At 39.6% G+C, this 144,179-nt stretch overlaps 2 protein-coding genes across 2 annotated transcripts; one reads left to right on the top strand and one right to left on the bottom strand.

Moving 5' to 3' along the window:
* Positions 1-25,665: 25,665 nt before the first annotated feature.
* Positions 25,666-33,078, top strand: LOC122976253 (protein ELFN1-like). The gene is made up of 4 exons (XM_044344645.1): positions 25,666-26,401; positions 26,487-26,640; positions 29,398-29,564; positions 30,544-33,078. Exons 1-4 carry the CDS (start codon positions 26,112-26,114, stop codon positions 32,636-32,638), a joined length of 2,706 nt encoding a protein of 901 aa, XP_044200580.1. The 5' UTR covers positions 25,666-26,111; the 3' UTR covers positions 32,639-33,078.
* Positions 33,079-47,623: 14,545 nt separating this feature from the next.
* Positions 47,624-112,382, bottom strand: mad1l1 (mitotic arrest deficient 1 like 1). The gene is made up of 18 exons (XM_044347542.1): positions 112,251-112,382; positions 111,565-111,719; positions 111,333-111,473; positions 110,997-111,176; positions 110,777-110,901; positions 110,589-110,670; positions 110,194-110,324; positions 108,460-108,574; positions 107,911-107,972; positions 103,542-103,628; positions 102,584-102,728; positions 96,974-97,114; positions 96,463-96,519; positions 94,832-94,923; positions 94,501-94,591; positions 82,681-82,912; positions 77,722-77,915; positions 47,624-49,848 (listed from the first exon to the last, which is right to left on the bottom strand). The coding sequence occupies exons 2-18, from the start codon at positions 111,706-111,708 to the stop codon at positions 49,699-49,701; spliced, it is 2,169 nt and encodes a 722-aa protein (XP_044203477.1). The 5' UTR covers positions 111,709-111,719; positions 112,251-112,382; the 3' UTR covers positions 47,624-49,698.
* Positions 112,383-144,179: the final 31,797 nt, after the last annotated feature.

Here is a 144,179-nt window from a genome sequence, read left to right as displayed (position 1 = left end):
TAATTTTGTGGTTTCAGTGCTACACAACCTCTAATTTCATGGATGTACTTTATCTTCAGTGGAAGTATGCAAGTGTAGCCGTCATCTCAATGTTATGCATATCTGACAGGTGTTGAATGGCCCTTTTAATATGAGCATGTTTGCCAAGTATTCAACTGCAGAGACATAATGCACTGAATAAGAGGAGGTTGGAATAACAAAAAGAGACACGGTGGTGAAATATGATGGTGGTCAAACAGATTATTAGCGGCCCATTGTGTCTGAGTGGAACGGTAACCGTGGAAATGAAGCTCTGATGGGGTACCTCGAGCTCACTCACAAATGTCAATCAAAATGTGTTGTGCTGGTTGAGTAAGCAATTCTTCACAGAGCGTTTGCACAAAGAGGAGAGGACAGCAATTATTTCTCAGCTGTTTTGAATGTAGAATTGTCTTATTGTCTTTTGGGTGGTTCTTTGAATTGATTTTTCATGAGCTGCATTAATGAACGACCCAAGAAGACCAAAACCAGTAGTCTTATTGTCACTGACCACTTTGAATACAGTACATGACCAAAAGTATGTGGACACCTGAACATTACACCCACATGTGATTAAACAGCAGTAATGAGTAGTGTACAGGATTACAGTAATTACAGGGAATTCAGTATTTTACATCACAGCTACTAATTCCAGTAATGATCCATTACTTTGACAATTTGAGTGTCGATTTGTTTTACCTCATAGCTTGGCACAGGGGCTGGAGGTGGTTGGAGGTGGTTAGTGTGTGCCAAAAGTTCATCACAACTCCAGTAGTTGTCTCGCATGCTCTGTGTTTAGCTGGTTTGCTAACATCTACATATGCAGTTGTAAATGGATGTATAGAAGTCAGGTTAGGACTTAAAGTATTTATGGAATAGGGTCACAGATTTGTAATGAAATCTTCAATGACATTTTTACTCAAGCCATCAAATTGTGCTTCAGTATTTTGATTCGGTTATTATTTTCTATTTAACCTGTGGTGCTGTGCTTTTGAATTTCAGGATTGTATTGTTATATGTTGAATGTCTTCTTTCTTTAAGTTTCTTTGTCTTTTAACATCTTGGGACTATTTTGGAAAGTGTTTTCACTTTAATATGTTATCCCATGGATTTTGTTTTGTTTCTGTAATCCAGAAATAAATATATGTCATATATCATAACCACTGATAAGCTTACATTTTGGAATCACCAGGTTTGCGCTGCCTTGTGCAGTCACCGGGACTAAAATAGCTGATGATGGTCAGTAAATACCTTCAAAACAAAGGCTGGCTGCTTTTTAAAACCACAATGTCCCATTTTGTATTTCTACATTAAATACAGAAGAATTGATGTGTGAGGGTGGAGGATTTAAAATGTTTTAAATGAATCTCAGAAGGACCTGTTCTGAGTAACATAAGTGATCAAATGGATTACTTTTGCTAAGGGCGTTATTTATGGTTTATTTTCTTACTACAATATCTCTGAATATTGTCCTCTGACTGTCCATCTGCTAAAATCCAGATGAGAGACACAAGGCGCTGACAATATTGTTGATATAGTGAGGGGTCAGATTGGGCCGAGGCTGTCCAGGGCTCAGCTTTAAGGCAAGATAGTTTGTGGCAGGTTGCCTCCGATCTTTGATAGCTCACTGTTACATTAACCTCGCTGCCAAGCTCTAGTTCAAGTTAAACTGTCAAGCAAGCATGTATTGAAATCTCTCAGCAGTGTCAGGACAATCGTGGTTAGAGCAGAATATCAGAGCAAAGTACCTCGTTAAGCAAAAAAGTCTTGTCTTATTGTGTACCTCAGACCGTCAGTTGATAGCTCAGAGCTGTTGGCCTTCTTCTTAAATCTTCTTGAACTAAAGAATACAACCACAGATTGAATCACTGGTGAACTACTGAACTGCCTGCTGAAACATGGCCTTGATGATGCTTTTCTTAAAGAATGTCTGGTGCGATTCTGCTCGGATGGAGCCTCTGTAACGGTCGGCAAATAAAAAAAGGAGTGTACTCAAAACTGAAAAGTAAGTTCCCAGGCCTTATAGGCTGGCATTATCTGAACCACAGGCTGGATTTGTCTGTATCAGATGTAGTTAAGCACAGCACAGAGACCAACCACTTCACAGCTTTTCTTGACAAGTTATACTGTCTGTATAATCAGTCACCAAAGAGCCTGATGCTGTAGTCTTTGAAGTAGGTGTATGTTTGAGAAGGGTTGGCTGAGTCTTACAGATAAGGTGGGTGGCTTCATCTTTCAGAACAGTAAACGCTGTTTGGACGATACATGCTGCACTCTACAATCACCTTACAGCTGCAAGTAAAGATGTGAACTGAAATTCAAGTGAAAATTATATGTATGAGGGGAAAGCAGCAAAGATGAGTACAATTGCTCATGTTAAAAACCTTGTGCTGATGATGGACACACTTGAGGAGCTTAAAGACCTGTCTGAGGTTAAGCAGTCCAGAGACATTAGACTGTCTCAATCAGTCACTCTGATAAATAAAAAAAGGCACCCAGGAACCCAGACAGTGGTCCATTCTACAAAACTGCATGTGAGGCTGTGCAGCAAGGTGCTTTTAAAGGCATAAAACTACAGAGTGACAGCAGCCAGAAGGTAATAGATGCCAGAATGTTCTATGAAGCACTATGCAAAAGCATAAAGTCAATGAGTTGGATAAAAATGCATGGTCAAGCCCTCTACTGTTCATGTATGGGGAAAATGAGGTAAGAGGGCTATGCAATCAATCTGAAAATAGGATTCTTGGTTGTTAAGCAAAGTTATAGAGATTTTCAGGAGAATGCCAGTGTACCAATGCACAAGTCCCATCTGAAACATGCAGTGGAAACCATTGCTGTGAGCAGTGCAGAGTGTAAGACAGGTTTCTTGGAAATGAATGCTTTTGACTCTGTCACAACTCACAACTGAAAATGTCTCTGCTTTAATGTTCATTAAAATGGTTGGACTCTTACCTCTTGGGATGCCAAAAAATATGTCAGGAGGTGTGTAGCTACCAGAAGATCTGCAGACCATTTAGGGACCAGACAAGGATGCGCTACCACACAGGCTTCCCCATATCAGCCCATCTGGAATCTGATGAACAAATTGGTCTTACGGATACTTTTACAGTAAGATGCTGCGCACAACATTTTTAGGAAGTCATGGAATTTGATTGTGTTTTTACTTTTTTATCGATAGATTATTGTTTGCAAGATTGTGAGGAAATGGTGATTGAAATTTTATGGGCCTTGGAAAGTCATGAAAGGTGTGGAAATTGAAAAGGTGTTGGCAGCTTGTGTATATAATATTGTAAGATTTAAATTAGTTCCAGTTTAATGTAACTATTAAAACGACTGATCTCTTTATATTACTTTGTTTTATTATCCTCTCTTTTAGAGGTAACAACACTATTCCTATATTTGATACAGATACACAGGAGAGTTCACCAACAGAAAGATTGTATTGTCATCAGTCTGACTTTGATGAGCGTTTTATTGTTCAGAGCAGCTTGTTATATTTTATTTACAGTTTGTCGTTTTGTAGATTTTGTAGTCGATGCACAAATACGTGCACTCATGACAACCTTGAAACCACAGAGCCCCCCATACATAACAAATTCCAATTTAATCCCTGGATATAGTCACCTGAGTTGCCTTGAATTATTCTCCTGCACTCATAGCAACACGCTTAACAAGCAGCAGTGAGTTATTTGCTGACTTTTCTTGCCCTTGGTTTTGCCTCTCAGGCTACATACAGGCTGCCCTGCTTTATTAATGGTGGGTGTTGTGGTGGGACTGTATGCAGCCTGAGAGGAAGTCTGCAGGCATTACTCAGGGCTATTTAAGTACTAAAAAAAGAAATCAATAATTTATTTATAATTATATTTATATTAAATACAGTATATTATTTATAACATTCTCTTAAAAAGATGCTAGAATTCCACATCAAAATGAATGTAGTTAAGCTCCAAAGATGCAAATGCAACCTTAACTTTAAAAGAGTATCAGATCTTTTTTAAGGAAACTAAACCTGATTTTAAGAAGAGTTAGTGCATAAACAATACAGAATACATAACATGCTATTGCTAACATGGAAAGCATAATAACTAATTTCATTATAATCATATTTTTTTATTCTGTCGGGTGTAAAACTGTTAACCTTGTAACTACGACACAAGAGAAAAGGATTGCGGCTGTGTGAAAACTCTGCAGAGCTGTAAAATCCTGCCTCATGGTATTATAAACTTCTTTGCAGTGTTTTGGCTCTGACAAGCTTTCGGTCTCATGAGTGTGTTACACAAACCGGACTCCCTGGATCGTATTTCATCTTCTAACCAGTGCCAGTAGCAACACATCCACACCTGCGCACAGTTATTTTGTACAGTGAGAGATTTTGCTGTGATATGAAAATGTTACACTACGCCTGCCTTTACTACAGTCATTAACAGTTTTCTTGTGTGACAGTGCCATTCCTCAACGGTTTCTGACACTTGCAAAATAAAAATTCCAAAATCCACAAAAATGGTCTTTTTACAAATACCTAGAAATGTCTACAGTAACAGAGATGACAAGAATATTTTGTTTCCCTCATCTCGCTCACAATCTCTTCTTCCCTTCCATGACAAACCTGCCTCTCCTCTCTCTTGTGTTCTCTTTCAGCCTCCTTCCTCCTCTGTAGCTGTGTTTGTGTGTGTGAGTTTTTGTGTGTCTATACGGGATGTAAGAACACATTTATCACACTGTGCTAGCCATGGCTTGCTGCCTCCTACTTCTTTTCCAAGTTGTGTGAATGTGTTTATGTGTGTACTCAAGTGCGTGAGCTTGCTGGTGCGAAGGCATTTTGTTTACCCAAAGTCATGTTTTATGTATGTAATGCATGGAAGTGTTGTGGCTGTAATGCATGTCTTAGTAAATCAACAAGCTATGCATTAAATTGTGTGTATGTGTGTATAGGCTGTGTGTGTTTTTGTTACCTCATTGGAACCTTTTCCAGTATAAACACCGACCTTGTTGGAACCGGTAGTCCTCATGGGGGCTAAAGCCTGGTCCTAATGAGGCAAAAAGTCATTTCTGAGGTCCTGAGGTCCTGTTTCTGAGGTTAAAGTTAGGAGTAAGGTGTGAATTGAGGTCAGGTTAAGCTAAGGATTAGGCATGAACTGGTTATGGTTAAGGTTAGGGCTTCGTTAGGCTGTCCACAATGAATAGAGGTGAATGCAAGGTCCTAACAAGGATGGTAAACTTGTGTGTGTATGTGTGTGTGTGTGTGTGTGTGTGTGCTGGCGTGAATGTCAGTGTTTTATTGGCCAATTCAGTGAAGCAGTGTCCTTAGGTCAACAGATTTTATGAGGTTTAGACAAAAGGTTTACTGAGTCTCATCGGATTTGTTACACACACATACCTGCAAACACACACACACACACACACACACACACACACACACACACACACACACACGCACGCTCACCCTCTCCATGAAGGGCCATTCCAATCACACCTCTTGAGTCACAGTTGCTATGAAATGACCTTGGCGAGGTTTCTGTAGGTTTGTATGGAGTCGGATGAAGCTCCAGCGTGATGAGGTGTTGACCTCGCCTCCTCCTGGTCGGTAGCTGCTTTGTGTCTCATGTCACACAGCAGCTTTCCCACACACACTCACAATACAAGCTAGGAGGCGGATACACTGTTTTTGGTTTTTTTTTTTCCTGTTTCTGTACACTGAAAATAATGAGGCTGCTGGTTCTCATGATGCCTGACTGGCCAGGTCCCCCTCCCCTCATGGCCAATCAAGTGGCGGACACCCACTCATTACAGCTTAAGCAGGCATCCACACATTGATGTACACACACACACACACACACACACACACACACTCACTCAGAGACTCTGACTCCACCTAATGCTGATTTAGCAGCACATACCATCTGTCTAGAATGATTAACCTTTCCATCAATCACTGGTTTCTCCATTATCCAGACACACATTTACAAAGCAGGCACACGCCGACTCTTAAATCTACTGAAAGGGAGCACCAACACATTCATATCAACATGAAATAAGATTTTTTGTTTCAGTCCTTACTCTTTTTTTTTAATCTATTAGCGTCTGCCACTGATACAGCTTTATGGAATTTTTTAAAGGCCTTGAAAATCTATTTTCTCTATCTGGTTTTTAATATCAGTGATGGGCTCCGACATGAACAGACCATTATCTGATGAATTTATGACATTACTGGTTGTTTCTCAGGGGAGTTTTCTATATTTGTGTCTCGTCTGCGCTCTCGTCGGTTTAAGTGGGCAGGGCTCTGTTGTAAATGCACCAATTACAATTTAAGAACATAAGACTCAAGCTGCTCTCATATAGCGAGCTACCGCTGCATCTGTCACCCAGCGACATTTGTGGTCTATATTTTAAATGGGTGACAGCAGGTTGCAATCTCTAATCCTACTGACGACCTTTACCATAAACTACTGTTTACCTTCTGCTGTTTACCTAGTTTTATACTCATAACGTAGCTTAACAGAGAAGGAGATAAAAAAGAGAGCTAGCAATATGACATGACCACTACAGCAAGTTTAGGTAACTAATATGTTAAACATCATTAATTGGCTCAGACTGGATGATCAAACATTGAAGTTAATTTAAAGTCCCCCTCCACTAAACAATGTGTTTTCACTAGAAGGCTGTTTTCACATTCATCCGCTGAAGGGGGAAAGTTTCTCCGTTCATCTCGCATCCAGCAGTTTAAACTTTTGTAATGAACGATATTTGCATATTCATAGATTGTGGAATTTTAATGAGGGAGGAGTAGATGTAGTTTTAATTAGGTAATTGAACTTTTCTGTTGGAAAACCACATCAGACAAATTATTATTCAGAGTATTTTAAAATGTCTTAAAACATATCTGGAGGCAGCCTTTAAATTGATATGTTTCTTAAGCATGAAGGTTCATTCTTGACCTTGAACAGAAGAATACGTCACACATCTATTTCATGAGACGTGCGCGTAGGAGAAGGGCGAATGGATCAAAAGTTGCAAACAACCTCTCGCACACTGTCTAACCTGCAATGATACATTTATTTGTGATGTTTCGGTGCTAGACTGATGCCTGATGAAGGTCTAGCAATATAATGCTCTATATTTTATAGATGCGAAAGAAATAATTTGTGTGACTATACAACTGTCACTGATGATGCAAAATGACAATGATGTATAAGTGCCCATTGTACTGCTTACTACTGAGTGGATATTATAGGGAAGAGTGAGTGAGTGAACAAGACAATGATATTGGACAGCTGATCAGCTGATGGAGTTTGCTCAGTTGTCATGGTGATGGATCTGTTGAGATGCGAGCTCGTCAGCTGTTATAATTTCGTCAGTGGCACTTATATAACTTCTGGTCCATGTTGGCTTAAAGTTAAATTAATTATTGACCTTGAGCTAGTAGTGCTACAAAACAATCCAAAACTCAAGATCCACTTACAAGCTTTTTCTGGCACTTTCAACCATATCACATGATCTTCACAAGCATTAACAGATGCATCTCCATGACAACTGAGTAAACTCCATCTGCTGATATGAAGATGTTTAAAGATCAACAAAAAGCTAGAAAGTGGATCTTGAGTTGAAATTGATTTGTCAAACATATGTTTGTTCACTGCTGGTAAAGAGGTGTGTAATTTAGGGTACTATGGTTTCTGTCATAAAGTGAACCATGGCGGCAATCTTAAAAAGTTCATCCAACATCAACACGGGAGGCAGATAAACATGTTCATTGATGAGAGCAGCTGCCTTCTCTTTACAGCTGCTGTGAGCAGCAGCAGGTCTGCCGTTGTGTCACCCCACCGATAGCTCTGATGATGCAGATTAGCTGAGTTAAACTCTTATGAGATCACAATGGAAGAAGGAAGCACTTGATATTTGTCCTGAAGTGGTGCAGACAACCATGGATATAAAAAAAAAACTTAGGGACTCCGTCTTCAGGTGAAATGATACTTTAATTTATTCTTCGAGCATATAGACAACCAAGTAGACCAACGTGTATCAACTCAACACTTAAAACTCTTAGGGATTTATAATTAGAGCTGTTTTTTTCTAACTTAATTGTTACCCATTCACTCTCAAATGTTTAATATTGCAGAGAAATAATTAAGATGCTTTAATTTATTTAATAAATCCATTTGTTCATTCTTCCAGTCAGCACTTACGCACTCTCTTTTACTCTCAGATGAGTTCAGATTCAATTATGCACCTGAAGGTCCTTTGGGTGTTTCCTAAAAGCATGTGTGTTTGTTTGTGTGCGTACTGTATGTGCATTTTCTGCTGACACACAACTGTATCCGTACACATGAGCAACCACAAAGGCATACTAATGTCTCAAGCCTTGCCTGATTATTCAGTGTGGGTGTGTCTGTGTGTGTGTATGTAGTCTATTGTCCTGTTGTGTCATTGAGATTGTAGGTACATTGCAGCTCACTGTTTGTGAAAATCAGCAGAGGTTTAGTGCAGACCAGGGAGCAAAATACTAGATTTTTTATAAGACAGATGAGACACTTCATGAAGAAAATGCTGAATTTAAACCAGCCAGTCCAGATGATGGAGGACGTCGCTGGAATTTTCTTGATAGAAATGTTTGATTACACTGTTAAAGTAGGCCTGAGCAGGATTTTTGTGTATAACTACTGACATTTTACCAGCCTTAATCACAAACTAGAGTTGCATTAGAGATGAAGTTCAAAATAAATGAGACGCAGAGGATTTGGTCTATATTGCTGTTATGGTACCTGACAGGAAACTACTATATATATACTTGGTCTCTTCAGGTGTTCTGATCAATGAGCATTGGAGCTGAGATTCAAAAGAAAAAAGCAAAGTGTTTGTGCCATTAATATTTCTGAGATTTTTATATAATATCTTAATGATTTATGTTCTCCCAGCATGGCCATTTCTATTTCTTTTTAAATTGAATATCTTATCAAAGCTGCTTAATGAAGCTCCAAGCAAAGCATAAAAATTTCTCTGAGATGAGTCAGAGCTCCATCAAGTGAAAGCTTGACTTTACTAATAACTGTTGGCAAGTATTTTCCAGCAGTTTACTGGCCTTATGTTGCATGAGTACTTTGTCCAAATTGCCAGTGAGCAAAATTGCCAAGTACAACTTTAGACCAAGCACTAAAAACTACAGATGAGTTTTAATGCCAGTGCAGCAGAGACAGCTGCTCTAATTTCATTCAGTGGCCAAGACCCGGCTCCAGAGTGAAACTATTGGAAGTGCATTATGAAAAAAATCAGTAGGGCAAAATGTTAAAATAGAACATTAAAGCCAAATTACCAGTTTGACGAATGAACAACAGATGTGGTATCTAATGAAGGCAGACCAGTCCTAGGCTGCAATGTTACTGATACAAAACAAAGGAAGCCTTATTCTAAGCTTTCGGCTCGCTGTGCAACCACTCTCTTCTGTCACACACTCATAGAAAAACACACACTTTCATATTGTGGAGCTGTGACCACCGCTGTGTATGGCAGGGTATTCACAAATCCTCTTCTCTTTAAGAATAAAATAAACACAGAAAGTTGGAGGCAGCTTTAATGCAACATGCTGCAAAGAGAGTTATTACATGTCACCATTAGTTCTCTAAAAGTCAGTTTATCAGTGCACGTTGAGCACCCTCCAGGTACTGCCACTAAGCTAACTAATATCAACACATTAATACTTCAGCACATAAGATATCAAATAGTGCTTTTATTAAAATGGACTAGATTTACCACAGTTGAAAAAAGAGCAACAGTCCTGATTTAATCTAGACACACAGGATTTAAGCATTTTGTATTTTTTTGTACAGGGGGGGGGGCAAATCAGTTTACAAAACAACTTAAAATCCACCTACCTCCATGCAATCGTTGTAGCCAGGATTTTAGAAACACTGAGTTCACAAGTCACCGCAGTACAGCCCTCACGTCTAAGTGAATTTTGACCAGAAAACATAAAGATCTCTAAATGTTTTTTTTGTTGTGGAAATTTAAAGATGAATTCACAGAGAGCAACTTGTCTTTCAGGGTTTTATTGCCGATAACCGGAGTTCACATTTGCGAATGCAGATCTCCCAGTTTGCTAGGCTGAAGAGATGCCTGAATGAATATTCAGTGATTATTTGTACATGAAGTTACATGCGTCATAACACAATGCGTCACCCTGACAGTTGTCCTTTGTCCATTCATAGCTGTAGCTACAGGGGTTTCTGCACCTGCGTCTTTATCTGCTGAGTTTTAAGGTTGAAGGCCGAATCTTTGCTTTGCCTTTGTTAACATTCTGGGAACCGGCAGAGGAAGAAAACACAGAAGCCTCACACACTGATTCTTAATATTTTACTTATTCAGTTAACTTTTCCATCGTACTTCATGTACATTTTATTTCCCAACATGAAGGCCGACTGTAAATGCAAAGTCTTCTCTGCCATATTTGCCTTTATTTATTTATGTGTCTATTATTTGTGAGCATAAAGTAATGAACTTTAAACATGTTGGAAATATGACATTCCCATCATGTGGAAGTTTCAATAGTGGAATATAAACTCTCTCCAGGTTGCTAATCTTTCAAATTCAAAATTACAGATGACATGACATCAATGTTAATCTAATAAATCATTAAAAATGTCAAAAGTCAACACATTTTTTTATCATAGAGTGTCTCAGTACTTTGCCTTCTCTTGCTGACAGCTTTTTGTGCTACAGTATGATATTATGATATAATATTGCCTCAGATATGTTTGACCTGTCCTACTTTGGCTCTACCAAAGGAGTTTTTACAGCTACAGAAATGAATCATGAAACAGTCTCCTCACTTATAATCATCCATTTAGAAAACAACAGGTGAAATCACACCAATTTCATATCTACTGTTATTTACAGCAGAATTTTAAAGAGCTGTAGTGTTTTTGTAAAGTCAGTTTTCAAGATGTGGCACTGCAGAGGTGTTAGTCTGTGTTTTTTTTAAGGTATGTGTGACAGAGATCGTACAACTGTGAGAGATTTAAAAAAAAAAAAAAGTTTATAACACGGTGGTTCCATTATTTCCATCATTTATCTCAGTTGTTGTTCCTACCATCACAGCAGAGGTTGTCTCTCTCTCTCCGTCAACACAACAGCAAACTAGATTGCAGGTGAGCAACATTTCCATTACGTTCCATCTCCTAAATTCAGTCAACAACTCACTGTCTGTCACACACAAACACACACACACATGCAGACACACACAAACAAAACGACACATGCTGGCAGACATGCAGAGACACAAAAACACGACAGTGTTAAAGGTCATATAAAATATTTTTAACCGTAATGTGTTCATCAGGAAGTGGCAGTGAAAAAGTGACTCGTCTTGTGTGTTTGTAATTCCGCACATGCTCAGCCGACACACTGATGTTGCTTTTATAACATTTTACAGTTGGCTGCATGTATCGAGAAGGAAATGAATAGCTTGAGGTGTCTGAGTGATGCTTCTTTGGCTGCTGCTAGCAGAGTGTGTGTTTGTGTATGAGAGAGGGAGAGAGAGAGAGAGGGAGAGACAGATAGAAATAGAGAGAGAGAGAGAGAGAGAGGGAGAAAGAGAGAAGCTTCCCTCTATGAGTTATGGTATGTAGCCCCGGTCATTTGTCTGGTGAAGTTCTAAAGCCAAACTTTGCAAAAGTTTTCAGACAGGCCATAACACGGTCCACCTACCAGAGCACATAAGCTCTGCCTTCTATTACTAAGAAATATCTCTCTCTCTCTCTCGCTCTCACTCACTCTCAGTGTAGAGGCCCCATATATTACTGTATGCTCTGAAGACAACAGATAACTGTAGTAGAGCTGCTTATTTGGAAAAAAAAAAATCAGCCCACTGTTCAGAAAACGCTGGAGACTATTTTTCTGGAGGTACATTAGATTGATCCATATCCTGCCTGACTATTATCTGCCTAAACAGATGAGCTCTTAAAGGAATAATTCACAGAAAGTCCATCTTTTGAGTATCAAATACTCGCCTCCTGTTTGCCTGAGTGGTGGCTCAGAAGAGTTTGTAGTTTTCTCCTTCAAGCTGTGAATCGTCAGCTTGGATTCACAGCATCCTCACAAAATAAGTGGTCCTAGAAACTTTTTGGTGTAATGAGTACAGAACCAAGAAAACACAGTTCACTCAACTCAAACTTCAGCTTTATTATTATACAGAGGGAAATCTGGTTTGCAGGCGGGCATAATACCCATTTATTTTCAAGTTCATTAAAGGCAACGTATTTGTTTCACAACCAACTGAGAACCTTGTCACATTTTCTTTTGTGGAACAGTTTATACTCAGGCAGAGAGGGGTTATATGAAATTGGATGGTACAACACAGTTAACCGCAATCAACCCCCAGACATTGCAATTACACGGTATGCGTCAAAACCGCTGGGACATCAGGATGCTCTGCGACACTGCTAATATGGTAGCTTCTTTCATTTTGGGCTGTCAAAGATCAGCACTTTAAAGAAAGTTTGCGAGAGCTCAACAGTGTAACTTCACACATCACCAAAGTTCACCAAAGTTGGATTCTGCCTGGAGTGCGAACACCGATAGTACCTTGCCCTCTATGAACAAATCCACTGATCCTCACAATTCCATTGAAATGTATTGATCTCAGTCTGAAATGTTAGCCTTTAAAAATGCTGGTTTGACTGGGCCTTTACAGCTGATTCTAACAGGAAACGAGGGAGGCAGAGAACATCCACAGAAACGCCTGGAACGACTCCTGCAGCATAATCCATTTCTCTGGCATTGATCTTTATTGTTCAGAGTGCTCTCAACACTCGTTTCTCCACAACTGCAGCTAAACACTACTTTTATGTAGCACTATCGCCTCCTTGTACTGTAACTCTGAAGCTCTGCCAAAAGTATTGTATTTAGTCATGTACTGGCAAAGTAATGATTGTTTGGAGCGTACTGAACACACAAATCAACAATGGAGAAATGGATTATGCTGCAGGAGTGGTTTGGGAAGTTTCTATTAGCGTTTTTGACACTTTATGTATTTGCAGTGACTCTGGGTCTCCATTGTAACCTATTGTAACAGCTTTCCAAACTGACTAAAGCTGCCATTTCCTGTATTAAAAAAGCAAGCGACAATTTTTCAGAGGCTTAAGGCAGCAATTATTCTCTACTCAAAAGAAAGATTTTCACTAGAGTGCTCCTTTAACACCACCTGAAGAGTAACAGGTCACAGTGTCCAGTTCAGTACTAATGCAACATTGATGCTGGACAGACACATAATGGCAGATTTGTATGGAGGACACAGTGTCTGTGTGTTTGTGTTCCCATTCTGGCAGGTGCGTAAGGCTGCGTCTTTTGGAAATGAAGGAGTAACAGTAATGTTACTGTGTGGATATTGGAGTCCATTAGTTTTGCATGTGTACAATGTGGGAGCCTGACAAATCCTTTTATATCAGAGAGTGTGCATGTGTGGGTGTGTGTGTTTATTTGTCTGGGATCACACATAGCTTTCAGACATGTTTATCTTCAACATTAGTGTGTGTCCGAGAGTGTGTACGCGTGTGTACTTGGGAGTGTGAAATCCCATTAAGCGTGTTAAAACCCTCTTTGGCCTACTGCCTGCTCAGAGAGGAAGAGACAGACTGCACACACACACACACAGTTATCACACCTGTGTACGTGTTTGTTTTTCTGTGCAGGCCTGTGTGTGTGTGTGTGTGTGTGTGTGTGTGTGTGTGTGTGTATCAGCTTTTGGAAAAAGTGCTATGTCAGGTGATGGTGTAATTTTGCAATGTACATTTCACACCATCAATACAGTTGTCCGTCTCGCACCTGACACAAGTTTTACCTCACTCTGACATCTCTTCTATGGAGTCTTTAGGGTGCCACAGATATATAACTTGGTGTTATGTTACAATCAAGTGATACATTACATTTTGTCTTATTTTGTCTTCATATGATGATTTAATACATACATAAAAATCACAAAATAAATTTTAAAAGGCTTATAATGCATTTTCTTGGAAATGCAAAATGCCAGGCAGTCAGTAAATTAAATAACAAAAAGAAAAATGTAAAAGCTTTTTAAAAATAAAAATAACACTTTGCATTTTGATTTTTAAGTTCCCTTTTATATTACTAATGCAAGTAACTGAATTGACGTTTCAGTTCAATTTGCCAAAAGTATATGGATACTCAAATATTACAATGTGACTATTATGGACATTAATACAGAGCTGCCTTCCCCTTTGCTGCTGTAACAGTCTCCACTCTTCTGGTTTCAGGCTTTTCACAGAATTTTTGGAAGCAGGATGCAGGGATTTGCTCCCATTCAGCCACAAAATCATTAGCGCGGTCCAGCTCTGATGCTTGGTAATAAGACCTGGCTCACAATCAGTATTCCAGTTCATCCAAAAGGTGTTGGACGGGGTTGAGGTCAGAGCTCTGTGAAGGGTTTTCAAGTTCTTCAACACCAAATTGGGAAAATCATTTATTTACAGACTTGGCATTGTGCAAGAAGGATTTGTCATGTTGAGAAAAGAGGAAAAGGGATAAACACAAACTGTTGACACAAAGTTGGAAGCAAACTCTAAAATATCATTTAAGCTGTAACATTAAGATGAATCATTAATTTGAACTATAAGGGAACGAGCACACAAAAGACACACAAAAGTATGTGGAGTATGCTTTGTGTGCTTTGGGGTGGCTGTGGATAAAAGGTAGAGTGAGTTGTCTGCTAATCATAGGGTTGGCAGTTCGGCAGAACACAAATTGCTCCCGATGGTCAGGCCAGCACCATGCACACTAGCTTCTTTCCATTGATTTGTGAATGGGTGAACGAGCGGCAATTTGTTGTAGATAAAAGCTATATAAATACAGCCACTTGACTAGCCATTTATTATTTTGGCCATACGGTGTAGAATTATTCAATGTACATTAACTCTACATTTACATTAATTTACATTTCAAATTTTACATTATATTTTGAATTAAATGAACTTGTCTTACTTTGTTTTTAAAGAATTTAAATGCAAGTTTTATTAATCAATTTATTATTTATAGCCTTTTCTGAATTCATCATTTATTTAATCATTGATTAGACTGAAATACTGACAAATTAAAGTAGTTGAGGTTCATATTTCATTCTTGACCTTGGAAACAGAAGTTGACATAAACAATTCTCCTCAAAGTCCATTTAGTTGATGTTCTGGAGCTTTCGATGACAACTGAACAAACTCCATTCGCTGATGAGGATCATGTGATGATGACCAAAAGCTCCAGAACAGCCACTAAATGGAACTCGAGATGAGACCTTTTTTGTCGACTGTACAATATTTACTATAGTACAGGGATACTCGAGTCTTAGAGGTCCACTTAACAAGTTTTCACCGCATCAAAGGTCAAGTAAGGCTGCATTACATGATGATATTTCAGTACAAAAACTCCAGAGCTCTGTACACGAACAGCATTTCTGTATCAATGGAAGACGTGAGACCTTCACTGTGTAACCAAGTCTTTAAACTTGAACATAAAAAGGTGCGTCGGCCAGGCAGAGACACTGGTGTTAAGTGTTCATTAATGAATCTGCTGCACTACGAGCTCTTCACTGCATTCATTGTTGAAAATGATTCTGCTGGAATCTTGATATCAGGACATCAACTGGTTCATTTTTGTGGTTCTTCCCTTCATGTTTTTGGGATCGTTCTGTTCATAACAAGCATGTCTGGTGTCATAGTGGCACTTTGTGTTCCCACTCTTCATTATGGCCACTGTTTCATTGTAAATCAAGTACAACGGTCTTGTACTACCCCTGGGCAAAATGAATGTGTATTTATCAGTCCAGTCATCCTTAAATGCATGTTGTTAACTATCAATCTTTCTTTTTTTTTGCATCAGCTAGTTTTGACATTTTACTTTATCAACCGGAGCTCCAACACTCCACAGCAATCTTACTAACTGATGCAACTAGCGGGTAGCTGAATGATGACAGCCTAAGGTGACGTGATAGTAATAAGCAGTCTGGATTAAATTGTCATTCGTCTGGATCCAGACGAGAGTCTGCCTATTGAGTATGGTATAGTATATAGTATATATACTTATCCTGGTGAAACACTCGACTCAATGCTTACATTTTACTGTTAATTCAGATGACTTGATAAGTAAGAAGAAAGATTTACACCATAATGTGTTTGTCAAGGCCAACAAATGAAACTACATGACATATCCTTCCATTGTGGTCTTTGCTCTCGTTTGTTTGACTCTCTTTAATGTAGCACTGATTCATTCCACCTCTGCTTCCCATCTTTTCTCTGTCCCCGTTCTCTTCTCCTTTCTCCTCTCTGAATACTAAACGCATTATGTAACCATACATCGCTTCGCCACAGAGGATCATCCATGGCATCTCACATGTTCACTTCTCTCTGCAGGGGAGTGACAAGTGGAGCACCACAGGGCCGATGGAGGAGATTTATATCAACAGTGCCTATTATTCTGGCATACCCCCCCCCCACTGCAAAGACAGAGACAGACAGACAGACAGTCAGACAGACAGACAGACAGACAGACAGACAGACAGGGAGAGAGACTCTGCCACAGAAAAAAGACAGAGACAGATGAGAATCACATGTTGTACTGTGAAAAATAAAAGCTTGTATCAAGCAGCGTTGTTATTTTCCCAGTTTTGTCCCAGTTGCCATTCCATACAACACAGCAGTGAGTGTCTCTCTCTCTGTCAACAGCACAGGCTGGATAGCAGGCAGTGGAATATTTCTATAATAGAAATGTCCGTCACGCTCCGTGTTTCCATATCTCTTATAGAAACGTCCATCACACCAAGTCTGGACGTCAGCTCTACCCCCAAACTCCCCCCACCCCTCGCTCCATCACCACCACCCCGCAACCCCCCCCCCCCAGTTAAAGCTCCCGAGGCGGGAGGAGGAGGGAAAGGGGGACAGTGGAGGGGGGGGGGGGCGACGTAGGCTTTCGTTCCCCATCTGGGACGTGTGATGTTTTGTGATGTTGAAGCCTTATTTCCGTAAAAGTCAATCACTCTGATAGAGGGGAGGGAGGGAGTGTGTGGGGGTTGTGAAAACGGACGAGTGAAGAGAGGTGGGTGAGACTGAGAGTCAAAACAAATTACATTCTCATAGATGTCTCTGAACCGTGCGGACGTCAGACAGACGCACTCCCGCTCTGTGTCTCACGGTCGTGAAAGATGTAGTTGTACTAGCTGCTTTTTGATCTGACTCTTTCACTCCTGTGCTCTCCTCTCCTTTCTTTTTCTCTCTTTTCCCCCTTCCTCCTTACTTCTTCATGTTCTGTAATCTAATCAAATCCAGATGACTCACTTTCATCGATTGCACAAATCTCATGTGTCATTTCTGCCTTGTAAAGTGTGTGTTTGTGCGTGTGTGTGAGTGTATATACATCAGTAGTAGACTAGTTTTGTATTGCCCAGAACACACTGTGTAATAGTGTTTGATGTGAAGTCCCAAGACATTGAGAAAGATTAATTCTTCACAAGCTCGTCCACAGACTGACATCTCTGCGTCCTGGGGAATCAATAAGCTTCATAGTAAAAACACAGGCAAAGGGAATTCACTCTTCCTTTTTTTTTTATTTTTTTAAATCTATATTTAACCACATTATACCTTCTGAGATCCAAAATCTGCAAGGGAGATCTCACCAACAAGGCGGCCACATACTGTAGATGAAGTTTTAGATAAATAATACAGAAAGAAAGAAGGATCTAGGGACAGATAGACATATATGCAGAAGCCTAGCATCCAAAAAAAACAACTTATTCAGAGCAATGACAACTCCCATGGATTCATCTCGCCCAGCTCCAACGAAGGCTTTGAACTCCACCAGAGAAATGAGTTTCTGAATTTTCAAGCCTTTAAGCAGACAAATTTACACGATGAACTCAAAGCATCATAAAGACTGTCTAGTGCATCTCTGTCAGGGCTTGAGGCAACAAAGGCAAAAACTGTACTACTACAGTAGCTGTACTACTAATGTCCATATTTCTGTGTTACATAAATATCTAAATTATTTGGGAGTAATCCTAAAATAGCTTTATAAATCAACATACAGCGTTGAGAGAGGCTGTGTATGACAGCATCTGCTGAGCCACCAGAGAGTGTTTGTGAAGTAAAATCAGGAGCTTTGCAGTTAGCAGAAAGGCAAACATTCAGTCAAGCTAAATCTGAATTTTCCACATTTTTTGTGTGAGGAAATAAAAGGATACTGCAGCTATTGTGCATCATTTCTCAGTTTTCAAGAGAGGATAAAACAGTTTTTTGGCATATTTGTGGACACAGTGTCTAAGCTTCAGGGTCTGGGGTGCTGTTTCCCTTGACAGTGTTTGACTGACATTTGAGGGCCTGACATTTCAAAGAGATGCACTATCAATCTCTGTGGTGCTACCGACTGGAGCACATCATAGTCATGTATAGGAATGTTGACAACAAGACAGGTTTTCCCCTTTCTCACCAAGCTCACAGAGCACTGGCTTATGAACTGTTAGTGATTTAAGACATCTGTCCCTTTACAACATTAAACATTTGGCACGACCTATTTGTTTTTCACTCATAAAGTGGAAGCAAGTTAGCCTAGCTTGCTATTATTAGCACTGATTCCCACTACTGTAGGTATTACTTTTGGTTAATGCTATTTCAACACCTGCTTTTGTTAAGGTGATGGCAAATAACTAGCCTGTATCCTAAACACTTCGTACGTTACTCCGTGATTCATATCATGGAGTAGGCTAATTAATAGAGAGCTCAAATACAGACATACAGATAAAACCAACAGCAAAAAGCAATGGCCAACGACTGACCCCAGCTGCTGAAAATCATGTTTCGCCGTTGGAACTGTAGTATAGACTGTAACAACAGTCACCCACTGGTTTGTGGACTCCTGTGTTGAAGCCTTGAGTTCGGCATTTTGACTGTTGCTATCTTTGTTTTTTGGAGCCAGAAAAAAGAAGCCATGCCCCAAAGCATACTCTGCTTTATCGTCTATTTTACTCTAAATGGGACCATAATTTACAAAATGAACATATGCTGTATTGAAGCAGACTTGAAACTAGTAATTGAGACCATTAATTCATTAGGAAAATGTTTACTGAGGTAATAAATCAAGTGAGAAATAGGGTCATTTTCCCATAGACTTCGATACAATCAGACTTCTTTTTGCAACCATTGAAGTCGCCCCCTGCTGGCCATTAGAAAGAATGCAGGTTTAAGACACTTCTGCATTGTCTTTACTTTTAAGACACTGAGCTTGCTGCTTGTGCTGTAGTGATATTATGAACTATTTTTAATGCCCACCCACACAGATATTAAACAAATCGAACTACAGTAACAACATTGTCAGCTATTTCTGAGAAATTGTGTTTTGTTCATCATTTTGGCATGGCATACAAAAAAATACTACAGTACCCATGAGCCACTGCTGGAGAAGAAGGCAGTCAAAAGCGCAAATCAGAGTGGTAATGAATTCAAAATTCATTGTTGTTGCAGTTGTAAATAAAATGCAGCACCATGGTTGCTGAATTCACTCAAAAGTGACTCCGAAAATAAAAGTGGACCGAGTAACACTGTTGACCGCAAAATCAGTCTTCTTGGCACTGAATTTTAGGCTCAGTGATTGGATGTTTCTTGCGGAGATGCACCTTAGGAGTCATAGTTTATGTCTGCCTCTAATTTTTTATGTACATAGCCTTATACCTTTGACTGTTTTTATAAAGAACCAGATATTGTCTAACGCAGTTGTTCATATTTTGTACTGATGATGTAGCTGGAAGAGTTTCATGCTGATCCCATTAATACCAGTGATCCAAATGTCAGTCATGTAACATCATCTATGAGGAAAATGAATGGGATTTTTACTTTCGAACCAGGGGTTTCCTGAAATAACAACTCTATATACAGTAGGTGCTATGACGGCAGAAAAATAAAACTTTTTGGTAATGACAATATTGACCAAATAAGTACACAAGACAAAACAAACATACATACTGGAGGAACATACACATTGATTTAAATCTGTTTGACTTTAAACTGCAGTTAATAACACTGTATTCTGATGCCACATCACAACACATACAATCACATCTTCACAGTCACCAGATGGAGAAGCTGCCATCATTACTTTATTCTAAGGGGACTTTCGCTTATATGCATATATACAGTATGGATTTACAGTAAGTGCAAACACACATATGTACAGCATATGGGCATCATGGGTCATTTGTCTTCCTGCTTTCCCTTCACCCTCATCATTATTTTTCTGTTGGTGGCTGCTCAGGGCTTTGTGGGGTGCTGCTATTTTCCACACAGATTTGGAATAGTAATGGGCAGAGTGTGAAACACCCCACTACTCCCTGAGATAGGAAACTATGCCGTGTGTGTCTGTGTGTGGCATTAATGTATGTGCGTACATTAATGTGTGTCTGTTATTAATGTGCTCATATTTCAGCCTCGCTCACAACCTGCCCGGAAGTATAACCCATCTCCTAAGTGCTGTTCATCGGTCACATGGGAAAAAAAGGGTTGGTTGGGTATTGGTGCAGGGTTTGTGAAGTGTCTGTTCTTGTATATGTACAACTTTTGTTGCTGGGTTTTATATTTTAGTGTTGGCCATCATTTCTATCGGCAAATATATTACACTCACCAACCAAATTGCTGAGATTGGGGAATTTTGTGACATTGCGAGAAGAAGCACAAGAGGTCAGATGGTCACTCAGGTTTTAAACAAACCTTTAGCTGAGCCAAACGTATTTGGCTTATAGAATACTTCCTGATTCAACTTTGACCTTCTATAATTAATGAAGTGGTTTGAATAATTATCATTTACGACCTGCTTGATTGTCTGAATCCTTGTGCTTCTCACACTGTTGGACATAGTTGCAGCAATGTCACCATGTTCCCAGAAACTAGTCTGGTGAGTACAAGGTTGTCTTAATTGATTAAAAAAAAAGAAGGTCAACACTATGAAAATAAGACCTAAGATATAATAACAATTTAAATAAGACTTAGTTTTAGGCTCAAAGTTAAAGCTATAATTAGGTATGATTTATGCTGGTTGTGACATAGTGATTATAGTTAAAGGAATAGTTGCTGGATGAAAAGATTGATACCTCATGTCCATATAAAAAAAAAATAAAGCTACAGGAGACAGTTAGCTTAGCTTAGCGTAAATATTGGAAGCTGGGCAAAACAGCTACTGTATATTCTCACTAACACATCATATCTTAATCATTAATCTTTACAAAAAACAAAAAATAAGTTGTGATTTAACTATTTCTTGGCCTGAAGCACCTGTTAAACCTCGACTTTGGTTTACTATTCACTTAAAAGGATTTCTTGATGTAAGGTGCATCATTTATTCACTTTTAGTGATATTGATGCATGACCATTTATGTATTCTACAGAGCCCTTTGACTTTGGGAGATAAAAATCAGCTGCTTGTCAAAAAGATATGAACAGCAGCTATGGGTCAAGTAAGTTAATAAGAAAACATCTTAAAACAAACCACAGCCAATTAGAAAGTGCCAAGAGAGTGTATGGTGCAAATTTGACCAGTGGACCATTAGTGCAGTCCATGTTAATTCGCCCAAAAATGCAAAAACATCAACTGTTAAGACGTGAGCTGTAAACTACAATAGCTCACTGGGATCACCAGCTCTTCCTGTTATTGCCTTTCAGTCTCTCTTCCTTTCCGCCAATCCCTGTACGTTTATAATTAATAAAAAGATTCATTCACCCATTTCAATCAGCAAAGACACCACAAGTGATCAAGAATGCAGAAACTTTATTTGATAAGATGTTGATGTCGACCCTTTCAGTTAGAGTAGATTATAGGGATGGAGTCCTATACATAGCATCCAAACACAGATCCCCCAGGAGAGCCATAGACAGGGCCTTGACACTGGTGGCGGTGGGGCGGTGAAGGGCTGATGCAGATAAGCAGCATCAACTTCAATCACAGCAGAAAGACAGAACTGGTATCCTTCAGCTAAGATGATCATTGGATAACAGGTCTTTGGATAATAACTGAAAGGTGGAGCCCCCAAAGTGATGATGAAATAAAATATTAATTGTCCTGCTTGAACTTACACTAAAAGATTTATAAGTGCAAATTTTTTTTTGCTCAAATTGACACATTTGAAACCAGTGCGGTCACGTCTTCGCATCATTTATGCAAATTCATATCTAATCTCTTCTTTCCATTAAATGCATCTTTCCATTCACCTCGTATTCTGTCTCTTCTAAAAATGAATTTAGTCAAAGGACACCGGAGTCTGTTTTTGCTTTTTTAGCAGCCGCAACTTTAGCTGCTTTTTGCTACGTGTTTGTGCCTGTGTGTGTATGTGTGTGCATGTGTTGAGAACAGAATAGGGAAGTGCTACAGAAACACACACTCCCGTAGAGGGGCTCAGTACCCTGCTGTATGGCAGACTGTGTGAGAAAGGTGACACACTGCTGTCTGTGCGTATCAGGGGACTGTCACCAAGCCCAGTTCTTAACACCCTCTAGGATTTTTGCCATACATACACTGATTTTTTCCTACAGAACCTGTACGTCAAAAAAGTATATTCTGAAATCATTTCATTCTTTAAAGCAAGGTTCAGTCCACTTCAGTCTACCTCCATATGACAGTTTGTACCCTATAAATCTTTGAGTGTGACATGACTAGAAAGCGAGCCGGTCATGATGCTGAGTGCTGGAATATTTCACGCGGCTGTTCTCAGAGGCAGAGGTAGCGGCATGTGTGTGTACGCACAGAGGACGCGGGCGATGAATGATGCAAAATGAAAACGAGGCCGACAGACTCTTAACAGTTCCTTCTGTGCATATCACATTAGCTGCAACAAGTGTATTTACTACAAAAGGAGGTCAAGTGCAAGCCAGTAACTGCAACAGCATCTCTCTCTGCTGCTGTCCTACACTCCTGCTCTGTCTTCTGGCCCTTCAGCTGATATCACTTACCTTGGTACAAAAAGAGGTCAGGTGGAAATCAGCCGTCTTTGCATGTTAACTAACCTGTTTGTTCTCCCCGCCTACTCTGTATCCTCGCCAAAGTCCTGTGTTCTCCGTTCTAAACAGTTTGTTTACTCAAGCTTAACCCTTGGTCAGCAAAATGGACATTTCCTGTGCATATGTGTGTTTGTTTGTGTGTGTGAAGCTGGCAGCAGTTCCTACCCTTTTCCTGGTGACCTAACTGGGTAGTTTGTCTCATGCTATGTGGGAGGAAGTCTCACCATCAATTATAGATTGTGCTGACAGGTTGGAAAAATCTTTGCCAGTGCATACACACATACACACACACACTCACACAAACACTCGTGTACGCCAGTGTACATTTGTGATATTTATATAGAAAGAGCCAAGGTGAAAATAACATCCAAGTTCTGTTCCAGAAGTTAGAGAAACACATATTACTAAAATTCCACCCCTGAAATATAATCTTCCTAAACAATATGTTGTGTAGTTTGCACCATCTGTATAGACAGGTGGTAAATAAAAAATAAAAATAAAAAAAGGGAGTGTCGAATAGTAGGGGTGGGACATAACACAAAATGAAGTTTCAATCCAATGCAAGTAAAACCAAGGCCAGAATCACCAATATTAATATTGATACTTTTTATTACTATAAGTGATTAATGTAGAGAGAATAATATGTCATGATTTGAGGTGAATGCAATATAAATAAGCTACTTCTGAATATATTTTCATTACTACCACAAATAGTTGCCAAACATTAAGCATTTCCTTTGACCATCCTCTGAAGAAGATATATAATCCAATCCCATCACTAGACAAGAACGTCAATACTGGACGAGTCTGCAAAACTCCAGATTACATTCTTTTACATTACGTCCAATGCCGTATTAAAAATGATCTCTTTCTACAGGATGTGTGCATGGGTATGGCTAGGGAAACATTGCGGTTATGAAAAATAAAATATGGTTAAGTTAAGGTTAGGCAACTGAAACATTAAGTTTAGGGGGAAAGTCTGACGTGCTACACCTTTACATTTTGCCTTGCTACTTATAGGGCGCACGATTCCCTGTGTTGGCATTGGAGGGAAGTTGAGTGATTGTCCAAAATGGATATAATTCCAAGGGATATTTAAGTGAGTGCGTGTTGCTTTAATCGAGTGCATGTTGAAACACAGGAGCGTTTTTAATGGTAAATAACAGAAATGTTTATTGTGGGTCTTCGTCGTATTTAAGGTATCAATCCAGCCGCTTCTACTGAATAATGTTTTTTAGACAGCTGTGGTTACGGTCAAGAAGTTAGAAGGTTGACATAAGAGCAGTGTTGGTGGATGTATTACATCTGTTGCCGTGCTGGCAAAACTTCATTGGAGCTGTTTTTTGTTTTTTTTTAAATGCTAACAGAAATCATTGTTTAATTTAGGTAGAATCACAGATGATTCAAATTCTAATAGCAAGAAATTTAGTAGATATTCATTAATCTTAGAATATGGATAGTAAACCCCAAGAACACATTTCATTTCTTTAGAAAGACCAATGAAAGAAATCCCCCAATGATAGATTGGATTGACTTACTAGCACAGATGTGATGTCAGGACTCTTTACAAGGACGCAAAATATTCAGGGAAGCTTCGTCCCTTTCTTTGAGATCTTTGTCTTTCTTTCAAGATCTTTGCCTTCTCCCTCTTTGTCAGATTAGAGGTGACACATCAGCACATCTTTGCCTCTCTGTTCATCTGTAATCAATAAAGAGGGAGCAGCAGCCAAAAGATGCTTGTGAGGAAGGCCGGCTCTTTCGCTCCTTCCCACTCATTCTCCTTCACCTCTATGATGTCACATCCTGTTTGTTGCTCTTATGGCCCAGAAAGAGGCTCTCAAAGAGAAGAGGGAGCCACTATTCTAGCAAATTCCCCCGACATACAGACAGAGAGCCACTCTACATCCCTTTCTCTTCCCAGCCTCCTTTTTCTCACAGAACCACAGCCTCTTTCTCTCCTCACCGCCCTCTCCCTCCTTCTTTGCTCCATCTCGCCCTCTCTATCCCCTCCCCCAAACATCTCTCCTCAACGCTCTCTTGCGCCCACTTTTTCCTCCTCACCATTCCACAGCTCTTTGCGAGTCCTTTTCTTTTCCCCGCCTCCTTCTGTCTCTCCTGTTCCATCAGACATCAGCTGTTTTTCCCAGGAAGTGTTTTATTTAGAGCAGATTAATTAATTAGATACAGTATCAGAGCCATGGCCATTCTTAGCCCAGGCCTATCAAGGCCCCGAGGCTAATGGTGCGGCAGAAAAAGTGTGTGTGTTTGCAAATGTGTGCACATACAGTACAGCAGCAACAAGCTCTGAGTATTTTTAAGATTTGCAGGTACTCGTTGTGTAGCTGCACCAATGTGCCTTAATTGGACGTGTCAAGAAATGTCTTTGGCGTATAGGAAACATGTGTGTGCATGCATACATTTGTGTGTGTAACTCTGTGTGTAAGTGGGTGTATGTGTGCCAGACTGTTATATAAGAAGAAATAGCTACCTCTATCTCAACATGCTGGTAACAGGGTTGTGTTTGTTGGTATCTCACAAAATAAGCCACCGTGTTTCATTAGCGATTCTTTTCTAACACCCTCCTCCCATCTCTCTCTCTCTCTCTCTGCCTCCAGGGACAAGTTCTCACACCAACTACAGAGCAGCAAGCAATGAGGAAGAAAGAAAAGAGGTGCTCGTCCAATCAGAGATGCAGATGGCCACAGAAGACATGAGTACCAGCCAATCTGGCACCAGGACGACGTCCACTTGCCAATTTATACATAACAAATCAAATGTGAACCCCTAATTTAACAATTGATACAGTTTATCTATATACTGCCAATGAAGGGATATATCTCTCTCCTGTGCTCATTTCTAAATTAAGGAATCCTTAATTCCTAACACGAATTTAACATAATTTCAATTTGGGGAACAATTACATGTGCTGTGTAATTGCTGTGACTCATGCTGTGACTCAACCTCAAGCAGTACAGACACAAATCTGAAGAAAAAGTCAACACCAAGTCATCGTACAAACCAGACCTCACTCCCTTTCAAATGGCGCTAGCCTGCATGAATAAATGCTAGATGGCACGCATCTCTGGACGGCTTTCTCCAATGGATATTGTGGCGACATCCCAAATGGCCCAGAGGACAGGACTGGGACGGCAGAGACAAAACGTGGCTGGAGGTTCTTCATCAGTGGTCCTGTCCACAGTTAGCTCCTTCCTCTGTTGGCTTGCCCTGCTGTCAATATTCCGGTTGCCAATGGTAACAGCTGACTGCTGGCTTATCGAAGGGGAGAAAGGCTTTGTGTGGCTGGCAATCTGCAGTATGAACCAGCCGCCTTATGAGGCCATCCCCTCCCACATAAACAGGTGAGAAACCTTACCAAAGTTAGTTATGTTTGCATTATTTTGCCTCTTTGCCAAATATCTACAGCTTTCACACTTCTGTCAACAGCACTATTGTGGATCTGAGGCTGAATGAGAACAAGATACGGTCAGTTCATTATTCTTCGCTTAGTCGCTTTGGCAACCTCACCTATCTGAACCTCACCAAGAACGATATCAGCTATGTGGAGGACGGAGCATTCTCAGCACAATTCAACCTGCAGGTGAGTGATGTCATAAACATTTATATACACCCACCGACCACTTCATTAGGAACACCTGTGCAATTTAATGCAATCCAATATAACAGCTCTGACATAAATTCTACTTTTACGAAGCTTATACACTTTCAGTTTTTGTTGACATTAGGGATGTGCAGAGGGCCCAGTGTTTGTATTTGTATCTGTATTTGTTGAGGCAGCAAAATTATTTGTATTTGTATTCGAATAAAAGTGGAAAGAGGCTTCAAAATCCTGTTTTTGTTTTTATTACATTTTTAATTTTACAAAATTAAAAGTGTTACAATAAGTGTTCATGAATAAACTACCTTACGAAGGAGGTCCCCACACCAGGTCTCGAACTGGAGTCTCCCAGATCATAGACAACTGCGCTGACTGCTGAGCTAAAACTTTACTTGACACCTCATTGCAGACAGACTTCTACCTATTTATACACCCATAACACAGAGACAGCACAGTGTGTAACGTGTAGGGAAGAACTTCAAAGGCGATTATTGCTTTGCACTTTTCATTTATTGCCTATTTTTTACAACCTAACTTTGTGGAAAGGAGAAGAGGAACAACAGGTTATGGAGAGTCCCTTGGGAGCGTTTCACACTTGGGAGCACTTTGCTTGTGTCAGTAGCTCAGCTTTATCTCTGGGGAGCACCCACAACTCCAGGAGTGATGTCCAAATTAGGAAATGCGCGTCATGTAGCAGGTGGATGTGAATCCCGTCATTGAGACCTGCTGATAGACGTAACAGTGGAGCAGAGGAGAGACACTGAGCTAGTGATGTAACCAAACTGCACGCTCATATTTGACATTTTTTCTTCCTGAAAACAAATAATTTTAAAAATATTCTTATGAAAGAAATATCCATAAAAAAAAACACTATTTGTGCTTTGCCGAATAATGTATTTGTATTTGGGCACACCCTTAGTTGACATTGTCAAAAAGGTGATAATTCTACTTGTGTTTATTATTGAGGTCATAGTGAATGGTGATGGTGTGCTGGAGTGCATTACATTGAAAAGTGTTCCTAATATTTTGCCTCCCTCGTGTATGTTAATAACCTCAATAATAAACATAACATAGAATTATCACCTTTCTGACAATGTCAGTAAAAACAATGTATAAGCTTCGTAAATGTTGAATGTATGACAGAGCTGTTGTATTGGATTGCATCAGATTGCACAGGTGTTCTTAATAAAGTGGCCAGTGAGTGTACATGTACATGCATGGATACACTTGTGAATGCACATGCACACAATGGTGCAAAGTAACTAAGTACATTTACCATTGACTGTATTTAGATACAATTTTAAGGGTACTTGAGTATATTAAGCTACTTCACAACAACATTTTTTACTCCACTACATTTATTTTAAAATTGTAGTGTCGGTTAATGTATAGTATACACACAGTATAGTTAATGTCACAGTATAGTTAATGTTTCACATATAAAAAAATTTATCAACACAAAATATGATGCATTTGTACACAGTAAACTGCCCTTCAGTACTGTATATATATTGTAAAATTAGCTCTACCTTTACCAGCTGCATCATAAAAATGCTACTCACATATTAATGCATCAGAAGGCTAACAATCCTGGGTATCAAACCACAAAATACATCTTGGTACCAACCAAAATGTGTCTGTAGTACAGAGAATCAGTACTGTCAGTAGTCAGTAGTAAGATTCTTTACTTAATCTTTAATGAGATATTTAATGATTTAAATCATAATTCTGTCGATTTTAGACTGTATTTTATTTGGGAAAAGTTCTTGTCTGGCTGCTTGTGCTTGTTTAGACAGAAATACAGAAATATGGCTTCTTCTGTTAAATGAAAACAACACTTTTAGTCTACAGCCGCACTCTGTGGCTCTGTGAGGATGTGCCTTAGGCACAGCAGTGCTTTGAACTAAACGTTAATGTCAGCATGATAATATGCTCATGATGACAATGCTAACATGCTGATGTTAAGCAGGTATAATGTTTACCATATTCACCATCTTAGTTTAGCCTGTTAACATGCTTTTTTTTGCTAATTAGCACTAAACAAAAAGTCCAGTTGAGGATAATGAGAATGTCATTAATTTTGCAAGTATTGAAATTAAAATTTTGACATAATTATGGTGCTAGCTGTAAAGTAGGGATCATCGAAGTGATTATAATTCATCCTGTGAGGAACATGAATATCTGTACCAAATTTCATGGCAATCCATCCAATAGCTGTTGAGATATTCCAGTCTGGTACTTTTTTGTACTTTTATGCAAGTAAAGATTTTTAATGAAGGACTTCTTATTGTAATCAGAGGCAGTATTTTCATTACAGTGTGGTACTGCTACATTTACTTGAGTAAAGTATCTACATTATTCTACCATTACACACACACACACACACACACACACACACACACTACAGACACAGACACACAAGAAAGACAAGACCCACTCATTACGGCTTCCAGAAACATTTGGACAAAAACGTTTTCAACAAACTGAACGCGGCCATAATGAGCTGGCGTGCTTACATGTCTACCCCAGCCGCTGGAGCTGTGCCAGGAGGTAAAATGTGAACAAGAAAGATCTGAGTAAATTCAGCACAGCATAGCGGCTTAGATCACCATGTGAAACATGAATTGTACTGAACCGTCGTCTGTTTGTTCTGTATGTTTCCAACTTGTAGTGAGTGATGCCTGGCGCTGGCCGGCTCTTCAGAGATTAGAATAATCCCACTTGTCTTTGTCTCCCCAGGTTCTCCAGATGGGCTTTAACAAGTTGAGGAACCTGACAGAGGGGATGCTGCGCGGCCTTGGCAAGCTGCAGTATCTCTACCTGCAAGCCAACCTCATCGAGACTGTTACACCCAACACTTTCTGGGAATGTCCCAACATAGAGAATATAGACCTCTCCATGAACAGGTATTGACCTATGTCTGTGTATGTATGAGACAGACAGAAAACATACTGTCTTAGTGCTGAAACGATTAGTTGATTAATCAATTATATGTCTGAAAAAAAACATACTCTATAGATATGAAAAGTTGAGGATTTGCTACTTTTCTTTGGATGAAAATGGAATATTAAAGTGTTAGCTGGACAAAACAAGTGATTTGAAAACACAACTTTGAGCTCTACTTTCCTTTTGTTGGAATCCAAAAAAATTGAAAATGCAGTTTACTCACAGTCTGACTTATCTTCTTAGGTTCATATTTTGTGGTTAATTGGTGACCTGTATGACGCTAACTGGGCAAATGAAAAAAAAACAAGTTTAAATATTTCTGGCACCGCTGCACCAGAGTTAGATCGGAGATTATACGTTTTCTTAAACACACCCAAAAGATCAATGTTAAATGTTAGACTTGGTGTCATCATCTGAAAATCAAACATCAAGGTCTGCTTTTTAAATTCCCCATTTTGCACTGATGTTGGGCAAACCTAAAGGGAAAAAGCACTGCAGAAGATGCAGAGATACTAATTTTCTCACTGAGAGTACAGACTATAGACTGTGATGAAATGCTGCAACAAGCCAGCTTTTCAATAAAAGTTGAGATTCCTTCTTTTTCCTCAGCGGGAATAACTGTCTTGTTCTTACTATTGGTACCATAATTCAGCAATATTACACGAGAGGGGTGTGCTTTACCGTCATTGACAGTGATGTGGTCAGGAACGAGGCTCTTTACCGAAATGTAAAAGCTGAATGGAACAAGTTTAAGTCTTCTTTGAGACTTGTTGAAAGGTATTTTGGGAGATATTTAAGACCATGAACTGAAATCTAAGAAGACTGAGGAACAAGTACATTTGATATGACAGCTTGATGATACTGTATTCATCTATGTGAGTCTATCTGAGGGTGATATTTCCATTTAAATCCATGATTTTCCTCCTGTCTCTTCCTCAGGATCCAGGTGTTGGATGGCAGTTTGTTCTCTGGACTCTCTAAACTGACCACCTGTGAACTTTACACCAACCCATTCAACTGCTCTTGTGAGCTGCTGGGTTTTCTACGCTGGCTCTCAGCCTTCCCCAACAGGACCAGTGAGCGGATGGTGTGTGACTCCCCTCAAGGATTCTCCGGATACAACCTCCTGAGCCAGAACCCCCGCATGCCCACCCAACGCAACGCTCTGCACATGCTCAGTGTTGTATGTACAGATGACGGCATTAGCGTGACATCCTTCTATGTCATCGGCCTGGCTGACTCCACCACCCCACCACCAGATTTTGCCTCTCCCTGCGGATTGGACGATTGTGCTTCCGGGACCCCTCCTGATGAGGTAATCACCTTGAGCCCCATTATCTCTGACGGCTATCCGATCATGACGCTAAAGCAGGTGCTGCACTCAAGCGCTGTGATAACAGTTCAGATCCCTCATCCGTACAGGAAAATGTACATCCTGGTGCTTTACAACAACAGCTTCTTCACAGATATCCAGAATCTGAGGAGTCAAAGAGAAGATATTGAGCTCAAGAACTTAAAACCTAACACCGACTACACGTACTGTGTGGCCTCTATACGAAACTCCCTACGCTTCAACCACACCTGCCTGACCATCTCTACTGGTCGCCGGGCTGGGGCTGAAAGGATAGCCAATCAGTCATCTGCCACCCACTACATTATGACTATTTTGGGTTGCTTGTTCGGCATGCTGCTCTTCCTTGGCCTTGTTGTCCACTGCTTGAGGAAGAAGAGGATCATGGAGGAGAAGGAGAGGAAGATGAGCAGGATCCAGAGGACTCTGATAGAGCTCAAGTATGGTGGAGAAGCGGATATAGAGGGAGGGAGTGGAGCATCCGTTTCCCAGAAGCTTGGCGGTGGGGACAGTTTGACCAGAATGCCCTACCTACCTCAGGGTGGTGAGATTGATCCATACAAGCTGCAGGAGGTGATAGAAACACCAGCGCACAAGCCTACTAAACTGAACTACATGGAGGTCAGAGGGTCTGGCGTGGAAAGGGAGAGAGAACGAGAGCGAGAAAGAGAGATGTCGCCACAAGCAAACCCCCAGGGTTCAGTAGCAGAAATCTCAACCATCGCTAAAGAAGTTGATAAAGTTAACCAGATCATCAATAACTGCATAGATGCCCTCAAATCTGAGTCTACCTCCTTCCAACAGGGGATCAAATCTCCCTCTTCTGCAGGCGGAGGGGCTGTTTCAACAGCAGAGCCACAGCTGGTGCTTCTGTCTGAGCAAGGAGAGCGAGAAGAAAGGGGAGGCGAGTTCCTCTCCCCAGTGTATAAAGGAGGAAGAGGAGGAAGAGAAGAGAGGGGGAGAAGCTACCACCATTCGTTGCAGCGACACCACAGCATGGAGGCTCCTCCGACCTCTAAAAGGCCCAGCACCTCTTCTTCTCCTGGCTCTGCCCGCAGCCCACGCTCGTTCCGCTCTGAGGGAGGTTACCATTTGTCAGAAACCCGCTATATTGAGAGGAGCTCACCGGGAGAGAGAGGAGAAAGGGGAGGTGGAGGAGGAGAAGCCATCCGTACAGTCAATCCGGCAGCGGCAATCTTACGAGCTGAAGCGCAGAGAATCCGCCAGTACAATGAACACCGCCACTCTTACCCCGGCTCACAGCAGCACCTCCAGGAGCTGCAGCACCACCCTCAGATCCTGCAGGAGCTCCACCACCACCCAGGGGGCCGTAAGCCCTCTGTGTTAGACCCTCTCACCCTCAGCAGGCAGGCTAAGCAGCGGGAGCTGGCCTACTCCCAGCTCTCACCACACTACCCACTCTCGCCCCAGTACCACAACCTCAGCTACTGCTCCAGCCCTGAGGAAGACGAGGAGGATGAAGGGCTCCTCTGCACCCCGACCCTGGGGCTATGGGAGAGGTTCAAACTGCACCGGAAGAGGCACCGGCAGGCATCCATGGAGGACGAAGGATACGTGGCAGCCGGACACGCACTGAGGCGAAAGGTTCAGTTTGCCAAGGATGAGGATCTCCACGACATACTGGACTACTGGAAAGGCGTGTCCGCCCAGCAGAAGGCCTGATCCCACACCTGGAGACCCCAAACACTTTGAAGAAACATAACAATTCTGCATCCATAACATGTTTATACACAGACCTATACAAAAAAGACCTGTAAATACACACAAACACACATGATATACAGGATCTAGAGAATCAAAGTGCACACATACATCTACACACACACACACACACACATATACATACATCTACACACACACACACACACAAACACACAGGCTCTAAAACTAAGCCTTTGCTTCTGAGAACATGGAGGACCAAACTAATATTATATTGAACAACAAAAATCATAACTTATAGAGAGATTTTTTTGTAATGTAATGAAAATCATAGCTCTGACTTATGTAGCTATTTGTACTAAGTTTTGAATGAAGAAAAAAAAAAAAAGAATCAACATTAAGAACAGAAACCTTAAATGTTGCCGGGCAACCCATCCTGAAATGTCACACTTCTAATCTGCCTTGAGACCGACCTTAAATGAACCTGACCACGGCAGATTGACCTCACCAAACACAGTATTCTCCACCGATGAAGATCTCACTTCGCCGGGGGAGATTGTTTTCGCATCGCGCCCTGCGATACTGCCGCGAAAGCAGACATTTGGAAAGATTTGCCGTGATTTTGGAGATTTAAAACAAGAAAAAAACGACAAATTCAGGTTGGGTCGCCAAGCAACAGTATTATTCAACTGTGCTGAGAATGAGTAGGTAGCTCTCACCAGAGAGTGAGTATAATGTGCCAAATCAACCAAGGGGATAGTAGAGCCCTACTGTGTACCAACTTCTCCTCACCACTGTTTTTATATACAGAATTTAAAAAAACCTAGAATGATATGTTGTTATTACTATTAATTATTCTTATTATCATTACTCGTCTTCTTATTATTCCTATGATCCTCATCATTAATATTCTATTATTTGAATATGGCATGGCTCTGTCGTGTGACTGTGTTTTGACTGTTTTGAACCTCTCAGCTGAGAAGTGAACACCAACAGAGACAAACAGTATGATGGACGAGACATTTGAGCTCTTCTTTTCTACCAAGAGGATTGTGCTCTCTGCTGAGCCAAAAAAAAAAAAAACAAGCCCTTCTTTTCTCTTGGTGAACCCCTGCTCCTCATCCTCCTAAAGAGGGAACGTTGTACAGATGAGAGAGAGAGAAGTTCTATATTTGCAACAGAGGTGACTGTTTTGTTTGTACAACATGGTTTTGAAATCTTTCAGACTTTTCAGAAACCAGAATCCCAAGTTACTTACCTACCTGCTCACTTACAATGGTACGTTTTTGATTTTGAAATCGAACTAAAAATTCCAATCTTCAAATGAATGTCTTCAATTCCCACAGGGGAAACATATCTGCACTGTTCAAAATCAAAAAACGACTCTTAGGAAAAGACCTAAAACTCTCAGCTTCCTTCCCGAAACACTGTAGCTCCACTGTGTTTTATCAAGAATTCTTTTGTTTTCTTCCTCCTCCCATCTCCCATTCCCCAGGTTTTTACTTTTTAGTTTTTTTGGATTCCTCTGGTTCCACTGTGGTGCCATTGTGCCAACTTGATAAATCACAAAGAAGTATTTGAAATTATTTTAAATACTACTATTTACAGACCTCTTCTCCTTCGCATCGACACACATCAGTTTGCCAAACAGAACAACAATTTGCACAAAACGATCCACCACCATTGGCTCACTGCTCCCCTTCTATCCTCCAATCATTTCTAAGACCAAAGTACTGTGGTAGTAAATTGATCCTTAAAGCCCCTGACCCGGCCCCAATATTTTACCCACCATCACCCTTACAGTTACTACTCTAGCACATGCATACACACACACATCCAAGTGTACACACGCACACACAACCACAACCACACACAGATGAATGTACTCTTCGTGAATTAATACTGTTTAGCAGCTGGATTTTCTGTTTCTAATGTACAAGCTGTATTCAAACAGTGTCTTCATCTGTCTGACAGAAAACTTTCTTCAGATGGCCACTTGTGTTTCAGAATTGGATACAAATGAGGAATTATTGGCTGTCTAAAAGACAAAAATCTGACCAAATTCTGGCCCTCTCGAGGCAGATTCTCACGGATGACTTTCCTCTCACCAGTTGTGTGTCACAAATTGAACCAAACGTTGTCTACAAGAAGCCCAAAATTGCCACTGCAGGCATCTATCGAAGTAATAGCAAGGGTTATAGATTTTGGGGTTTCGCCTTATCAAAGGTTTTCAACTGAAAAAAATTCCTAATACAAGAAACGAATGAGAAGAAAGATGTGATTACTATCACTGAGGTGGTGAAAAGAGACTATATGTATATCTGCAATATGTGCAGGATCTGAATACTGGAGGCTGAAAAGAGGAGAAAAATGTGAAAATATTGCTGTTTATTCTATATAGAACTGTGCTACAACAATTTATTTAAGAAGACCATAAACCAGGGATGGAGTCAAGAAGATTTCAATCCAGCGAATTTTGAAAAAGCTTGTAGTATTCACAGTATCGACAAATGATTTGTAACAGCAAACGTTTATACTGACTGAATCGTCTCTGAATTGAAACGCGGTTGACTCCAACCTTGGGACGACACTGAAAACTACACAATAGAAACAACAGAGCTGGCGAACAATGAAAAGTTTATTTGGTGAATGGAAACACTGTATAAAATCTTTTTTCTCTGCTATAATGAGTTCAGAATGCTCAAGTCATGAAGCCCTGTTAAAGCCATAATCGTGGGTTAAGTGAAATCACCACAGCTATTTGTAGCACTGCAAAAGCACATTTGTTTGTGTGGTTTAAATAAAAATAAAAAAAAAGGGCAGGTTTTTTTCTCTCCTCGTACTGCAGCAGCTGTGACACGGTTCCTCCGCCGCTGCAGCAAACAATCAAACTCTGATCCAAAAGGAAACTGATGGCTGTGGTTATTTCTGCATTACACGTCCCAGATTGTGGCTTTAACTAAACAACAGCCTTAAAACTTTCGATTTTCTTTAATCTTTTTAACTTTTAGCATTGCTTTGAGAAATTGAAAAATGTCCTGGTTTCTTAACCTATACTTTCCTGACTGCAATTTTATAATTGCTTGATTCTTAAGCCTCACTTGAGCATTCTTTGAGTAACAGTAATATCAATGTAGCGATGTATTAAACTACTGTTTTTGTTTTGTTTTTTTCATTCTGTTTATGAAAAATAATGGCCTGAATTTATCGTGCGTCAGAGAGTAGCAGAGCTCATCTAGAATCAGACAACAGCGAGATGACGGCCGAGGCCACCAGTCGACAGTAACCCTAATCAGCGCTGCTATTCTTTGAAGCATGATGAAGAGAAACTGTGTTTTTGAGACAACAATGCCTAGAAAGTGGAAATAAATAGAGGTCCTACTTGACAACAGACAGAAATGACAATGGAGCACGCCGCAAGGAAAATCCTCAGTGGAAGCTTGTGTTATATTCTTCTAGTGAATGACTCAGGAGCGAGAGAGCAAGAGAGTGAGTGAGAGAGAGAGAGAGAGAGAGAGAGAGAGAGAGAATGCTCTGCCACAGGATCTCTCAGAGGCTTTCTTTCTTTATTTTCTTGTCAAAAAATTAAAATGAGCACAATAAAATAGCCTTTCTTTCACTGTCTCCTTTCCTGGAGAAACCATACGTATGCCAGAAGTTTTAAACACACTCAGGATCACATTTCACATTTTAATGTGAGTTGATTACTTTTGCTTGAGTAAATGCTCAAAGGGGTCGGTTATTATTGTCTCACTTCCCTCCAGTGGTGTGTAGTCGTGCAGATAGTTTTGAGATATCTGTCTCTTAGATTTCTACCTCCACAACGATAACATGGGAGTGAATGGAATTTTATTTGCGGTGCTCAGAGCACAACCAAATTATATTTTAAAACTGTTTTTTATAGGAAATATTTCTTCAGTAGAAAGTTATTGTGTTAATAGCTGATTGTGAAACTTGTGACTTTTCATTGAACGCAGTTGCCGTGGCGACGCGGCGAATCCTGATGTTCTGCCATTGCGAAATAGGGACAGTGTCAGTGTATCCGAATTACAAAAATAACATAGTTTTTCACTTCATCTCAGGAGGATTCACGCCATGCAGGTGGTTTTGGTCTCACTGTCCCAGGTTTTGAGGTATCAGTCTCTCAGATCTGCTTCCAACCAATGCAATGACAGTAAAAGACATTTAGTTCGTGGTGCTCACAGCATTGAAAAATAACATTTACAAAATTGAACAGCAACAATGTTACTCTTGAAAAATTGACTTTTTCTATGGTAGATTTGCAATGAAAGTAAAAACAAGATTCCATTCGCCTCCATCGTATTGGAGTGTAGGCGTAAATCTCAGAAACCTGGGCAAACTAAACCAGAACTATCTGTATGTCAAGCCACCACAAGAGGTAAATGAGAAACTTTGTTTTTTTATCATGTGGGTGAAGCGACACTTTAGAATAACAACACTGACAGACACATAAAAGTTACTTCAACTTAAATAATGTCCTGTCTGACATGTGGTTCAGTCTGTGGTTGCACAGTGATACAGAGTTAAATATTTATTGCTATATATATATATATATATATAACCAATTTCTAGTTTTATAATATCACACAGTAACATGAAGACAACATCACAACAGTAATTCAAATTGGTTAATCCATGACTGACTGATATTTGTGAACCGTTTTTTGGCTTGTAGTTAAATATCCTGTTAAATAAATTGCATAACCATGTGAAAAATCATTTTTGGCAAACCTACACACTTTTTATGCCTCAGTCCAAATAGAATCTGGTTAAATGTAAATATGGGCCAAATTTGCTTTAGGAAAACTTGGATGAACACGGATCCTCTGTCAAGATACTGCTTCGAGAAAGACTTCAAATAAGTGGGGGAAAAAAAAAAAAGAAGTGATGCCATGTTGGATCGGCACTGTGGATGAAAGGCCCTATTCGGAGTGTGTCCTTGGTGAAATGAATTAGGATGCTTACTTTGCTGAATATTAATTTGACAGCAGAAAGTGAATGGACCAAGTGAACCATCTAATGAGGAGTGTCTTGAGACCGTGTATCTCTGCACCGAGCAAGTCAAAACACATTTTGAAATTTGGTACTTAACGTGGCAAGAAAAATGCTGCATGTAAAATAAGTTTGACAGATTTAGGAAAATTAGAGAGGATCTTTGTTGCTGATGTAACCTACTTCTCCAGCAATTTCAGGATGTTTTGCACCAAACAAAAAGGTCTGACGTGGTTGGAGGTTGAACTGTCAGCAGGTTACACATCAGCACAATCTGGAAATCTAGGCTACCTTTACTCACAAAAAGGCTTCTTAACTTGTACCCCCCCCCCCCCCCCCCCCAACCCCAACACAGCCATTTTCTACATAGTTAGACCATCTACTTTCATTCAAAGGCTTTTAATGAGAAGCTTTACTGTGCATGAAGCAGGTGAGTGCATTACTCTGAGGAACATTAGCAATGCAACACAAGGCAGCAGCTTTCACTTTTCATGCACATATTATAACACTGTCTGATGCTGTGGTTACAAAAGAAGGATGAAAATCTTAAATCGGTCTCAAAAAATACACTGAACACTACTTAAAATATGGCTGGTTATGTCACACCTAATGGAGGGTAAGTACATGTACACCAGTGCTATACTTAAAGTGGAACTCTGTTGATTTTACACATCAAGATGAAGTAATAGGTCATGAGTAGAACGACTCAGCCTGTGAAAACAGTCTGTGAAAGTCTTCTGCAGCTCAGGAGGAGTTTTGTCACGTCTGAGAAAAGAACTCAAGTGACATCACCTGGGTATCTCTCTTGGGTTGTCATGTGAACTCAAAGCCTGGGTCACAAACTGGGGCTCTGGAAGAAAAACATGAGTGTTTCACGCAGGTGAAGTCTAATGAGAAGACACAATGCAGTTGCATTTTGGGAAAAGTAGGATCCAAAGTCATATATATCTGAGCCTCTGCTGATTCAGTTTAATTTATATTAAAGGGAGGCGTATAGCATGGCTATAATTACTAGTTACTTTGAGGACTTGATTTTACATTCAAGATTATGAGATGAGGTCATAAACCATTGCTATTGTCTGGTAATATCTCAATAATAATGGGATATGGTAATAAAATATTGCTATTGTCTGGTAATATCTCAATAATAATGGGATATAGTAATAAAGTATTGCAGTTGCAGGTAAACTTTTATGGAACTTTTTTTTTTTTTTTTTTTTTACATTTTAGACAGTAAAGTGGTTAAGGGAATAGTTTGACTTTTGGGAAAATAGTCATGACCTTTTCTGATGACTGTAAGATGTGTGTGGGTTCATTAGGGGGCTAGCTGCTGCACTTTGTACCTCTTATTTATTCAGGTCACAGAGGTGAGCATCACTTTCTCTAAAGTATGAAGGTACTTTCAGAATCCTCAAAGACTCCTCGAACCATCTGGATGAAAAAATATTCCGTCCACTGAATGAAGATTTTAACTTGTTTCCCAAGTTGCGCATTTCTAAATCAAAATTGCAAAATTGTAAACTGCTAGCTACCTGAACAGGAAACACAAATTGGGAAATGGGTTGAAATAAATTTTTATTATGCAGCAGATGGAATATTTTTCATCCAGATGGTTAGAGAAGTCTGTGAGGATACTGTCAGAACTGGGGTAAATGTTTTTTAAACAATCTTCTGGGTTTTTCCAAACATCGCCCGTTAATTACCTTTTAGAGAAACTGATGGTGTCCCGAATATATGCTAACACCTGAGAGGCACAAACCGGGGCTAAGTAAGGTGCTAGTCAGGAGGCGACTAACTTAGCTTAGCATAAAGACAAGCTGCAAAGGGTCATGGTTGTCAAGGTAAGGTTGCCAGGCAACCAACGAACCCCCTGCTCCCACCCTCGAGCTAATGTGTTCTTTGGCTCCGCTCTTTTAATATTTCAACTTGTGGTGTGTTCTCGTACATTCGTGCACATGTGCTTCCTTGTGCGCATTCACAATGAAAACTTAAAACACTGCTCCAAAGCATTACTAGTCATCACAACTGCCACAGGGTAGCTGTAAAACACAGACATGTCATTCAAGAGCATTTTCTCAAACAGTGGTGGAGCGTGTCCTGTAATTCTTCAGCTGATCTAAAAGCATGATTTTCATTACTTCATGATCTCCAATTTTGATTTTATAATACAGTTTTGGGGGTAGAGATCATCCACTACCACTCTTATTCACATCCCACAGCACAGTCAAGTGTGCATGCAGGGAATGACACAGACATACAAGGAGCCTGGACCAGGGGCTTATCTTTCCAGGTGAAGTATTGGGCTCTTGCACATGAATTACACTGCCAGCATGAATTTAAAGGGTGATTTAGATTCATGCTGTCTGTGTGATTCATGGGCAAGAGCCCAATACTATCCCTCCCTGAGCTGACGGACTGAAAATTGCAACTTCGGTACAACACAGAAGGTTCATTACACCTTATCTTTAAACTGCTGCAATACAAATGGCTTAGAGGCCTGATGGTGGGCAGCTTCTATCAATACGGAGCAAAGAGAACATGTCCTAACAGGGTCTTTTCATTATCCCTCCATCTCCTATCTGTCCTGTGTGATTTTAACCCAGGGCAGGTGAGTTTGGTATGTCTGCATGGTTACATCATCTGTCTTCCCAAACTCATTTTTCTCCTTTTGTGACGCCTCAGATCTCTCGCTCACTCTAAAACTCACATAGACTGACAGAAGTCCTTGTGTAGTAGAATAGTGAGAGACACTGCTTTTTTTTTTTTAATACCGAGGCATTACAATAGTTTAATTCAAAACTTTTTCGAGATCCGATTCCGTTGCTGAACTTTTAAAACTACACGTGATATTTACTCAAATGCACATAACGCAGTCATGACGCAGGGCAACTTATTAAAGAGCATTCCCGGCCAGCAGAATGAAAGATTTCAGTCGTGTACCCGGTGGGGCAGTTGAAAAGGGCAGCCAAACAACTTCTGGTATTACTGCTGCTCACAGTGGAAGAGAACCTACATTAAGTCTAGTTATGAAGCGCTGTGGTTGAGAGCTGCCCTTTCTAAACGTGGTCTTATCAAAGTAGTCTGATGCACAGCCGAGAAGGAGCCTCCAGCTTGCCCCGGCGTCAGAGTTTGGAACAAGTAGTTGTCAGGCACACGTCACAAACGGAGCCGCAGTGACCACAATATCTGTCTTTTTTTAATGCATGTGTGCTGCTCGTCCTCGTCCCCCCCCCCCCCCCCCCCCCCCCCCCCCACACCCCCCCCACACCCTCCCATCACTCTATCACTGTCCACGCTGACGCCTGCTCGAGTACAAAAAGAGGCCTCCCCAGGCACAAACAATAACCCCCATCCTCTATTCTCCACATGGCATTTACAGTGACGCCTACGGCAGGGATGGAGGGTAGGAGATATGAGGACAGAAAGAAGAAAAAAAAAAAAAAAACAGAAAAGAGCAGGAAACGGAATTAGGAATAAGTGGCTAAGGAAGATAAAAAGAGGACAGAAAGACAGGATTCTTTGCTCATTTTCAGAGTTTTGATTTCTCTCCGAGCCCCAGGGGTCGTCTTTGTGAAATAACCCTCTTTTAAAAATGGGAATTAGACTCGCTGTCTCTCTCAAAGATCACGGCCTAATGTGGGCCAGTCTGTGGAAGGAGGCGGCTTGATAGGGCATAATGATAAGAGTAATAATGGGAAACATTCTCACCACTGTATTAACACATATTAAAATCATCCCTCTAAAGGGAGGGCCCTATACTTCACACTGCAACACACAGACGCACACCAACGATAGGCCAAGCAGCATTAATAATGCACGGTCTAAGTGAGAGAACACTGTGGAAAGGTCGAGGCTGGCTGAGAGGCGAACAACATGACTTATGAGTTATTAGGTCAACGGTTACACCCGTTATCTACTCTTTGACTGGGTGAACGTATCTAACCTGCTCCTCTTTAAATATCTTATGAGGCAAACCCTCCAGGAGATAAAAATCTGAAATCCTAGCAGGAACGTATACAGTTTAAATCCTCTTTGAAAACATCATTAATTGCATTTAGTTTCAAAACAAGGATACCGAGTGAGCAATTAGCGCTAGAGTACTGGAGATTGTTGACCCTGAAACTCTGCTCCCTTCATTAGGACAGTGCAAAGAGTGTGTATGTGTGGTGAAAACTTTGGCGCATAATGCACAAAAACAAGAGATGGGATGTGTGCCACATAGGAAATGCTGAAATGCTGAAAAAAACAAAAGAATAAGCAGAGAAAGAGGCATAGAGGACGGACAAAGTTTGAAGAAGGCTAAATGACAGGTATTTTGCCGTTTAGCCTTCCTCAAACTATCTCACCTTTCTTAATTACCACACAAGGTGACACTGAACTAGCTCAAAATGCACAAACACATGCCAACATGCATTCCTGTGCACGCACACTCGCTCCTAGATTGAAGGAGGCTAAGACGAGAGATCAAGGCAGTGCAAATTAAAAGTGCTCTAATTAGCCAAACTGTCACTCTCCTGCCCTGGCAGCCATATTGGAGTTTGCCTGGAGACCTGCCTGCCTGCACATTTCCACTGGCCTTCTGAACAGCCATATATATACTGTATGGGGGTGAGGATTAGAGGTGGTGGCTATTGAGAATTACACTTGCCAGACGTTAAGCACTGCAATAGCTCCAAAATGTTATAATGAATGGAGAGAGATCTGTTAATGAAGCTGCTCTGTGGAGGTCCATCATCAAAGGTACAAACTTTGCCCTGTTACAACTCCTTCCAAATTAGTTCTCTTAGTCTGGCACCAATTCTGAGTGCATTATTGCACCATTAGCCTTGGATAATTGTTTTGCCAGAAGATGACCATGAGGTAGCCCCTGATAATGTCTGAAAATAACCAAAATTTAAAATGAAGCCACATTTTACTAAAAGTGAATCTTTTAAGGACATACCAGGGCTTTTGCAGGTTTTCATATTATTCTGATAAGTATATTTTATTAATAGGAAAATAAGATAATTCCAATAAAAACTTCAGTCTGTGTTGCTTTCATTTTCTACACATTGCCGCTTTTATATTTTATCTTGCAGGTTCATCAGACGCTGATGCACTGAGTGAATTTCAAACCGACTACATTATACTGCTGCTGAGCATTTTCCAATGTATACTTCAAGTTTTTAGATTGATTTCCCACCTTCCAGCGAGTCTCTGATAAGACTTCACACCAGGAAAGTATGAAACTCAACTTGCGGAAACATGAAATGTTGAGTCAGGTAATCCATCACAATGAGGAGTGCCTTAGCTTTAGTTTTTATCAAAGTTATGTTTGTCATGAGGTAATACAGCAGGGAGCTGAAAGTGTTTTGAAATGTATCCCTGCTGGTGCTTTCAAACACACCAACATCTGACATTTCAGAGTCGACCACTGAACAGCAACTTACGGTAGTTCATGCATTTGATTTCGATTTGTTTTTTTTGCCAACATACAGCTTGTCAGAGTAATGCTTTTTCACCGCCACAGAATGTGGCAGTCCCTGCTTACAGATGCAGATGGCAAATAAAGGCAAAAAGTGTTCAGTGTAATGGACAAATCTCATGTTTTATGTCTTTGTAAGTAGACCGTATTGCAAACTGAGGAACGTTGGGACACAAAGGAAAACTGGAAGGTATAGAAAATCAGTGCTGACAGCTATTTAAAAAGGTTTGGTTTGGAAAATGGGTCAACAAAAGTAAACATGAAGCATAGTTGATAGGGAAAATAAAAAAAGTAAAAATTTGGGTCCTTTAACACTTGAATTAAGTGGATCATTTTGGTTTATCACAACCTGGATTGTAACTATGGGAACTGGGATTGCGGTTGATGGGAAAAAACACGAGCAGTCAGACAATCAGACAGGTTGTAAACAACCCAAAAGTTCAATTTGGTCTAATTATTTAAACTACTTCATTAGGAGGAAAAACCAAAAGTGAACACAACTGAAATGTCACTACAAATCTTTCACTGAACAAGAAAACACACATCTATGGCAAGTACAGTGTGTCAGAGCTTAACCAGAAAGTTGGTTGGTGATGAACGCTTACAAAAGACAGTTTAACTAATAATTTTACCATCCTTTGACTTACCGGGGGCTTGTTTAAAACCTCTGAGTGCTTGCTGCCTTGTGCATTTGGAGATGTATGCAAATAACTTGGTGGACATAATGTCATAATTACCATTAGAAATTATGGCTAAAAATACATGGAAATACAAGGGGGAACCCAAAAATTCCTGGAAGCCATCCACAGCATGGGAGTAGGGTGTAGTAATTGGATTTGCAGCTCGGTAGCGTTTGCCTACAGCTTGGTGAAACTAAAACTGGGACTGAAAGATTCACCAACCGTGGAAGAAATCCAGGAAGAATCACTGGAGTCTCTGGACACGGTGACAAAAGATGACTACAGGAAATGTTTCCAGGAACGGGAGAAAAATGTATCACATCTCAGGGAGAGTTCTTTGAAGGGGATTAGAAAGGTGCAATTGAAAAATTTATAATGAGTTTGTTTTTTTTTTACAACTCTGGGAATTTTTGGGTCCCCCTTCACAAGATCCAGGGGTTTATAAATCCGAACAATCTTTCAGATTTGATTCTCAGAGCAAGGTCAGCTCAGTGTTGGACTTAATGCAAAAAAAGGAAAATGCAAATAAAGCTCATACTACAGCTAGGAGTTGCTTCATCAAGATAAACAGCAGGTGATGCTATCGGAGGCCATAGAACCACTGCAGGTGAAAAAGTCACAACAAGATGAATAGTCAAAAGTAATTAAAAGAGCGTAAACCTCAAATGGTGTTTGTTTCATGTATTAATTTGAGCAGCGTCTCATCATCGCTCCGCATAGATCTGTTGTTGTTTTTGTCTGCTGCTATTTTACACAAATTTTTCCACCTCAGCCAAGCATAAAAAGCTTTTTTTTTGCAATTTTCAGGATTTTTTCTCTGTTTCCACTCAGGTTTTTTTAATGTGCAAATTGAAAATGTGAATAAAAACAGTTGGATGGAAACACGCCTACAGAGAAGAGTTTCACTGCTCTCTCACCACACATCACCGTATGTACTCTCACAGTTTTTCACACTCTCTCTCTCTCTCTCTCACACACACCTTCCTCTGTGAGTACAGTATCATGCTACTTGTACTATAAGGGGAACCCGAGGAGAAAAAAAAAGAAAAAGAAAACCTCATATCTGAACTAAAGCGTGACAGCTGCTCTGTCTCTCTCTGTTGGGACTTTAGAGGAGGAGAGAGCGGGAGACTGGAGGAAGAGATGGGAGAAAGACTCACTTCAGAGAAAACGATACAGAGCTTCCTGTGTGAGTGAAAACTGGCAGATGGAGAGTTTAGTGAGGAAGGTAGGGCTGAGGATGACGAGAGGGATGAGAGATGAAAGAAAGATGTGACAGGTCCTTTCTCTCTCTCCATCCCATAAGCGTCTCTGGTCTCCAGCTGAGACTCTCTGCAGAGGGGATGTCTCTTCCCAGCAGGTCTCACATAATATTTTCTGGGGTTAAAAAAAAAAAAAAAAAAGCTGGAAGATGAAGTTGAAATGTCACTCCTCTATTTTAATAAATTAGACGTGTGCATGAGAATTGCTTTTAAAGATTTAGTGCTGCCATGAAATGATTTTCGCTGAATTTTTAAAAAAAAAATAGACCTTTCAAAGTTGATTGTTTACTGCTTAATGAGGGCTGGTGTGTGTTTTTGATTTGTGTGTGTGAAATCTGATGTATGCTGCCGAGTTATAGAGCTCAGCCTCGGCGTTTTCAACTTCAGTCTACCACCTCATTTATAGTTAATGAGATATCAGGGGGTGTACTAACTGTTTTCGACTGAGGGATGATGGGCTGATGAAATAAAGATAAAGGAATGAATAAAAGAGTGGAAAGAAGCGGGAAGAGCAGAAAGGATGAGAGGTAGGAAGAAAAGAAAGGTTTAACAGGTAGTGAGAGACAGAAATGGAAATACGGCCGATGAAAGCTGAACGGAGATGGTCTTTCTTTTTTTTTCTCTTAAGGTAGAACTCAAACAGCACAACATTACAGCCACAGAAGTACATCAAGAGGAGCGCCGCGATGTTGCTTTATTTGCTGTTGTCTTTCATATCATCTGTATACATATTTATGGATTCCAAGCAAACATTGGCCGAATGTCAAAAACCGCAACATGCACATGAAACTGAAATTATGAAAATGAAAACCAACTGCTTTTTAGCAGACATGTGCACATATTTTGAATACAGCTATGCATGTGTAAGTGTCTCCTTCGAATGAATATTAGGTTTGGTCCTATTTTGGTTTTGAGCAGAAGTCACAGGGTTTTATCCTTTCCATGTTCAATAAAGGTCCACCTGTACCTGACTTCAAAAACACTTAAAGGATTTGGTTGGCAATTTTTCTATATTTTTGTCGTCAACAAATCTCATGTGCAGAGCCAAACCAACAATGAATTGATCAACTAACAAGTATTGTGTGTGTTGTTGTCCAAAAACTATTAAAAACACATCACACAATTGCACTGGGTAACATGTTCCTTCCATAGACTCTAAAAAAATATGGATGCAGCCACTGTGACGTCACCCATTGGTTTCTGAATAGCGGTTTTGAAGCTCAAAGCGGTCGGCTCCAGCCATCACCGTCTTGGCAGTGCCTGACTCTGTCTATCTCCTGGCTAATCCCAAATGGGCAAAGAGGTGGAGCTGAGGCAAGCCGAATGAAGCCTGGTTGCTGAAACAAACCACTTAGCGGCTAGCCGCTAGTAGCTACATCCTTAATTGTGCATAACTTTACGGCTTAATAAAATTTAAACAGGTAAGTCATAAAAAAATTCACCAACCATACAGTTGTCATGAAAGGGGAAATTAACTATAGAGACCAAAACTGTTTTCTTGTACCAGGCTGTAAATATGTTTATCTCTGCTGTAAAGTTGGGCATTTTAACATGGGGGTCTATTGGGATTGACTCGCTTTTGGAGCCAACCTCAAGCCATTCGAGGAACTGCAGTTTTTGGCACTTCCTCATTGGCTTCATTTTTCAACCCTGGAGGTTGCCGCTTGGTTGCCGTAACCCTGAAGTTAATGGTTACCATAGTGTGTTTAGAAATGGCTCCAAAGATCCATAATAGCGATAAGATTTTAAGTCTCAGGAGAGAAGTTCCTTTTACAGCAGACATGTGATTCTGTTTACAGAGCTTTGCTAGCTTGTTGTGCTACATATCACATATCACCTATTGACTTGAAGTTCTTTGATATGTAGCATATGTGTATGGTAGATTATTTTGTAATCTACCAAGAATGTGAATTTGCGCTTATATGATTGTCCACTGTAACGCCTTGCCAGGTGGCATTGGGATGAAAGTTGAGCCAAGCACCCCCCCGGTGTGAACAGAGGACTTTATTTAAATGAAAGAGAGCGGTGGTTGCATTATTTAATGCAGTGCTAATGTCAGTCTCAGTATGGCCTGAGGCTGATGAGGCCCATGGGTACAGCCCCCCCTGTATCTGTCGGCCAAGTGATGCTGCACTTTCACAAAGACGCTGTTCCACAGAGGTTTTTAAATTACACTTAGCTTGGCTGCTCACTCAGGACTAATAGCCTTTGGAGAACCTACCAATGCTGTTAGAACTGATAACACTGCACCCAGAGTCACCCAACACCAATGTATTTAACCTCAGAGCAGGCACCCCCATTTTTGTGCACAAGGCCAAAAATAATGTGGCCAAAATAAAAAAAAAGGTTACTGTTCATAACCCTGGTCTCATTTTAAAGATAACTCATTAAAATTTACAACCAAAAAGTCAGAATGAGTATAAACGATCCTGAGCCAAAGTTAAAAAGGCTAAAGTGTCCAAATCTTCTAGTTTCTCACCAGCCTCTGGATATCATCTTGCCGAGGTCAGAGATACAGTAGGTGAGTTACTACAGTCAAATGTTGCTGCAAAATGAATATTCTTTGAAGTCAATTTTTCAACAGTCACACATATAGTTTATTGATTGCTGTTTCATCTGTAAATTTAAAACAGTAAGGAGGTACAGTCATTTTATGGGATGGCGGCAGTGGCGATAAAGCTTCAAGCACATCACATGCTGCCAATGCACTTCACAGCTTAAATGAAACCTTCTAAAATATGACCTCTAGGTGAGAGCTGTGGCGTGTCCAGAAGATGTGCTGTGTTGTAAAAATGAATGAGTGTGTGCGAAAAACGAAAAAAAAAAAAAAAAAAACAACAAGGACACTATGTGGCATGTACTGAGCAGGAGAATGTGTTTTCTCATGAGACATATGGCTGCACCAGCTGGAGTTCTTATATTGTTGCTGTGATAAGTGGCTTCATTCTCAGTTCACTTCCTTTTGTTTTATTGCATTGCTCCCATGTGCTTCCTCTTCACCCCCCATGTTTATTTCTGTCATTTCTCTTTATTGCTGCCTAGACATTTCCCTTCGCTTGTCTCAAGCAAACACACACACACACACACACACACACCCAATCATTAACTAGTTATGAAAGAATTTACAGTTCATCAAAATCAAATTAACATCCAGATACTTATTTCTGTGTTATAAAGGTCACAACAGTAAGCATAATGGATTTTCAGTTTCCGAAAATGTTCAAAGCATCCCTGGTGTTTTCCATATGTGTGCTTTGTCAGTTCAATCGCTGCTTTGAGCCACGATAAAAGTTCAAACAGCTGAAAACAAACATGTATTTTGTTCAAATTTATTAGAACACAGGCCACGTAGCCTAATCCTAAACTTATGTATTGTTGTAAACTTGACAGTAATAAATGTATACTCTTACCTTTACCCATAATTTTTCCATCTATAACATCCAAAATTTTTATTACTTCTCAGATGGTTTGGGTTCCATGATTCATATTCAGCACAGCTCTCTAGTTTTCTCCATTTCGCGTTAAAGAAAAGAAGAACAATAGAGTGTTTTACCGAGGGCAACAAACAGGGCAAGCAATAGATTGAGGTGACAGTGCATTTTACCAGCGCTCCCCGTTTGAGTGCACAGCACGGCCTTTTGTGCTTATACACTGTGAATTTTGAATCTTCGCAGATCAAATATTTAATTTTTTTTTTCCCTCCACGTTCAAACACGAGTTTGAATTTCGAATGTGGTTAGAGGGAAGCAAAGTGACCTCTTATCGCTTTATTTTCCCCTCTAAAATGTTTCACCTCCTCCCTTCTCGCTGCTTCCGACGAAAAGCACCAGAGAGAGAGACGAGAGCAGGAAACTTGAGTTTTCGTCTTTATCTTCAATTCAGGCACATTTATAAAAAAAAATAAATCAAAACTACAAAAAAAAACAAAACACCCCAAAACAATAAAAATCATACCAATTGCATAACTAAATAAAATCTATTGAAAACTAACTTCATTCTTTTAAGACAAATAAGAAAAGCGACTGGTTTTGTATTCAGAGGGATTTCCTTAACTCCATTTTTGGATTGAATGAGACTAGTTGTGAACAAGGACCCTGAAAGGGAGGATAAAAGAGTCAACAAAGACTCTGCCTTGGTAAAGACCACATAAAAAAAAACAAAAAACACGTCTGTTGCACATTCAGAAACCAAACAAATCGCCTCTTCTTTTTCCAGGCACATTGTGTAGTAACAATGTGGTGGGAAGGGTGTTTCAACCTTTTGCTGTGAAAAAAACAACAACTCCAAATTCAAATACCAGTGGCTTTTGGGTACCATTTTCACGACAGCCTCATTTGTATTTTTCCACACTATCATTGTTGAAATATTTCACATACAAGCAGGGAGACCGTGTTGCTTTCTTAGCTTTGTGAATGTAAAAGTAAGATGGAAACGTTTCATAAGAACAAGGTGTTCATCCTCCGCAACACAGCGCTGACTGTACTGTTCAGTTGTTGTTGAGAAATACTGACACATTTTATGAATATCTTAAAAGAGAGACAACAAGTGGCAGATAAAAAGCAAGAAAAAGAGGAAAAAAAAAAAAAAAACCCCAATCCCGTCTTGAATTGTACAGCTCCGCGTATGAGATGGAGTCAAATAACTTTAGATGGTAGTTTGTCGACTGAAGAGGTCGAGGGTCACGGCGGAGAGGAATGCAGGGATGCTCTTCTGGTGATGCAAATGAAGTGTCACCATCTGTCCTAGAGTTTTGGAGAACTCGGTTTCCATGAGCTGCATGTTTCCATTGGAGCCCTGCACGCACACACACACACACACACACAAACACACAAACATCAATAGACTATACACAATATCAAACAATAAGACCTGGGTTTTCCACTACATCTCTAGAGAAAAACTTTCAAAGTGAAGCAAGATCACTTAAAGTTGTTATTGTCTATGGGGAATTGTCAAGTGTGCGAATGTGTGTGTGTTGTGTGTGTTGTGTGTGTGTGTATGCATTCACAGCAGGGTGAAGGTGTCTAAATCTGTGTGGATTAATTAAAAGGAATGAGGAGCAGCTCTGGGCGATGGAGTGAAGGAGAAAGGGATGAGGGAAACGAGGGACAAAGTAATTAAAGCATTGCGGGGAGGGAGGAAGGTAGAGAGAAGCGCAGTCCCATGACATGCTGGGAAGATATTGAGACATCTGAGAAACGTCCTGTGTCAATGTGTGTAAGAGACACAGGACTGTGTTTGACAAGTATCTTCAGAAGGCTTGTAAAACCGAGGGTGAAAGGAAAATACTGAGAAAAGAAATTAAATATGAAACAAAAGAGCAAAAGACAAAAAAAGAATGAATGAGGATATTAACAAGAAATGTATGTTGCACTCCATTATTTCCCACGTGGACCCTTTTTTTTTTTTACTTAAGGCCAGAAAATGTTCCCCCAAAGGAAGCTAAATAATTCTCCAGAAAAATATGATGAGAATGTTTTGTTTTTTTAAATGATACTAATTAAACCCGGCGTTATTGTTATCATTAGGAAATCTGGACAGACTTAAGCAATAGAAAAGAATCAGTTGGAAAGTAGAATAGTTTTATATTATTTTATATTTGTTTTATATTGTATTATATTATTCAGATGCAAATTAAAAAGAAAATCCCACTCGACAAACCAATTAGTGTGCTTCTTCACACACAACAGGCTGAGCTGAACTCAGTTGTTCACTTGTGTGAACAGCCAACAAATCTCTGATGGGTGAGAGGAGAGGATAACTGAACTAATGACATTTGCTACCTGGCTGCACAATGCTAAACCAAGGTTGGACACAGTATGGAGGCTGCTTGAGAGACAGAATAACTTTCTGCTTTAATGTTGTTTTTACAGTATAAAAATGCACTGGCGTGAGCTTAAGTTCAAAGCTGATTACGAGCAAGTAAACTGCTGAGAGAAGTTATAGGACTGATAGATTTGTCTTTATTTTCACTTAAAGACGTCATCTGGTTCATCTGGTAGAATGAGAGGAGTGGTCACGTTTCCGTTGTTGATTCATTCTGCTTTTTATGAAATTTAACGTCGTCACTTTATTGTACTATTACTTGATTCTGCTTCCAGTTCAAAGTCTTTATTGTGACAGTAGCTGCTTTTCGTTCTTCTAGATTAGTTTTTCTAGATTTAACCAAGTATTTTTGCACTTGAGACCCCCCAAAATCTTTGCCTTATACCCCCACCCCAAAAGTATCTGGACAATGTGGCCTCCATCAAAGCATATAAAAACAAGAAATCAACTCTGAGATGTGGAGAGTAAGTCTGAGATTTAATGCATGTTTTTAATATGTAAAGTGTACGTAAAGCTAAACTCTTCATACTTGCTAACAAGTTAGATGACCTTAATGTTACTGTATGTTCTTTTCTTTTACATATTTCTTTGGCATTTCTGCCTTTATTTGATAATTTACAGTCAAGAGGCTGAAGACAGGAAATTAGGGGAGATAGAGAGAATGTGGGATGACATGCAACAAAGCTCCCCGGCCGGATTTGTTGTGGTTACGTGGTCACAAGGCCACCGTGACTCCCAACTCTGATGGTTTTTAGAAATTAAATGTGGACTCCTGTCTTTCATTAGACCATCATATACTGTATATTGTATTACTGTTACTGCTCATTTCTTAAATCTTTTTACTCTCCAGTCCTATCCTTATTGTCGTTTTTCTTTCTTTGCCGTAGCTTTTACACCTTCATACATACAGTACATGCTTGCCTCATACACTCGACAAACACCACCATAACTGACAGTATATTTTATACTTTAAGAATTTAACTTGTAACCTCCCACAGGTTGTAACAATACTGCAGCAATATCAAACTGTTTTGCCGTTGCCAGCTTTGCTTTTTTTACACTGAACCAAACAGAGACGGCATAATTGTGCCCCAGTGTGTGATTTTAGATAGCGTGCCGACGTTCAGGAATCAGAGGCGTGACGTGTAACACAATAGTGTTGGCGTCTAGTGTGATGTATAACACACGCATTAGGCAGAAACATTGCTTTCAAACAATAATTGAGTTGAGTGTTGAGGTGCTTTCGCTAGCTGTGCACATTATCACTCTTCAAATGCGAGCAAAGTTGCTGTGCATCGTATACAACATGTTGACACATACAATGGTGGATTCATGTGAGGAGATGTGAGAATTGGTTCAGGGCAGAAAGGGCGCGGACCTTAGATGGGGTAGAAAGAGACGTTTGGTTCTTCTTATGCAGCGCGCAAGCCACCTCTGGTGAGGACGACTCTGCATGCACCAGACCAGTAAATACTCCAGCTGGTGGCCAGTGCTGTTTTCTCCATGACTGCTTTTCTCTAAAAAGTAATGCTGTAGTTTACCACGGAAACACTGCAGTCAATTCGATAGACGTGCTGCGAGTTGGGCGTTGATTGGTTTTGGCTTGTCTGTTTTCAAGCAGGAAAAAATGGAGGCCTGGTCAAAAACTCTCTCATATTACAGCTAAACAACGCACAAAAATGTGTTTCTGAAAACATTTGAGGTGAGAATTAGGCAATGCAGTGACAGAATTTTGATTCATATTTGATCAGTACTGCCTGTTTGACAGTTTGATCTGAGTTTTGTGAGCCAGGTGTGTTGTGCTGGATGGACTCATTTGCATAAAGTTGAGGTTGAGTCATGTTTATGCAAATACAGATACGACGAATGGTCTGTCAAACTTGCCGCGCTGTATCCATCATGCACTGCATGGCTGAATCTCCAGCTCTCCATAGAAAATGAATAGAATCCGTCGACTTGACGTATGTCATTACATCCACTCTGCGCGTTGGAACAACAATGCCTCGCATTCCGTGTTTGTACATTTTATACAGAACAGTGAGGCGGAATAACGGCGCAACATTCCCACCATGAAAAAAGGGGCTTATGTCTTATGTCATGTAATTTTGTATCAATTAAAAGAAAAGAAGAAAAAAAAGTTGCTATCAAAAAGAAGTTGCTTACATACAAATTACATACAAATAAGTAGTATGGTTCTTCCACATGCTACTGAGGCGCCTGTTTGTTAAATGTATAAATTCTTAAATTGCCAATATGTCTTGTTTCTTCAAACTTCAATCATCCAATCGACCAAACACCAAACAAGAGTCAATGGCAGAATAAGCTGTTTGGTATTGGCAGATAAGATTTGGCATATTTTTCATGGGCACAACCCACATATTCAACTCTGTTGCACATCCCACAAATGCATGTTCCTTACAAATGTGGCACCATTTAAAAGGGAAATAAACAGGCTTTCCAATGGTATGAGATTTATTGCCAAGAAGCACTGTTACAACAAAGAAATAATCTACCAAACACAAATTTCCTTACTTTTTGTGCTCTCATGTGAAGTTGCCATTTTTTGAAGATAAAATCATTTTGAAATATGTTAACATGACTTAAATGAACCTATTACAACAGTGACAAACATTTAACACCGAGAACCATCTCATGCAGAGTACTCCACTGATTCATACTCCTATAACATTGTCGGGCTCACAATTGATGCAGCAGAACCACACATCCTTCTTTTTTGTCAAAACCTGGTGCCTTTATTACCCAAAACACATTTCTGCTTACAATGTAGGACTTGATTTCATTCTAAAGTCATCTTTATTACACAGACGTGGAAACTGCAGTGAGACGATTCAATGTTTTCTCTAATCACTCCAGCTTTCCTGTGACTACTTTCCATCGCTCCATCTAACTGCCTCACTCTGTGGCTTTATTTCCCTGACGGTTCCTGGTGTTTTCTTTCCCTGTGCGGCTGTCTGAAAGCTTTGCCATATCCTCAGGCACACACACAAAAACACGTGTGTGCACACGGCTCTAGAAACTGCTGGGGCTCTGGGAACATGGAACACTTACATCAAAGAAAAAGTTACCATGGAGATCTCGGTGTCTGAAACACCACTGAAGTTTGTCCTCAGAACAGACTGTGTTGTACGAGTGGATGTGTGTGTGTGAGATGCAGTGGACAAGTTGATGGATGGGAGCTATGGGAGCTGAGGACTGTCAGGACTCCCACAGCCAGTCAGAAAGGAAAACTAAGATAACAGCTTCATTGTCTGATGAAGCACTAGTGCCCCAATGTAACATTTTGGATTTCAAGTGGCCAAATGTGCGTGCAGATGCACACAAACACACGCACACAGGTGGTTGAGCAAGGGTTATACAGCTTTACACAGATTATCAAAGGTTACAGACATTAAACTGAAGTGGCAGGGCTCTGGATCTAAAACAGATAAGAAGTGTTAAGACTAACGTGGAGAGGAAATGAGAGAGAGAGAGAGAAATGAAGGAAAGACAGGGAGGCAGAAGTGAGAAAATTCACTGATGCCAGCAGATTCACCATTTTGACTGAATACTGTTCTTACAGCTGCATCAGCAACACCAGAATAAAATGTAACATTATAAGTCAGTGAAGCCTTTTCAGTAAATTAACCTTCAAATAAGGAGTTACGCATCAACATCATTTATATGAACTTAATTAGGTGCTTGTGTGTCAAAACAAGCAGCTTAGCTTGTGACTGATGGAGATCTTGCATGTATTAATCTACGGCTGCAGGGTTGCAGGCATTGTAAAATGTAGAGGCGAGCTTTAGTTTAAATGTGTTTGTTAAAGAGGACCTATTATGCTCATTTCCAGCTCTAATTTTTTATTTTTGGACTATACTAGAGTAGCTTTGCATGATTCACAATTAAAAAACTCCTTATTTATCTTATACTGGCCCTTTATGCAGCCCCTCAGTTCATTTCTGATAGGCAGTCTTAGCTCTTGTCTCTTTAAGGCCCCCTCCCGATGAGCCCACTCTGTTCTGATTGGCCAGCTATCCAAAAGTTGCTGAGGGGTAGCATGTATAAGAGTTGTGTTAAGTTACAGCTGATGAAAACCCAACATTTCCTGTTTTCCTGCTTCAAAAGCCTTTAAATTACTAAATAATGGGAGACTTTTATCATGAAGAATTTATAGGAAGTGAAACGTGTTCCTCCCCGAATTAGCAGAGTTTCGTTAGCGGTCAACATAACAACATATGGACATATGCCCTTTGTTCAGTGGATCAGTTAGAAATAATGCAGGGAGGAATAATACAAGCAGAAACAGCCACAGTGATGATGATGTTTGATGAAGAGCTGCAGATGACCAGTACACCTTTAACAGGATAACAATGGAAAAAGGCCATAATGTTAGCAGAGCGGAGAGGTGAAGTTGCATGCTGTGCGTGGAACAGATGACCATATATAGAAATCTGTCTGATAGAAAAATTCATGTATTAGTTAAGTAGATATGGTCATATGTATGTATGTATTTGACGGCAGGGCCTTGAGGGGAACACTATAATAGACATAATAGACATCATGGTCATGTGAAAGTGAGAGCTCTGTAAAGTTTTGTCTGGGGCTGTTAGAAGGAATCTGTAAACAACTAGAGGTGCCTCCCAGGGCATCAAGGCCGTCAATATATACTAATGTCTTTCCTTTGTCTTGTCAGAATTCTCCACGGAGACTCTGCGTACTCTCCGTGTCTACAACATATGTTTGGTTTGAATTAAAGAGACGCTTGACTTCAACCAACCTCAGTCTATTTGGTAATTTTTACCTATCACTGTCACAAGCCAATGTCGGCTTGGGCTGAAAGTAGAAAAAAAACACTGGAAACTGAGTGTTCAGAGCAGACTGAAGCTGGTGCTTTTTGCTCCCAGGGATTACTTCATACGTTTACCTCATTATTTGACACGTCAGCCACTTTTAACATTATATATATGACTGAAAATAAGTAGAAGCATAATAGGTCCCCTTTAATGTAAAAGCCATTAGTGTTAGGAAGCCACACAGAAAGTGTTTTCATCTGACTCATATCTGTCTGATGGAACTGATACACCCCTATTATTTAACACAGCTATCCATAAAGCACACATATTAGCCCACAACACTGATGTGCTGCTTTTACCATGCAGGCTGTGTAGACGCTGTCAGAGAAAACAGCCATGCTAGCAGTGCTGTGAGGCTGTATTTATAGGCACTGACAATGCTAACGTGATGATGTTTATCAGGTATAATGTTTATCATGTTCACCATCAGCGTGTAAAAAGCATGCTAAAAAGTGCTAATTAGAATTAAACACAAAGCACAGTTGAGGATGATAGGTATGGCATTAGTTTTGTAGGTATTTGATATTTGGTTATAAACAAAGCGCAACTGCAACTAACCTTTATTTTCATCATCGATTAATCTGTGGATTATTTTAGTTAGTTGGTTAACCCTTTTGTCTGTATAATGTCAGAAAATGGTGAAAAACCCAAAGATTATCAGTATATTATAATACTACTACTACTACTACTACTAATATCTTTAGTTATATTATTTAAAAGTTACTAAGTGCTTCACATAAAAACAAAAACACAGCAATAACATGAGAGTTATTGCTAAAATTGAATAAAAGTAAATTAAATAAATTACAAAGTGCTTCATAAAAATGAAAACACAGAAATAACAGAATAAAAGTACTAAAAGAGCAACATAACAATTAAGATAATAACACCCATAAAACTGAATAAAAAAACTAGAGTCAGGTGAAATCAGGGAAGGCGGTGTGATAAAAATACTTTTTGAAGAAGCAACTGACTCAGCCTGCCTTATTTCCTCGGGCAGGGTGTTCCAGAGCCTCGGGGCTCTTATTTCAAAAAACTCTGTCCCCCTTACTCTTCAGCCGAGAGTCAGGAACAGATAGAAGGCCCCATGCCCGAGGATCCCAGGGTATAATGAATGACAAGAAAAACATTACATCATCACATTTGAGAAGCTGATACCAGCATATTTTGGCATATTTGCTTAAATCATGACTGAAATGATTATTTTACGATCAAATAAAGTGTTAATTCGTTAACAAAAACTAAGACTAAATATGTTCGTCAAGAACCTTTTTTTCCATGACTAAGACGAGAGGATGACGACATGGCACTGACATCATTAAATACTAACTGTGAGTATATCAACATGTAATATTGTTGACGAAAAACGATGAGACTAAAATGTAGTTTAAAAAATGAGAATTTTTACCAAAATTTCTCTTTATTTTTGCTGACAAAAAAGAGCAGGCAAACCAGCAGGCATTTACCCCTTGGTTCAATTTTCACACAGAGAAAAATCCAAGTGAGCCAAAATGCTGCATCCCAAGCCACATGAGAATATTCACTTCACTCACTGGTCAGATGAGTCTCGGGTGGGAGCAAGAACATAAACACAGGAAGAAGGTCCTGAAGGAGGTCCACTGGCCAAATACAATTTACAATGTTGCACTAGTCCAGGTCCGACCTTGATTCATTCTCCTAATGAATGCTAGTTGTTAGCAACTGTTAAATTTGCTCATCGGCATCCCACTGTGCAGAGCTCACCTGGCCACAGGAGCCGTTTCCCTGAAAGTACACCTAGTAGTTGGGTCGGATTGAGGTAAGAAATGGAAAGCAATCCAATATTGAGATATTTCACTCAAAACCAACTGTGAACATCATGGTGGCGCTAGAGGAAAAGTCGGTGGGACACAACAACTGGGAACCATGAATACCTGTGCTGCACCATTCCACTGTGCAGCGGTGTTTACACAAACAAGACCTTCATGGAAGAGTCAGTAGCAGAAAACCTCATCTGCATCTTCATCCTAACATCCAACATCAAGAGTATGCAACAGAACATCTACAGAAGCCTGATGTGTTTTGGAAAGAAGTGCTGTAGACTGATGAAGTTAAAATAGGGCTCTTGATATAAGATTATTGCTGATTGGAGTAGTACCTGAACCTGATCAAATGAGGACATGACAAGATTCCAACTTTTCAGTACTGTGTCAGAGTTGTATCTATATTTTTGGAGGACATAATCAGACATTTACACAACCTGATTAATTTCACTGTATGAAATCTCTTGTAGACAAGATATTACATAATTAAACCAAAGTCTGTTTAATGTCAAGTCGGAAGCAAGAGTTCAAAGATTCAGTCCAATGAAAATATTGTCTCATCATCAATCTCATTGCACTTTTTTAAAAGAGAGTATGTTTAAATAAAATTGCCCCAAATTTTGGAACTGGTGTTGTTATGAAAATGATGAAAGCCCTATGATCTCTATCCCACTGGATATCAATAGAATCAAACCATTTCAGATATCCAATCTGCGTCCAGAAGTTTTTTTTCCCCCACTTGCCTCTCAGGGCCTCCGTATCCCAGAGTTAAACATAATTGAAAATCTGTGGGTAGATCTTAAAAGAGCTGTGCATGCAAGAAGGCCGCAGAATATTAGAGAACTAGAAGCCTTTTGCAAGGAAGAATGAGAGAAAATCCCAAATACAGGGATTGAAAGACTTAGCTGGCTACAAAAAGCGTTTGCAAGCTGTGATATCTGCAAAAGGGGGGTGTTACTAAGTACTGACTATGTAGGGTGCTCAAACTTTTGCACATGCCACAATGATGTTTTTATTATTTAGCATTTTTATTATTTTTGTTCAATTTATGACATTAAAAGTAACTATTCATTAATGTTTGCTGGAAATACTGTTTTTTTTCCATATCCTAGAGAGACTGTGTTTACATTTTTTCAATTAAAAAAAAAAAATCAAAATATGTTATTTGACAGTTTGATAAAACTGTATTTCATTCAAACCCAGAGATGTCAGCCTCATGGTGGTGCTAGAAGAAAAGTCAAGGGATCACCTAAATCAGTATGATTCATCCTGTGGGGCCATGAATGTCTGCACAAAATACCATGGCAATCCATCCAATAGTTGTTGATTTCAGTCTGGACAGACCACCCTGCAGACTTGTATTGCCATCCCTAGTGCCATGCTGCTAGCATGGCTAAAAATAAAGCAAAAACAGTCCTGTGCACATCTAATAAAACTCTCGGTAGGATACATGCTCGATACATAGGTCAATGAAATAAAATAACAGAATCAGAACTTCCTTAAAGAGGTTTTGGGCAGGGCTAATCTTCCTCATGAGAACAAAATGAGAGTGATGTGTACCAGAATTATCAGTGACTACATAACCATTTGGTTACACTTGATGTGGAAAGCCTTTACACAAACATCCCACACAGTGAAGGTTCGGACTCAGCTCATCATTTTTTGAACCAGCACACTCCTTCATCCAAACCCAGCACTGAGTGTCCTCTCGTTCTTCTTAACATTTATTCTTTTCTGTGAAAATGATCATTTTCTTCAGTCTAGAGGCAATGTCACGGGCAGTAAAATGGTACCACATCACACCTCTTTACACAAGTTTCATTTTGAAAATAATACAGATATGAATGTAATCTAAATCCTATTGGACAGAATGTACTTTTTTCTGTATCAACTTTATATTTTCCTATGTTGAGGTTGAGGTGCATCAATATTGTAGTGTCAAGATAAACTTCAGTCAAGCTCTCAAGTGCTCATAGTTATATCAGTACTGTTGCAGTCTTGTTGCTTTAATGACGTGTGTCTACTGAGATGTGAAAATACTGATGTGAAAATACTGAAATGCTGCCATTTTGCAGATTCATAAGTATAGTGTCAGTTTAGAAGTGGATCCTTTGCTATGTGGACATTCAACCTTCACACTTATTATGGCGACAATCTGATTGCAAAGGCATTCCACAAGTTACTTTGTGATGATGTGCGAGATCACAATGTGATTTTCACTGTATTACTCATTGCCTGCTACATTCATCTGATTTTATACTCACAGGGCAAAATTTAGACACACACAGACATACAAATATGCACCTGCATACACATATAGTAATACTTATTGCTCTAAATCTTATAATTACAAATATTACATCATTTCATTCATTTTTTGTGTGTTTTGTTCTAAATTTCAATAGTTTCAAAGTGTATCTAGTGATCAACATGTATATAAAAATTCCTGGGACTTCCCTTTAATGTTGTAATAGGCTTTAATATAATTTCAAAATAATTGGAAAACTCAAACCATCACTGTGAAGAAGGTGACAAAACAGTGGATCTCCGGTGGATAGCGATGCTTCTCGTTTTTTAACCAGTGTATTGCATTTACATTTTCTGTTTCTGTGTCTGACCTGTGTAAAAATAAAGGAGTTAGTATTTCATTATGTTTCATTGTTGCTGCCATTTTTGTTTTTGGTCTCATTTTTCTTCTATCAAAGTTGATCATGCAGGTACACTCTAGGAAAATTGGAAGTATTAAAAGCTGAGTGAAAAGGGATTAAGTGCTGCTCATACTCGAGTGCCATGAGTGCAAAAAACTGGAAAAAGGCCAGGCTGGAAAAAAAAAAGTAATCATAAACTGATTGACAGTTGCTATACAAATATAAGTGCATAATTTCATCTAATGAATGACTAAATGAAGTTCATACTTCATACTTGTTGTGGTAATGTTTCACAGAGGGTTTATACCTGGCTGTCTAAATTGACTGTAAATGTAGTTGTATACATATTGGCTGATCTGCCTAATGAAGTACCTGGCAGTAATATTATCTGTTCACATATGGTAAAAACATCTTGCACCAGAGTACATATCGAGTGGTTGAGTCATTTCTGCTTGCTGCCACTACGAAGGCCAGTCTTATGAAGCCATTAATAGTCTGTGATTAAATTGAAAGTAATGTATTATAAGAGGTTTCTTCTAAAAAACGCAATATTTTTGATGGTAAAAAGAGAAGCAGATTTTAAATAAGTGCAACCCAGAGGGCCACATGTTCTGTAAAACTTGTTAGATTTATTCTCACGTTTCTCTTTCCTTGTGCAGGGAAAAAAAAATCAAAAGAAGTTAATAAAAGGTCAGGGGAGGTTTTTTTGAAATCAGCTTTATTCAAATACTGACCTTATCAATGCTTATTTGCACATTCACACTACCCTAAAAAGTGTTTTAAACAATATCTGACCTTTATGGAAACAACAAGGTTGTGTTCATATCTGAAAACATCTGGATTTTCCTCATTCAGCAGAGGGAGTGAGATGTAGAAAAAACTGCAGGGTGAGGTCAAAGTAAACAACGGTATGACAGGTTCCTCCTACAGAGCGACACCAACGTCATTCAACGTCGAAACAAAGAGAGAGAAAAATTGTTCCACCGAGAGCGGGGTTAAGAATCTAACAACGCAAACTTGGACACAAAATCTAAGGACAGGCCTCAACAATGGAGAGGAGGAGCGCTATCCCATTCATCCCCTCTTTTCATTTGTCTATCCAATTAAAGGAAATCGATACTTCCTGGCTTGAGATGCAGGGCGGGGCTTTTTAGTGACCTCATCCAACCAAAGAGCTGCATGCCGCCTGAATGACAATCATGCTCCTCTCCCGATGTAGACAGGGTGAGAGTAAAGGTGCATGGCCAGGCCTTTAGACGGTTAGTCAGAAACACATGAAAGACAAGAAGGCAGACACAAATGACTGAAGCCTCTGTTGTTTTGCCAATGAAAAGATAAGAGGCAGCGCTACTACGTGCTATTGTTCTCCTGACCTTGGAATAAGCTCCACATTTGTTGTTTTTTCTTTTTTGTCTGGCGCAAAACACACGTCACACAGATCTATGCACAGGGCTTTAGAAGTGTTCAGCAAGTTTAAATTAACTTTTTTAATACTACATAGAATACAATATCAGGATCATACTGTCCAAAGCATGAAAGTATGATGAAGAACCAGTTGGGGCTATGGCTGAGCTATATATTGATATTATATTGATATCATGGTAGAGACTAGTTACCGTCTTATAGTTTGGATATTGTAATATCGCGTATAGTGTTGTCTTTTCCTGGTTTTACAGGCTGCATTACAGTAAAGTGATGTAATTTTCTGAACTTACCAGACTGTTCTAGCTGTTATATTATTTGCCTTTACCCACTTGTCACTATATCTACATTACTGATGATTATTTATCAAAAATCTCATTGTGTAAATATTTTGTGAATGCACCAATAGTCTCCCTATAATATTGTCACAATATTGATATCGAGGTATTTGGTCAAAAATATCATATCTGATTTAGTCCATATTTCCCAGCCCTAGTGGGGACTATGTGGCCTACAATAATGTATTATTTAAATATTAGGATTTTTGTCTGTACTTGCCAGCCGTATCTAACAATAATTCATAATATATTTTAATTCAATTCATATGACCTGGACTCACATATGCACCAGAATATGGATGCATGGATTGATTAAGTTAATGTAAGTTTTAGTTAAAATCAACAGTTGCCCACTATAGGCTCTTTTATACAGAGATCCTGCATCGTAGCCATGAAGATCTGTCATTAAGCTGCCTTTGCTTTTTTTACACTGAACCAAACAAATCATAGCACCCCCATGTGTGCTTTTACATAGCATGTCGGCATTCTGGATTCAGTGGCGTGACGTGTAACACAACAGTGTCAGCTCCCTGTCCTTTCATGCCAGCTGTCTCTTTTACACTCTGTGACTACCTCCTAGCCAGCTTATTGGTTGAACAACTCTGCCCCCCCCTCCCCCATTCCACGTCCGTACCTTTTATACAGAACAGCGAGGCTGAATAAAGGTGCAGCATTCCTGCCTTGAACAGGCCGTGTAAAGGGGCTTGTGGATTTGATGAGCCTCCTAGCTACTGTAGCTACAGCGGCAGTGTTTGCTACAGGTCTGACGGTGCTGACTGAAACTACACAGAAAACGATTGAACAGTCTCCTGTGTGCACACTGCACCGTCAAAACAATCCCAGTTTTAGTTTATAACTAACAGCAATCAGACAGAAAAACATTTTATAATGAAGTTTACTGCCTACAATAGGCAAGGGCAAATATGAAAAAATTTGAGACTTGAACTTAATTCAATGCTTTTTAAGACCTTTCATACCTGCAGATACTCTGACGAACATGAGACGGCTTTTCTCAATTTCTCCTTTACTCTGTGAAATGTCAAAAATTTGACCAAAAGTCGGAAAATCATATTTTTTGGAGAAAAGCAGTAAATCCTCACATTAGAGAATGTGAAATGCCCGGCATTTTTGTTTGATGAAAAGAGTGAAATATGACTATTATCAACATAATGGTTGTTTTTTTTTCCTCCTTCTTACTGATAAATAGACTAACCTTTCTGATCTGCTTGGTATTTTGGTGAAAAATGGGTTTTTGAAATGGCACTGAGAACAGATTACCATTTGATGATTCTGTTTACAAGTTATGACAAATAAACACTTATATCACCAGACTGGCAGGTTATTACTCAACAACTTAACTCTCAATTTCTTTCCAGCGATCCACTCTTCAATCTTTCCCACAACTGTCTTTCTTTCTCTCACCCCCCCTGTCCGCCTTCCTCTGCTCATCCGAAAGCACCGGGTTACCAGGGGCAACAGCCATGTGTGTCACGGCCCTCTTCCCAATTTGTCTGGCTAAAGTGGTGTTTAATTTTTAAACCTCAAAATAAAATGTGTAATTGTGATATGACGTGATACGGCTGAAGTGAAGTTTAATTGTTTTAATTAGATTTAATAGTGGTGAGTCAACAAACAGGTGATCTTTTTTAGTAAAAAATAAATCCGCTCTCTGGATAGTCATAAGAGGAGCTGCGGTTGTCAAATGATGCCATTATATTAGTCACAGTAATGAAAGATTTCTTCACTCATAGTTTTGGCAAGTAAATGTAAAAAGTCTAATTAAAAGCAACCTTATAAATGACTTCAATTATAGAACTTAAGGCAACAAGCAAATTGATAACATTTTTTATTATTTTTAATGTTATCATTTATTGCAGCTTTCATACAGATTATTGAGAGGATTAGCAGATTACTGTGCTGCAAAACAAAACTGCACAACATCACCCACAGGAAACAGGCCTCCTTGGATATATAAATTTAATTTTAAAAAGGACCAAATTTCATGCTTTTTCGGCCCTGCAGACAGCATGGGCTTCTAGGGATTGCAATGTCAATGTCGGTCAGCCAGTCTACCACTTTGGTTCAGTGACCATTGAAGTGTTTTCAGACCTGCGCTTTTTATTCTGGTTGATTCGGTTCCTTTTCCCCCTTTGGGCGGATCTGAACACAATAATAGTACTCAGGTGTGGACCAGAACAAATGCACTGAGGCCTTTTGAGGATGTGGCCTTGGTCCGGTCCCAAACAAGCTCTGAAGTGGTTTTGTTTTTGGTGGGAACATGATAAGACCTCGATCTGTCCGACTACAATGCATACTCTGCAAGTTTGAGCTAAATTGCTCCCATGGATAGGTGTGCTTTGCATACTGGGATGCGAATGAGCAAAATCATCAGTTTCTAGCAGCTAACTGGAGAGTGAATCGAGGTCTGACCAGGTCCGAACCGGACTATAGAACAAAGCACATTGCATTTTCCTTCCTTCCTCCTGCGTCTTATGTTCTTGCTCTGGCCCCTCACACGTCTGACCAACGAGTGGAGTGATGCGTCTTGGTTCACTTGGATTTTACTCCGCGTGAAAAGAAAGTGAACCAAGGGGAAAATGCACCAACTCATCCACTGATTCAGACCAGAACAAACACACTATAGATTTGAAAACACTCTTAAACAGATTGCCATTACTTTTTGTAGACATTCATGGTCCCCACAGGATGAATCCTACTAACTTTTGTGATCCCCTGACTTTGTTTTGTTAGATTTTTGCCCCCCAGACATTAAATGTTATTCTCCTACTTGCAGAAGCTCTAACACTGCTGTTTGAAAGCTTTCAGACAAGTACAAGACGTGACTAACTGAGAGGATGATGATTAATCACCATACCCTTACAATTTACAGGATATTACGCTTTTCCCAGCCTTTTAAGCATAGAGTGTTACGCCTAAAGACAAATTCACTGTCCTTACGCACATGACATGCTGCTTTGCAATGCGTCTTTGCGAATACGCTGTTAAAATAGAGGCCTCAGACTGTGTGCATGTGTAGATGTGACAGATGGCTCTATATTGGGGTGGTGACATGCGGTTCACAGATCAGTTGACCTTTGTCTCCGTGTTCCACCGCTAATGAGGAGACTTTCTTTGCTGTCTTACCCTCTCTGTCTTGTTCTCTCTTCTCTCTGCTGCACAAATCTCTCTCCAATTCATCTCAGTGCAGAGACAGAGATGTTTTGAAATTCAAAATTTTTTTTAATGCAATTCTCATTTACACCTTTGCTCCCAACACTCACTCCACTCACACACACACACACACACACACACACACACACCACTGTCCCACCAACAGCAGCCAGCAGCATCGTCAAACAATAAACAATTCCCCTGGATGGCATAGCTGTTGATTGGTCGGGGTGAAAAAACCAGGGCAAATTAATTGAATAATCAGAAATATGCAGATGAATAGCTTTCAATTTAAATGCAGATTTTGGCATTTTTCTGCAGTCGGGAGAAGGATGTGTGTGAGACGGAGAGAGACGGAGGAGAGGCATAAAGTAGAGCTCACACTAAAATAATTAAATCAGTAGCGATTATATCCATATTTATATTCTAATCAGCTTTTTGTTTACCATTTTAAAATGTTGTTCATGTATCTAAGCAATAAAAAACTAATGACTACATATTTCTAAAAGAAAGCTGTTTGGCATCTGGCGTGATGAACATCCTCACTGATTGATCAACCTGATTTACACTAGCATAAATACATAAAAGATGGAAACAGACATTGCTAAAACTTGTGTTGTTGTGCATCTTTGAACTTCTTTCCTTACTTTATCTTCTTAGTGTTTTTGAAATGCTACAAGAAACTCAAAATTATGAATTTGTAATTAAATGGGTTTTAACTGTGTTGGTGGCCATCAATAATAAATTCAGTTAAGTTAATAACAGTTCAGAATAATTTTGTCAAAGAAACTTAAAGAAACTGCTCTGGTGTCACCTTTGATGTGTGTTTGACAGATCATTAATCAGCCGGTTAGAATTGAGAGAATGACAATGTGCCGACTTCTGTGTACTGTTAAAAAAGATCTCGACTATTATTTGCTGGATTCTGCACCATTAAAATTTCAAGCAACTTATTCCAAGTGAGGAAGAAAAAGGTTATTTATATGCAGTGTGGACTTCAGCCAGAACTCAGTACAAATGCATTTCAGATAAACCATTTTGCAAAACAAAATGAGGTGCTAAACAAGACTCAGGTGTTGGATTTTTGTGGAGTAACAGGTTAGTTTTTCCAAATTAACTGTGAATTGGCAGCAATGCTGTGTTTGTTACCTCGATATTTTACTTCTACTGATAGTAGTTTTGTGCAGACCTGTGATTGTAAAAGGTTGTTGGAATGGCTAACTAATGCATCACTCTCTCTACATCAAATACGCACAGTGAAGTAACAAACAGGCCGTGTTTGGACTTTCATGGGTTTACATGACATGTAAGCTCATCGTGTTGATACTATACCAACATGTAGCTCAACCAAACTTTCCATTTGGTTACATGTCAGGTTGAACACGGTGAGGCTAGTATTTTTGGTTCAGGTTACTAAAACTTTTTCTGGCTCATAAATACATTTCAAGGCTGTGGGGATCAACTGTTACTTTCACAGTAAAACATGACACAAGTTAGGGCTGAATTGAATATTTTTTGTATTGAAAACGGAATGCGTAATGGTGCAGTTTACGGTACATATACAGTTGTAGCAACCAAAAGTAGACGGCTAGCCAAACTCAATTCATAAAAGACATGAGAATCAGGATGTAGCCTTCAAGCTCCAAATATTTTTTGCAGACTCATGGCATGAAAATGTGAAAACTGAGTGAATAGGCAACACTTTCAGGATGGCAGCAGATGAACTTCTGGTGCTCTGGCTGGGCTGAAATCATGGATGTATTGTAGAAGCTCTTGTAATACATCCGTGGCTGAAATCTAACCTCCTGTGGCCAACATGTGCTTTATCTTCCTACTTCCTGTTTTCAAATGAAGTTGTCCCAAAAGGCCGTGCAACTAAACAAAATGCTGTAGAGGGCGCCGCATGCCACACTACAGAATATAAAGGCCTGAAGGGTAGAATAGTATACATGGCAAGAGCCATAATCTTAATTATAATTATATTATTGACAGTGCCTTAAGATGAAGAGGAGCATATTAGTTAGACAAAAGCCAATAGTATCATTTTGAAGTATGGCTCACAGAATTAACGCTAATTAGCTTGTTTGCAGCCTGTTAAACTGGTCGGAATAAAAAATCTTAGACCTCAAGAACCAATCACAACGAACTGCAACTTTATCTGATTTTATCCAGTATGGATACGTTTGATATAATACTGAGTAAAATTGTAGTTAAGTATCAATTTAATCAGAATCGCAATACTGGTCATACTGGAGAAATAACAGTCAGGAATTTTCTTCAAATCATTCAGTCCTGAGCCTCAGTCACGTGGATTTGTTATGTGGCGTCTCGAGATTGTATATTATACATTGATTTAACGTATGTATTACAGAAACGACCCTCATCACCCTGTGCACTTCTGACTGAAACATTTAGAAAAATTATAATAATTCGATGTTTAGTCTAACTTTAGTTGCTTTGAATATCACAGGTACAGTTGAGGTATAAATGTTCATCTAAAGAGAAAAAACATCAAGTCTTCAACTTGACACAAACAGGGTTTATTGCAAAGTGTTGGTTTTAGTGGTGAGATTAGATGGCTAATTGCGCGTGTTAGTAACAAACACAAAAACTCATAAGATAAGTGACCTTTTGCTGTTTTACAGCATGGAACACTGCAACTAATATGATAGTGAAGTGCATCCTTCACATTTCTCTTATCTGTACTTACAGAGGAGAAACTGAGGAGGAAACGTCAAAATAAAACATCTGTCAATGTGATCTTATCATTCTTGTGTCCTCATCAGTACACAGTAAGGATGCATGATAATATCGGCCTGTCATCGGTATCAGTTGATAAAGGCTTTAAAATGAAATATTGGCATCTGTCCAAAATGAATGTTTCTGCCAATATGACGTCGCTTTCTCCTCCACCGCTTGGCTGTGATTCCCTCCGTGGACTGTTTCACCTTGACAGTCCCAGTGCTTCTTCCACGGGCTCCACTTCCCTTGCTGGAGGAAAGCATAGCCAGTTAGCCTCCGCTAGCCTCCCAGCTAGCCCAAGCTCTCCGCGTGGATCCAACCAGAGCACTGAGCCCGGTTTGTTATTCAGGTTAAGTAAGAAGAAGCAGCGGTTCTGTCGGGCAGCTGAGTGAAGTGGAACCTGCGGAGGAAGCACCGGGACCATCACGATGAAACGGCCTGCAGAGGAGCTGCTGTGTTTGGCTGTGTGGACAGGAAACACCTCGGCTGACAGGATGTATCGCCCTGTTTCTTCTTTCCGGTTTATAACAGCCGTTTGCAACCAGCTTACTAGGTGCATTACCGCCACCTTCTGCTCCGGAGTGTGGACCAGAGATTAAATCCTACACATTAATCCTGTCTATCTCATAAACTCAAAGAAAACTACTGTTCGACCCACTTAGCAGGTTCATTTAAGTTTTAATGCTGAACTCCTGAACTCTAGCCTTCCTAAGTTCTTCCTTCTTATATTGTCTTTCTTGATCATACTACAATCAGTGATTGCATGCGTAACTGTCTCCTCAGCCAGGTGGAAAATAATATGTATATATATCAGTATCAGCATCAGAATTGACCAAAATGATTTGGAAAATATCAGCATATCGGATATTGGCAAAAAATTCCAATATCGTGCATCCCTAGTAGACAGCCCAAGCAAATCCATAAAATTGTGTGTAGGTATGGCTGACCTTGACACATGACAGTCAAACTGATCCAATTTTTATCTTTTTTTTTTTGGCTCAAAGTGCCAATAAAATCATGTGACTGACTGAGTAAAGTGATAAAAGACGACACTGATGTGTCTGTGAGCCTGTGACAGAGCTGGAACCTCCTCCTCTTCTTCTCTCAGGAATATTCATGACCTCAGGTGGACTTGTGTGTGGTTCTGATGTACAGTATCATGTTACCATGGAGACAGCAGACATATGTTCCGAACATCGACCAGAGGAGCTAGTGACGCCGACAAGCACACGCGCACACAAACGTGCATGCACAGAAACACACACTTTTACACACACACACCCTGAGGGAAAGCAGGACAGGAAACTGTCAGGAGAAATCAGAGTCAACATTCTCCCGTTCTCTTCTTTCTCTGGGATTTTAACTCCAAGATTTCTCTCTGAGGGTTTAAGTACATGAAATCATATCCAGTGAAAATGCAGTTAATTTATTCAGCCTTATATTCCCATCAGCCTTTGTGTTTACTGTTTATTAGTGCTTTGCTCATGTTTATCTTCATAGCTATCAGCGATACATCAGTAAGTGTTTTGTTTCACTCAGTCCCAGCAAGCCTTGTTTCTCTTCCCGAAATATTTCAACACCCACTCATCTTTTTAGTTTCATATTTATTTTATTGCTCTCAACTCTGTCTGATACACATGAACGAGAGATTATGCACGTGCACAGACACAAGATGACTGGAAACGATGTACTGTATGAGAGCGATGCGAGGCGCAACGGAACTTACTGTTATCTCAATAACAATACAAGACGTATTCTGCACAGGAAGAGATTTAAGTTAAACATACGGTAGACATAAAAGTTCATCTAAGAACACAGAAACAATGGCTCAGCAATATCTTGAAAGTTTTTTTCCAGACCATGACCTTATTTGGTGAGATACTACAGCTATAAATAGGTATACTACTGTACTACAGCAAGAGCTATACACCCACACTAAGCTAGTTCAATTTAAAAACATATTTTTTTCCTCTCTGTTTATGTCTTCCATCCACACTAAAACACAAATGTTCTCACTCAAAAACTAAGTTTTTCCAAAATGGTGTCCAGAGTGGATAACAGAGGAAGACAGTGAGGTGTTTTTCTGTTTTACTGAGGGCAGAGGTTTCCACAAAAACTACCTGAAAACACCAGCATGGCAAGTTGACTTCACACAAAAACGCTGATTTTTTTGTACACCTTGTTTAAACTATCTTTCCAAAAATAGTGCAGTTGGCACAGTATTCATGGATGAGTCCTCATAAGCTGAAAAAAAAAACCTTCAGCAGTATTGTAGCCAGCAGTAAATGAATGCTGAGCGGGGCATTCATTTAGCTGATAAGTCTCCTCTTTCATCCAACATGCTCATACTTTTATCTGAATGTTTACAGGCTAAGTGATGGTACCTTTTTAGGTATTATATATAAAGTTTCATTTTAAAGTTATGATTCAATTAGATTCCTTAAGCATTACTTTACCATGACACCATTATTTATCTATGTAATTATAATTCATATAATACACTAGCAGCATGGTATGTTTACTGCTTCTGCTATTAGTGTTGATACTCGGTGTCCTTTTAAACACGGTTAAAGGTTACTGTGCATGACTGCATATCAACTTGTGAATTAAATTACTCATAAACAGGGCAATGGTATATGTCAACTGTTCTGCATCTCTTCATGCTTGTGTATGTTTTGCCAGCAGGTTCATTGTATAATTAACTAGACAAAACAAATGTTCATTATGTATGTTGATGATATAACCTGTTGCACGTTTTCTACTGTTTGAATACAAACATGTTGCCCAGGTAGCACAATGTCGATTTTTACACCTTTAAATTTAAATAAGATGGTTCTCTAACTGTCCTCCGTTTGAAAATCAACTTTATCGACATTTTTTACACCCTACTGGGTGCTGTCAATAGTGCTTTTGTGGGAAATGAATGCGCTGTAACAGCCGTTCCCTTTAAAATGAGCTTGCTCGTTCTACTTTACTCTGAAATCAATAATAATAATAAAAAAAAGTTTAAAATAGAAAATGCAACACCTTTATCAGTCCGTATCATTTTAAGTGGCTGCCACACTGTTTGCTACAAATAACACTCTTAACACTCAGTGGCATTTTATATGATTGGTCAGAAAAAGAGAGACAAAGATAACACGGTGAGAAAGGATGACACCAGAAACCTTTTAGGCCACTGGCCCAGCTGGGTCTCACTGTACCAGCTCTCGACCCTTCCCATAGCGGCCCTGTAGATACCAGTAACCCTGGCAATCAAGCTACAACAGACAAATGACTGAACCGTTCAAGCAGCGATGGTTTACAATCTGTCTTACATACATATAGACACACGCGCTCACAGGCAAACACACTTGTGTGGCGTTAATCATTCCCGAGTGGCTGATAAAACAGAGACAGGTCATTAAGACTCGACAGTGTTCATAAACTGTACTTTATTAACTGTCCTCTTTCTTCTCCCGTTCTCTCACACACACACACACAGATACAAATTATGAAGCTTTTTTCAAAAGGCACCATTTCATCGCTTCTTTAAACCGCTGCCATTGTTTTAAACCTTCTGCTCTGTCTACGCATCACCTACCATCACTACCACCATTCCTCCATACATTCATTTCTTCCCCTCCTTCTCTCTCTGGTGAGAGAGTTGACAGTTAATTGGGAGTATGTTTTAATGAGCTGGCCCTGAGATTCTATCTTCTCCTTTCATTAGGAAGGGAAGACAGAGGAGAGAGTGTCAAGAAAGTTAAGGAAGAGTGAGAGAGAGAGAGAGAGAGAGAGAGAGCAAGGTAGGGGAGGGAAAGAGAGAGAGAGAAAAAAAAGAAAGAACAGTCAGTCGATAGAGAACATCTTGAAGTTTTTAGACACTGCTGTGGAGAGTACAGCCCTGCGCGTGTGTTTGTTTATTTGTTAATGAGCTAATCAATAGCAGAGGTGTGTAAGCCCAGCGGTGGGTCTGCTTTGGGAGATTATTTACAGAGACACACAACTTGTAAGACTTGTTTGTCTACAATGTGCCTCTCTCTTGTTTTTTTTTTCAGCTGCTCTTTCTCCAAAGAAGTTGCTCAACTGAAGTTTCTCAGGTACAAATTAGAACAACATAAACATCAGAGGTCAATGACAAGCTTTCATCTGCCAAATGTACTGAGTACTTTTGAGCTGCTACATGTCTTTAGTCGGTGTTATCATTCATTAAACATTTAATCAAAAAGTAAATATGAAAGAAAAGTCAGTTGGTAGAAAGTTTTTAGTCAGCTTAATGGAAATTAAAAGAAATAAAAGCTTAACTTGTTATTTTTTCTGGTCTACAGCAATGAAATCACTTTATGTACATAAATAAAACCTCTATCCTATAACGTCAGATTGACTTTTCTGTCACTTTGTGTACAATGTTAATCAGAAACCTTTTTATGGGCAAATGTTAATGTTGTAAGATGCAAGCTCCTCCTTGAAACTTCTGGAAAAAAAATGATCAAATAGCTCACTCGCTCTCACAGCTAAGGTGTTTATCTCGCTGATTAGCGGCGCCTCATAAATACCTAATCACTGATGCTAATCAGCCGTCTCACCTAGGGGTGAGCTAAAAATACAAATTACACACACACACGCTTGAGTTAGGCTAATACACACAAACGTTTTCTGCACACTTTCCTTATCAAAATAATTTTGGCATCACAACCGTTTTAACATAACATTCATCATTAATTGGCTATTAATTAATTTTCTAAGTTGACTCCCCCCTTAAAGCCACTGACTGCCAATCAGAGTCATGGGTACACAGTTTAGGACGAGGGGAGGACATTTGTCTTCATTTGATGATGTTAAAAGTTAAGTTTACTGTCGGCTTCCTGACTCATTTTTAAAAAAAGACGAGAGAGAGAGAGAGAGAGAGCAGTGGTGATCGAATGAGGAGAGCGAGCGGCGGTAGTGAGAACAAAGCCGGTGAATGAGAGAAATAAAGGTTATTTTCTGTTTGTTTCAAGGGATGCACCAATCTGACTTTTTCAGTCTTGATATGGATACTTTGGCTTTGGGTATCGGCTGATACTGAGTACTGATCCAATACCGGTGTTTAATTAATAAGCTCAATGCCTCACTGTGTGGAAGAGACTGGGATCTTTTTTTTTTTTGTGTAAGGCAAAATCAGGCTCGACTCAAACATTGCTTTCCTAACTTTGTAAAACAAAACGTAGCAAGATATACATTTGCTGAATTGTTATTTATTAAAATACTGGTATCTGATGACAAATTGGCCCATAGTCACCAATATCCACTCCAGTTATTAAAGTCAGTATCAGACCATCAGTATCAGTATCAGTGCATCTCTAATTGTTTCATGTTACGTTCTAAAGCACAAATAAACAACCGTTAAACACTCAACAGATGATTTACTGTGGAAACAGACGCTCTTAGTTTCTGTTTCGTTTTCCTCCTCCTGCACTTCTCCTTTTTATTCATTCATTACGGTTCAACTCCATGTCTGTAGTGGACAGGTGGTTCGCTGAAGCAGACAGAAGGAGCTTGGAATAAATGCGTGCACACAAACAAACGCCATTATGTTCTTTCTCCCACTGTTCAATCTTAACGAGTACATTTCTGCGCATCTCTCGGCGTTGTCTCAGTTCTTGACACGAGAGCGTATTATCAGGGTCATCCATACTCGCTGAGATGTTATTCTCATAGACGCTGTTCTCTTCTCCCCGTGTATATCAGACTCTCTGGCTTTACACAAACTATGGAGAATCCTATATTTATACAACATTCATTTACTGATCCAATATGCCTAATTTTATAATTAGCATATTTGTGTAATATATCAACATGACATATCCATAACTAAAGAAAACCAACCAACTCTAAAGGGAACTTCACTGTTGCTGTATGAGTTATGTATACAATGATTAAAACACCAAAATTATGGAAAACAAAGAGTTATTTTAATTTTTTGGCTGCCAGGCCAATGAAAATGTACAAGGGACCAGTAAAACTCCAGTAAAAATGTTACGTTGGACACTACTACTACTACCATCAGTCTGTCGCTGGCCTGCGTCTAGCCCCCGTCAAAAAGATACTTACCCGGCCTCACAACTTTTCTAGGGGAATCCCTGCACAGCATTTCTGCACATAAACTAGCTATCACTAAGTAGCGTCTGGGTAATACTGGTTCTTGTTTTTCAGTCATCTGTCTCACATGTGTCTGACAGAACAGTACACTTCTATGTTAGTCAATACAGCTGTCTTTCACTGAAGCCAATATGACATAAGAGTCTTTCCCAATACCAAGTATGCCAAGTTCAGACTTGGCGAGTTTGACTAAGGAGTACAAACGTCCGAGGACGGGAGGACGCAGTACGATCATTCTGCAGCGTACTCGCTGACAGCAGCAGCTCAGCTTCAACACAACTACCTGACTGTACTGTGACAAAATGATCTCAACTCAAAGCTCCACTAACACTTTTTTATTCTCACAAAAAAATAAACTCACTGACAGAGAGATGCAGTAAATTATGTTATTCAGTCTGTAATAAAAATCCAAACTGTTATGTAGCTTTCATCTGTGAGACCAACATTTATCTTCTAAAAGGAATTATATCATATATCAAAATGCTACAAAGACATTAGAGCCAGCAGTAAATTATCAAAGAGCTGCACAGATCAGTTTATCGGATCATGTTCTCCCCGGGATGACAACAGACGTTGACAAGCTGATCATCTCAGGAGTCGGGCTGCATTCGTATTCATCACAATGTCTGGTAGTTTTCCCTTTAGCTGTGCACGTTCTTGTGAGGTGCATGCAAGTCTTGGTGGGCAGACAGCATAACACCGGTCTCACCAGCCCAGTGGCTTCTCACGTCTCCGAAAACGTCAGAGCAAATTTCCAGATAGGCCTCATTTGGATAAACTGACCACAGATTGGAAATCTAAATGGTTACTTCCTCGCCTGAAAACATTTTAAAAGTTAATGAAGTGAAATTAACATTCCTAGAGTGAACATTACAACAGCTTTTAGCCTGGCTCGAAATCTCCACCATCGCTGCCGATTGGTGCGAAATGCATTGGGGGATAATTGGCTGTCCCAAGCTTTGGCCGACCAATTGTGTAACTTCATCACTCAGTCAGTCAGTCACAGATTTTCACGTTTATAGGGCTGGCCCCGCTGTTGCAGTCCAGCCAAAAATACAGTATAACAATTATAAGGCTTGTGGGAGCTGTTTGTTTAACTCTGGTGATTTTTGAGGCTGTAGTTAGCTTGTATTAAGGAAGCATTTATGTTGGGTATAAAAAAAAACAACAAACACGTGAGCATCTCATAAATTTGACCCATTGCCCCCTAGAAGGTAAACCTGGCCATGAGTTGGGGTAAAGGACGAAGATGGTAAAAAAAACAACAACAACAAAAAAAACACCTTCAACACAAACAAGCTAATGTTTGATTTCAAGCTAATAATGCTGACAGATGACATAAATCAAAGCTTCGATCCAAATATTTCCTCTCAAGGTTCAACCTACGTTTGCATAAGTTATGATCATTCATCTATTTCTTTTTCCCCAAAACCCCACAATTAGCATTCATGATGAAAACTACAAAAGAAACTGGAAAAAAAAAAAAAAAGTATTTTAAAATGACAACATCTGAGCCAAGTCGGTGACAAAGCCTGACTAAACAAAACATTTCTTTCAGTCATAATTACCACCGTCAGCGGGTCTCTCTACAACCCCTGTTGAGATTCACACAGGAATGACTGAGTGACAGAAACAAAAAAGCCTCTCATTTGACAATTGTACTCAAAACCTTTCAATTACCGAATCATAGCAATTTTAAAAAAGGGCTGAAAAGTAAACATGAATAAAAGGGGTGAAGAAATTGTTTGAATGAAGACATAATGAATACGTGAGAAAAAGAGAGAATGAGGGAACGTGACAGTTGCAGGTTAAACAGCTTACACCATAGGAGGGGGATTTGGGTGCCTCTGCTAGAGGGGGATATTAGCAGGATTATCTGGCAACCCTGTTGCTGAGGTGAATAACATTAGAATCCTATTTGTAAAGACTTCTATCCTTCCTGTCCAAAATCCCCCATTTTCTCTCCACTTACTCCTGCCTCATCCTACAATTAGTCCACTTTATATTCTTACATAACCCAGATTACACTCACACACACACGCCTTAAGAGCGTGTTATGCATGTTATGTATATTGTATTTGTGTGTGTGTGTGTGTGTTGCTTCAAATGCATGTGTGCGGGTGTTGTGTGAGTGTCGTATTCCATTAGTAGTACAGGCCTCCCTGCTCCCACAGGCCACCGGGCGTGTGTGTTATACACAGACAGTGGAGAACACACTGAATACTAATACTGGAGGTGTTAGCATCTGTTTTGTGTGTGTATGTGTGCATGCGTCTTTGTACATCTGTATGCATGTGCACCCGACGTAGAGGGGAGGGGTTGGGGGTGGGGGGGGGGGGGGGTGCTGTGTAGTGAAGTGTGGTGTGTGACGGAGAGAGTGTCGAGATTGGAGGGAGTATGCGTGCATTTGAGTGTGACAGTGCGCGCTATGAGGGCATTACGACTGTGTGTGTGTTTGTATTCTTTGGACGCAGTCTGAGGTTAATAAATATTGACAGTGAATTATCTCTTCTGGCAGGGTCGCAGGTGGGTTCGATGGAGCAGATTGGACACACCAGCATGAAAAAAAAAAAAAAAAAAATACATGTAGGCATGCACATACAAACTCCACTCCCATCATCTCTGTTTCTTATTCTCCTATTATCCCTCCTCTCCGTCCGCATTCAAGTGCGTCCTTGAGCAAGGCAGTAATGACCGGTCGCAATAGTCTAGCACTTGACCACAATAATTACCCTGCCAAGATAATAAAGCTGCCTTCTACCTTGCCAGTATGGATTCTCCACGGTTTCTGTTCTAGCTAGAGGCCTGCTATCATAACACAACACAGCAACAACACGGTGATTAACTCCTGCTACACACTCAGATCAGAGAGTAGCAGGGAGAGGGGGAGAAATAAACAAGAAGAGAGCGATAAAGAGAGGAAAAAGTGTAGCAGGATGAAGAGAACAGAGGAAGGGAAGGAAGGAGACAAAGAGGTAAGCGCAAAGGGAGCGAAACAGGATGTTTTCACTGTAAAGCTACTTAGCAAAAGGATTTGCTCAACAGCTAAGGGATAGACACACATGCAGTTTTTATTTAGCCCACTCAATGAGTGTATGGGGAGTGGTGATCGATTAATGCGGCCCAACCCTGTGACATTGCCCAGTCATCACTCTCTCCCTCACACACACACACACACACACACACACACACACCACCATTCCTCCACTCACAAGGTACACGCACATTCAATACACACAGCCGAGGAGAGTTCCTGTCAGCGTAGTGTTCATCTCACTGCATGGCCGAGTCTGGCACAAGGCTATAACGTGGCGTAATGGTGCATAAACGTGGATGTGGTAGATACAGCGAAAAGGGGTGGGGAAAAAAAACGGTGTGTAAGGTCAAATTTGTCACTTCCTGAAGCATTTGTGAGAGCTCAGGGAGACAGATATCGGCCCTCAAGCAGATGCTATAGCCTGTAGGAATTTTGATGTAGACGCTTTCAACTTCCCGCTTCCATGTCAATGATCATGGTGCGGAAACACACACCAACAGTGAGAATTGTTCTCATTTATTTCTCACAACTACCTGCAATCACATCTGATCTCAGCAAGTGATATAGATATAGATTTATGGATGATTTTGTTTATGAGCAGCAGTGTTTCACCTTTGGAGTGATGTCACAGGGTCCCAGAGTACACCTGTACATCGCTGCAGCATAATGACGAGTCAAACAACAACACGTCAACAGTATCCGTACCTTTTTGAAGAGCAAGGAGTCGTCCATTTGCTCCGCATAGACTGAGCTGAGCCTGTATTGGTTTTCGGTGGTGATATCTATCTGGTAGCCGGTCAGGACGTAGCAGACTCTGCGGAACTCCTGGATTTTCTTTTGAAAGACCTCTTTCAGCCTCTGGTTCCTCAGCTCAGCACTCTCCATCTGCTTACGCAGATCTGCAAGTTGGAAGAATACATGGGTCAGAAATACTGACACTGGTCTGGAATATAAGAATGGTTGGTAGTTAGAACATTATTAAATCACTCTTTATGTACATGTGAGACTCTGAGATTCAGCTACATGTGTAACTCAAGACATCTTCTCCATGGAGCCCCACAAGTACACGCTCAACCCACTAAGCTCATGCAGCATAGATGGACTCCATATCAAACATACACTCCCTGCAGCACTCCATCTGCTAACTTAGGGTCTACAAAACACTATAATGCACAGAGTGTAGTGGTGACTAAAGCGGTCAGCTGCGTCTCCTAGCTGGGAGGGAAGAGAATCATGGTGTGGAGAGGCAGGGTGGGACTTGGCTTTAATTTGTTGAAAATCAATTTGCGGTAATTACTTTTAATTTGAAGACTTGATTTGAGAGGGCAGAGAAATTCGTTTGTCTGAGGTGAAAAATTAGTCCTTATGGAGGGAATTATTTACAATGTTATCACTGCAGCAGAAGTTAAAAAGGGATACATGCATGTGAGAGTGTGCATGAATATAATGTAGTCTCAGGATACTTTAAGTTAAATTAAGTCAATTTAGTAGAGCACCTTTCGTGAGTTCTTCATGAGAATTAAAGTTAAAAATAAGACCATAAAACATACAAACAATAAAAACATAAGCCACAAGTTAAAGTTAGCATACAAGCAAAAACACAGGCCATATGGTACCACAAAAGAACAATCACTAGACATCTTAAGGTGAGAGAAAGGCCAATTTGATGGGTCTTCAGTTGCTTTTTAAAAGCTTCTACAGAGGCCGCAGACCGTAAGTCTAAAGGAAGAGAGTTCCATAGTGTTGGAGCCACTACAGTCGAGAGCGAGGGACAGTCAGTAGACCCTGGTCAGAAGACTTAAGTGACCTACTGGTGATATAGGGATGGAGAAGATCACAGATGTACTCAGGTGTCTGTCCAAGCAGAGCTCTATACGTGAAAACAAGAACCTTAAAATGAATCCTAAACCTGATGGGAAGCCAATGTAAGGAACTTTAAAATGAGTGTGATGTGAGTCGTCCTGCTCGACCTGGTTAACAGCCTTGCAGCAGCATTCTGGACCATTTGTAGATGGTTCATAGATTACTTGCTGAGACGGGTGAAAAGGGAATTACAATAGTTCAGCCGGGAGGATATGAAAGCGTGAATAATTATCTCTAGCTCCGGTTGTGGGAGTGCACTTCTCTGTTCCTTTCAAAAAAAGGTCCACACAACACTGAAAAGTGGAGAAATTGCTCTAATTAAATAGCCCTGAGTATCACAGTGTAAATTGCGAGGCCTTGTCTTCTCCACACATCATAAACAATTGCCCTCAATCTTGTTCCCGCTATTTACGTCACACAAAACCCCTAAACTGCCTGTTTCTCATTGCTGTCAGAGCTAAACTTTACAAAATTTTAGAAATAAGAATGGGTCTTAAAAATAGGCAAGAGTACCAGAGAGAGGATTATGAAAAGGGAGACAAACAACTTGACCAACATGATAGAATACTTAACACCCAAAAAAATCTTGCATTCATTATTCTTTGCAAGGTCAAAAGCCTTTCAGTTGCTCAAATATTCAGCTTCCTTAATAAAAAATTACACCTTACTTAACAACCGGCGCTATTACCCTTCAAACACGGCACAAAATTACCACCAGCAACCAGCCAAATGCTGGTAAAATATGCGAGTGGCTGGTAGATTTGCTTCACTCACCAGCCAAAAAAACCAAGATTAATCTATTGAGTGGGTGGTAAATTTGGAACATTCACTAGTCATTTGGTTGGGCGGGCAAAAAAGTGAACTTTTCACCCCGCCTTCAAACAGCCAACACCAACCGTCGTTGAACCACAAATCTATCACAATCTGTCAATCCTCTCATGCCATCACACACACACAACTTTTCTATAATTACAAGAGCAGTTAATAGTGACAGCAGAAGGTTTTCATAGCCAAGGCTTCTAACTCTACCATGATTGATAATTATTTCTACCCATCATTCTTTTCTTCACACATCTTAGCCTATTACATTTTTATCTGTCATTATTAAACAAGTAAATGGCTAGAAAGTATAATTTGAAGAGTCAGTGAGTGAGCCTGTCTGTCTCCTGGGTGACTGGGTGCCTCTTCAGTGTCAGTCAATGCTGATAAATACTGTTTCAAGACTTTGGGATGGTGACAAAATTGTCACTTCATGACAGCTATCAAAATGCCTTGAAAATAGCTGGTAATTCTCAAGTGACAGCATGAAGTAGAGGCTGCTTAAATTTACTGTAACATGTAGACAAACGGACATGTACACAAGGACACGAGCGTGTTACGCCAAACTTTTACACATTCACACGAAAATATGCCTGTGTGTGTTTAGTCGCTGAATCAAAGTATTCGTAGTTAGAAGACTTTTACAGCAACTGTCAAGTTTTGAGAAAAAGTTTGTGACTTCTGACTTTTGCCCTTAATTGGTCTCTGGGCGGACTGTCTCTTAAAAAGCTGTCAAAAAGATTCCTCTGCTGGGAGAGCTCCTCATTTAAAACATCCCCGTCTGCTCATTTGTCAACCTGAACTATTCCCAAAGTTTGCATTTGTATCTGTTTAATTGAACCTAGCAGAGAAAAATGAACAAAAATGACACAGTATTTCTTGTTTTAACAACATAATACAGCAGAAGTTTACAACCCGTGACCTATCTACCCAGGAAACCCGATATTGTCCCGACTTTGCTTCTTGTGACTTCTGAAGACGACTGAAGTTGAAAGGGAGAAAGGAAGCACATTGTAATTGTTCTACAATAAAGAACATTCTCAACCAAGACATGATAAAGTACAAATGGGTGAAGTCATTATAGAGCGGTATTATGGGGTGATGATGGCCTGGGTAGATTCATCTGTAGGAAGTGGTATGGTGCACGGACCTCTTACTGAAATAATATCTATCTAGAAGTCCTCAAGCTGTAAAGGCAGGTGAACTGTGTGTTCAAAAATCGATATATAATAGATAATATTTTCACTTTCCACTACAGATGAACCCTCAGGAAGCTTCCAAGATGCAGCAGCCGTCCAGAGGTAATGGAGCAAATCAATCTTATTTCACAAACTGCGTCCATGTTTAAAGCTTGTAAATAATACTCAGTGGTTTAATTTAATAACATGTATTATATAACTAGAACAAGAGAAAGATTGTGCCAAAATGTTTGAAATTAAAGAATAATTTCTGTCACCTCAATACTTGTTCTTATTTCACATTTTCTATCGAAATTGTTTGAAATATCATTAAATACTTCACTGTAGAGCTTCACGTACCTCCGAGGTCACCATTAGCAGTGTTCACCTACAGACATAGCACCAACTCAAAAAGCCTACTACTAATGTTAAATCATATACAGTTCTTGTAGCAACACTTCTATGAATAAGTCTATACTATATAAACCTGTGAAAATCTCTACGACGTAGAAATAATTCATTTTATCTTTGATTCTTTTCCAGACGTTCCATTAAATTACGGTACATCGACCCTGGTCTGAAGATAACCGATATCACACATTAGATCTTGCATTATCTGCTAGAGTTTAAATGGAGTACATTGGTAAGAAACTCAATTATCACTTCATATGAAAGAAAAGGGGAACTACAGAGGAACGGTTCAGGAACAGACTGGGCATGACAAGGAGAAGACAAGAGTGAAAGGAAGTGTAAAAAGGAACGAGTGAGGGTGGTCAGGAAAAAAGAGGAGAGACGATAGAGATGAGACAGAGTCTTGGCGAGCAAACGAGAGAGAGAGAGAGCAAAGTACTGTAGTCTTCAGAAGACAAATTAGCCAACAGACTTCCGGAGCTGAACTGCCCTGAACTCCAATTAAATATTTAACCCTGTCATAATTAAACTACCACCCTCTTACTGTCTGTCATGTACTCACACCTAAGAGGACAAAAGGCCTCAGTAGCCTCAAAGATCAATGCAGCAAATTTCATCTGACTTTTGGTTTAGAAAACGCAACCGCAAGAGGGCACACATTTTTCCTTTCATTTTTTTCCAGTAGCCTTAAAGGGAACTGCTTCAAAAAAAAGGCAGAAAGATTACATTAGTCAAGCATGAGAGAAAAAACATTCACAGAGAAGCGAGCGGTGTTAAAAATCACAGGAAAACCTGTCGAAATGTGAAAAGCAGAAAAACGCCAAATAGCTCCCTGATGCAAAACATGGCAGCCTTTCTCTCCTGCATTAATCTCAATCGTATTTATCCAGTCAGACTGATCATGATTAATCCAGGAATCTGATTAGTCAGCCGCTACCTCTATGAGTACTACATTCCTCAGGCTGACACTTAAAAGATCAAAATAGATTGCGGTGATTGGCTTCTACGCAACAGTCATAATTTGCAAAAGATTTAACGCTTCGCCATGGAAACTAGCTATAGCTCATTACAGCTCTAGTTGAGTCCTTTATGTGCATGTTACTCTGTGTGCTACAATAATGTGGTCTGTGTTGGTCAAGATTTATTTCTCCTGTAGCCTTTGCTCCGCTCCCTTATTTCAGCTGGAGCACCTGTGTTCAGCTCCATAAAAAATTAATGATAATGGGAATGTGATGGACAATGGAAAAGTCAATGCAACTGACCGACCCTGTTTAATATATTATGTGACTACTACTAGCTAATGAGCCAATTCACTACAAGTGTGTGTGTGTGTGTGTGTGTGTGTGTGTGTGTGTGTGTGTGTGTGTGTGTGTGTGTGAGTTGCAGGTCTTACCCAGCACCTCCTTGGATGGCGGCAAACTGAAGCTGAGGCTTGAGGCGTGCAGACTGGCGTCGTCTTGCGAATGGACCAGAGCGCCTCCATCCTGCAGCGAGCGCACGAGTTCTCTGAGACGTGTCACTTCCTCCCGGAGAGCCTCCTCTTCCTGCTGGCGCTGTTGCTTGGCAACCGAAGTGGGGTTCATTTTGAGGTGGAGAACTCGGGTTTTGACAGGATCGTAGTCTCCCTGAGATAGAAAGAGACATAAAGATGACTCGGATGGTCACCGACTGCAGCGTTTCGTTAGCTTTTATGTTTGACTGTAAATTTGATGCATTTTTCCGTTTTCATCTCATGCGGTCGCCCTTAAATTGGTTTCTTATCTGACTGCAGATTTCAAACATTTGCAATATCAGGAAACTAGACTTTCTTTCAGTACAAACGTTTATTTGTGAATAACAATTAATAGGCTAATTATTTTGTTAATTAGTTGTTTGGTCTTTAAAACTGCGATAAATATCCATCACAGTTTCCCAGAGTCAAATGTGACTTCTTCAAATGTTTTGTTTAGTCAGCGATTGTTAAAACACAAGCATCAACAAAAGCAGCAAATCCTCAAAGTTACAAACTGGAGACAGAGAATTTTAACATTTTTGCTTGGAAAAATTGACTTCAGCTGTTAATCAATTATCAAAATAGTTGCAGATGTATTTTCTGTTGATCGACTTATCAGTTAATCAGTTATTTCAGCTCTAACTAATAGCAAAGGGTCTAGCTTTGTTGTTTTAGAATTGTATCTTGTATTGAGATGTATATCTTTAGCTCAATTTGCTCACTCTCAGTTTACCTTGTCTTGGTTTAAAAAAAGAAGACAAAGCTACACAGTATTAGTATACAGGAGGGAGATTTCTTCTCCATAGACATTGTTTATCCTATTGATCAAGTGAACACCATTATAAGCCATCACAATCACTCCCAGGCCTTCAGTGTTCTGCACGACATTAGTAGACGTAAACACATGATACGTCGGCGAAAGAAATGAAACCGCTGATGAATTTCTGTGAAATGCGAGGGGTGAAAACATGAAACATGAAAAGCTTGAACAGACTTTCTTAAATCACAAAGCCAGAAAGAAATTTCTAGAACCCATCAGAGAGTGTGTGTGTGCTGACTGTTCAGAGAAGGACATGAGAGGTGATGTGCATGCACAAAAGTGCTTTCCAAGAAATCCATGCTTTCAGTCACAGTGACTAAAGAAAGCTTGTACCTCTTTTAATGTTACACACTGTTGTAATGTTGCCATTCAGCATTAAACTGCATTTTTTCTTTTTTTTTTCCATCTTGTCGACTAAACTGCTGCTGAACAGAGCCTGGAAGCAATAATAGCAATGTCTACATTACCTCTGCTAAATGCTTGGATCTTTGAGTTATGTGACAAAGAAGCAAGGTGAGGTACAACGACATACACTTCCTGCACGGTGCGCATGCTATCTTGTAATTAATTTTAGCAGGTTAACACACAACAACAGTCCGGTTGTTACTTGTAATGAATTCAAATGCAACTCATCAGTATTTTGGCGCATTCTTTGTTCAGAAAGAAAAATACAACATTTCTGGGAGAACAATGCGTAGCACAGATGGATGAAACACTCTAACAGGATATTTCAACAGTTTAATAAGTCGCTTTGTGGCTTACATTCACATTTATTTGGTGCAAATAAATGAGGATGCCAACACTGCATAAATAAAGCAGACCTGCTGCTAAACTGTTGTGTAGGAGAGGAAATCTGCAATTTTTAACACGTAGCTTGATTTCCAACTTTCTACATCTACAGATATATTTATTTTCTGTGTAGCCAGCGTTACCTAGCCTGCCAAAATCTTCTCTACGGAGGCTACAAGGAGCTTACAGTGAAGTTATGAGCAACAGACTGCCTGCCTGCTTTATTTCCCAGTGTGCTACTCTTTGCCCTCGGAGCAGAGCGGAGCTGCAGACCACAGCAGCAGAATATACCCTGCACTGAAATGCAGCACATGAAGTACATTTGATATGTTTGTGAAGAAAGCTTTTCTTGCTCTTCGATGTGAGCAGAACTGTCGGAGTTGGACTGATGAGAGGTGAAAACCCTTTTAGCAACTAATTGAAATTATTTCACATTAACTGAGTATGTATTTATTAATTTGCTCTTGTCTTTAAACCTTGGAAACATGATGTGAAGGTCAACATGTTTTATACAGTAAATATGTAAGAAATACAATAGTTTCACTGTTTCATAGACTGTAAAGTTCAACGTATTACAACCTGCCACAATGAAAACACCAGCAACAGAGTTTCAGTAAAAGTTTCATAATATATTGATGCCATTATTATAGTTCAGCAGAGTCCAACAACATTTAACAGTAGCGGTGTAGGCATCTTATCAGATGGATGTTAGTCACAAACAGAAAAAAACAAAGAAGAAGAAGATAATATCAAAGTAAAACATGATTTCCTTCTTTCTTACTTTGTTTTCTTCTGACTTTACAAGGTCTGGCTAAATGAGAAGAGTCTATCTTAGCTTAATGCTGATATGAGTAGAAACACACAAAAAGGAACACACTCACGCGCGCACACACACACACCAATCTGAGCTCTTGATTACTGGCTAAATTAGATTCCATTTGCCCCCAAGCGACGGTTGCCAAATAAACTGCAGGCGTGGGGGACAGCGAGAGGCAGACGAGGAGAATGGGGATATGAAGATGGGGAAACGGTGAAGGACAAAGAAAAATAGAACATGGTAAAAAAAAACCAAAAGGGTGGATGGTGTATCATTGCCTTCAGCGTAGAGGAAAAGTAACATGGAAAGAGGGGAAAAAACGCCTCACACGCTTATAAATAAAGCTTTGTATAATTTAAAAGGAACAGAGGGATTGAGCTTTGCAAAACGAGGAACAGAGAGAGAGTGTGTGTATTTATATCGGAATTTTCAACTGGACTGCACAGACGTCACAGCCGAATAAAGTCCCGGTTTATTTTCTACCTCCGTAAATCTTTTGAAGTTGTGCATCTGTATACGGAGGGTTTATTCCAGGATGCGTTTGTATGCGTGTTTGTGATAAACAGCGAGAGAAAAAAATGGAAGGGAGAGCCAGATAGTGTGAGACAGATATGTAGATTAGAGCTGGAAAACCCAGCAGAAAAATAAAGAGTATAGTCCTCAGAACCTAGCCGACAGCTACACGCTGTCAAAAACCCCCCAAAACTCTTTCAAACATACTTCCTTAAAATTAGGTCAAACAAAAGAAAATTAGAATGATTTGGCCGTGGAATTATTTCACTTTTCGGATGCCTGCGCTGAGCCGAGGGGAAAGATTTTAATTGACTGCTAAACAGAAAAAAAAAAAAAAAAAAAAAACATAATCAGTTTTTAATTGGTTGAACTCTCTTTAGATATCAAACTGAAATGGGAAAATGGAAAATCTTGTTTTTATCTATTTTACCTTAAAACGCAGAAAAAGATGGTACAACTGAGGAAAAAGTTAATCAAGTAAATGAGTATGATCCAATAAAATAAAAAAACATGAAAATCTAAGGATTCTCACAAAGCAAACAGGAACAATTACCTCTTTCACTGCAGATGCCAGTCTGCAGGAGAGAAAGTGGTGCCCTACAGTACATGTATATGTATTATAATTCAGTTCACTGATGCAACAACGGAAAAAAAAAAACACCAAATTACGTGAGTTTCAAAGTGGATGTTCACAACCTGCTTAATATTACAGTGTTTCAGTTGGCCTGTTTTGCATGTGTGTGCGTTTACGTGCATATATAAACAGCCTACTCTTCCATACAGTATTTACAGTGCGGCAAGGTGGAGTGCCGTTCTAAGTGCCTGAGGCCATATATCTCTTATTCATAGAACAACAATAACAAAACATCAAATACCAGGGCGCAGAGCCGGTTTTAAAAAAAGAGAGCAAGAGGCAGGGAGAGAGAGAGAGCAATGGAGCAAAAGTTCAAGAGCATAAGAAAGGGAGTGTGTGTGTGTGTGTGTGTGTGTATGTGTGTGTGTGTGTGTGGAGGGGTTGGGGGGGGCATCGAAGTCCAGGGAACAATGTCTGTTTTTAACACAGCTGAACAAATCACTCTGAAACATCCACTTATATACTCGACACGGCACCGACCACAAGGGACACGAGTCACTGATGGAACAGGTGACACACTAATGTGAGTGCGTATGAGTACGAGAGTGGATGGGTACTATCACGAAGTAAAGATGGAAAAAAAAAAAGCACACACACACACACACAAAAACCATTAAACCACTGAGATAAAGTGAGGGTGAGTGAAGAGACGATCTGTCTTCTGAGTCACATTATCAAAAACAGCTTGGAGCTCCTTTCTTGATGTTGCCTTTTTTTAGCTTCTATCTTTTACAAATTGTCTTTACCTGTACTGAGGTCATTACAAGTGCATTTAAAATATTGGGTAACCCTAATTTTAACCAAAAAAAAAAAATCATTCTCACTTTCCCCTACTAGTACTGGTCTCCCAAGACAGCAAAGGTTTAAGGAATTTCAGTTATGGATCACAAACCGTTGAAAAATTCAAATAACGATCCAACGTCTTTAAAAGATAACGTCCCAGTTAATGCAAGTGTGGACAATGCACAGGCCTTCAATATCAGCTTTCTTTTAAAACTACACTGAATGGAGTAAAAATTGAGGGAATGGAGTAAAACTGGATGGAGCTTCAGCACAGAATTCCTAATATAAAGTCCTTTAAACTGGGCCCAGGGAGGGCCCGGTGGAGTGTAAACATACAGTTAGCCAACTGGAGCCTGAAAACCCCTAGATGGAGTTCAGAGTAGTAGTAGTGACGCAACAGCATCCACTATGCTATGCACTGAGAGCAATTTTGTTTGGTAATGGGCTTATCCCTGTAAGTCTTAGTCCAGGACACAAGTATCTGGTCTCCTTTGTTAAAATCTTAAGTTCAACTCAGACAAACATGCAAAGCACAAACTGGGAATAACATTTGCAACCGTTCCTGTTCTGATGAGCATTAAGGCTGCAAGATCCAGAGGTCAACATAAGTCATGGTCACAAAATATTACTGTGATATTATTGATCAATATCGATGTTTATCATAAAATATATATAATTTGATCATGCTGCCATTTGAAGAGTATCCTGATGATGACTGAGGCCTGAAGAAACCAGAGAGTTCATTAGTTAAACTTTAGAATATAGTTTAACATAAAAATAGAATAACATAATATAAACATTTAACTGCGCAAACATGCTTTATCTGCCATAACAAAACAAGTTAGCTTTCCTTGTAACTTATTGAAATTATGTAAATAAAACTAAAGCTGTGATTACTATCACATCAAATTCCTTTAGCAGGGCAGCAAACATCTCAAACGTTCAACCAACCAAGGTACAACCAAGACAAAAAAAGTAAGTTCACTATCATTAGATACACTAGTTTGCTTTATGAGACAACACTAGTGTTAGTGGGTAACTAGCACTTTGTTGCTATTCTGTTTTGAGCTTAGCCTAGCTTAGCAGTTAGCTTTGTGTATTTGCAGTCAAAGCAGACTTTGTTAAAACAATAGCATGTGATGACTGTTCCACAGTTGCAGACAGGATGTCTCTACAAGAGAAATGTGTTTGTGAGTTAGAGCAGCTTTTTCCGGTTAATGTTACTTTAGACATAATGGGCATTCCAGTCAGTGGTCGCCCTGCTAATGATAGCACTAGCGTAGCCTCATTGGCTGCGATAGGGAATGGGCGTGTGCTTTGACGTGCAGGCCAAAAACTGCAGACTGACTGGCTGTTGTCATGTTTATTTCTGCTGTGTGATAGGCTGTTAGATCTATCCATAGTAAAAAAAAAAAAAAAAAAAGAAGTAAAAATGTTTTTATTTAATTTTGTTGCAATCACCAATATCACCATATCACCCATATGCTTCTGTGTGATCAAAGCCAACAACAAGGATGTCTTCCTGTCTGTGTCTTCAGTTGGGGTCTGCTGTCTTCCCTCCGAAGCCAACATGGCAAGAAGAAACAGCACATAATACTTATTTGGGTGGATTGCTAAGACTTCAACTGACCTGACCTGGTGACAAGACTAGCCGAGTAGCCTTTGTGTAAGTGAGGTTGAAGAGCTTTTTAGACTAAGTAGAATTAACATTAGCATCTCTGTTACGCTCTGCCACAGGGACCCAAGCCTTAGGGAGTTTATAGATAGGCAAGAGGAGGTTGAGGTTATGCCTGGAAAGTATCAAGGCAAAGGTCTGCAGAGTAGCAGGATCCTCCATGGAAGACTGAGCTGCAAGGCCTTCTCCTCCTCCTCGTCCTCCTCCTCTTTAGTTTCACACATTTTCAACATGGAGACAAGCTCAGTGTAGGAGATTCACTCAGATTCCCTATGGAATGTGCAATATGTCATCCTCTTCCTCATCAGACAAGTTGGTCACGTTGAACCATCTTCACCTGTAGGAACCAAGTGTTGGAGTGACCTTTCTCATGTCTTTTGGCAGTAATTGGACTCTTAGTTGTAGTGTGCCAGCTAGTGGATGATAGCTTTTCTGTTTTCTCACTGAAATATTTATGTGTATAAGAAGATATAGCTGTGATTTATATGGTAAAGAAATCTCTGATTATGGCTTTAAAGGTTTGTAAAGCGAAGATTTTACAATATTCCAAGTATTTAGAAACTTTTCCAGAGAAATTCTCCCCTGGGAAGTCTTGGAAGTGGAAGCGAAAAGAATACTTGTATGTTCAATCAAATGTTTCACCATAACTGTCATTACTGACATTTCTCCCTCAAATTGCATCTTACTCTGAGCAGGCTGAAGGGGGATGAGGCACTCTTTTCTGACATCTCGAATCATTTCACTGATTTACTGGATAAGAACAGAGCTGCACTGCCATCATCTCTTCTGCTCAAAAGTCAGGCTGCTATCAGTTTTATTCAGAAATGTCATGATTATTTTTTCCCCCCTACATGCTAGACTTTAAGTTTGCTGGGAAGACAAATCGACTAGTAGGAATGAAGCTCAGCCAACAGCATACAGTAACATTAAGCTTTACGATGATGCAGGGAAAGTCCTCATAAGTTTACAGGAATTCAAAACTAGAAGGGCATGTGAAACGATGATGCTATGTGGGACTCTTCCAGCTTCTTCCGATTGTGGAAGAGACTGTTCCTTCTCGTCCTCCTTTGCAGCTGCCATCCTTCGACCGATGTGTTCAGCCAATATCAGAATCAGAGCATGGTGTGTATTTTTGGAAAACACCCAGCCTCACTCATTTAAAGGATTTTGCAGTGATCTTTATCTGTACACTATTTGGGGCATAAATTTCAAAATAAATAATAAACTAATTAAGTGACTAAGAAGATGTTCATGTTATTTATTACCTGAGCCAGGGGAAGGGATGTGGGCTCTCTTATTATTTTCAACACATACTAGTTCTAAGGTAAGATTGTGGTGAATTGCTTAAAAAAAAAACAAAAAAAAACATTGTCTTTTACAAATATTGCTTTTAACACTACTGTATTGTCTAGTGACGTATGGGCAGGGTTCCCCAAAGTAAAGTGGTTATGAAGGTGGTCGGAGTTCATGACACAGTTGTTTAAGAAAGCTACAATTTTATTTTCCTTGCTAGTGGGAGTGTCAAGTGCAGGCAATTTCCTGTTCTGTCCATCTACCCCAATATTATGGAGAGCAAAATGTCTAACAACTTACAACAGCTACTAGCCACGTTGCTGTAAAACCTTGTATAAATGTTATACTTTTAGCTCCACTATCAGTGAAGCAAAACCAAAAATGCACTGCAGCCTCTAGGGATTGCTCGCAGGCTTTAAAACTTCAGTCGTATTTTTACATACATTTACTCCTTTAATTACATGAATGATTTTCAAAGGTCTTTTAATACATAAGAAAGACCATGAAAGAAACTGGATGAAGTCTTTTAAACAGATAAAACCGCCATAAACATACAAACATTAATATGACATCACTAACACAACAAAAGCTTGAATTACATCATTATCCGGGCTGTAAGCATGCCATGGTCAGGATATTAATATATATATATATTTTTTAGCAGTATTTCTCTTTCTATCTGACAGTAATGTGTAAGCATTATGATGCAGTGGCTGAGTATTGTAAAATTGGCATGCCAATGTAAGCACATGCACAGCAGATAGACTAAGTTGATGCAACCTCTTGCAACGGCAACAATTATCTCCATCTAGACTCAGGCATGACAGCAAGAGCGAAGAAGACAAAGTAAAGCAGTGTTAAAGGTAGAGTCAGCAATTCTCATCCAGTACACTTTTTTGTCAAATTCAGCGAATATCTCCTCACAGTCTGCTTGTTTTCCCTTCTGTGTGTGCATGCTGGAAAAAAATCCAGTGTGCATACACAACACTGGCTCTGTAAATAGGCATGTTAACACAGTGGCTCAGACCACACAACACTACTCTGGCCAATCAGCTGCAGGGGACAGGATAAGGGGAAGTCATCAGAGCAGCTGACTGTGTGAGGACATGACAGTCTCCCGTCTCCAGCACCTGTTGCATGGTGGGAGAGGGCTGGCGAACTGGAGAGGTTGTAGCCAATTCACATAGAAAGTGTTAAGTCACACTGTATTTGTGTTAGGAACTTATTAACCATATCAATTACTCAATATATACAAACACTGTCAATTTCTTCCCATGGAGTCAACATGCAAACCATTTTGGTTCAATAAATTTCAGCTGTCAGTCAGCCTGGTAAAAGCAGGTCGATTGAGAAGCGGGGAGGCTGCAGAGAGACAGAGTGTGGATGGACTGTTGTGCTCACATGAATCAAGAGTGTTTTTTTTTCCCCCCGCTCGTGATAAAGTGTGAGAGGAACAGAAGTGATTCTGCCATATTTCTCTTATGATCATTGCTTTGGCAACATGCATCTGTGAATTTGGGGGGCAGAGCTTGTGAAGGAGCACAAAGGGAGGAGTGTATTTGTTTGGGTGTTTAGTTCAAATATCAACAATCTTTCTCTAGAATGACTTACTCTACCTTTACTTTATAGTTGTTATGGTCTCTAGTGCAAAAAAACAGCGAATGAAAACAAACAAGACATTAAATCGTAAAGTATGGGTTGATATGGGACAACAGATTTTTTATTTGTTGTTGCTGTTATGAGCTAAAAAATCAAAACAGCTGTAATTTTACTGTATTTGTTGAAGCCATGATGGTAATGTCATTCCTCTCCATGTGCTAATGAAAATGATTTATACCCAGAAACACAGGGTCCAAAACACAGCGGGGCTTCCTTAAGAGGAGAGCTGAACAGCCCTTTACGCCCGTTTGCAAATAACATCATTAGTAAGACTGAATGGAATACTGCAGGTTACTGGAGACAGCATTGTCAGACAGATTTATAACAAATATAAAATACCCTTATTATACCCACCAAAAAATCCCATTAAAACAATCGTCAACACAGTCTGTTCAAATCACTGTTTTTAAAGTACAAGAAATAACCCGTCAAGTTTATGTTTCACTGCTCTCTGCCATCAACTGATAACAGATAACTCACAAAGCCTCAACATTTACTGCTCTAAACAAATGGTTAGGAGGAAAAAGAAATCTGGTGCACAGGACATAACGCATTTTACGTTTCTGTCACCATCAATAATGAATGTTTGGAATAAACAGAGAATCTAGTGGTTCTGAAAATGAAAAAGACTGAAGTTTTTGCAGTTTTGCAGTTCTGCTTCTTCCAAACACATTATCTTAAACCTGACATTTCATATTGTACCTTTCACACAAAAATCTCATAACTTAGCATGACCGACAACAGCAACCATGCGTGAGGAAAAAGGAAAAAAAAAAACAGCTGAGAAGACACACGATTCAAAAAAAGCATCCAAACATATTTAAGTCTCAAATATGATAACTTTGATTGTGAAGTAACTTCTTTAAAGTGTAGCAGGCAAACATATATGTAACGCAACTGCTTTCAGAGATGTAGCCATGAAGACATAGACTTTATTTACTACCATTTATAGGTCTTCAGAATATGTTAAAAATGTATCAGCTAATACCAGCTCATTGCAGATCGCTATCGCTAACGGTGTATATGTCTGCTGTTAACAAGAAATTGCAAAATAAAAATGCCAAACTAGGCTTGAAGTTATTTAGAAACAGTGTCAACATTACATGGTTTGTCCACCAGAGAGACCTGACAGGTTCATTTTTCACAAATAAAATGTTCCACTTAGCATATACTGTAAATAAAAAAATATATGAAAATCTTTCCTTCTTTTTAAAGTAATTACAAATCAGCCTATATATCATTTTCAGCTTTTTTTAAACTTAGTATTGGCCTCAAAAGTCCAGTATTAAATTATCTGAACATTATTATTTCTAAGATAAGTACTGTACTGTGGAGAATGGTTTTGCATGGAAAGGTGAGGTGAGAGACCGCCTCTTTTAATTGCAAATAAGTAATTTTATAATCAAAAGGGCAAAACAATACTTTAATAACATACAACCATAGTATATTATGTAAGCTGAAATTGAAAAATACTACTTGTAATGCATGATGCATACCAAACCTGGTTTTGTATTCACACAATAAAAGACGCACTGGTCTTAAAAAAAATACATGAAAAATACCTATATACTTGAAATACAGATGTAAAAATCATAATTTTCCAAGAGGGCTTACTAACAGATTATTACAGAAATCTAATTACACTGGTAATATCAGTTGCTGGCAGTCATACTAGTCAGTATGATCTAAATATAAAGACGGGGCGGAAATTATGGGTTTGGCCACATGAATCTGACGTGCGAGATGATACAATGAAAAAATCCCATTTCCAGTCTATTTAAGCATTAAATTCTGTAAGACATTCATTTCTTTTCATTCAGCAGTTCACTCCTTTCAAACGCTTCTCCTTTCAGTAACTCATCTCTTCACTCAGTCTGATGTAGAGGTCTCCTGGTGTGCAGTAGACCATGTAGGAGTCATAAAAATTAACTCCTAAGAACTGACCTGATCCATTGACCATGCAACCTTGAAACCCCTGCACAGACACACACACACACACACACACGCACACACTCCTACGCACACTCAGTTGTCAATTGCCTTAAAAGTGGTGGTCATGCCTGAGAACACATGGATTCCATTCACCACACAGCTAAATGGAACCAACACGCTTGCCCACACACGTTTCATTAAAGTGCCCTGGTAGGTTTAGTTTGGCACAGTATGAGTCAGAGGAGTTAGAGGACCTGACTGAGATGAAACGCGCACACACACACACACACACACACACACACACACATACATACAGAGCCAATTTAAAAAGGAGGGATCAGGTGTAACTGAGGGAGTTAGTTAAGTAACTTTGCAAGATGAAAGTAGCTGGATTAGATGCACACAGTCATGCGTGTGTGTGTTCGTGCATGCTAAAGGTAGATACCGACCAGGATTCATTTCATTTCAGACAGTTTCATTCCCAGCTGACACTGGGGCAAGTCTACATTTATTTTGACAATATCTCTTCCCCCCCCTACTGCTCTGTCCATTCTAATCCCTTCAACCAATAAAGGAGGATTTTAAATCTGCCACAGGTTCTACAACTTTTCCATTGGACGCTGCTGGAATCACACCTGGGTCCAATTGTGCTTGAAAAACTGTCAGATACGGGAAGCGTTTGTGTGAATCAATCTCTACTGTCATACAGGCTCGGCTGCTGCCCTTGGGGTTATTAAATTGGTTCCTTTGTGCTAGACGAGTAAATCCATCACAGAAAACAGTTGGAGGGAAGTCTCGGTACCTACCTGTAGGTTGTGTCTCTCCAGTCTCATCTCCAAAATGTTATTCTGCTCCTCCAGACGCTGCCGCTCCGCCTCCAAATCTTCAATTTTCTGTCTGAAAAATGCACGCACACACACGCTCACTGACTGCTTTCTAACATGTAGAATAACGACTAATGCACATTGTTGGTTTCGAAAGGTTAATCCTTGATGCGTTGCTCTTCTCACACACGAGGTATGAGAGCTTTACATGATTTAATCCACTAGGCATATGCATGAATCTTTCATGTCTTAGGTTTTCAATTGGTAGTCTGTGTAACAGGTAGCGTGTGTGTGTGTTGTGTTTGCTAACTACCTGAGTATAGTGACCTCTTCTTTGGTCACTGCAGAGTTGCTGCCAGTAATAGAGGCTTGCTGTTTCTTCAGAGACTCCAGTTCCAGCTCCACCTGGGAGAGAAAGAGGAAAATGGGCCTAGTGCACTTACATCAGACCACCTTTGGCCATGTGCCTGGCAGAAACCTTTTGGCTGCAGATTAATCCTGAGGACTCTATTCCATTGTGCCGCTATCTTCTCGAGGCAGACATCCAGACAAACAGATATATCCTTTATACACCATTAGATGACTCATTTTATATTTCACAATGTCCCGATCTTTTTTTTTTTTTTCCTCTAGTAGTTGTTTTTAGTCTGTGTCTTAGTTAGTTTCACCATGATCTTGCTCCCCTCTCTGCAATTATCCCTCATTTCCATTTGCGCACCCGTTTTCCTTTTTCTGTGACAGCATCTGTCTTGTCTCTCGGTTCATCCTCACTCTCAGTCTTCCCAAGACGGATAAGTAATTACTGCTATACCTGACAGGTGGATTTCACGCGTCAATACTCATTGCCATGGCTATGTTGATGTCTCCTCGGCAACGGGGAGCCATGAAAAGATGGGAGATCATAGGAGTGAAGACAAAAAGGCAAAGTCACGGGGTGTGTAAGAGAGTTGAGGTCACACCTGCCAACTCTCGACTGTATCCCAGTTTCATACCGTATTTGAAAGCAGTCAACTATTTTATAACTTCTCTATTATTTCACAATCCTGTAGGTAAGAACAAAATATGTATATGAAAATGAATAGATCAATTGTGTGATTTAAACTCTGACAGATCAGACCAGAAAAAGAGAGAGATTACAATATTAAAAGTGTGCTTCCTGTCACCTGTCAATTACTGTCAGTTCAGTCAGGATGTGATAGGAGGGGGATCGTACTCCACACAAGAACGCTAGATGAACTTGTACAATAAATACCTATCCAGCTGGGAAATAAAAGGTCTGTCGGACCAACTTCATTGTCGGGCACAGTGGAAAAAATTACGTCAGCATGTTGGTCACAAAGGCATTAGTGCATCTTCGAGTCATAAACAAGCACAGTGCACCTGCCAAGAACACAGTTGTGACCGAGAGGGCATCCGAAGCAGATAAAGCGCTGAGGTAAAAATGTCATAGTAGTGATAGTAATAACTAAAGGATATGGCTGGCAATTTTCTATATCTTTCTTTTTGTCAACTAATATCAAACCAACAATGACCTGATCCTTCTTAAAAGTATTGTGTGTGTATCCAAAGCCTGATATATCATATCCCTCTACGCCGTAGACCTCCGTTGTTGTCTAAAACCTATTAAAAACACATCAGTAAGCCACACCGTTGCACTGGGTGTCATGTTCATTCATCCCCAAAGAGTATGGGTACATTTGTTTCTTTAGAAACAGTTTCAATGACTAATAACACAATACTTGTAAGTAGGATCAGTTCAATGTTGGTTTGGCTGCACATGAGATTTGTTGACCATAAGAAAAATATAGAAAATTGCCATCCTTACCTTTTTAGAGGCTCATGGCAATAATAAATGTTCTGCATCCTTGTTTCTTAATTTTTAATTCACTAGTTAAGTATGAATGCATTTTCATTAGGGTTAAATGTTATCCAATGTATGCTTACTGTTTGCAGCTGCAACTTGAGAGTCCCCGTCTCTTCCTGAGCTTTGGTTAGCTGGGCCTGAATGGAAGCACAGAGCAGGGAAAGTTACAGACACAGAATGCAAAAAAAATAGAAAAATGACTTCCTGTAAGTGTCTCGCTAATATACGGTATTGACAGAGACAAAGCATGCGAGTGGAGCATGAGTCGAGGAGGGTCTGGAGCAACCATTTATAAACCAAAGTGGACAGTTTATTTAGAATCTCAGAACAACGACAGCAGCTTTCTCCATTTCGTTCCAGTGTTGCTCACAATGCCCCTGTGTACCATGAGTACAGTTTTATCAGTTTTCACAGTGCCTTTAGCTATGAGCAAAGTGTCACTCAGCAACATGCATATTAAACTGGCAGAAGCTAAGGGAGTGCACATCAGTACTTTATATTCAAATTTGGTTTGAAAATAATACACAAGGCTATATGGAAGATAAAGTAGGATAATATAAACACAAGTGTTGTATTTGTGTATATGCACACCTCCATCTCTGTATTGTGGTTCTGTGTCTTCAGCAGTATGTCCTCTGCCTCTCGGAGCCGTCTGCTGAGTTGAGGCGAGTACTCAGTGGCCCCCAGCTCGCTGTCATAGGACTCTAAGATGGCACGCATCCCATCACGCTCCTGTAACACACACACAAACACACACACAATCATTAACATAACCCTTACAAAATGGAAATCCTGCTGTGTACATAAAGTCATGACATTACACAATTCCGTGTTATCGTCTGTGTGCGTGTGTGTGGGTATGTTTGAGCTTTATCAAAGCTCTTTGATGTTTTTTTTTTCTGATTTGTCTGTTACTTGTGTATGTGTGTGTGTGTTAATATGACATGCAAATGCCTTTGTAAATGAGGAACAAAGTATGAGGCAGCAGATGGCAACAAACGTCTATGTAGACAAAGGATAAGGAATAAATCAAGAAATTAAATCAGAGTCATGACAGAGAAATATCTTTGCAAATGAAGCATATGATATTATGCTGCCTCCTCTCTCTTATCTTGGATACGATAAGATAATTAAAAAAATTAAAATGATGTTTTTCTCCTCTGTAATACCGGAATGAAAGACACGTCCTCGACACTGTACTCTGTCCAGTAAATCAACACACCGAGCGGTTGCTTCTCTTAGAGACGAGAGGATAAAAACCTCCCCAAGTCAACATCTTCACAAGTGTCACTCAGACTGACACGGCATCTACAAATAGCTCACTATTCTCTGTCAGTCTGCGTCTGTACGCTTGATGCTTGTGTGTGTGTGTGTATGTTCATTTCTTGCACATAAAAATCACGCATGTCTTAGTATAACTCCAAAAACAGAAACTAAAAAGTATCACAGAGGAAGTCAGTCAGCCGCTCGCGATGCCTCTTAGAAATTAAAAAACTGTCAAAAAAAAAAAAAAAAAAAAGAGAGAGAGTGTGGGTGATGGAGCAAGAGGAGAATAACTGGAAGCCGACAGACACATCACAAAAAATTGCATAACTGAGCTCTGAAAATGTCACTAAATGATGGTCTGTGTCAGCCACTCGACTTTGAATAACAAGTCTGCGTTCACCATCTGCATGACAATTTCATTACAAAAAAAATGTTAAATAGGTGCTAAATTAACCCAGAATATTTAGAGAGACGGGAAAAGTAAAAGACACTGTAGTCAGCTGAACTGCAGCAAGTGGACACAAAAAAATAGATACTTATTTTTGTTTATCAATATCTTAGAAACCAACAATGTCAGTAGTATCAGCCACTGGTTAGGAATTTATGACATATCTAATAAACATTAATCTTAAAAATGCATGATCCATAACACATCTATAAATTTAAGCCTTTAAGAGTAATGAATAAATATTACATAGTAAATCTGTTGCCAGGCAACGTCATGTGTGAGAACAATGTAATCTGTTTAAAAACTGGCTAACAGCCTATTTATTTATGCAAGGTCACTGTCAGTCAAGAATGTTAAAATGATGCGTCTCCTCCCCTCCCTTACGCTGCTCTGGTCCTCTCTGCATTATAAAGCAAAGCAGGCGGCGTTTTATAGCGATCGGGATTTATAATAAACCTCTCACAAACATCCAGGCTGCTTAGGACCGTGCTTGAATTTTGAGGGTCATTGAAAGCTCAATAGTCTATTATTAACGAGGCTAATTTGGGGAAGCGCGTGACGGTGAGGTTCAAGTCAGGTAATAAATACCAGCTGAGATAACGGCGTGTAATAAATGTTAATTGCTAAGCGTTACTGTCTTTTTAAGAATTGCTTAAAAGCATCTGCTAAAAGTAAAATTCTATGAATAATGGGCTGCAATCGCCCTGTCAGATTAGCTCATAGGCTAGTATATGAAAACAAACCATGATTACGGTAATCTAATTCAGCCTGTGATTAGCCAGATCAAAACCAACGTAATCCATTTAAAGATGACTGAGTCGGGTTGATTTAAAAACACTATATTTGCAATCGTCCTTAATTCAACTTTATTTGTTTTGGCACCGAAGTGGCATCATTTGTCATACGACATTAGACAAGTGCCTGACACATCCTGCGAGAACCTTGGAAAGGAAGGAAAGGGAAGACAAACAGGACTGAACAGAAGTACAAAAAAGGTACAAATACCTTTAGAGGTCAGTAAGCGTTAGTGTATGTGTGTATGTTTGCTGCCAATCCTTAACAGCTGGGCCTTTGGCTATTTACAGTCTATTAACGTGCAATGAAATTCACTCAATCTAAATCAAAAATCTGCCAGCTCCTCTCTGATAAAAACTCTCATTTTAAAAACACACCAACAAACGGTGCAGGACAGAGTGACAAAACTATCACTATGGTTTTCATCACCTTTTTTTTTTTTAAATTGCTTTTACGTCAACTGTAACTGTTCCTCTAATGGGTCAACGAGTCCGTCGAGCAGGCAAACTGTAGACTGAAGGAGACGTAGGCATGTGAGCCGAGAGGGAAGGATTCATATCACTGCCAGATGTGTGTGTCTGAGTTGAATTCGGTCTCCTCTCTACATCCTTAACAACTGCTTTCAAGGTGCAGCTGAGCAAGGCATTTAATCATCATCGATCTGTGGCGGGGTCACTGAAGATCTGCTTATGTCAGGGCTGAGACAAATAGTCGATTAGACGAGCGGTTGACCCGTATGAAATTAACTGACAGCGATTTTGATAACTAATTCATCGCTGAGGTCGTCTCTCAGCCAAAAATGTCAAAACACTTTCAGCTTCTCCAATGTGAAGATTTGCTGTTTTATCAGTTTTATTTCTCGGTTGATCTTTGAATAATGAAACACAGTTGAATATCTGTAGGATTTAGACTGTTTATCAGACTTGTAGCAAAATATTTGCTACAAATATTGAAGATTAGGCAAAAATCCAACAACGGATTAAAAAAAACGACGGCAGTATTTGATACACAATTTTCACAGATGAGGAAACAAAGTCATTATGTTGTTCTTTGTATTTACTGTGTTGTGACTCTGATGTCTGATAAGATCTAACGGATGAATGAAAAGGAAACATACAGAGGTAGAAAAAGGAGACAAATGTAGATGATGTGCTGAGTGTTTGATGATTTTATGGTTATTTCTGCATTATTTATTAGTGATTGAAGCTGTACACAAGTTGCATTAGCTGCAAATTCTGTGCAACATTTGGCCCTGTAAAGTCTGCCTCAACAGTTCCCAAACTATCAGAGAGTACTAACCCCGAGGCGGGAACATTTTAGGCGCATGGGACCATCGTAGAGGAATTGAATTTAGCCCCGAGTGCCTTCAATCAAACTGCAGGTAAAGTTCCTGAGTTCCTAAAATGTTCTTATTCCCCGTGGGAAAAAGTTCCTGCTGTGAAAAACCCCCCAGAAAAAGAGTAATCTGAAGATCACTTTGGCCTCTGGAGGAAAAAAATAAATCATTAGTAGCATCCCAAGCATATCTATTAGATTATTATGTTGAGGTTTTCTTAGAATGATAAATGAATGAGAGATAAATGATGAATAAAACACTAAATGTGCTTGTGCAGTTGTGCATGAACATATTCAGCCACTCATTTAGCTTTATAGATATTTGGCAACTCAGAAGTAAAATGTTCAACAAACCGCCGCTGAATAAATATAAAAAGGTCAAAATTTTAAAAAGCAGAGTATTTAACAACAACTGCGATGGATATTTTTTTAAACGCATTGTGACTGGACGATAAACAACGATTATCCACACCCCGCTGAACGCTTGATAAAGTGCAAATGGTTGAATGCCAAAACAGTCTTGAGCCAAGTCATACTTCTATCATGCCTTTAGTATTGTTTAGTTATGGTTGTGTGTGTGTGTGTGTGTGTGTGTGTGTGTGTGTGTGCGTGATTTGTGTACTTAGAGAATGAGCATGTTGCCCTGAGGAATTACACACACACTGAGAAATCAATATTGCAGAGAGGTCTAGTGCGAAACTCTCGCGAGCCGCTTTAAAGCGCTCTTGTCTCACTGTTTTATGACGTGACAATACTGAGGTTAAGGTCTGGTTAGGGTTAGGGGAAGATAATCAATATATCGATATAAAACACTAGATGCGACGTGTCATACTGACTTATCATTCTGGGATGGATACATAAGGCAGCCATCTTACCTGGGTCCAGTTTTGAACTTGTTGTAATTGGAAGCTATGGTGAAAGAGGTTTATGTTGTATTTATAATCTTTGTCTTTTTCTACCAATATTGTTTTTTATTCAAAGTAATAAGCATAAGACATCTGTGACTGTCTAGACTGAATAAAAAAAAACAAAGATTCTGATAGAATTTTGATTATTACAGCTCTAAGAGAGAAAATCATGCTTTCAATCATGAAGATAATCTCATAATTTTGCATTTATGTTGCAGACAATGATTTTGTTTTTTCAATTTTGCCTTAAGTTAATATGCAAGAAATATCTTTGGTGTTCTGAATGGATGATTTACTACGTTAAACAATATCTTTTATGAAAACATCCTAAATAGAGTCAGTATTATGGTAATTACAACCAGAAACACAAGAGAGAAACACACCTACTGTAATATAAAATATACTTATAAAAGTCATAAATTGTACATAAGGCAAGATATCTCTCTCTCTGTCTCACACACACAGGTTTACTTAAGTCACTTTTGGGTTATTTACATAGACTTACATTCATTTCCTGGAGACTTACCCTACCCATAACCACTCCAAACCTACCCTAACCTTAACCACTGACCCAAAAAAAAAAAATCAGCCTTTTACCAATTGGGGACACAGCTTTTGTCTCCAGTTGCACAATCCGTCCCCAGTCAACTGGTCTTAAGTCTGGTTTGTATACCTGAAAGTGACTTAAGTCATAATGTCGCATCTAGTGTTCTGTATCTATGGAAAGATCACGGCTTGGGTTAAAAGCAAATCTTGGGTTACTATCTAGACACGGCCTTCCTCACACCTACAGGCTGGTGGTAGACTGGATCAGCTGGAGGGAAAATATGCTAAATTCTCACGATATATGTACGTATTGAGTTTCTTTGTTGTGTGCGTAAGCCTGATCCTAACCTTAACCCTAACTGCACTTGCGACAGTTCGTCCCTCCAGCTGATCCAACCCAGCATTTACCATGTGTAAACCTAACCAACGAAGGCAGTGAGTACTAGCCAATCACAGTCACTCTTTAAAACAACAAATTTAGTCTTGGTTTTCTCCCCGTACAAATGTAGATGCACTTTGAACTCGACAAGACAAGAATAATTTGAAGCTGCCATTGCTACCGTGTGTAGAGTCACGCACTACTGTCCTGAATCAAGTGCGTGTGTGCAAGAGTTTCGCAAATCTAGGGTTACCATGTAGACACAACCAGCTCAGGGGAAGCAAGACAGACAGATAGAGGAATCGCGTTACATTTACTGACCAATCAGGAGGGAGAGAGAGTAAAGGGGGGAGATTAGGAATTCAATGCCGGCTGTAAGATCCGAGGGCTCCCTGAGTGTTAAAAGCAGAATTCTGGCATCGGGGTGATGCTGGAAAGGTCATGTCATGAGTGTATGAATACCTGCTGATGTGTCTGTATTTGTGGCTGTGTTTATGTGTGCGAGGCTTTGGTTTTCTGGGCACCTTGGTTAATAACAGCACTCTCTTCTGTAGCCGACGGACGAGCGAGTCCTGCGTCTCCCTCTTCTTCTGCTCCTCCAGGGTCTTGCTGCGCTGCTGGGACAGCTCTGTACGGAGCTCGGACTGCGAACGCTCCACGCTCCTCACGCTGACGGGACAGGATGAATAAATAGGCGGAGAGTAGGTGAGTGTGTAGGTTAATAACAGGGGAGAGAGGAGGAGGATTAGTGCTTAATGTTCAAACAATCTGAGAAAAAAAAAAAAGCACTGCGTAGTCAATTTAGTATAATACTTACCTGACTGACATCAAATAATTTCTAGACAAGTGTCCAGAAATTATTTGCAGCAGCGATTTCTGCCGGGCCTGATCAATGGGACCATAATTATACAGGAGGACAATAATTACACCACAAGCTCCCTTCTCCGTCCCCTCCCACACCCACCCCTTCTTCTTCCATTCTGCTGTTTCTAATATTTCATAATGAGCCCAATACGCTCAGCAGAAGAGAGACGCTTGTTAGCTAATGAAAGCTTTCTTAGCTGGACTGAGCTGCGGCATGAATATACCAGAGCATGCGCACACACACACACCTCCCTACAGACATCACCTCTGCCTAAACAGGACAAGTTTAATTAGTGAATTTCCTCTCTCTCTCACTCACAATCTCTCGTACGTACACACACACACACACACACACACACACACACACACACGAAGACACGCCAGTGGTTACTGTCAGGAGTGCTATCAGAATCAGGACCAGTTTAATTAACTTTGTGACAATTAAGGACTTCTCAGAGATACGCTCTAATAGATACACGGGGGGAGAAAGGCATGCAGGAAGACAAAATGAGAGAAAAAGGTCTGAAGGCATAGAGAGGGATTGTGTGTGTGTGTGTGTGTGTGTGTGTGTGTGTGTGTGTGTGTGTGTGTGTGTGTGTGTGGATGAGTGTCTGTTACCAGCTGTTGAGTGTGTAGTTCTGCTCTTTCAGTGCAATTTCTCTCTGCTGGATCTGAATCACCTCCCTGGACAGATCCTCTGGTTTCCTACGGACGGACGCGGCATAGAACAGTTAGCATACACATGTGTACGCACACACACTCACGCTCACACAGACACACACACACAATGAAAAATCAATACGACTGAGAGAGCAGAAAGGACAGAATAGATGAAAACGATGGCGTTTCCATATTCCTTTTGTTAGGCGGCCGGTGGGGAGCTGGGAAATAAAATGATATGAGCAGCAGAGGGAGAGATGAGGAGGATAGTGGGCTAAATACTGGTCACAGTTCTACAAAACAAACTCACTCCGTGGGAGAGATTGACAGATTACAAAAACACACACATACACGAGCGCGCACAATGGGAAGGCAACAATGCAGAAGGTCACATACTCAGAGAGAGACGCGCCGCATCGCCTCCTCTTTCTAAACCCTGTGTGTAACAATGGATCTGTCTAAACATTAACGCCGTTATCTCTTCATCTCTTGTGAAATGGGCGTAAATTAGGGGGCTTTAGCTCCAGATGCTACTTATGCTACCACTTAGCAGTTAAAATCACACACCTGAAAACTGACGCAGCAAATATAACTTGACATACAGGCAACAGACTTGATACTTTGGACCTATAAGAGGTCAGACACTGCTTCACTTCCACTAAAACTGAAGCAAGTCATCAAACTTTAGGTCTCACTAGAGACGGTAAGCAGTAGCCTGAGACCTGATCTGGTATTTCTGCTCCAACTGAGTCATATGACAAATTAGCCATGTGACAGGAAAAAAGGCTAAGATGTCAAGGTTACCATCAAGGCTGAAAAAGTATGCCATGTGAAAGTTGGGTGACGTGCATTTATCACCGCCTCCCCTCGGCTGGGTGGAGCCTTAGGTATGGGAATAATCTCATGACTAAAATATGAGTTCATGAATCATATGATGGAATAACTGTGTTACCAAAAGAAGGTAATTCCACATTGCCCTGAGCACAGAGGGATTAGCCTTCTCCTGAGCTTATATGAGAGGCTGGGTTTTTTTTTTTTTTATGTGTTCTGCTGGGTTTTTTTTGCAGGTCATGAGACATCCGTTCCTGTTGATGTTGCAAATGACAGGTCTGGTTGCATATTATTGGGTGAGATAAAGTGAAATACTACTCTCAGTGTAACCCTGTCAAGAGTAAATGCACTCTGTCTGGATAGTGCAAGTCTACTGTGAGTCTAGTTTTGAGCACACACACTAGAGTGAGTATAAAGAGAAGTGGCTCTGATACCAGAGTTTAGTCCGGGGTCTTGTTAAAGTTTTATGGGTTCAGTTTAAGAAAACATTTGTGACCTGAGGATCCCATTCAATAACACGGAGACAAACTCTTACAACTGTTCATGTGTTTTCAGACAAATAAGGATACCTTTTAGTTCTTTAGAAATATACTACCACTAATTTATCCATTCAGTCACCTATGAATTGACCTCACATTGCATTCTATGTTCATGTTTTCTAAAATATGAAAATATCTACTCGAAAAATAGATTCAGATGACATCAAGTCATTTGTTATCAGCTTTCGTTGGCGAAAAAGAGAGAATTACTACAATTTTGAACAGCAATTGAAGCAATAATTTGAAAAACAAGATCTGAGCAACGTCAGATACAACGTTTTCATTCAATATTTGTCACTGATGCGATTACACTGTTATAAAAAATAAAAATTCAGAGCCTTATATATAATCAAAATTCTATCAGAACTTCCCAGAGCCTCTGGTGACTTCTGCAAATTCCTTGAAGCTAGCCCAAAATATTGCGTTTATCATGACACAAAAAGGCAGCGAGTGATTGCCAAAATTGTTGACGACTAATCAAAACAATAATTTTCTTATTACTTTTATATTACTCAGACAAACTTTATTATAAGATTATTTGGTAGCACAACAAGACTGTCAACTATGACACGGTATTCCTGGAAAAACACAAGAAACATGTTGACTGGAGGAACCTGGGAGCTGCTTAGAAGACACAACAAAAGACAAACATATACAGTACATATGAACATCACAAACTTCATCATCTCCATCTTTCAGTCAAAACCATTCCTCCATCAGTGAACAGACGCACATCCACCAAACGGTCTCCAGTCACCCATTAGCTGGTGAAAACTTCACCGAGAAGGAAACCCATTTCCTGAAAAACCTCATCGCATATTTTCCATTTTGTTTTCCTCGTCTCTCCCTTCGACATTGTTCCACATAACAGCCTAATTTTACGAAAATATTTTCATTCCATGTCTGTCAATTTTATTTTTTAATCGTCGACCACATGGCTACACGCGTAAGCGAGCACAATGTTATCAGACTGTGTGACAGAAGGACAGGAAATAAACACCAGCGACCAGCCAACTGCTGGCAAAGTGGAGCTGCGGCTGCGGAGCTTGTCTACTCCAACAGGCAGCTACACTGATGATTGTTGTTGGGGACAGTTAACTTCTGTCCAAAAGTTATTTTCGTCTGGCAAAACAGTACAAACGGCTGGTGAGGAATCAAATCCTGGGTTGGAGGAGATAAACTCCTCAACTACAGCAACATGTGTTTACTCCTCATTAACAACTGCTCCACTCCGTATTCTTTTCACACCGCTAATGACCACCCCCGAAATGCCCGGTGACACAAAGAGTCACAGTATGTAAAGTAATGCAAAACAATATCTTAAGCAACACTGGCTTGCGGTTGTGAGAAATGACTTACTGGGCAGCAAAATTAACAAATCAATAACACAAATAAACACTGGTGTGCCAAAACACTGCAGCCCTTATGAGATATTTCATATCTAATGACAGAGCGAGAAACAGCCTTCGCATACTCTCTAACAGGCAGCTTTGTTTTGTTGTCAACATTAATTCAGACACTGCTATTGACGTTCAAATAATTTATGAAAGTGATATTATTATACTGTCGGTTCTGTGTCATCAATTTTCTCTTCTGCTGAAACTTGTTCGTCGTTAACGTCCAAATAAGCGGTTTAATGACGTAAATCCAGAGTCAGTATCACTTATTTCATCATTCTTACACTTTCTCGGAGAAACTTTGACTGAATCAGATACCTGAAAAGATTCCCAACAATACAAATTATGAAATAATGACTGCTTAACAGGCTATAAAGTGATCACAATATCACACTAAAGTCTGAGTCAATACCAATTCTCATACAGCGCTGTTGTTGTTAGTGCAGTAAAGGTGAATAGATTGTGGGTTGAAACGCTCTTGTTTTCAATTTCCCCTCTACATCTCGGCATCGTATCCGGGAAAACCACGTCTTGACCCGCCTGACAATTAAGTTGGACATTTAATAAATAGTTAAAACAGCTCCGAGGAGTTTCTAAATGTTTATTTGCAAGCTACATTAACCTTTACTTTACAGCAGTATGAGCCTCACACATATGGCTGCCCTTTTGCAGCCGTATATGCAACACAGTTTGTTTGTTTGTTTAAATCAAGAGTAGCTCGTAGCAGTCAGTGACGTGGCAGTCTGCACACCTGAATTCTGCAGAGTTTCAAATTATTAACTCAATTTAGCCCGGATGACAGCCTTGTCTGACTTAAGTTTTCAGATAAATGACGGACAGCCCGACCAAATCCTTGTGAATATCAAACCGAGGTTGTTATTATATTCCTGTGATCCTCTCCTCTGTGATCTTTTAATAACTGAAAATTTAACAAATGCTGTCAGGTCCCATAACGTATTAGATAAGACTAAAATTAAAGCTTACATGAGAAAAGATTTCCTTTCATTTCGTAATTTATACAGTGTGTCTACCTTTTTCTTCTCGCCCTGAAGGTTGAACACACATGACGCACACACACACACACACATGCTTACAGTATAAGACAAACCGGATACGACTGCGTGGATGGGTTCGACTTAACATTCTGTTTACATCACAGTCAGAGTTAATCATAGAGAAAATGATGTGTATGCGTGCGTGTGAGCGCGCACGTGTGCATGCATGCGTGCGACGGACAAGGCTGCAGTGTTTATAATCTGTCGGATCTGCTCCACCGCTCAAATGGAAACATGCAATCATTCTCTCATTACCAGTTTTGACTGGATGCATTGAGACACACTCAAGCGCACACACACACACCTGCAGGTATAAGACAAAACACACACACACCTATACATGCTGGTGGAATCAATCCACAGTGATGAGGCAGATTTATTTGGAGTGACCACAGCTCCACCTGGAGGCCTTTTTACATATTTCATATTTTATATTTAAAAAAATGCAATGATATAACTTTGAAGAACAGACGTGTATACCTAACAATCACACACACTCTCTGACCTTATGTTGAGTCCAGTAGATTGTCCGAGGTTCTCCCAGGCTTGGAGCTTTTCTGACAGTTTCTAAAGAGGATTTAAGAAACATTGAGAGAAATATTGAGTATTGTCTGTCCGACAACAGGAAGTGCATAATTTATGACAGCCATCGAGTGCAGAGAATTAAAACTTCATACGTTTGAGCCTGGCCAATGTGTCGTTTTTGAGGCTGATAACGACAAAACTTAATTGTAAAAACAACTTGATCATATCAGAAAATATTGCTTTCTTACACAAAAATGTAACACAACTGTTTTTAGTAATAACTGCTGAAATTAACTTGAATTAAGAAAATTCAGTTTTAAGAAAAAACAAATAAAGAAAACAAAAGTGAAGCCTAAAACACATCCAGCAAGTATAGACATTAATACAATATACTGTATGTAATCAGCCAATATAATCCAATGATTTAGGCTTTCCAATATATCAGACGGCTCTGATGATTTCATGTTTATAGAGGTGGAGTGTTATAATCATACGCTTCAGAGAGAAATGCACAATACACACAGTCTACCTCCTTTTCCAGTTCTATATTGACCAGCTCTTCTTTGGTTTTCTCCATCCTCTCCAGCTTCCTCCTCAGCCCCTCCACCTCTTCTTTTAACAGGCTGCAATTCTCTCTGCTCTCCCTGGATGGAGCGAGGAGGGAGTGAACAGAGCAAAGAAAATAAAAAAAAAAAACACAAAATAACTTCAAAGCTTAGGACTCGGTGTTTGATGTAGGAATGGCATATTTTTAATCCCTGGTCACATTCATACTAACATGATTTTAAAAACTAATTTTCAGACGTACTTTTTTTTTTACAAGCACAGAAAACAGTTTGCTGGGAATGATCAGGTAAAAAAGCAGAAAAATATGTAACTCGTTATCATGTATTGCTTTAATCTAATCACTCTAAAACCCCAGATTACATGCAGTTTCTCTCTGGAAAGGGATCAGGCAGTAGCAAAGATAAAAGAAAATTGTAGAGGAAGAAAATTGCATTATGATTTTTAATAATTACGTATTTCAAAAGCAAATCACAACCTTGTAGTGATGTTTTCAGTGACACAAGATGTCAAAAGGTTTACATGGCCGAGCAGACAGGTTTGTCTAGTAGAATTCTTGCTCTGTTAGCAATGTTATTCTTTTCCATTAAATCATAAAAGGAAACTGAGTTTCACATTTTACATATATCAAGGTTTTCTTACCATTATAAGACTTAAGCACAGGGCCTAAGTGTTTTTCACAGCGTCTAAGCCGAATGAAAAGAAAAAACACTATGCTGAGAGTTTTCTACCACATTTTGCTGTCATCTATGATCATGCTAGCTTCTTGGTCCTCTGCTCTCTGTCCGTGTTTGACCGAGGTCAGGGCTCACCTCCTCCACACACACACAGAGCGGAGAGCAGAGCAGACAGGACGTGGTGGACACAGTGAACCAAGTGAAGTGAAAGCTAATGTTTTACTTGAGGTGACGACAGCTACGCTCATTACTGTAAGTGCAATAAAGCCCTCACGAGTAAAAAAGCCAGTAAGTGATTTATCAAACACCCTGTTCAACAAGCATGAACACGTAGAAAATGGATATTTCAATCTGCTTTGTCCGCAGTCTCTCGGTATGTTTTACACAACCACAATGCGCTTGTTAAGTTAATAGCAAATTGTTATGAACAAACTGAAACGAAAGCTGTTTGTATGTAGTCAAACTGTTTATCTTAGTTTGCCATAAATCTTAAATTCTGGCAAATTCTTGTAAACTTAGCTGCTGGCTGAGACGGCAGCACTTCCTCTTTACCAGCAGTACCTGCAGCAGTGAATCACATCGGCAGCAGAGGGAGGAGGACAGAGGACAGACTGATGTCTCTGTTCCTCATTCATTCTAAACTTCACTCAGTATTTTGATGTCAGGAATATTATTTATTTTACTGACATTTTAGATTTGTTTCCAATGAGATATTTTTGAGTTTATATAGTGACTTTGCTGTTGTAAACATCACTGTTGCTGCTTTAGAAACAGTATTTAGTTGTAGAATAGTTAAGTGCATGTAAACACACATTGTCTCCGGTTTTGAGGATCCAAACCATATGAGCAAAGTTACCTGTCACCTAATGGCCCCTAGTGTGGTAAAATGACACAAGTCACATAGAAATGTTAAGAGATTCAAGTCCAATTTCTTTAGCCCTATGTCTATTTGAAAGTCCCAACCACAGAGTGTGAAGTGAAACTTTTTGCAAGGCATTAAAAACTTCAAAAATGTATTTTACCTGAGGAAGGCATTGTCATCTCTGAGGCGCTTCAACTCCTTTTCCAGATCTGGAACCCGGGCCACCTCTGACTTAACAATCTTCACAATAGAGATGTCTTGCTCTTGGATGGCAAGACGCCTCTCCAACTCCTACCAAAACAATGAAGAGAGAAATCAGCCTAAAAAAATATCATCAGTATGTGTGTCTGTCTGTGCTCCTGCATTTGTTACACAATTTATCTAAACCAGCAAACTCTGAGAATGAAATTATTTGGTTTGTTTGTTTTACTAATTAACTATTACAACTAGTGCAACTAGTGATTTGTGGAGAGGGGCATGTTGTGATTTCAGTGTGAGTGTGACAGATCATTTGGTTGTCAATGAAAAAGTCCACCATGTGTGCATGTAAAATACCTTAATCTTGATGATGTGCTCTGAGCAGGAGGACTGAGCAGCTTGGAGACTCTGGCAAAGCTGATACTGATCCTGGTACTTCCTGATAATTATACCAGCAACATATATTTTATCAAGCAGAGTTACATACGAGGTATATTGCTATTATTTGTCTGTTTCTGTGTGTGTGTGTGTGTGTGTGTGTGTACCTGCGTTGTAAATCCAACTGTTCCTGCAATTCCTGGTTTTCAAGGGTTTGAGTAGAAATGGTCGAGTCTTGGTTCTGAATCTTCTGCTTCAGGTCTCTGATCTCATCCTTCAAACAACTGATGGTCTAGAAATATATTAAAGAAAGCCAACATAAGATAAACAACTTGACCACAGTAACAAAAGTATTGCGTGTGTGTGTGTCAGAGAGAGAGTGTGTACCTGGTTAGCAGTGTTCAGTCTAGTATCTCGCTCCTCCAGTTTCTTTTGGAGGCCGTCCAGGTTCTTACGAAGGGCACGATTTGCCTCCACCTGCTCTGATAGGTTCTTAGCTGCCTCTGTGTCTCTGTCCTCCAACTTTTTTATTCGCCCCAAGAGTTCCTGGTTCCGGTCCACCTCGTGCTGCAACATAAAAAGTTGAGAAACAGGTTTCAACTGATGTCTTTTTTGGCATATAACAGTTCAGGTGAGATTCTCTGAATAGTGAGGAAAAGCTATCGATATTTAATTGATCGTCATTATATACACTCTCATTTGCTATGAATGTGTGACTTGTACCTCCAAGTCTCGTGCGCTATCAGACGCAGCCTTCTCTAGTTCAAAACGAGCTCGCTTGTGACTCAGCTCCATCTGCTTCTTCTCCTGGTCCAACTGAAGATAGCGATTCTTGGATTGAACCCTCTCTGCTGCTTCCAACAACTAAAAGGGAGGACAAATCAGTCAGTGCCAAGGTTGCATGTTAGTACTGCTCTTACACAGTTTACTGTTAATGGTGTAAGCGTCTGTATACCTCCATGCTGCGTTTGTACTGAGTCTGCAGGTTTCCACTGCCTGCTGAGTGCTCAGACAGCCGCTGCGGGTGTTCTGGGCGGCTGATGAAGGAATTGAAGGACTTCAAGGTTGTTAGCACAGTGGTGTCGTCTTCTAAATCCATTTTAAGGGTCTCTGGAGTAATACAAACAAAACTTTACCAGAGAAGTTTGAGCTATTTGCTACTTCACTTAACCACTGGCTGTTACTTTCTGATGGAAATGATCCTATTGCATTATGTTAACCCTCTATTACTTTAACCATAAGATTCAGGTTCACCAGTTCAGCCTTATTTAAAACGCCAGAGGCTAATGTTATTAAATGTATGATACCCGAGAGATATGATTGATAAGCAGCGGTATCATAACTGTAACAGCTTCATAAACACAAACGGTAGTTTACATTATTTAAGCTACACTAGCAGCTAAACATCAAAGTTAATATAGCTGCTGAGCTAACCTTTACGTTTACCTTTAATTAAAGTAATTCTGTCAGTTTGCGTTCCTATTTTCATGTAACTTAGCTACATAAGTTAGCTGCTGTTTAAACTGACGTTCTTGCCGGCTAAGCATAAGTTCGTTTCCACCACTATTCACAGGATATTGGCAAGCTAATATTCTTAAAAGAGCCAGCTGGGAATAACGTTACTGAAGCATACGTCCTCACCTCAAAGCTGACTTGTTTGTGAAGAGGAGCAGGCTAGTTGCAGATAAGTTATCTTTGCTCTGCTAGCTTGATAGCAGCACAACTTAAAAATACTGAAATCCCTCCAGTTTTGGTGGAATGAGATGCTCGTAGTATCGCGAGACTTCAGAACATCGCGAGAGTGTCAGTTGAATATAGCTCCTTTGCTTCCAGTTAAAAAGTTTGGAGAAATTAAAGCAATTTGTAACGTTGTAAGTTTAATTTAAATATCTAGATGTGTGTTTCTCCTTTAGCGTATGAATGCAACTCATTAATGTAAGAGTCTGTAAGCTTTAGGCTGTTAGAAGCAACAATTATAGCTCTCTTCATGCATTTTCATGAAGGGACAAAATTAGACAAAGTAGGTCTAACTGTGCAAAAGTAAAGTGAGGATGCTTTCAAAAATAATTCCACGAATAGTGAGAAATGAAGTGATAAATGAATTCCATGAATTATTTATCACTCAAATTAATACAAAGTTCAGTAAACAGAAGAAACCTAAATTAAATCTATATCAGAATCAGAATCTGTTTTATTAGTCAAATAGGCCTATGCAAGCATACAAAGAATGTGTCTCAGCATTTTACTCCCACAAACACAACATAAAAGAATAAAAATTGAACAAAGTAAGGTAGTAATAATAATAATAATAATAAATAAATAAATAAATAAATAAATAAACAAACAAAGTAATATTAAAATTACATTTAAAATTTAAAATCTATTTGCAGAATGGAATGATAATAGTTTTGAAATGGGATATAAAACTTGAAATGAAATATTGACTGTACAAAGGAAATATGGACTGTGCGTACAAATAAATGAAGTGTAAGAAATATATGAAGGTGACAAGTCAAAAATTAAATGTGACATGTGCAACAAATAATTCAATTATGTAACAGTGGAGTTTGAATGCAATGTACAATGTTAAGCCCACTTTACCATGCTGCAGAATAAATATGGGACCAATCAGACACTTCTGTGATGGTATTGTATAATGAATAAGAATCTAAACATCAAAACTTTTGCACAGTACTGTATATCTTCAGACAATGTCAGTAGTAACCATGAAGACTGAAAAAAGTTCCATTATTCCAAAGACCATTAACATCCTCATCACCACCAGTTTCAGCTTTATAGGACAGATGATATAATGAAGAAAATAAGGAAAGACAATACAATATTGATATGATTTCATTGTGTTTTCTACTTGGCCCTCTAGTACCTGAGTATAGTTGGATGTGGGTACCTTTATTAATCCTATGGTGTAATTTTATAGTTTCTCCCACAGAGAGCAGCACTGCTACACTCATCACTCTGCATTTTACAGAGCATGATAGAGGGAAAGTGTTGTGTGGGGTACATCAGCAGGCTAGTCATGCCTACAGCTTTACGTGTCTCTTTGTAGATCTTTTCATTATTTTTTTATAAACATTTAAGATGTAGGGCCATGCCTGCTAGTCAACAGCAAGGTATGATTGACTATTCTTCAGTGTAAACAAGTGGATATGGGTAGTGTACACACACAGAGGACTGATCTGGCCCTGTTATGGCCACAAGTTGGCATTAATTTGGCTCTGGCATAAGACATATAAACCATAGACCGTCTATGATATAAACCAAGTGTGACCCAGGTGCGGCACTGAGGACAGTGTTTCAGATGGCAAGAAGATATGGGTCGACTGTTGATGGAAGTATTGCCCGGGGTGACGTGACATAAGACCATTTGGGTCATGATGTTATAGCCAGAAGCATTAAAATGAATGCGGAACTGAATCAGCACAAACTACCACAAATTATGCTCCTGATCTGAACTTGATTAAGCCACAAACAGCCAATACTACCAAAGTGACCTTCATTCTTATGCATCCAGTTTGCTTTTAGTTAAATACTTCAAAGAGCCCCATGGGGGAACTTCATGGTCTGCATTTGACAGCCACAGCGTAGCGCTCAAGGACTAAGTCCAGTTCTGTGACAAGTGCTGTGGTCTGAGGCAATGGCCAGATTATTGCTCATTCCTAGCATGCATTCGTATCTTTTGGTGTGGGAAGAAACCGGAGGACTCAGAGGGAACGTGTAAACACAAAGGGAAGACGGAGGAAAGCAACTAATAGAACAAGAGCCTCACTTATAAAATGAGAGAGCTAATCACTGAGTCTCTGTACCACCAAAACAAACAAAAACATGCAATACATAGAAATACACACAGTCATCAACATGCAGAGATTTCTTTATCTTGCTGTTAACAGATTTTGAAAGTGATCGTGCCACCTCATCACCTCCCAATGCAATTCAGCACTTGTGACAAGCTGGGAAAAGAGTAGATACAGCTCAGGAGCTACACTGTTATCTTTGTTATTATCTGGCGGTCTTATCCAGAGCTGTTTGAAGCAAAAGTAGAATCAGATTTAATAATTTAAAGCAGCAGCGGATGAGGTCAGGGCTGTTAGCCTCAATCACCAATATTTATGCGAGAAAAAAACTGGAAAACATAAAACAAAAGCTAGGGGGAACCACAGAGGGCGTTGGATGAGATCCAAGAGGGAGAGGGTGGAGGGGTGTGAATTCGTCTGAAAAGGTCAGACAGAAGACATGTCCTCTTCAGAGTGACATAAGAGCTCCCGTTCTCTCTGCCGCTGTCTCTTTCTTTCTCATCCTTTCACCCCCAAGAGTATTCCGCCTGTTTCGGTCCGCTGTTCTCGCACTCACCCCCCCCCCCCCCCCCCCCCCCCCCCCCCCCCTCCTCCCCCCCTCCGTCTCCTTTTCTCAGACCCCCTATCTCCCTTGCTTACTGGTTAATAACACTTTTTTTTGTCTGTCTCACTCATTCGCTCCCCCCCACTCCCCCCTCTCCCCCCCCTCTCTCGGGTATTCTTTCGCCCTCCTCGCCATCTCCACCTGTCCTCGCCCTCCTGGGGTCAGCCTGAACGCAGTGATCTCTGTAAAATGATGTGAATGTACAAAAGCACACATTCAGAAACACACATGTACACACACACATACACCATAAGAAGTAAATCAGCAGAAGTGCCTGCAGATGTGCCCTTCATTGCCATCTGTTGTGAAAAATGTGAAAGCAGCTCACAAAAAGCCTTCTTACATTCAATGGCTTTTCCACACACGGCATGTAAACATCACCACAAATATAAATATTTCCTTTTTATGTAAACTGTGAGGGGTTGTGAAGGAATTCTTTGTTTTCTCAGTAGCAATGTCAGCTGCAAAATGAGAGTGAGATTTCATTATTGTGTAATAAATAGCCGTAAAAAATTTTTTTGCATCACTAGTCAGAGACGGTATAGTAAAGTAATTAAACTGATGCAACATGTAATTTCCCATTGCTTCCTTACAATTGAATAGTCTTTTTATTTTCAGACTGCACTCATATTCATATATTATTGTCAACTGTAGCTCTTGATTTCTGACGTCTCTGAAGAAAATATCATTCATGGGAACTGCGGTGTTGAGGGCATAAAATAGAAATAAACACATTCAACTCATGTTTCGCTCACACTTGGCAGAGAGGTCACTCCAAGGTCACCCAAACACAATGTGTTGCCCCAGTAACTACTGTAACTGTAAATCTATGAGGGAGGAAAGTGGACAATCAGGAGGGAAAAGAGATATTAAATAGATAAGAGAGAGCAGAAGGCGACAAAGAAATTGGAATTTGCAGTCATGAAGGGTGCATGAGGTGGCAGGAAGTGAGGGATGGAAAAAAAGGAAGAAAGAAATGGATACAAAAACAAAGAAATTGGAGAAGGAGGGAGAGATAACAACGTTAGAGAACAGATGAGGCAAAGGTTAAAGAGAAGAATCAATAAAGTAGTGATTTTATACTCTTCTAATGAAGGAGGACAGAGTCAATAGCTGAATCAGGCTTCCTGTGTTCTTGAGCCCCAGGGAATACTTTAACAATATTAGTTTATGGGTGACGTGCATGATAATGCACATGCGCACACACACACACAGAGAGAGAGAGAGAGCAAAAGTGATGCAAAGGCACCCGATGATGCATGAAGAAACGATGATCAGAGAGGACAATAAGAATAAATTGCATTCACTAATCAAGAAAATAATTTGGTGAAGCAGTCGAGATGTGGAGGAGATGAGTGTGTCACATGATTTTCCGAGGTCTTTTCCCCAGGGTTTTCCAACATGTAACACATTTCTGCAGACTGCAGGGAAGCCCTCCAGAGAGCCACGATATCATCAGTGCAGGACACATCTCAAAACTATGAGTGTTTTTCTTCTGCAAGACCCTAAATGGAAATAAGCCATAAGTAATACACAGTAATTTCATGAACATCTGTGGTATATTCTGTATTACTGCATGTGAGTGTTTGTGTACGTGTGTAGTATGCATTATACTTCCATGAACTCCTGTCACTCACCTTTTTACGATCAATAATCTACCCAACACCATTCCACTGGGACTCACTTGCTATGTTATGAAAGGTGTTAGTGTATATAGTTGTGTGTGTGTGTGTGTGTAGTTGTCGCTTATGTGAGCCATCAGCTGGAAAACAACCAATTGCACAGATGTGTTTTTATCTGCAGGGTGGCTTGATTGACACACGAAAATAAGAAGCATCAAGGCATCGCTGCAGGTAAATGGAAGGAATTTTTTTTAAAAACACAGTCGGAGGAGAGGGAGGAGGCGTGATGGTGGTACAAAAAAGGTGGGATGGAGGGAGAAGAGGGGAATAAACAGAGTAAGCAGAGAGGGACAGATGAGGTGGAAGAGGAGAAGCTGTGGAGGTAAGAAAATAGAGGCATGTGGTGAGGACTGAGAGCAAGATGTGGGAAAAGAGCTGCAGCCAGTAGTCAGATAAACAGCATCAGAATTCATTCCATATGGAGTGATATGTGTTGTGAATGTAGCATGCTGATACTGCATTTCCACCTATATTGGATTTTAAAGGCTGATATGAATGCCAATATCTACAGAGTCAATAATGGATGCTATCATCATCAATAACCCCAGGGTAACAAAATTTTGTAAGAGTGGCAACTGTTTATGGCACGGTGATCCACCTCATTTGTTCTCATGTCTCAGTCGTAAATTTGTTTTCCTGCTTATTCAGCAGTAAAACAAATGGGTTCATTAACATAATCATAATGTTAATAATTAATTAATTCAACTTTTATATATACAGAATGATCCAATGAGAGCAGTTCACTCTCCTTTGCATGTGTGCCCTTTGTACAATAAAACCAACAGCACTAATAAAAATTAACATAATAATGTGGGATTAACCTTAAAGATGTACACTTTACTCAGATCTAACTAACCTTTGTAGGTACATGATCAGTCAAACTCAATAAGAATTTTAAATCTTCCAAAGAGGTGATCCAACTTCCATCATTCCAGCTGAGTGAAGCATTTCTTTTGAGACACTCCTGAGATCTAAAGCAGTAACCTTGCCTGTACATGCAAGATTTTTATTTTATAAATCAGAAACCACTACTGTGATTGACTGGCATGCCACATCAAGCAATACACATTAAGAGCAAACTCAGCCCCAAAACATGTTTTGTTTTACATAATACCTTCTATTTAACAAGAATAATTCCAAAAAAAAAGAAAAGTGTCAATATTTAAGGTGCAGATCACACTGACCAGCCTGTCCAATGCCTGAAGCTCCGATATTCACCTCAATACGTCATCCACAGCCACTTTTTGACTGCATAATAAAAAGCTTGCACATGCCAGTTCATTAGATTAGACTTAAAGAGTATTGTTGATTTTTGGAATAAATAGTGCAGTTTTAAAGATGTTAGAAACAAATACAGAGAAGTTACAGACATTCATGTGTGGGATTCATTAGTAGAATTGAACCAACAGGAGTAATGCAATAAGAGAAAAGAAAGGGAAGGGTTTGTTGTTATGTGATGTGCCTGTTAAAAGCTTGGATGAATGGGGGTGTAGTCCTGCCTTCTCTAATTCATGGAAGAGAAGATGTGCACTGGCCAAGGCTCAAGCAGGACTGGGGTTGCCTGTTCATGAGCTGATCACAGACACCCCCACCAGGTGGGGCTCTCTGCAACAAATGATTGAAAGGGGCATAGAGCAGAAGAAAGCTCTCTCTTAGGTTCTCTGCGCTCACAAGAAAACACATGTGGTCCTAACTTGGCAGGAGTTGGACGTTCTGCAGTCCATAAACAAGGCATTGAGTCCTCTCATGGAGTTTACAGATGCTTTGTCAGGGGAGCAGCACACAAGTGTTTCCTACTTAAAACTGGTCCTCCATCTTTTTAATAACCAGGTACTCAAGCTTCAGGATGACGACACTCAGCTCACCACAACTATCAAAGGGAGCATTCGAAACTACTTAAATGAGAAGAATGATGACCAGACCACTGAGGAGCTGCTTGACATGGCTTCTTTTGTTGACCCTCGGTTCAAAACCAGATACATTAAAGATGAGAGGATGGACTACATGAAGGCAAGAGCAACTGCTGAATTAGAGCCTTGTGGCTGAACAGACAGCCCCCCTTCCATCAGCTTCAGCTGCAGCTGCTACAGATGAGCCAGAGGTTCCTGCTGAGAGGCAAAAGAAGAGTTTGAGCAGCTATTTTAAAAAAGCAGCAAAAAAAAAAAAAAGCCAAACGGCCCCTCAGTCAAGCAAAGAGTCTTTTAAAAGGGAGCTCAACCTCTATCTCCAAACTATGGAGGCTGGTCCAGAGACAAACTCACTGGACTGCTGGAGGCAGCATGAGGCACATTTCCCACTTGTGGCCAAGATAGCAAAGAAGTATTTGTGCATCCCTGCCACAAGTGCCCCATCAGAGCGAGTTGACCAGCTTGTATTCCTGGCTCTCAACCTGTAAAACTATCTCCCTGAGATCCGGCAACACAAGGCAAACATTTTGAAGCACTGTTGCAAAATATCTATTTTGTTTGCAGCACTTTGTTATGAAATTACCTACACTGGGATATGAGAATTTGGTCATATTGCACAGCCCTAGTACACATTTTGTTAGAATGTCAACTATACTTCCCCCTTCCCTTTGTTTTTCTGTTGTCTCTGTTTCCTAGTGTTTCATGTTTGTCTCCAGTCTGTCTCTGTGTGGGTGTATGCTGGGCGTGGCCTCCTGGTTTTGCTCTCCTGTTCAACCTGAGCATCTGCAGCTGATCTACTAATCAACTCTATAAGCCACAGCAGTCAGATTATTATCTGCTAATTCTGTTCTCTGCCTGTGCCTCAGGTTCACAACGCCAGATTCCAGTATACCTACCACATCAGCCTCGTCCTCGTCTGCTGTTTGCCAGTTTGGACTGTGGATTCCCTGTCCCCTCTGCCCCACCTTGAGCCCCTCTGCCTGCCTCAGTCCTTCGCCCTGCACTGCTGCCTGCTCCGCTCCGTCTTTACCAGCCGCTTTTGCCATATCCAAACCCAAAGAACACTCAGCTAAGCCATCAGATCTCTCTACAACTCAAGATACAATAAACTGCCCTTTAACCATCCCTGTGTCTCCTGAGGCCTGTTTCAGAGTCTAACCCTGAACTCTGAGTTGATAAACCCCGAGATGGGAAACTCAGAGTTTTCGGTTTCAGAACAACTGATCAGAGTCAAATCAATCAACTCTGAGTATGTTCACTCTGAGTTAAGCGTGTGCATGATGAATAAAAAAAGCCATCATCAATGGAGCTCTGACACTTTTCCCGCCCTATGTCAGAGCGGTGTCAATAAGTTAACACAATAAAATTTTATTCAGTGTCGTCCATTAATCCATCATTTACCAGATTTACATTTCCTTAATGATGATAAAGTAGAATCTGACTGTGTATCAGGCTGCAGCTGCACTACATTTGATTTATTTATATTTATATTTATATTTATATTTATTTGTTCAGCTTTAATCTGATGGACAAAACACAGGAGGGCACTGAAGATGAAAAATATAGTTAAAGATTTAAAACATACATACATCAAAGACATAGAGACATGACTGTAAACTCACAGTTTGATTCAGTAATAATGTGTTTGGTGATTTGCACTTGAAAAGGCATCGAAGTTAAAATAAATTAATAATATTTTAAATTTTTAGACGTCTATTTGTATCTCAGCTCAACAGCATTCAGTGACTTTATTTCAGCTACTTCAACAAATGTAGTAAATTCAAACATTGTCACTGAAATGCTGTTAAAACAAGTTAAGATTATGCTCCCTATTTAAAAATCTCACTTTCAAACTACACTCTGCAGCCGCATCACAATCCTGCTCACTCAGCATATTAACATATAATCTCCAATATTATAGGAATTATGTTCCATCAGTGAGACCGATCACATCATGAGTTATAGAGATAATTACTCATTGATCCCACCTGTCTAAAGCTTCATATAGATTGTTTAAATTTAAGCGGAGATTACACATTATGTGCAATAAAGATTTCAGTGCAGGAGCTGTTCAAACAAACTGACAGAGTCACAGAGTTATAACGGAAGGACATGCAGAGGTTTTACTCTGAGCTGAGGCTGAATTCATGCTGCGTAATATCTGAACGTGAAAGAAAAAAACGCTGTTCAAAGAAATGACTGATGCACATAAAAGCGGTAACTTTAGAAAGTCCTTGAGTAACTAAACTGATATCCAACTAGGATTTAGATCCTGACAGATAGTAAACCTCTGCTAATGAATGCGCTTTGATATTGACTGAATGAATGAGGAAATGAAACAGCATATTTGGCTCTGTAAGAGGGAGGAGACAGAGAGAAACTCAGGGTTTGGTGAAGAAAACCTGACAGTGAGCAGGTTAGCTTCACAGAGTCAGTTACTGCAGTAACTGACCCCAAGTTTAAGTTAGCTCTCTTTCTAAAACTGTAAACCCAGAGTTTCCCTCATCTCAGGGTGAACAAACTCAGAGTTTTCACTAAACCTGCTTTCTGAAACAGGCCCCTGTACTACAAAGCAAGTTCAACATACCCGGGATATCTGGCTTCACTTAACCTAACACTGGCTGTCCAGATAACCAGAACTACGAAGCTGGTTATCAACCAGCTCAGTCAACCCGGGGTTTTCCTACCCAGCTACAAGCACATTCATGTTAAAGAGACAGGGTTAATTACGAGTGACATCATCAGAACCATGAATGAAGTATGAGATGAAACGGTGATACCAAATACCTGCAGAAAACCAGCAAAGAGTTATATTCAACGAAGTGAAATGTAAATGACAGCCTGTAATCACACAACAGAATAAGAAAATGTAGAAACACTAGCAATAATTTCCACATATTAAAAGTAGGCTATGGCTTAAAGTACATGTGGGAGTTATTATATATGACTTAAGTACAGAGGGAGTATGTTTTGCTATTTAGTTGGACGATGAAGAAACCATTCTGAATATACCACATAAAAAAAGAAACTTAAAAGTAATGTCAGACTATTTCTGCTACTAAAGCAAAGAGTGGAAAAGTATTTAATGGCTGATGAGGTCCATCTGACCCAAATGTTGCATTTATAATCATGGGAGCCAATTAACAGTGTGTGGATTATTTTTCTAATAAAAGACATTTTTTCTTTCCAGTTATCATCACACAGTTTTCTCATGTTATTCTGAACTGCAGTGATAGAATCAGAGTGTTAAATCATCCACACTGTCAGCAATCACTCTGGGGATAAAATCAACTTTGCATAATTTAAATACAGCTAAAATCATCATGTGTTTAGTGTCATAAACAATCTCTCCATGTGTTAGAAGCTCTGTTTTAAAACCAGAGTGGAAATAGAAAGCCTGGAACAATGAAATGTTTCTACTGACCTCGTTTTTACTTGTCACTTTATCGCAAACAAAGGACTTTTGTCCGTGTCAAGATCTTGTAGGAATGATGACTCTTTTTCCAGTGATCTGATTGTTCAGTGGCCAATCAGTGTGTGTGACGGGTTGTGATCCAATCCACTGAAGTTAACCTGCTCTGGAGCAGGTTAATTGTTCAGCATAAGTTACCATGGTGATGTAGCCTGGTAAGAAGTGAACCACCGTCGTAGGACTGAAAACCCAGAGTTAAACCTGAAGTTACCTCACTAACCCCAAATCCTGCTTCGTAGTACACTGTGTTTGTCTTTGTGTCCTAAATTGAACTGTTAAAACACATTTTGTGTGTAATGGACCTTGAAGGAAGGTTTATCGGCTGAGATGATTTATGTTGGACTGCAACTGAAATGATGTGAAAATGATTATTTCTGTATTGTTAATATGTTTTCTTCTTTGTCAGCAAAAGTTTGAAGCATTCTCCATTAAGATGGCAGAGAGTGAACATGGTGAGCAAACTTCTACACACTCCTTAATGTAACTACTATCATTCTCACCTAGTTATAGAGGATATGCTCATGATATCACTATGCAATAGTCAGCATGGCGACTCCCACCACAGTGGCAACATGTAGCAGCCAGCATCTGTCATTGTCAACTGGCAAGGGGGAAAAAAACATTGAAAACCATATTGAGAAAATGATAAAAAAGCTGTTGTGCAATTAACTGTGGAAACACACTCAGTGGGAATTCAGACAGAAGTTTTAAGAGACTGCTGGAGGCTGAGGAGAGGCATCATAAAGCAATACTGCGTATCATTAATTAGTCAGACACGGTTTTTATGAAAAAAAAGTAATAACATCAAGATATTTTTATAAACCTGCTGTAATGTTACCTTCTCAATGTTGAGCATTAGCCTATATACAGTACCATTATATACAAAAGTTTGGGCACACCTTCCCATTTTATTTTTTCAAGACATTGGTTCATTTTCCTTAGTTTTTCCACGGGGTCCAACGGATCACAAAACTCACGGTTCGGATTGTATCACGGTTTTCAGTCAAGCAAGGAACTTTTGCCCATGGTCTTAAATGAAAACAACATTCAAGACATCCAATGTTTAAAATCTTATAGTATATAAAATATTCAATACTCAGTTGTTAAATTAAAGTGCAATATGAGGCCTGATACCTTCTTCCTTTAAACATGGTAGTGAATGAGAAAATAGCCTGTGTCCACATCATCAAAACTTGATGATAACTTGCAAATGTCGGTCCAGTTAGATGCTGGTTTGGTCGTTGCTCTTTAAAATCCCTGTTAGTGACGCACTGTTTTGTAGCATGACTTGTAGCTACAGTAATTTGTTTAATTTGTCTCCAATGAGACATTAACTTTTCCAGTTAATCCAAAGTTCATGTGCGTGCCAAACCATGCAGAGCGATCTGTATGAATCAACTGTTCTGTTACACCACTACTTTTTCCCATTCATAGCAGCCGTCTGGGGGTTTGTTTAACTACTCAGTGATGGTGAGGGGGTGGTAATACATGAAAAAGTGATTTCATGTCATACTGTAGAGCTAGCAACTAGCATGTGATTGGAGGAATTTTCCTAAAGCATGAGTTCACATTCAAATGAATATGTCTCAAAGTTAAAGACTTTTTAGTATTAAATTCCCTCTTTTTGTTTCTACAGGCAGTGTTTCTGTGCCGAGCTGTGGTGGAGGATTACTAGCACAAGGAGAGAACTTTAAATTTAACCACTTGATTTGATTGACTCAGACAACTGAAGCCTCATAAAAACTTTAGAATGCATTTTCACACGGGAGGACTGTGGATTTATTCCCCAATCACTTACTCTGGAAGCTCATCAGAGAGGGATCTTTTAATGGCCATTATGAACAGGAGGAATCAAAAACTTTACAGCAGGCAAAAACTGTTTCAACGTTCATATGGGCACCTGACAATTACTGTTTTAAGACAAACATGAATAATTGTGAGCCTAATCCTTTAAGGCATTTCTGTTTTTAATATTTTATCATAAGATTTTTATGATATAAGATCTAATACACAGATATAACATGATTTACATCACAGTAATCTATTTTCTTCCTGTAGTTCACTCTCTTTTATGTTGTCTTGTGTTTACACTGAATATTGTGTGTACACTGAATATTGTGTGTACATTGAACACTTTACACTGAATACTGATGTCACAGTTTGGCAGGGACTATTCTTGGTAATCAGTGAAGCCCCCCAAAATTGCTTCCCTGCAATCTGTGTGACACTGTTTAGAAAATGATTCCTTCCTCCATGACTTTTGCGAATCTGATTGCTCCGGCTGGGCTAGTCAGATAGAGGCCGACATGTCTCAGAGTCTCCCAACAGTGAAAACGAGTGGGTTAACGTGGGAGGGATCGACTTCTAATAGAAGTGAGGTCCCTCGTACCTCCATCAGTCAGTTCATTAATCAACACTTTCGCCCTATTGATTTTCTCTTCCCTACTCCTCCTTCATCCACAATGAAGACCTTCAGCACAAGAGTTGCCTTTGCGGTGAAACTCACATGTAGACTAACATGGTTTTACAGTCCTTACAAAGGCACTGTAAAAGCTATAATGAATGAATAATGCTGGTGCTGCTAGTTCACAGAACATCTGGAATTGGATGCAAATTTCAGCAGAGGGATACAGCAGCTATTCCAGCAATGTATTAGAATTGAATCAATATGTGGATGGATGATTTTGTCTCTACGAGAAAAAAACATTACAAATCACAGCAGACAGTAAACAGAGGAGTAAATCAAAAAGAGAAATTAAGATCATTATTATTCTTCCAACTTACATCAATTATTGCCTTTATAAGCTTGGTAATTTTGTCTGTGCTGACTGTACATGTGGATCTAATGACAGCAAGATGTAATAGATTAAACATATTAATCAGTGAATTGTGAACCAAATAAAATATGTGGGAAAAAAAGACATCTTCACACTTACCGTATATGGATAGCTACTCAAACACTACAGGTTTTAAGTGGTGATTAACGAGAGCATACATGTTTTATAATAGTGCTTCATATGAAATACATTATTCCATATGTCATAAAACTAGAACTCAAATCATTTAAGCCTTTTTTTCACATTACACACTTGTCAAACATAGAAGGTACCATTAAATCCTCTTAAAGTGATCCCTGTCGAAGTAATTCCTTATGTTCACATGCTGAATCTTGCCCTTATGTCCAAATATTTAACAGTTGTAAAATTAACATCAGACAGAATTTCAATCAGAAAACAACTAATTTAGATTTTGATTGGATTGGATTTATCAAAGCAGGTGCAATTAATCACATTAATGATGGCTGAATCCCAGTAAGTTTTTCCAAATTCATGACTCTGGTATGGCTTCCTTGGACACATGAATGGAACTGACCCATTGTTAATATTATCAGTTCCACCTTATACTTGTCTCATACTGGCCCTTTATGCAGCCCCTCAGTTAAGCCTCTGTCTGAAACAGGCTGTTTTAGTTCCTGTCTCTTTAAGGTCCTGGTGAGCCTACTCTGTTCTGATTGGCTAGTTTAATCACGTCTTGGCCAACTTCCACCAGCTCCGGAGGCTACGTAGACAGAGAGTAGTAGGATTTAACTTCTTTTTCTCGTTCTTTTCTCAAAATATAAACTTCTCAAATACATCAGTACACGTTCAAGCCCGAATCCGAGCTGAAATATGTGAGTAGACAACACGAAAAACCCACAGAACAACGTTAGCAACAAAGACTGACTATTGAATGGATGGCTGTTTGTGGGCATGAGCATATCTGACATCAGTTCAATGTGGACGAAGAGGTCACATTACAAACAGCGCAGGCTGAAGCCCTGGCTTTTGATTGGCAGGGATCATTTTTGCATACATTGGACCATGTTAAACGTGATAGAAAATCACAAAAACCTAGTGTCTCCTTGAAAAGTTCTCTTCATTTTGTCCTTTATCACATTGCACCCTTTTATACACTGTTTTATGTCTAGCGTTTTGTGTGTGTGTGTGCCTATATGATGTTTTATTTCTGAGTAATGTACCACTTCAGCTGGCTAGCAGTGGGTTCATTCATCATCAGCCCACTCCAGCACAGGAGAGAGTTGAGAGCGTCATTGGACAATAGTTTCTCTTCAGGCTCGTTCACACACACACACCAAATTGAAAGAAACAGCAGGAGAGATTAAACCTCAACAAATGAAATATGTCCTCTTTGTATCCCGAGACACCCCCTCCCCCCTTCCTCGTCTCTTTACACGCTGATGATAATTTCTAACTTTTCTCATTACTTCCCTTGTCAATGAAAATGGAGAGTGTGGAAGTAATGATGAGTGGTGATAGTTCTGCATCGTCTAAAGGCTCATTTTTTAAAATATGGGTCATATGAGCGTGTTCTCTCAAATTAATGTTGAAATATAGGTCAGTTTAAAAAACTGAAAGGTGTTTTGTATGTGTCTGTGTGTGTATGAGTGTGCTTGCTTCTATCTTTGTAAGGACGTTTTTTATTTTGAAACTATCATTGTGAGGACATCTCTGCATTGTAGTGCATTTTAGTCTGTCCTCACAACTTCAAAGTGCTCTAAGAGTGTTTAGACTTAGTTTTAAGGTAAAGGTTAGGATTAGGTTTTGGTGTTTTGGCCACACTAGCAGCAAGGGTCTGTCAGTCCACCGTTTTGGTTCAGACTAAAATATATAATAACTATTGGACAGATTGGTGCATAATTTTGAACATACATTCATGTTCCCCAGAGGATGAATCCCTCTGACTTTTGTGATCCCCTGAATTTTCCTCTAACGTCACCACAAAGTTGACATTTGTGGTTCTCAGTAAAATATCCTTACATCTATTTGGTACATCCATGTCCCCCTCAACATGAATTGCAACAACTTTGGTCATATCTTGACAAAATACAGGCAATATTAGTAACATTCCTAAAATCCTTAGCTTTATTCTTTGTTTAGTGCTAATTAGCATGCTAACATGCTAAACTCAGACAGAAAACATGATAAACTGTTAACAGTTGCTAGTGGCCTGTAGCAGCTGTGTGTAGCATCTGTGTCATGCTAATCATTATTATTATTATTTATGTGTTTGAAACCTAAACCAACCATGATCCATCACTTGCCCTTTAAAATTACAGCATATGCAATAATTTTGTCCCTTTTTCAAATGTATTTAATTCAACTGTAAACAGGGCTTTTCTGTAAAAGAGCCTACCCTGTATAAATAAAGGTTAAATGAAATAATAAATAAATAAAATTTGAAAATGTATTGAAGTCCAGTGTGATAGTTAAACGGGTAAGAACAGAGAGATTTACTAAAGTTTGTCCATTTTTTTTTATGTCTAACATAGATTATATGTTCATTCATTGGGTTTACAGCATTTCCACCTTCTCATTTCACCTCCAGCACCATTAATCTATTCAGAGCAGTCATGCCTGTTGAACATTAATTATTACCTACTATCAGGACATCACAATATGACAGCACATTATGAGAGCTAATGGCTTATGGCTACATATTAAAGTGCAATGCATGGTGTTTTTGCCTCACTGTTTTCTAATTAAGTGATATACTAAAAACATATGAAGTAAATTGGAGTCAAATGCAAAACAAAAAAAAATCCCATCTTGTAAGCACATACAGTATTTGATGGATGCAGACATGACATGATATTTTGACACAAAAATATTCATTAAATTAGCTTGGAAACTGTTTTGAATTGATATATCCAGGTCACAATTTTACAGACTAATCTAGAAAGAAATTATGGGTGACAACAGATTTATTTGCTTCTATATTTACAACTCATATTTTTTTATAATATTGCTATATTTACAGTTTGTATTATTATTGTATTATATGTTTTTCTACTGTGCAGGTGTAGAGCAAAGCATAAGTATCAGTCAGTGGTGGAAAGTAACAAAGTACATTTACTCAAATACTGTACTTAAGTACAATTTTGAGGTACTTTTATGCTGCTTCATACCTCCACTCCACTACATTTATTTGACAGCTTTAGATACTTTTCAGATGAAGATTTGACAGAATGGATAATATAACAAGCTCTTAAAATACAACACATTGTTGAAGATGAAACCAGTGGTTTCCAACCTTTTTGGAATTTGACATCTTACAAAAAGCAGTGTGTAGTCGGGGTCACATTTCAGATGTCTATGAGTTGTTCACAGCTCCACCAAATAGTGATTTTTCCCTCTAAACTTCTCACATGCTTTCATTTCAATAAATGTTCAAACGATCCAATATTTCACCAAAAGTCAAAGATTAGAGAAAAGTCCAAAAACTGAAAACAGGTTTATGTATCAGAACTTTGTTTATTCTTCTTTCCTGTCTCATTAATCATCTCACGACCTCTCAGACAAATAGGTTAATAATGTAATGACGTCATGTGTAAAAATATATCAGTCAGCGGGACAAAATGAGTACTTTACTTTAATACTTTAAGTACATTATACTGCTAATACTTATGTACTTTGATTACTATGATTTTTCATGCAGTATGTTTATGTGTAATGGAGTATTTTTACTTTGATGTAACATTGAGTATTTTTACATTGATGGTACTTTTACTTAAGTAAAGGATCTGAGCACTTCTTCCATCACTGCTAACAGTCCAGTGTCAAATATGTTGGTTTTGTTGTTTGTGTGTGTGTTACTTAAAACACTCCACCTTGTCTTTGTGCATAAAAGAACCACAGAAACTGGAAAAATAAGTCAGAGTGGTGTAAAAAGCCTTGTCTGATAGATCTACCTATCTCACATAAAAGGCCTCTAACATTAGCAGAGAGGTGTGTACGGGTCAAAGATAGTTTCAAGAACTCCTTGTCTAAATGTGGATTTTTATCTCTTGCAAATGTCTCCCGTAAAATGTTGTGACAGTTTTTTTTTTTCTTTTTCGTCATTGGTGTTCACTCCGTTTTCATTATTCTCTCTCATTATCAAACACACACTGATTCACACATGAACCCACATCCAACGTCTGTTCTCTTTAGCCAAAAGGTTCGGCTCATCAGTTCCCCCACTGATTATTTCTATCAGCCAGCTTTTTGAAATCTGTCCACTGTGGTTCTGTCAGCGGTAGCCTTCTGTACTTCAAACAATACATACTCAAAGGGAGTTGGTAAAACAACAAAGACAGGTGTTGACAGTGTGAATGATGAGGTGAAAAAGTTATAAGTATAAAAATATTTTCACTATAAAGGAAATAACTTTTGACATATGTTTTATGTATTCTGTGTGTGTATTAGAAGGCGTTTTCAGCCAGATTTCATGACGTAACATTGCTATTTGGAACAATATTTAATTATATGGATACTGGCTGAGTATAAAAAACTGTACCAAAAGTATGTGTGTTTATGCAGTGGTGTAGCTACATTTAGTCAAGTATTGTATGCAATACAAAATTGAGATACTTTTGGTAACACTTCAGCATTTATAAGGAGTATACAAACATTTAAATTATTTATAACACATGATAATGTAGTTATAATCAGATATAATGACAGTTGTAGGTGTTTATTAATGTACATTATTGTCATTCATTATCTGTTTATACACCAGCCTTACAACTATATTATAGTGTCTTATAAACTATTTAATAAATCTTTATATACTGCTTGATAAAAGTGAAATAGAGGGACTTATAGTGTTACCGTACTTTCATACTTTCATAAAAGTGAGTTCATGGCCATTAACTCTCTAGCAAAAACTTTATTATTCTCTCCTTTTAAATTGGTCAATAATGGCTTTAAGTATTTGGGTATATTTATTACAAACTCATTTTAAGATATTAATACAAAAAACCTCTCCGGTCTTTTTTGAAAATTTAAAACAGACACGCTTCATTGGTGATTCTTCCAAATATCTATCTTTTTCCAGCATATCAGCTCAGTCAGTCCCTGTCATCTTTACTATGAGGCAAGAACTCACCATGTACAAGAAAATAAATTCTTCAACTTCCTAAAGACAATATTACAATTTCATTAAGCAGATGCTTTATATATTCCACCAAGGTTGTTTAGCTTTGCCTAACTTTATCCAGCATTACTGGGCATGTAACGTCCGTAAAACTGATTATTGGATTGAAGTTGAAACAAACGAACATCCGTGATAAGCTCACTTGGAGCTGTTATCTTCCAAGGTTTCACTTTACTTATTAATTACATTTCAGCTGCCTTCAGCCTCTTAAAACTTTTCTTAAGTCCCAATTGCGAAAGCACTTCAGTTTAAAAAAAACAAAACAAAAAAACCTTCACATTGATTGCCAGTGTTGAATAATCATTTGTTCTATCAGATTTAACCATATCAGGTTTGAACAGATTTTACTTACTAGACATGGAGCTGGAGTTGGGTAATCATTCTTGGTGGGGGGTTCATCACTATTAGCGACACCTCTTACATTACGCACTGTCATTTCATAGATTGTTATTATGAAAAATATCAATTACAGCTGCTTTAAGTACCGTTTTGAATGCAGGGTTTTTACTAGTAATGGTGTATTTTTACAGTGTAGTATTGCTGCTTTAACTTAAGTAAAGGATAAGAGGATGTCCTCCACGACTGTGTCTATGTGCCTGTGTGTTCGTGTGTGTATGTGTGTCTATGGCATGTACAGGTTCATTCTTGTGTGTTACTTTAAGCATTCTTGGCCTGTGGAGAGTAATATGGATCTGAAAGCAACATGAAGCTATTAAACGGTATGATACGACGCATTCCACTGGCAGCCTGAAAGGTCATGAAGAGCCTTGAAACATGTCTGGTACTGTATGTCTGGTTAAAGTAGAAAATCCATTTTGAGAGGCAGAGTGGAGTAGAGAGTATAGATCACCTAATTATTCCCAGATTTCTTTTGTCACGTTCACCCGCAGTCGAAAGCTATTTCCAACATTGACTTTGAGACGCTGTAGGGTAACTACAATGTATAAATATGTGGCACTCCCTTATATCCTCTGTAATTTTCCTACAAGCATCTTTGGCTTGTTGAAGTGTGTCACCTCTGCATCCTTTAGTGATAATGGTATATGTATTAAATGTAGTTTATTTGCAGTGTTGGAGGCTACACTCAGTGAATTGGAAGCGCGGCTCCACACCATAGAAAGCCAATCGTTAGCTACTGTAGTTAGCCAGCCCCCAGTAGGCGGTGCAGGCCGGCCCAGTGTAGCCCCTACTCCCCCAGTAGATCCAGAGCAGCCAGGAAGCCAGGGTGGCTGGGTGACTGTCCGAAGGAAGCATAGCCCTAAGCAAAAGCCCACGGTTCACCACCAACCACTTCATGTTTCTTCAGGCCAGAGCATGTGACATAGAATCCCATTTAAAACTGCTGGCGAAGGATAAGTGAAAATATGGTAAAATCATTATACACGCCGCCAGTAATAACTCCCGATTACGCCAAGAGGAGGTCACTAAAATGAATATGTAGTTGGTGTGTACACATGCAAAGACAATGTCGGACTCCGTAGATTTCTCTGGGTTCCTGCCAAATTTGAGCAGTGATGACAGCTGCATGTCATCATTCAACCGCTGGCTGTCAAGGTGGTGTCCAGTAAATGACGTTGGCTTTAAAAACAATTGGTGGACTTTCTGGGGAGGACCTGGTCTGACTAGGAGAGACAGCATACATCCCACGTTGACTGGTGCAGTTCTCATATCTAGAAATATGTCTGAGTTTATTAAGACCAAAGCATGACAACCCAGAGTGGAGACCAGGAGTCAGAGCTGCAGTCCTACACGCTTCTCTGCGCTTATATTAGAGCAGATACCCACCCAAAACCACATAGAGACTGTGTCTGTCCCCCGACCACTTAAATCAATTTAATCTAAAGTAAACAGAAGAGGAGTTATACATAAAAATCTAATAAAAATTAACACCACCACTGCAATAGTACAACAAGATGGGAGAAATGAATGTGGACTTTCAAAAAATAGATCTCTGTCATCTAAAGCTATATTAATAACCAATCCAATATCAGATTATCATATTGATTTATTTTGTCTTACTGAAACCTGGCTGTGTCATGACGGCTATATTAGCCTAAATTAATCCACTCCTCGAGACACTGGCCGAGGAGGTGGAGTTGCAGCCATTTTCAATTCACACCTATTAATCAACCCTAGACCTAAACTTAATGATAACTCATTCGAAAGCCTCGTTCTTAGTCTTTCACACCCAGCTTGGAAAACTTTACAGCCAGTTCTATTTATTATAGTTTACCATCCTCCTGGCCCGTACTCTGAATTTTTATCTGAATTCTCTTTTATCAAACATAGTCCTTAGTACAGATAAAGTAATTATAGTAGGTGACTGTAATATTCATGTGGACATCCATAATAATAGCCTTAGCATTGTTTTTATCTCGTTATTAGACTCAACTGGCTTCTCTCAAAGTCCCTAAAAGTGGAATGTGAGACAGAGCCTTCAGCTACCAGGCTCTTCTCCTGTGGAAACATCTTCCAGTTTAGGTCCAGGAGGCCTCTCTACGGAGGCTTAAAACTTTCCTTTTTGATAAAGCTTATAGTTAGAGCTCAGGTTTGCCTTGGATAACCCCTAGTTATAGGCCTAGACTGCCGGGGGGCTTCCCATAATGGACTGAGCTCCTCTTTCCTCCTCCCCCTTGCTGTGCTTCTCTATGTCACCCCCCCCCCCCTTTCTCTCTCAATCCAACTGGTCAAGGCAGATGGCTGCCCACCTAGAGTCTGCGTCTGCTCGAGGTTGCTTCCTGTCAAAGGGTAGTTTTTCCTTGCCGCTGTCGCCAAGTGCTTGCCCATGGGGGAATGTTGGGTCTCTGTAAATTAAAGAGTAGTCTAGACTTGCTCTATGTGAAAAGTGCCCTGAGATAACTTCTGTTGTGATTCGGTGCTATATAAATAAAATCGATGTGACTTGTCATCAGTAATTATCTTGCACTCTTGCACTGCATCTTCATCTTTGTCAGTCCGATGACCTTACTTCGATCTACTGTTCGTGTTTATGTGCATGTGTGTTGTAGACACAAGTCTATGAATGTTACGACTTTGGGTTTTTCTAGGTTGAGTTCTCTTTATTTGAGCTGAACTATTAACTGGCGCCATTAGCAAGTCAGTGCATGCACAGCAAGGCAACCAGGCGTTCTAGTTTCACTTGAGAGACTTTCATATAAAATTTATAGTGAAGGTGAAAAAAATGGATTTTAGTTTACAGGTGTGTGCATGAAAACTGTCAAAGTTTCTCAGAGATTCAGCAAAATCAAAGTAAGGAGGATAGTCAGACACCTAACTTTTCTCACTCTACCCTCCCTCTCTCTCTCTCTCTTCTGTCAGACAAATGGACATCGATGCCACCACCACTAATAATGTCAATCCCATTAATGTCCTGGTGGCGCACTGCTCTGAGAGTTTGGAAGAGAAAATTGTATGGATGACTCAGGCCTGTTGGCCTTTGGGTCTGCAGTCAGCATGACCAGAATTGCTGTAGCTGTTAGAGGAGCCCCGGGGCAAAAATGAGTTCTTGCGTATTATTCACCACTTGCTGCCAGCTCACACCCTCATCGTATAATGTATACTGTATACTATGTTGCCTTCAAGTTCACTTAACAATAAGTACAGCAACCACAAGAGACTGTGACATCTTCATTATTTGCCAGAGACCCAAGAAAACAATCGTGCAAGAATCACTCATACAAACAGATTTGTTCTTCAGTGGCAGGTACGAGTGATTTAAGAAAAATTGTGGCATTCATGTAGTAGTTTCTCTTAGGTATGCATAAAATTTCTTCAAGGGGAGAAACATTTGTTTGACATAGAATTGTAAAGTCTTAATCTGAACGAATTTGGAGTTTATTTAAGATACTGAAATAAAAAAATAAATAAAATAAACTTCATGAAAAATTGATATTCTGTTCACAATATTATCATTCATTATGGCTTGCCATTTACTGAGAGAGTTTTTAGATTTTATCATTTTTATTGGCATATTTTGGCACAGCAACGTCAACATTTCAGTAGTTGTTGTGAACGGCTGTCTGAGGGTTTCTGCAGGTTTTCGTCCAGTATCATCTTCTGTTGCACCTGACAGTGTAACATCACCTACTGTAGGCTATAATAGCTTTTTCTCTCATCTGTGACCGTCACATCCCTTGACCATCTCTCCTCACAGAACGCTTTGCTGTGAGACATTTTTAGCATCTAACTCCATCAAAGCATTCCCTGTTTTTATTTCTGTCACACAACAACGCTGCTCTGATGACACATCATTGGCAGCTATATTAATATTTTCCAATTGTTTTGGGTCCAGTCTTGAGTCTTGAAGCTCTGCTGTGTAAAATTCTTGTTTTATTCTCAAGGAACATTTTTGTGAATGCGCAAACCTCACAGAAAGAAGTAAGAGAGTTTCAAGAAACAATACAAAAATGTTCTTTCATGAGGCCCAATCAGTGCTCTTATGCTGGAAAACTACCTGGTGTTCAGGTTTTCTGTGTTTAGGTTTGTAGAAAACCACATGAGCACAATATCAACTAAAATAACTAAGGTCTTAAAACACAGATTTTAACTCAGAGCCCTTATAAGACAAGGCCTGAAGATTAAGTAATAATGCAAGGCCCACCTTAGTTGCTGTACCTTAGTCAAACAAATTTGCAGGTAAGCAAATTAAAAAAAATCTACTGGCATGGTATGAATCCCAGGGTCTTGGAGCTCTAGATGGTTACCTGCATTGCCCAGCTGGTAATTCAGTGTATTCAGTCAGGAAGACAGAAAATTCAAGAAAATTGAGGAGGGCAACAAAGGGAAGTGCGTGCTCCAGAGGTCACCGGCAGGTACAAGTATGGGGTTTTGGTAGTGTTGGATGCTGCATTGGATGTTTGTGTGGGAGAGTTCTCTGAGAGCACAGTCAGTGACTGTTGCACTGGAAGTTTTAGCAGAGGAAAAATCAAGCTTTTTCACAGTTGATGGAGACAGGTCCTATTATGGAAGGGTTCAGAGTTTCTATTAAAGAGGGTCACCTATTCCATCATCCCTTCCATCTTCATCTTCCACCTTTGATCTCCTTCACAGAGCTCAAGGCACCACAGAAGACCAGCGCACCATTTAAGCCCATCACTCTGTCACCATCCCTGGTGTGCTATGCCCTAGAGGTGACAGGCTGCACTTCTCTAAAGTGTGCGCTCTCTCAGTCAATCAAATTTCTATGGCTTGAGCAGAGCAGACCAGAGCGATCTCACGTTCAAATTACACACAAAACATTCACTCCGCCTTTTCTAGACTAACTCTATACGGGATTTGACAGATGTGAGTCAATCTCAAGCTACTGCTAATTAAACCACACAAAGAGAAAGCAACGTGATTTTCCAAAGATTTAATTACTATCACTACTAATTACTTAATCTTTTTGTTTTCTGAGTTGTTTTTGAAGCTTTCTCACCATTTGCAATTAGTGTTAGGTTTTTAAGCTGTACGTAGCTCCTCTATTTTCCTGGAGCATTGCACTGTGGGATAGAAGCATCAATCAATACCACAATCAGTGATGTATAAAATCTATTATGCATAATAAGATCTTGAAATATAATTAATTTTGTCACATTTCCAGTGTGAAATTGGGAGAGAGCTAATGATTTACTGACATCCCTATCAGAACGTCTTATTAGCATGGACTACGACTCATTTTTTAACCAAACCAAAAGTCTAATGTCACTCAAAATTACTCACTAACTGACTTACACTGTTACTACTAAAAAGCAGTCAGGTCTTCACAAATCCACAAGACAAATTTGATTTCCTGGATACAGCAGTGGAGAGAAGCTCTGTGATAATACCAGTTCTCAGTGGTGAATTTGGGGATTCATGAAGTCGCCTACTAGATCAAGCCCGCGCCAAGGAACATGGTTTTATTTACTAGACAGTAAGTGGACACAGCAGGTTCAAGTCTGAGGGCAGATGTGTCTCAGCTGATAAAATGTTGCAGCGGAGCGTTTGCTTATTTCAGTTTAAAAGAGACAGAAAAACCATATCAGTAGGCAGCTGAAACAGAGTGAACTTCATGGTCTGTAACTTTTTGCAAGAATCTTTTTAGAAACAGAAAAAGCCATGTGTTCACTTCATGATTGTGTTTATGAAGTGAACACAATCGTAGCTATGGGCAACATGAGGAGTTAAAGTGATGTATAATCTTGGCTCCATTTTTCATTTCTTTCTTTTTTTTGTTTGTTTGTTTTTTGTCTTGTTTATTAATGTCTTTGTTTATTAAGCAGGAAGTTATCAGAGGTCTGTCAACTTAACAATATCTGCATAAATGCAGCTTAAATCTGCACTTGTCAACATTTTTATATTAACAATGAATCAAAGGACTGTATATAATGTGAAAGAGGTCACTTGAGAAACCCACCAAGAATTATTGTCCAACTCTGCAGTTCCACTCTTATCTACTGGGTTTTAGTGTCTTTAGGCTGACTGGTTTGGTTTTACAGTCTGCAGTCTTTACTGTTCTGGTTCACTTTCAGCACTCTCAGCAACCCAATGTCAAGTCTCAGCAGGCCTATTTTCAGCAAAAAAGCTCTGATAAGTCAAGCTATGTCAATTAATTCATAGGGCATTTAAAAACTGACATTTCATGGAGAAAACATAAGTAATAAAATAGAGAGTGACCAGTTACCTCTTCATGATGACTATTAAAGATCTAAAGAAAAGAGATAGGTCTTAGACACTGTTAACAACTAAAGCTAATGAATGAACATAGTGGAGCATTTAGCAGCATTTAGTGGAGCTAGATATTTCCCTCAGGAGATGGTGGAGACCAAATCAGCGCTAAAAGAGTGTGGTTATTAGATTTACATTTGTCAGATAACCAGACACTTCATAATATGATAATATGTCAAAGTTGTGATTATAGCTTGTAAAGTATTAGTTCTCAACTATTAATTCTTTTTTTTTTTTTTTTTTTTTAAATCTCTCTTGGACCATTTTGAACCTCTGAACTTAGTGGAACACGTTTGACCCCAGTTTTCCTGATGTCATGACCCAGCTGAGGAGGACGGGAGCCATCACACTGACTTTAAGGCTTTTATTTCTAAATAAAGAATGAAGAGATGACGAAGCTCCGGGCAGGTTGCCAACTGGGAAAAGCTTTAGAAGACTAATTTGAATTAAAGCCAATTCAGGCCAAACCAAACTCTTAGTTACACACAGAAAATTCCTGTTCAAGTTTGTCATAGTCTGAATTTGTTAATTTTACCATTGGATTTGTTCTGCTTATTGCTAACTGTTTCTCACTGTCCTTCCTTCTCACACTCATTATTGTGTACTCTCCTCACTTCAAAGGCTGCTAAATATTCTTATATAGGATTACAAGAAATCACAAGTGCTCTTATTCCAGCTGCAAACACATGGAATGATTAAACACAGAAGCTCACTGAAGTGTGAAATTACCTCAACGTTATTTACTAAAAATGTAAAAGAGGCTTGATTATTTTCTCATCAGAAACTCAAATTTCATTCTTGAATGCCCTTCACCTATCAAAATACTCAAAATTGAAAACCTCAGTATTGCTCCATTGTTTGACCGCCTGGGTGGATCAGTGGGTGAGGAAGTGTTCATTGTTTTCTGTCCACAGTTTGAATCTGGCTTCTCTTATACCAGTCTTTCTTATTTGGCCTTAGACACCTTTTGTACAGAATACTGCTACCAGGAGCTTTAAAGCTGTGTAACAAGACAAGCCGGGTCAAGGCTTTCTAATGATAACTACAGTTAAAACTTAAAGGACCAGTGTGTAGGATTTAGTGGCAGCTAGTGGTGAGGTTGCAGACTGCAACCCACTGAATACCCCTCCCCTCCCATTTCAAGTGTGTAGGAGAACCTACAGTGGCTGTTAAACTTGCAAAAAATGTGAAAGGCCCTCTCTCAGTGTTTGGTTTGTCCGTTCTGGGCTACTGTAGACACATGGCGGTGCAGCATGGTGAGCTCCCTATGTAGATATAAAGGGTTCATTCTAAGGTAACGAAAACACAGTGACTCTTATTTTCAGGTGATTATACACTAATTAAAACATATTTATGAATATTATATTCCATTTCTGCTAATAGATCCCCCTAAATCTTACACACTGGTCCTTTAAAGAAGCAGTCAGCACATTCACAAAAAAGTCTACCTGCAAAGAAAATAAAAGTCTGGGTACCTTCCTTGTTTATGGTTTACAGTACCTGAAAGTCTGATATTATTTCATCAGTGAAAGTATGGGTGAGATTATTTGACTACAACTACTTTAAAGTAAGAGAAGATTGTTGTCATGGTTAAACACCATAAACACCAGTGACCAGCAAAAATGTGTGTTTTAAGAAAATCTGACTGTGTTGTGACAGCATCAGTAGTCTCTGCAAATCTCCAAAATCTGAATTATGACTGTGTTTCTGTCGGGAGCAAAGGAGGAAGTACAGTGGTTCTGTGACTTTGTGTTACAGAACCACAAAGTCTGCAGGGTAGGGGGAGTTTGAGTGGAGGGATAGATCAATAAAACATTGGACTTTAACATGGGAGGCCGCTGTTTGTTTCCCATTTACTACTGACTGTCAAAGTGGGTTTCTTTTAACCAGGATCACTTTCATCCCCTAATCTTGTGGTTATTACTCTAACTATGACAAGGAAAGTCCCCTAACTTTAACAGAGTAGTTATTTTAACCCAAACCATGACCTTTCTCTAAATCTAATTGTTTTTTGTGCCTAAACATAACTAAACTGTTGTCAGAATTACATATATAAACAGTCTCTATACTGAAACTGATTTATTTGTAATGATTTTGGAAGGCGCTCATAACCCATGTTGTCCTGGGGATGGTGGTGTCAGATCAGAAATCTCTTATATGTGTTGTTCCTGAGGGCACAGAGAAACAACATTGTTTAATTTAGAGGACCCGTTGAAGAAAACACAAATGCTCCAATGAAACACTTTACAGCAACACTATGTAACCTTTGCTGAACATTGGCCACTGTGGTTACAGGTGACAATCTTGAGATAATGCTAAATGTAAAATGCTGAACTATTTTAACATTAGCATAAGTGGAGAAAAATGATAAAATTAGCAAACTGACTCAGTAATGTCTGTTATACAATATTTACCTAAAGTTTGCTAACAGCTATAGATAACATCAGAACACTGTTAACTCTACTGTCAATCATGTATGTTATTAATTTCTGTGTAAAACCAATAAAGAGATTTGGAAAGAAAAAGAGTTTGCTAACAACTAAGCTAAAGTTACTGGTCATGCAGCAAAGAGATAGTGTGTGCACATCCCATACCATATCTTTAGGTCAGATGCAGGACAACAGATGAAATGAACAGAAGAAAAGTGTCTGCACACTGGATTTTCGTTCCCAAAGTCTTTTTTTGACAAGCAAGAACCACACCATTAAACAAGATACGTTTGAATGATTTATTGAAGAATGATTGATGAGGCTTGTTCTTCCACTTGCTTGCTTGTTTGGATGCAGTGTGGGCAGACTTCATGGGGAATCAACCACGAACCCCCTCAGGGCCCCGCGAGGGAAAGAGGGAGAGAAGAAACAGGAAGAGAGAATAGGATGGAGGGGAGGGGTGCAGAATATGAGAGCAAAAGAGGAGGAGAGGGTTAGGTTGGTATTCATGGGATTGCTGGAAGAAGTGCGGTTGAGGTGTGGTCCTGCTCCTGAAACTTCCCTAGATAAGCTTTATGACCAACATGACAAAGAGCAAGGCATATATAGGCATCAAATTAGTGACATCATGCTGGCATCATTACAATTTCTGGCAACAATGGACACCTGATCTCAATCAGCTCATTAATAACGCCTGAAGAAAGTCACAAAAAACCGTCACAGCCCCCAAAACAATATATATCTGAAGAATGTCCCAAAAATTAATGAATATTTGTTGCAGAATATATACAGTGGGAAAGATGCAACATAGCAAAGCAAGATTTTGCAGATTTCTTTACAATACAAATAATGAAAATACCAAAACTTAAAAGACCAAAGTGAAAAGGAACAAATTTTAAATACCAACTCCAAGAGAAGTAAAAAAAAGAGGGACAACTTTTATTACCCAGTGACATCACGCTAATCAGAAGCACTCCAATAAATAAATAGTGCTCTTCTTCCAAGTCTGACTCTGTTAGTGTCACTCTGAATGATTAAAATATTGATCTAAAGCTACTGGTCGTATCAGACTAACTAAGGCTGTAGCAGACAAAAAAAAACCCTTTGATGTATTGAGTTGAGCAAAGAACGATGTGCTATTTCTTCCTTTAAGTTAAAAAAGTCCCAACTCTTGCATCTTCCTACGTGTAGAATGAGAAGTGTTGCGTTCTGTTAAAATAAAACTGTTTGTGATTCAGCGCCTGTGTCTACTTCATTAACTCTGTTGTTTATATGAAACGCCCAGACAGCAAGAGTTCACTGCTTCATATCTTCTCATCATCCCTTTTTTATAACATGCATTGAGAGTAACAAAAGGAGTTTGAGGTCGAGGTAAAATCACTGGAAAGAGCTTGGACAGAAAAAAAAAAACCTCAATAACACCAGCTACATCCTGTTGATAGAGATCCTTGTTTATATAAAGGTGCTTTGTTTATTGTGTTGTGTGTACATTTTGATGTTGAGATATGATGCAATATTGCTCACACCAAGGGTGTTTACACATTCAGATATGCACACAAATACCATACATGCCCTGTGGCAATAACAAAAAACAGAATAATGATTAATTTATTAATGATTTGAGTATTAATAATTCATGTTATTTTAACATGTCGCAATTTTTTTTTGCATCGTCCCTGACAAATAAACTAATAGAATAAATGGGAGGATGCAAGGTAAATTACAATATTGAATGAGAAGGAACATATTAGGAAAAGATGAGGACAAACAAAAGTACGAAAGTAGCAGAAAGTATGATAAAGGGGATGAGGGAGGGGAGTAAAATCTCTTTGGGATTCAGTGTCTAGTCAGGAACACTGAGGTCAGGGTAAGATGACACCGCCTGAATACAACCACTGGTAGGAGTGTACTTCTTTGAATACACAATGACCACGCTGTATCATGAATAAGTGCTGATATACCAACCACCTTAACAACCTGGCTACCTCCACAAACAGACATCTGTGGCAGAATTGGCTAAACTGGCTGCAACCGCCGGCTCTCCCTTCCAGGCTTGCGTATGGCCGGTGCGGATATGAAACAACAACAAGAAGGACAACAGGAATTAAGGCTGCCCTCGGACCCGCATTAGCGCTGCTTCTAAAAACACAGCCAACAAAACCCGTTGTGTTGGCACAGAAGGAGTGCCAGTGCAGGGAGCTCAGGAAATACAAATGAAGGTTTGTTAGGCAAAACAGTTGAACCTGCAGTCAAAGGTAATTTCAGTTAGATTACATTGTAGTCGGTAGCGTGCGGCATTGTGCTACTTTGATTGTTTCGCCAGGATGAACAAGCAAATTATTCTTGCGCTAATAACTTTCCAGAGTTGTAAGATCCTGCTACAAAGGAATACAAATTATTAAGCACTGTCTTGGTGTCTGATAAGCTTTCAAGCTGGACTTCCTGGTTTGTATTTCATTTTCTCACCCATAGCAACACACCCACACCTGCACAGACTTTTGTGATTTTTAATGGTGCTATTTTTGGTCTGAAAGCAGCCTTGGGGAGAAAAAGTGGAAGACAGAGGGACCTGGAGGGTAGAGACAGAAACCAGGCAGCTGTCGTCAGTTTTGAGAACAGCAGTGTGTTGTTAGGATAATTGTCTGCTATGGTCACTGCTGCAGCCAAGCTAGGGGGCTGGTGGCACTGAACCCAGGCAAGGACCATTTTAAATCTCCTCCTTACCATTTTAATGAGCTGGCTCTAGCCACAGTCCAGAGGAATTAAAGGATATGTTCTTTTCAAGTCTGTCTTAAAACAACAGTCAGGTGTCCAAATGAGCATTAAAACAGGCTTTAGTCACTGTAATCATACCTTCTGTTCATACTGATCATTTGAAGCTCGCCTCCAAATGCGCTTACAAACAATGTAAGTGATGGGGGACAAAATCCACAGTCCTCGTTCAGTGTAAAAATGTATTCAAACGTTTATCTGAGGCTTCAGCTATCTGAGTTCAATTGGATATCTGCCACAGTTACAGTCTTTTAAGTAAATAAATAAACCCTCTTTGTGTCTTGATGAACAGTGATTTCCTGTTCAGCTGCAGTGGAAGGATCGTAACAAAAAGAGAGAATTTGGCACTCTGGACGGCTGAAGCCTCATATTAGCTTCAAATAAACTTTTAATACATTTTTATACAGATGGACGACTGCAGATTTTGTCCTCCATCAAATGTGCATTATGAAGGGATCTCTTAATGGTCGGTATGAACAGGAGGAATGATTACAACAAGAAAAATGTGTCGGTGTCAGCACCTGACTATTGTTTTAGGGCAGACTTGAAAAAATGTGAACCTATCCTTTAAGAGCTGCTTATAGAGGAAGCTGCCAGCTTCCCTATACGGCTGGTAATCTCCAACATCAGGACAAGTCAAGTCAGGCTCATCTTTTTGAACCAGAGACTGAAAATGACAGCAGCCAGTATGAAGGATGCCAGTAAACTGTGGGCGGCTAGCTGTACATTCCCAGAAATGAACACTTAAGCGTTTTCCACTAGTATCATTTTCTGTAGGAAGAGTAGAGTAAACAGAAGAAGAGAGACAGAGATTCTTCAGGGCGCACTCATTCACTGTATCCTATTTTCATGATAATTTGGATCTAATATACTTGAGCAAGGAGAAGGGGCAATTTAAGCAAACAGAGATTTCCTCCTGTTATTCCAGCCACTTGGACGGATACTTGTAATGTGTTTCCTGGTTCTTGTCCAGTTTTACAACAAGTGAAGAAGATTTATACATTACAACCAGCGCTATCAGAGCCAGAAATCTGTATCCCTATTCAACAACATGAAAATGATCTAAACAAGAACTCCAAAAGCCAGCCAAAACCCTGGTTCCTTCCTTTTAAAATCAATTTATTCAACTTCTTGAGTCACAGGGGACTCGAGCCAAACCTAGCAAACAATGAGCGAGAGGCAGGTTTCACCTTAGGCATGTTTGCCGGTCTGTCACGAGGCTGGCATACCAACTCTTTCTCCAAGAAATTAGATTCGTATACGTCTGAATTGTAACAGCAAATACGTTTTGCTAAAACATAACGAGAACTGTTGATTAACGTATTTGCCAAGTTGCAAAAATGTTGATATTGAATATATGAGTGAAATGTTCAGTGACAATGACAGTAGATCTTTTTTTCCCAACAAAATCTTGTCTTGCGGTACAAAATCTGCTGGTAGAAACTACTGTAATATTAAAGTTCTTATGGTTATGTTTAGCTCTTGGTTAAGGTTTAAGGAAAGATTGTGGTCTTGGTTTAATACAAAAATGTCTGCAGCAACTTGAAGCACAACTTGTTTATTAGTATTTAAGTGAAACCACAATCTTTCACTGACTTTAACCAAAGTGTTTTTATTGCCTAAACCCAATTACACCCTGAAGTCAGGATTTACTAATGTGTCCTGTGTCTTGTACACACACCACCCTGACCTCCTCCCTCTGACTTCAGTGCAGTATATAGATGTAATGCTCCGTTCATTCAGAAAGAACATTGCCCGTAAACATAATCAAGGCAGCGATTATGTGTGCCAACAAAATGTAATTGCAAAAACAATTTAATAGTATATGAACGTAGTTTGTAGGAAAGACTTGTAGCACCATAATTTTGAGTTTTAAGGATTCGTCATTGTGGAATGTGTGGTGTCATGTATGTAGCATGTGGGCTTCAGCTTTTTATACAGAACAAGTGAAAACAGGTTTTCTTGTAGATCCCCTCATTTCCAAAGCAGAAACAAAGCTTAAAATATGCAAATTATGGTCCTTGAATCAAATTTTAATTTGGGGGATCTTTAAAATAAAACCAGTGTCATTGAATGGCTGCTGCAGGGAAATATTCCTCACTCGCTTTTTAGCTGAAAAACAGGAAACAGCTATTTCTGGAGCTCATTGGTCTACATTACAGTATTATAGGGATCGGCCGCAGCTCTATCAGTAAGCCAATCTCACCGGTTGTCTCTGTCTTTTGGCGCCA

This window comes from Thunnus albacares, chromosome 3, assembly GCF_914725855.1.
Source record: "Thunnus albacares chromosome 3, fThuAlb1.1, whole genome shotgun sequence".
NCBI lineage: Eukaryota > Metazoa > Chordata > Actinopteri > Scombriformes > Scombridae > Thunnus > Thunnus albacares.
Note: the sequence above shows the minus strand (reverse complement) of the source record. Positions and strands in the feature narration are given on the sequence as shown.

Coding starts and splice junctions, on each gene's coding strand:
- LOC122976253 (XM_044344645.1), top strand. CDS start 26,112: ATGGCACGCATCTCTGGACGGCTTTCTCCAATGGATATTGTGGCGACA. Junction 26,402..26,486: donor ATCCCCTCCCACATAAACAG/GTGAGAAACCTT, acceptor TTCTGTCAACAG/CACTATTGTGGATCTGAGGC. Junction 29,565..30,543: donor ATAGACCTCTCCATGAACAG/GTATTGACCTAT, acceptor TCTCTTCCTCAG/GATCCAGGTGTTGGATGGCA.
- mad1l1 (XM_044347542.1), bottom strand. CDS start 111,708: ATGGATTTAGAAGACGACACCACTGTGCTAACAACCTTGAAGTCCTTC. Junction 110,902..110,996: donor GACTGAACACTGCTAACCAG/GTACACACTCTC, acceptor ATATATTTCTAG/ACCATCAGTTGTTTGAAGGA. Junction 110,325..110,588: donor AGCACATCATCAAGATTAAG/GTATTTTACATG, acceptor TTGTTTTGGTAG/GAGTTGGAGAGGCGTCTTGC.